Below are 144,179 nucleotides of genomic sequence, written 5' to 3'. Positions count from 1 at the left end.
TCCCTGAGAATCAACTTTCTCTTGAATCTAAACCGAAAAATTTTCCAGTCCGTCTCAGAACCAGAGATTTAACAATCAGGGTTTTCCTCGCCGATACCAGTTTCCAACCATCCTTGAGATCTTACCTCCCATTTCTGATTTTCAATAAATCCAACTCGTTTTTTTTAAGGACTGTAGCACAGGTTTATTTATAGAGTCCCCATATATGCATCAAAACCTAAGTCCGTAGCCTGTTTCTGATTTTCGCAAAACGCAAAAAGGGCCTCAAATGATAATGCATTTGTGATATAAAGTTATTTTTTGTGATTCGATTTAAAAACAGGAATACATAAGTAAAAAAAAAAATAAAATAGTATATCAACTGTTGAGAAACATTAGCCAATTTGGATCTTTGGTCGAATAATAGGTGCATCTGTAGTGCTTTCCTTAGAATCTAAACTATACTATCCTTCCTTCAAACTACATCAGCACCACAATCACCCTTCCATTTTCACAGCAATGCATCTGATTAGCTGATCATCTCAGTAAAAACATTGATTGAAGAAATAAAGCAACATTGAAGACAAAATAGTTGGCTCAATATTTCAGAGTTTTGTTGTTTTTTTTTTGTTGTTTTTTTTTTTGGTTGATCCATAACAGGAGGCTTTGGTCATTACCCGAAAGAGCGGGAACATAAAGTGTAGGCGTAGGAAAGAAAAACAAGATCTAAAAGCAAGGAAACCCCTTTTAAAATGGTGGGAAGATTCAGTCCAACCTAATTTGGCAGTTTCCTATTACAGCACACCACAAAGTAACAACCTCCCACAGAGGGCTTCATGTGAGAAGGTACCGAGCGCAGTCCTACAAGAAAGGAAATCCAGCTTATTAATGAGGGGGGACAGAAAATTCGCCCTGATCCCTTTTAACATGCATGTCCCACATTCCTCCTCTCATTTACAAGACAAAAACCTTTCCCAATAATAATAACAAAAAGATGATTTACTTCCACAAAGAGACGCGCAGAAGCATGGGAGAACCAACAACATTGAATCATATAGCGCCAACACCAGTGATCCATCACGCAGGAGTTCCCTATTGCTTTTAATTAATGGGGCCTCGGTTCAGCGCATCTATACACACACACCTGCACACCCGGCAACCAGGATCCATTCACCCGTGTACGCAGCGCGGCCTTATTATTCATCACTAATGAATTATCTGATCCTTGTGTCGTGTGATTAGAAGGAAAGGTGCAGCTTCCTTATGTGAGGAGGACAAGGGGTAAGATTCAAGCACGGGGCGAGCTCACGGATTGAAACTGTTTCTGTGAGCAGATATTTTTAGTCTTTGGTGGATCTGGATGACAGATGGGTTGGCTGATAGGCTAGTGGTGGCATGTCAGGATTCTCTCTCTGTTGCAAAACACACGCCATAAACCCATCTGATCAGAGCTACGCATCACTACTTTTATTAAGTTGACTACTTTGATTACTTTCAGTAAGTTGCATTACAACATCCCATTGTAATGCAGCTCAAAACCCATCAGCATCCTTCAAGACTTTCCTCCTCTGTCCTCTCACAGCATCACTCGCACTTGCATTATTTGCCTCCCGCCTTGCGTGACGCGTGTCTGCTCGCTCTCTCCAACGAGCGGCATGAATATAAAATAATTTCCAGCTTCAGATCAGCTACAAAACACGTGGAAGCTCAGTATTAAGAGGAGAAAAGTCAGCTAGCTGCCACAGCTGGTCACGTTTCAATGGCCTGCCCTGTCGGTGACACCATCATGGATGGACGCACGAATGCAACATAAACAAAAACAGCAAAAAAAAGACAAAAACAAAAAAAACTAATTAAATTAAAAAGCACAACCTAATCACTTGCAAAATATGCAACTGATAAATTGAGAGATATCGCTAATCAAGTTAACGGCCGTGTTATTGGATTACACTCGTACACATGTATACGGACGCTCACAGCGGTGGTTAATTGCCAGGTGGTGGAAGATAATGTGTGATTTAACGGACTGCTGGATTTGTATCTGTTTCCGTCACCCATCAGTGAGCAGAGACATCTGTAGCAGGGCAAACACTTACTTCCGCGTAGATTAAAAAAAAACACACACACATCTATAGACACTTTTACACCCTAATAGGGCTGTACACCGCAGAAACACATGTGCAAACATGCAGGAATTTGCTCCGCTTCATGCATCTGTATGCATGTGTAAGTGCATGCATGTGTAATCCTTGGTAGCCTGTTTCTTGTGGTTGATGAGTGGCCCGGGGTTAGGAGCTGCTAGAGAAGCTGAAGCGTCCTGAGGCTTAACAATATGTTTACCACTCAAACTGACTGCAGTAGTACAGCTTATTATTGGCCTTGCAAGCCTCCGCACTACACTGTGAGTTAGAGGAACTCCACGGAGGCTGGCTGCCAGTGGATAGAAGGCACGCCAGCCGAGTCTCCGACTGTTGGATGGTGGAAATCTAAATAAATGGTGGAAACATGACATGAGAAACAGAATATATATATATATATATATATATATATATATATATATATATATATATATATATATATATATATATATATATATATATATATATATATATATATATATATAGTGCATAAAAGGGGAAATTTTTATTTTTATCGTTTTTCTGCAGTTTCTCAGTCTTTTGGCCTGCCAGTATCCATGGCTCTTTGTTTGCTAATTAGGGAAGAATGATAATACTGCAAAAAATGTTAGAGATGCACTGACTGGGCCGATACAGATTTTTGGTTTTCTTTGTGCCTGCCCTGTGGATTCTGATCTTTTTTTCTTTTCTTTTTTTACTGTAGAGCAGAGTCTCAAAAGATGGGTGCGCCCCCTAGAGGGAACGCAATGTCACTTGGGGGCGGGGCGGGGGGGGGGGGGGTATTCATTTAAGTATTTGTTGTTGTTTTTTGAGTTTTTTTTCTTTTTTGCTTATTTGTTTGTTCTCCAGAGGAATCTAATGCATATACTAAATACTGAATATTTTTGCCAAGCAACAGCCTTGATCTGTGTGTTTGTTTTCTCTGTATACAAACTGTGAAATTTGCCTCTATGATATTCATATCACTGTAAAAAATGAAGTTTTCATAAAGTTATTTGTTCTCTTTGCACAATCAGACTTTATGGTGTATAAAAAAAATGTGTGTTGCTTTGAGTCTGTGTTTGAATAACAAGTAAAGGTTGACGGAGGAGTTTAATTTAATTTCAGTTTTGTTTAAATGTACTTCTATATTTGATTGTTTTTTTCATTTTGAACAAAATGTAGGAAAATGTGACACTTTTTTGCAAAGGCTCTGATTGCAGTCGGGCAACAAATCGTGGTCGGCCCTTGAACCAGGACCACAGAGGAAAGCATATTTCGATCTCCTAGAGGGGTGTGGGGGGAATACACAACACAATTGTAATAATTAAACAGAAGAAATAAAGTAAAATAATTTTGCTCATTTTGATTGTTTTTTTCTTCTTAAGGTCTCGTTTAGTCTTCCTAAGAAGGGCGGGCCAGCCTGAAAAGTTTGAGACTCACTGCTCTAAGGAGTATAAGGTTTAAAATAACTTCTTTGATACCAACAGCAATGTTGAATTCATGCCAAAACGAAGGCACTTCAAGATTAGCCTCATTTATGCATAAAAGCTATTTCTCCACAAGCATTTACAAGTCATACTTTTAAGTTTAAGACATGTTTTAAAATTCCTGCAATAAGATGGATTTATAGAAGAAAATCAGTGGGGACTGTTGGCTTTAATACTTTTAACCAATAGGATAAAAACAGATGGCTGTTTGTTTGTTTTTAAGTATTTGACCTTACAGAGAATTACAATCAGCTTTTTTTGAATAGAGAGGGACAGAATGACAGACAGCTCCAGATTTTCTTTTACACTCAACAGGACCATGGACCGTGGTAGATTTTCACTATCTAGCATTATACTGCTAATCTACTAAAATTATGGATTAATGACTTGAAAGAAATGCATATTGGTGTAAGCGATGGGGTAAAGCTAATGTGAACTGGGGAAAGGGTACATCATTGTAAATGATCATGTAAAATACATGTAGAAAATAAATAAAAAGTTCACAAAATAGTATTAATTATAAAACCTGTGCAAACAATTGCAGATACTGGGATATTATAAAATAACACCGGTTTAGCACTGAGTAATTTGCAGTCAGCCTTGTTTTTCAGTGTGCATGACACATTACACAACTCAACCCATGGAAGAGAAAATAATTACCCTTGAAGGGTGTAAATCCAACAGAAAAGTTGAGAAATGCAGGCATCTGTCCTAAACCTTTATCTCACTTTTACTAAATGGAAACAATAAAAAGAAAACTGCTGGTTGATGCAATTATAGACGAAAAAAATTCTAGTATTAAGTTTTAAACCATTTAATCAATCTGAAATGATGCCAATATGTGCATATATATATATATATATATATATATATATATATATATATATATATATATATAGAAGAGTTATAAGATTATCCCCATTTCTGCATCAAAGCATATGTACATAATCTGTGTTTCTGTCCTTACAAACAGAAAAAAAAAAACACAAATTGTAATTTTCCTTTGATCACTTATGATCAATAAGGTCAAATACTGAAAAGCAAACAGCTATCTTTTTTATCCTATTGGTTAAAAGTATCTGATTTTTATTAAACTCGAAAAAGGAGCTTTAAAGTGCACATTGTTTGTTGATGCATTTTAAGACCCAAATGACAAGACTTCTTAGTTTCAATGCAATTATATGAATAGTGGGGAGAAAATTCAGATTTTTCAGTATCTGATTTGCCAATCACCAATCACCACAGCTGATCAGGTATAAATTGGCAGATTCCAATTTTTGGTCGATTAGTTGTTGCATCTCTAAAAATAAATAAATAAAGAGTTATTGCTTCTTACTGTTCAGGCTGGCATCACTGTGTCTGAGCACAGTGAAGAACTGCAAATTGCTGGGATGTGAGGATCAGGGATGAGACAGGTCCACAGAGATCACGGTGTTCTTTAATTAACCACCGTCTCTGTTTTTTTTTTTTTTTCCTTATGAAAGACCCTCACACTGCACTGGCTAGAATATTCTGCCTCTGGGATGAAAACAGTAGCGTTAGGAAAGGAGGGGGAAGAAACTGCTGGGCTTTGCAGAACTCTGGTCCAAGAGCATCAGGTTAAAGGTTATGGCAGCTCCAGCCTCTTATTATTTCTCCTTAAGAAAAATAAAGAGTAAAACACATCTGCTGGCTGTGAATGTGCAGCAACAATCAGCAGACAAACAGCTGAATTATAAGAGCATGCTTTGTCAAGGTTAGCGCTGCTCAAGTTACGTCTTGCTGATTGTGTGGACGCCCACCTCATTTCTCCATTTCTCTCCTTTATCCCTTTAAGCATCCCCTACAAAAACCATCTTCTGTCTCTGATCTAAAAACTGAAGGTTGAATTTCATTTGCATTTATTACCAAAATTAAGGTACAGGGTGGGGGTGTGGGGAGTGGTGGTCTGGAAACAAAAATTATACGGAGAAAAACAAAAAAAAATTCAGTTTTCCCCGTTTTATTGCCATTTTGCTTCCAGTATCACATTGCAAACGAAGACCTTAGTGGGCTCCTCTTCTGTTACTATTTCCACTACTTACAGCAGTCATTTTAAGAGCTGTGAAATAAATCCCTCTTGCCTCTAATAGTTTTATTTCAAGCCGTAAGCTAGAAACCACTGGCCCACAGTTCGAGCTGGCACCGGCGCTTATAGGCATTTATCCCCCCCGTCTGTCCGAAAACAACAGCTTATTGTCTCAACCCTTGTATGATGTTTGTGCCCTTTATAGTACAAAATCTTTACTTTTCTTACTGCTCACCCACAGAAACAGTAGATGCTGCAGAATGACACGCAATATCTTCTGAGCGACTCATAGTACCAGAAACCATTCACAAAGACGGGACTCAGGGCATGGTGAGTCAAAGGAAAAGGATGCAGTACGGGAAGATACGACAATTTTTGCAATTGGATTATTTCGCAAACGCTATAAAACAATCTGCAAGCTAGATTTAAAGAAAATCTTTCAGTGGCTCAAGACAAACTGCATCCAAAACGTGTTCGTTTTCATATGAATGTACACATGCATGAAAGACTTTTACTATCCCGCTGCAGACTGGTGCTGCATTCCTTATAAAGCTCAGGGATAGAGCCAGGCATAAACTCAGGGGAAGGATGTTTATATATTTAAAAAAAAAAAATAGGAAAAAAAAAGATACAAGCAAAGAGCGAAGGATTAGGGGGATAACAGAAAGACTAAGGCTCTGTGTGTAAACAGGAAAAAAGGGGGTTAGGGACTGAAAGGACTAGAAGGAGAGAGCAACTTGGAGAGGGAGAGATTGAACAGTGACACCGCGGCAACACAATGGGGTCAGCATGAAGAAGTGCTCCTAATTGAATCACACAGAAGAGAAGACAGTAAGACAGAGGAGATGAGAGCTGGAGGAGTCACATTCGCTCCCTTTTCTCTATGCATGAATATAGGAAGGGGGGGAGAAAAAAAAAACTTTCGCAAGCAGGCTACAAGGAGAAGGAATATAAATATGAGTGAACAGCTGGGGAGCAGAAGGTGTTGAAAAGATGCTTGGGAGCCACCTTGACCACACAGTGGGGGTCTGGCAGAGCAGGATTCAAGAATAGCTCCGCCGAAATTCTCTCTTTACGCTTGGGCAACCTTTTCCATCAAGAGGGGGGAAATAGATGAGCATGCATATATATATATATATATATATATTATATATATATATATATATATATATATATATATATATATCACATGCAAAAGGAGCAGGTAATGCATACAAATATTAAAATGAGCCTTGTAGACTGTATGAAAAGGCGACAGAGAGAGGTAAAGAAGGGGGTCTTACTGTATGTTGGAGCTGTTCCAGTAAACGGAGTGCCTGTTGGCTGACACCTGGAGCACGCTGCCCCAGGTGAGACTCGTAAGCACCCAAAGAGACAGCGCTGCCAGAGCCATGCTCCCGGCTCCTCTCTCGGTCCCTGCGGCCACTCTCTCTCTCCCTCTCTCTCTCTCTCTCTTGCTCTCGGTCACCCCACCAAACAGCGCGGCTCAAACATCCCAGCAATGCCTAACAGGCGAGAAGGAGGCAATTAAAAATATATATATATATTAATAACAAAAATCATTTGAAAAGGCTTTGTGCGTGCATGCATACAAACGGGCTACTTTCAGAGATGCTGCTTGGTTAATAAGTGTTGGGAAAGTCTATTGTGAAGGCAGGCTGTGCGAACCTCCTCCTCCTCCTCTTCCTCTTCCTCTTCCACCAGCGGATCCCAGCTCTTCAAACAACGGGGTTTATGGTCCGGGTTTATAACCAAGGCGGCCCCCCCTTCCTCCTCCTCTCACCGGGGAGCTGCTGCTGCTCAGGCCGCCAGAGGAAGCGTCGCAGGGTCGGCGCTGGGTCCAAGCGGGAGGTCGGTGCTCCTCGGGGTCTTTAAAGCAGTCCGAGAAAGAGTTGCGTGCAGCTTGATTTAAATTAAATAAAAAAAAAAAAAATCAACATTAGAAGACCTCCTTCTTTTTAGTGTTTTTTTATGTATTTTGTCTGTTGCAGCTTGTTTCCTTTCCCCCCCAATAAATGCGCAGAAGATGTCAGATCTGCAGCAAAGCATGAAAAACAAACTCAAGCTTTTCTTCCTTTTTGTGCACGGCGAGCAGGCTGGCCGCGCGTCGCTCTCCTTCCCCTTCTCTCTCCTCCTTCTCCTCCTCCTCTTCTCCCACTATTTGGTAGGCAGCACTCGTTCACTTTTGTAACTCCACCCCCCCTGCTACCCTGCGAGCGAAAGGCAGAAAAAAAAAAAAAGAGCGGCGCGTTTCTCCCAAGATTTGTGGCACAGTTGCGGCACGTCTCCGGACACCAGCGCGACTTCAAGGTTTTTTCCGCTTCACACCGATGCTGCAAAAAGTGCGTCTCTGTCTTCATGCGAGCCGGCGATCATCTGCAGCCAGCTTCTGCTTCTTCTTTTTTTCGTTTTTTTTTTTTTTACCCCCCTTCACTACAGTAAATCACACACGCATGTCTTTTTAATGCAAAGACTGAAATAAACAAATAAATAAATAAAGACATCCTTGTATTGGGGGGGGGAGCAGATTCACCTCCAAACACTGTAGGTGAGTTGGATTCATCTTGAGTCCTCCTCTGGCAGGGAGAAAGCCCTCTGGGAAATGGTGACTCACCACAAAACTGAACCAAATTTACCGTCTTTTGTAAGTAATCCATGTTGAAAGCTGCTCTGCTTTCCAGAGAATCCAGAATCTATAACACAAAGGAGCACATGATTACGAAATGGAAGACCAAAATGAAACAAGGTTTATGGTGTCTTTTTTTTTGTTGTTGTTGTTTGTTGCTTTTTTTTTAACACATCTGTAAAATATTTGTATTCCATCCTCCCCAGTCAACACTTGTGCCTTTCGCTGCAGCTACATGTCTTTGCCAGCCTTGCACATCTGCATAAGGATGTTTCTCCCCTTTTTTTGTTACAAACTAGGTCTCTCGCTCAGGTAGATTGGATGTAGCGTGTCTGAGCAGCAGGTTTAAAGTCTTGCCACAGGTTCTTGATTTTGATTCGGGTCTGAACTTTGACTTGTCCATTCCAACACCTTAATATGTGTTGATCTAAACCATGGGTCACCAACAACTGGGCCCCAGGCCCCAAACAAAGGTTAAATATGTATTTTTTATAGTTGTGTTTTTTTTTTTAGGAATCCAAACCGTTAGAGTTGTTTCTTTAAAAACAAAGAACAGAACCATCTGTCTGTTTCTTCTGCAGCTCTTGGCACATTACTGCTGGCAGGGAGCGAGCGTTGGATCCAACCCCCCTACCTCACCCTGGTCCCCTGTGTGTGTGCAAAGTAGGAGAGTTTTCCCCTAGCAAACTAATCCCCCCCCCCCCCCTCCCCAGTGTTTCACATTTTTGTTTTGATGATGCAGCTACAGTTTGGGACAGAAAAAGGTTGGTTTCATTTAGTTTGATTGAAACCATTCATTGGTAGCTCTGACCAGTGTTGCCAGATCTTGCGAGAGAAACAAGCGACCGGCTCTATGAAAACAAGCCCAAAAGAAGTCAAACAAGCAACCGACCACGCTGTAATACAGCCGCCGTTTCTTCACCGTGTAAATTATGCACAGTCATCCGTCGTATTCCTACCCACCGCAACTTTTCCTGATCGTAAAATTGCTGGCCAGGGCCGAGGGTGGAGGGGTAGGCGGACAGACACATTCTGTAACGCATTGGGGCGAGCAGATCGCTTTAAAGCTCTTACTTATGGTCGCTTATTCTATGGCCCGCCCAAATGAGCAGCTTCATGGTCAAAAACAAGCCAAAGACACCCAACCCGCTACTCATGAGATTTAAAAGCAACTTCAGGCAAAAAAAAAAAAAAAAGCCCGAACTTACTTATAATCTGTTTGGGGTCCTGCGTGAGGGTGAACCTCTTTCCCCATCTCTAATTTTTTGGAGCCTCCAACATTTTTTTTAAATGTATTTAGTCTCATCTTAAAATCAGCTTCAACAAGTTTCCATTTTCATGTTGAAAAAAAAAACGCATCCTCACAGCATTGTGCTGCCGCCACCATGTTTCACTGGGGGGTGGGGGGGGGGGGGGGGGGATATTGTGATGGAGGGAATGTGCAACGTTAGCTTTTCAAGTAATTTTGTATGTCACAATGGACCAGAGCTCCTTCTTCCTGGTATTTGTTGTGTCCTCTGTTCGACTTTAAACGACCCTCTTCAGGCTTTCGTCATGGCTTTCTTCTTGCCGCTCATCCATAAACGCTGGCTTTGCTGGAAATTATGACTATTAGCTTTCCTATTGTCAGAATCTCCCACCTGAGCTGTGGCTCTCTACAGCTCCTCCACATTTGCCATTGACCTCTTTTGCTTCTCCACAACTTCCCCCCTGACCTGTCTGCTTTGTTCCTTGATCTCTGTGACATTGTCCAATGTTCTCTGAAGAACCTCTGAGGACAGACGAGCTGCATCTATGTGTTTCCAAATTGCGGCTGTAATGAGACAAAATGGGAAAAGGCTCTACAGATGTGCACGGTGTTGCAGGGAACTGTAAATCTCCACTATCTCTTATACTAATTTACATAAATTATTGATGTCTGATGAGTGGACGGAATATAAAAGGCCCCGCACCTCCCTCCCCTTTTAAAACGTGTCCGAGGGCTCGGTTGTTGTGAGAAAGGGCAGACTGGAAAGGGGAGAGAAAAAGAGAGGACTGGTATGTAGCAGTGAGATTGTTACAGTTTTCTTTTTGCCTGCTGGGAATGAGTTGGTTAAGGAGAAGTCAAAATGATTTATTGGGAGAAAAAAAGGAGGGAAATAGGAAGAAGAGGAGCAAGAAAGAAAGAGAGAGAGAGACGAGATGAGATGCCATCGGGGAATCCCTTTGTCTCCTCCAGTCCTTCCACTCCTCTCATGAGCTGTCCATTAAATCCCCCCCCCCCCCCCCCCCCGCCCTGATTCCTCCTCCTCTCACCTTATTTGGGGGAGGCTCGGTGAAAACTTTTCTTCTCCACCGTGTGATCCATCCCTGCTTTCTGCCTGTGCTAGTTTGGTTCTGTATTTGGGCCCCGGTGGTCCCTGTGTCTGTTCTGCTTCTGCCCCTTTCTCCATCTCTCAGTTGGACACGAGGAATGGAATATTTCTCTTATGAACACTGCTTATTTTCCTCTTTCCATTTCTGCTCCATCATTACTTCGCTCTTTGGCTGAATTGTGCATTCCAGACAACCAAAACCGTTTTTTTCCCCCCTTGGGATCAAATCTGACAGACCAGAGAAAATTATTTACCCAAGGTGCATATCTCCGGAGACCGCCAGGTGCCGGAGGGTGAAATAAAAATAAAATTCACTAACTCGATTTGGTAAATCCATGAACGGGATTTTTTATTTCTCTTTTTTTTTTTTTGGTTCAGTGAAGTTGGAGATGAACTAATTTGTTATGTTTTAGACTAAAAAACAATTAATCAACACGCCTTGTTTTAAAGCTTCGAGGCACTCGTGTATTTCTTTTCTCTAAAAGCTGAAAGGCACAATTGGGTAAGGAAGCAGATTGCCACTCCAGGATGTACAAAGTTTTTCAGAGACGTGTCAGGGGGAAACCACAGTCGAAATCTAATGGTTTCAATGCAGGCTGTAACATTTGGTCCAATTAACGGTATTAGTGACCTCTAAGGGAGATCAATGATTTAAGATTCTGACATCGAATCCAAGGCGCTTTCCTCTTGTCTGTCGGATTTTCGGCTGAGGAATACCTCTCAGATGAAGAAGATTTTGAAGATCAGACAGTTTCAGTGTTCCTGCTGTGAACGGTTCCGTTTTGACTCATTTAAGCCACAGCCTCAGCCTGGAGATAGTTTTATTCACAAGGACGGTTTGTTTGCATGCCTGGATTCTCTCTGAGTTTAAAGGCACGTGGTGAAAAAAAAAAACCAGAACAGGTTCCCTTGTTCTGATTTGCTACATAACAGAACCAGAACCTGGACCGACTCTGACGACGAAAGAGCAACAGAACACAGAACAAGGAGAACCTCAAATGAGTCGGAGGCAAAGCCTGATCAACTTGCTGGATTTGGTTTTGATAAATGTGTTTTTGTCTCCATGTGCATTTGTACTCAGGCTTTAACTTCCTGGTTGATGTCTTGATATATTACTTTAGCATTTCTTTTCCACTTGATGCTATTTTTCGCATGATGACATTTATTTTCGAGAAGTGCAAAAATCCTTCCTGCAATAAAACATCCACCCAACAGGATTTTCCAACCCTTCACAGTGAGGAAGATATTTCGACACTTCATCATTAGTTTCTTTAGACTACAGGATTGTTCCTCTAAAAAACAAATTCTTTATGGCTGTCTGCTTTGAAAACTGCAATTTGGCTTTTTATGCTGCTTTTGAAACACTTGCTTCTTCCTGATGGAGTGGCATTTCAGTCCATGGTTTTTTTACAAGACTTGTTTTCACTGAGGATTAATATAGAATATTAAACTTTCAGGCATCTTAAAACTGTATCCAACGATGAATCAAACTTTAGGAGGTTCACAATTCTCTTCCTGATATCTTGGCTGATTTCTTTACATTTATTTAATAATGTGGCACCAAGCAGCACTGCTCTGAGGCGCTGCCTTACAATACATGTACAGGTTTGCGTCCATTATACTGAGATGTTCAAAAATTAACCTGTCAGAAACTTGGAAAGCCAAACCAGGGCTTTCCTAAATTATTTACAATCGTACTAATGTCAGAGTATGTAAGCTTCGGACTTCAAAGAAATTAATTAAAAAATATGGGTCCTTTCAGCTGCTCCCTTATTCAGGGGTCACCATAGTAAGTCATTACAACTTATATACAGGAATGGCAGAGATAAATCTAACATTTTTAAATTCAAATTTCTCTCTCTCTCTCTCTCTTTATTCTCGCCTTTAACAAATAGAAATTATTCTCACCGACCTAAAACAGGACTAGTTCAAGCTGATAGAAGGGAGGAAAACGAGGTAATGTATTATTTCATGCAGTGTATGCAAACATCTGGCTTCCACTGTAAATAACGTATTGTAATTCACATCACCGGCATGGTTCCAGGATCACTCAGGTTGCTTCCTTGAGGCCCGTTGGATTACTTTTGTATTGGGGTCCTCATGAGAAGTGACCCCAGGGCCTGGCTGCATGCGACGTCGCTGGCGCTCTCATGACATTTGCAGTGCAGAGCTGGCACGCAACACATGTGTCCGGAGCCCCCCCGAGTGAAACCCTGGAATCTAATCAGAGCTCTCTCTTGGCACTAATGATTGGATTTGGGCTCATGCGTCTTTTCTTTGTGCACAGCGAGTAAACAATGCTCATGTGAGCTCAGCAGGACTCCTAAATATGGAACAGGACACTTTTTTTTCCACCCCTTCTGTTTCCGTCTCATTCCGATGGATTCCTTGATTCAGGAGTCTCTCTTTCACTCCGCCTAATGCTCGCTCTCTCTCCTGGCTTGCTTCACTGTTCACTGTTGTGTTAGTAAATTGTACTGACACTCCCCCCAGCCCCTCCAACCCTGCCTCCTTCGGCTCCCTCACCACCTCTCCCTCCCTCCCTCCCTGTCCTTCTTTCACCCCAGTGACTGACACGAATTTTCAATTTCTCTGTTTACCTTTCACTGCTGTGCCTAAAACAACACTGATATGGGCTAAGAGCAAGGGGGAGGCCGGGGCTTAGAGAGGAGGGGGTGGGTAGGTCGGTGGTGGAGGGAGTTGAGTATGGAAGAATGAGGGGGAAAGAGGGAAAGGAGAAGGAGAGGTGAGGGGAAAAAACTGTGGATGAGGGGGATGGAGGGGGGGGGCGATGCAAAAATGAGAGAAGTGCAAAAAGAGAGAGAACAGGGCTTCCTCTGTGTTTTTGCTTGGAGAGGAATCCAAGAGGGAAAAAGAAGGAGTTGGGTCTGGGTGGGTGGGGGGGTTACAGGAAGGAGAAGGGGAGCTAATACTTCTGACCAGTCACGCAAACTTACTCACCAGACTGGATGGAGAGAGAGGAAGGGACTGACAGGATGGAGGAGATTGTGAGTGGAGGGCTGGGAGAAAAACTTCGATGGGGGCACAGAACATTAGGAGCGCAACGAGATATTGAGAGGGGGGGGGGAGGAGATTTATGAAGGTGCAAAAAGAGAGGGAGGACAGCAAGAGTGATGGGTAGAAATACTTTCTTTTCTTCCTGAAGAGGAAAAGAGAGAGAATAAAGAAGGGGTTGGGGTGTGGGGGGGGGGGGGGGTGTTGAAGAAAGAAAAAGAGAGAGCTCAGAATAGATATGCTCTCAGCAGCATGAAATATTGAACGAAGGAGAGCGAACACAAGGAGGAGCGCAGAAAATGGAGGGACTGATAAAGACAAATACAATCGTTTTGTGTGTGTGTTGTTTTGGGGGGGAACAGAGGAAGAAGAAGGAGAGTGGGTGACAGAAATATGAAGAATAGCAGCTCGTGGCTGTAGAGCAATTCTCACACACACACGCACACACACACACACACACACACACACACACACACACACACACACACACACACACACACACACACACACACAAAAGCCCTGTGACGGGACTTTGAGTTTAGATTGCTCCCATGTGTGGCGGAGCCGTGCAGAATTCGTCAGAGTTGAAAATATCACACTGCAGAATGTGTTTCATCACTACTTGCACCAAGCCAGCACGCACAAACACTCACGTTTTTGCACATATGCGTGCCCCATCACCACCACCAGCCCCTCTTCCCTCCCCCACCGTCCTTTGATCTCCCCTCTCACTGATCTTCTCTCCTTCCATGTCAAATATTTAGGCTGTGTTTGGCAAGTTTGACGAAAATTACCATGGAGAAATGATTTTATTTATTTAACTTCCACATCATCAGAAGTCGGCGACTGTAGCCGGGAGCAGATAGGCGTCGATCCAGTGTTTCACATACCATAACAATGAAAGGGTTCCTCGTTGGAGCGATTCTCACAAGATGTTTCAGTGGAGCACGGAGAAACTTTGTTCTGAAGACACTTCCGACTGTCACTGATACACAAAACATTGAGTCAGCATTATTATGGGGGGAAAATTGTTATTTTAATGCTGACTTTGCATCAAATCAGGGAATTTTACTTGTCACTTCAGAAATAGATGTGCATCCTTTAAGCAGCACAAATCACACAGATGTATTCCATATAGAGTGGTGGAGCTCCAACACCTGCTGGGTCTTTAGGAACTCATAGATCTGTATTTGCTTATGCTGCATATTTTTTAATCAAATATCATGAATCAGATGGATGCCTGAGTGAAAAGAGGGAGGAATTATTAACAAATAATAATACAATAAATGAGCCAAATTGCCAAATTTATTTAAAAGCAGATTTCTTTTTATTAAACAGAGTTTGATCAAAGTGTTTTACAACAGATCATAACAGCTTGACAGCAAAATCTAAAATGTATTCACTAATGCTGTAAAGATATGTTAAGGATTTGATTTAGTATTTTTAATCTCACACAATGTAATGTATATAAATAATTTATATACATGACATTTGCCATTTATGTGACAAAGAACACCAATGAAGTGTGCTTACATTTATATTTAAAATGTATTCACAACTGAATATGTTTACCTCTGTCATAGACAAGTGTCAGATAAAAGAAAAAAATAGGTTAATTTGTTTTACACTATAGTTATAAGTAGATTCTGTCATAGAAACCTGGTTTGTCTGTTTCAGATGATTGTCAGATGTTATTAATTTATATTGGTTAAAAAAACTCACATTAAAATAAAGGATATTCCTTTTGTTTATTAATTTACCGTAAAACTGCAAATAATTTAGGTACATAAGAACACAACTTAACTGGTTACTTTCGTGACTGAATGTTTCTCTGAATGTATGTACCGTTATTATGATTTTTACGAGCTGCGTCTCGGTGTATAAATGTGTGTGCGTTAGTGAGAGCGACTGGGTGAATGTGGCTACAGTGTATAGCGCTTTGGGTGGTCAGCATGACTGGAAAAGCGCTATATAAGTTCAGTCCATTTACCATTTACATATAAGCTTTGCAAGTTGCAGGTTTACACCAATTTTATCCAGAATAAATAGTTTAGTGAGTAGGGATTGTTGAATATTAAACAATTCTTTATTTTATATTTTTTGAATTATTATTATTATTATTATTATTATTATTATTATTATTATTATTATTATTATTATCATTGTTATTATTATTTGAAATGTGCCATTTCAACTTTAAGTGATAAGAAGTTAAATTTAAACATGCTTCTTCATTGAAAAAACCTATAGATCGCCCATTTATTTGATCAAAAAACGAATAGAAATACAAAGAAATCTAAATATAATCAACTTGTCATAAAAGAAAAGAAAATCTGAGCTATGTCCAACTGTTATACATAATTATATAAATTTTAATGAGTAGAAATAATAATGAAAATCACTGTACTGCAGTCTAAACTGTTAAAGTAGTCCAGTTTGGTATTTTTGTTTTGTTGCATGAACAAAGCCCTGGTTGGACTTAACTCAACAGGAATAGATAATGGTTATCATGGCATTATTAACTTTGCCAAACAAGGGATTTAAAAAGTATTCCATATACTGAATAACTAAGAAAGGCGTTTTTGGATTAAGATTAATGATTTTATTTATAGTTTTATTTCAGCATTAAAACTATCAAATGATTAAATAAGAATGAAAAAACTCACAATGTTTAATAAGATATATTATGGCTGAAAAACTTTATACCAATTTCTTTTTTTTCAATACATCTGGTGATACCTCCAACATTACCTTATTTTTTAAATCAGCAATAATAAAATTAATAAAATGCAACTGCAAGAAAACTTAAAAAAGAATTACATATATTTTAAAAGCCTATGTTGAATTTATGACCACTGTGTGAACTAAATCTTAACGAAAACAGCCAAACGGTATAAGATCAGAGATAACCAAGTAATTTCTTTGTTGTACGTATTTAGTTGTAATATTATATAAAAGAATTGTAAAACTAGAAGAGTCATTTTGATCAAACTGAACCTAAAATAGGTGTAATTGTTTTTAAGTGTTCAAATTTAGGATGTCAGAAAATGCTGACAATGAAATGTTAAATACTAGTACTACATTGTTTAGAGTCCCTTTAAAACCTTTTTGTTTAATACTAAATGGACAACGAAGCCTGCCAATGGTGAGCAGACACCAAAACTGATGGACTGGGTGTCAAAAGGTGCATATTTGAACGGATTGACCAAGCTGATACGTTTATTTGACTGATAGCCTGAAAGATCGTTGTAAACCAGCAGAACCAATCCAGGTTTTGATGGATGGGCTTTACCTTGAGGAATGGATGTAAATCTCTGCAGTAAGAAATGTCTAACTTATTGACATCCCCCATGAGACATGCAGCTGCAGCCGCAACAAAAGAATACACTACTATTGACTTTGATTTGGCAAGTACAAATACACATTCAGGCTTTTTCTCTGTTTCTGTCTAGGTTGTTTCTATCTTGTACCTTGTTTGTTTCATAACTGAATATTTTGCACCTTCAACACAATTCATACTGCACTGATCAATGATATAACCTCCCCCCTCCAAAAAAAAAAAAAAAAAAAAATCAATTTTAATCCTTGACTGTAAGACAACACAATGGGGGTTAAAAAAAAACAAAGGCTGGCAGATTTTCATGCAGCACTTTGTGAAACAGTGAGAAATAAAACCAGGAAACAATCAAATCAGGCCCTATTATAACTACACCAGAAATGCATTGCATTATGTCATGTATAATTAATTGTTATTATTAAAAACAATGAAAAAGAGTAAATAACGATGTCGTTGTTCTGGATATAAATTATTACACTTTAGGGTATTTTATTTGGATTTTGTGTGATAGACCAACACAAGGTAGTGTATAACTGTGAAGTGGAAAGAAAATGCTGCATGATTTCAATAGTTTGCTATGCATTTATATTCAGCCCTCTTTCATATTGTTATGACAAATTAAAATCCAGGATAACCACTTGCCTATCAGAGGTCACCTATTAGTAGCTTAAATGCAGTCCACCTATGTGCGATAGATGCAGCTATTTGTTGAAGGTCTCATGTCACTTAATCACTCTGAATCACTTATCACAATGCAATTATAGGAAATTGTTTGCGCTGATGGAGAGTCAGTCACTTCAGGATGCCAAATGTATAAAACCAATAGTGATTGCTTGGCCTGTCTTTCTGAAAAATATAAATATAAAATAACCTGTAGGCCACACATAACAACCTAACCATTTGGCTAAACTCTCGGAGCGCTTAACTTTCATCCCCAGTTCATTCTTCGATATAAAAAAAAAAAACACAACAACAATAAAACAACCGCAATATCAAAACAAAACAAACATATCCCATCTTGACTCAGCAGAATTTTTTTTATTCCACAACACTGTTCCCAATCCACATGCTCTATTCAGAATCAAACACGACACAAACTTCCCATGCACAAAAGGACTTAAAGTAAAATCTGTTTCCATTCGGCACAAGATGCATTGGCGCCACAATGTTGGCACTTTTGCTTGCTGTTGTTCGCCTGACATTATCGGCGGCCATTCGCACAGCAGGTGACAAGCCAGAAATACAGCGCTTCTGTGTTGCGCCTGTGCATAGGGATATCATGTAAAAAACTATAATTTACATTATATTTATATCCTGCTTTGTAATCCAGGCGGAATCAGCAGCAGCTTTGCGTTATACAATTGCAATGTGAAAACGGAGAAGGTCTCCTCTCTTCTCTCTTTGTTCTGAATGCATGGAGGGCTTTAGTCAGCGAGACAGGCAGGGATCAGCGGTGTTGGTTTTTTGAAATAAAGAAAATTTTAACATTTAGAATTTTAATTTTTTTTATGTGTCCTGTCTGGCAGTGTAGCACTAAAAATATCTGTCTTAATACCAAATTCATTTTAAATTTTGATTATGATCAGAAAAATGCGCAAAGATACAGTATACCAAATCACATGCTTTACATTGTTTTAACTTATTTGTTTTATTCATTCTGAAAGTGTGGCGGCTTTTATTTTGGTGTGGCAGTGCGCTACGATCAATTACATGTAGCGGAAACCCTGTGGTGACATCGTAATGTGGGGTTGGGTTTCCTCAGAGTGAAAAGGGTTGACAGAAGGTAGATAGAGGTAAATAATGGGAAATCCTTGAAGAAATCTTATTTCATGTTGAAAAAGACTTGAGGCTGGTTTGGAGGTTCACCTACCTTAAGGACTACAACTCTAACCATACAGCCAGAGCCACAAAGGGATGGTTTAAATCGAAGAACAGTCGTGTTAGGATAGCCCAGTCTAAGTCAAGACATAAATATAATCCAGAATATGGGTCAAAACTTAAAATATACAGTCAACAAAAGCTCTCCATCCTATCTAAGTGAGCTTGGAGTATTACGAAAAGATAACTGGGTGGATAAGAATTTTAGTTTCTTGATATGCAAAGCTAGTAGAGACATATCCCAATAGATTTGCAGCTGTGATAGCAGTGAGCAAGTTTTTGGCCATAAAGGTGGTTCCTAAGAAGAATTGGCTTAATGGGGCTGAAAGTAAATGCATACAACACATTTCAGATTTTTATTTTTAAAGAAATACTTTGAAGTTTGTGGTTTAAAATTTAAAAAAAAATTGAAAATGTTTTAAGGGTCTAAATGGTGTAAATGGACAGTGTGCACTTGCATATCGTTTTCTTGAATATTCAAATCCACATTGGCAAACAGGCTTAAATCAGAGGCAACCGGACTTTCGTTCGTTTCAATGCCTATCCAAGGAGTCCTTGTGGCTTGAGCCACCAGAATTGACAAAGACTCCTGGACAGGTGTCGAAACGTTTTGAGAAAGAACTGAACGAAAGTCCGATTTAAGCCTGTTTGCTGTTGCGATGACCCGGATAACTGAGAATTTGCACAGGCATAAATCCACATTCTGTGTTAGAAACCATGAAACGTTCAGGCCAATTTAACAAATGATTAATGCCATGTGTACTTGTGTAGCCGTAGCTTATGAGCAACTTTCTGCAGCGTGGATGCTTGTGCACAGCTTATACAAATGCTTCTGATGGCTCATATATCACAAGTCTCCATGCTGTATCATCCCATGAGTGCACTTCTGCAGACAGTGCAGAAACAATGGAGACAGCCGGTTCACATGTGCACATGCGCGCAGATAGACAGCCGCATACAGAAGAAGAACACCCCCCCTCCCAAGGATAGACACGCATGCAAACACCGAGAAAGGAACAGGTGCGTGTTGAAAAAGCCAGCTGCCAGCCGCTCTTTGAAACATCTACATTTCATCAGCCTCGGTGGCAGCGGGGCTGGTGGCGGCGGGCAACCGGCAGCACAGGTGACACCGAGCCCAGTGGGCGCCGAGATTAAGAGACTGGGAGGAGGTTTAACATAGACTGTCATCTCGGGTCAGATTTGCATTTTCCTTTCATTGTTAAAGGTTAGGTATTCCAGAGGCTAAGCTGATCTGATAAATGCCAAAAGGCACCTTCCACCCTCAAGGACGGCTTATTCGAGCATTTGATGGCGACATCATGTGTGTGAAGTGAGTTGAAAGGACAGAGGGGAGATTTCAGCCCATTTGGATCAGTGTTATCGGTACCCAGTCGGTGTCCTCTGCTCCTGTATCGCTGTCTTTTCTTTTTTCCCCTCTATTTCTGCCTTTCTTTCTCGTTGCCTGTAGCTTCCTCATTGTCATTCCATCTCTGCTGCCTTTTCCCCCCCCCTTTATCCTGTGCTGCTGCTGTCTCTCTCACTTGGGCTATCTCTGTTTCCCTGATGCCGTCGTCCCCTTTCCTTTGGCCGGGCCGGTGTGACAGTCTTGATACATTAACCTCTGACCCTCAGCAGGAGGTGGCACCAATTGGCTTGTAATTGCTATCAATCCAGCATGTATGCGTGGTGAGCATCTTTTTTTCCCCCCCATTTGGGAAATATGATGAATATCGGGCCAAGTTTGGGCCGACAGAAAATTTAATCATTTCACCACATTTTGTGGTTGTGATGGTGGATTACATGTGTGCAGTCAGAACCACAGAAGATGAAAAAATATATTTCTGCTGCTGTAAGCAAAGTGGAGCTTAATAGTGTCTATATTCCCAAAATTCTTCAAAATGTTATCACACATACACACACACACACACACACACAGAGGGGGAGAGAAAGAGAGAGAGAGAGGGAGAGAGAGAGAGCATTGATCAGACATCACTTTGCCACGTATTCACTTTCCTTGAAGTTTTCTTAAATTTTTTCACCTTAGACCACAAACCTCAGTGTCATTTTTAGGATTTTATGTGTTAAATAAATGCAGTCTTACATAATTGCACAGTGGAACACAGGGCTTTAAGATGATGAGTTAAAATTAAAATTTGAAAATCATGGTGTAATATGTATTCACTATTCAGTCCCATTTCCTCTGATTACCCTAAATAAGACTCAGTCCAACCAACTCCCTTCAGAGGTCCCTGTAACAATATGCAGTTCACCTATGTGTAACTTAATTGCAATGTATGAAAGAAAGCAAAATATCTCCCTGTTTGTTGTTGCTACTAACCTCATTGGGAGCACTGCAAACATTTGAAGGAAGGCGCTCTGGTCAGATGAGACCAAAATGTAACTTTTTGGCCTTTATGCAAAGCATTGTGTGTGGCAGGAAACTAAGACAACATTCCTACACCGATGCATGGTGGTGGAGGTACAATGCTGTGGGATTACTTTTCTTCAACAAGAAGAGTAAAGCTGACCAGAGTTACTATGGGGGGCCGAACGGAGCTAAACACAGGAGCTAAATAAAGATTTGAAAGGTTCACCTCCCAGCAGGGCAACAACCCAAAATGCACTGGAGTGGTTTAAATCAAAGCATTTCTATGTGTTTTAGGGAACTAATTGAAATATATACTTAAATATAATTCAGGATCTGTGGCAAACCTGATGTTCACAGACATTCCTCAACCAAGATGACTTTTTTTAATGAAAATAAAATGTACTAAAATAGGAGATGGAAACACATTTTCCAAATAAGTTCCGACGTATAGCAAACATTTACCTCACTTGACTGATCAGCGGTTTCTGTTGTCGCCGTCTTCCCACATATTCCCATTACGCGCATAGAATTCATGGAAATACAGGGAAATTCTGGAAGAACTCTTACTTCAGATTTAAAAAGACCTGAAGCCGGTCTGGAGGTTCACCTACCTTAAGGACAGCGACCCTAACCATACAGCCAGAGCCACAAAGGGATGGTTTGAATCGAAGCATGTTCTTGTGTTAGGATAGCCAAGTCAAAGTCAAGACGTAAATCTAATCCATAATCCGGGTCAAGAATAGAAATATACAGTCAACAGAAGCTCTCCATCCAATCTAAGTGAGCTTGGAGTATTACGAAAAGATAACTGGTTAACAATTTTAGCTTCTAGATGTGCAAAGCTGGTAGAGACATATCCCAATAGTCATGCAGCTGTAATAGCAGTGAGCACATTTCTGGCCATAAAGGTGGTCTTAAGAAGAATTGGCTTAATTAAGCTGAATGAAAACCACATATTTCAGATTTTTATTTGCAACGAAAAAATAAAGGTGAACGCGCATAGAAATGCATTTCTTTTTTAAAATCTCCAGACAGCATGTAACATCGCCAGGACCAGATGACAGAACAATTAGGACTTGCCCAACAGCAACGTATTCCTGAAAATCTCTCCCTTTTTCTCACATGTGTGGTCCATACTAGTTTGCAAACCTCTACTTCCAGCTTATTAAAGCCATGCATAATGTCAGCATCCTACACTTTAGCCTGGTTATTTCGCTCACCGCTAGATGGGATCATCCCTAATTAGCATTTGTTTTGCAATAATTTAAAAGTTTGCTCAAAATAACCATGACAATCGGATGGAAACATAGCAAAAAACACTTGCAGCTGTAAGTCCAGCAAAAGCGGCTTCTACAAAGTGTTGACTCGGGTTGCCTGAAGACACATACCAAACTTTTTAGTTTTGTTTTGCTTTTTAGTAAAACCTTTCATCTTTCACTCCCTTTTACAACAATGCACTACTTTGTGTTGGTCCATCATATAAATTCCACGTAAGACACACTGAAATTTTGAGCTTGCAACGTAAATAAATCTGAAAAGGTTTAAGGTGGGCAAAAATCTGTGTAAGGCATTGTAAATGTCTCTAAAAGATTGCCTTGAACCGACTTTAAATGGCACCTGACTGGCGGTGTCTTTGTCCCGGTTCTGTAGCCTTCCTGATCGGGTTTTGAATTTGAAATATGTGCATGTCAGTGTGTGAGTCTGTTTTCCCGTGTGTGTACAGGGTCGTTTCTGTGAAGCAAAGGCTCTGACTCCCAGCAGTCCTTTGTCACACTGACTGACTGCTGAACGGCTGAAAGCAGGAAAGCCATTTCAGACTTCGGAACTAAATGATGGCAGCTACTCACCTGTCCGCCACTCGCTACAATAACACAATACAGACCAGTCATCAGCAGCCCTGTCATCTCCATCTGTAAATGCAGCTCACAGAGCCCCCTTCAGTCTCTCCTTCTCCTTTGGCTGCCAGTCAAATACGTATTACTGTCTTCTAAACCCAGTTGGTCTCCATATAGGCTTAGAGAGAGCCAGATCCAGAGACAAATCTGTTTTGAATTTCTGTTAAGTCTAGCCATAAGTGTTCAGGTAAAATGCAATCAAAGCAACCCTAGTGTGCAGAGTCATTTGTTATATGAGAGTCATGCGTTTAGTTCTTTGGATAACAGTTCAAACAAAAGTAAAAATGCCCAAATCATACATATGGGTAACAAAAGGCCCAAAGATCAGGTGCCAGGCTTGGTTCACTGTATTGTCTTTCATGTTCTCTGGATCAAAATAAATACATTAAAACTATTTAATAAAAATCCTTTTGTCAAATAGATACACTTAGTGTATAAGATACACTTATCTATCTATCTATCTATCTATCTATCTATCTATCTATCTATCTATCTATCTATCTATATATATATATATATATATATATATATATATATATATATATATATATATATATATATATGCACATACATACATACATACATACATACATATACATACAGTATATATATACATACATACATATTATATTATATAATATTTTATATATGTTACATATATATTAAACTACTTATTTATTTTTTGTGCTTTTCATTGAATAATTGTACTCAATATCCTTAACAGAATGACTCTAAAGGTGCTGGTCATATCATGTTTAGATTTATTATCCAATCTATGTACTTTTTTACGTAATTTTCCATAAATATAAACTTCTCATAGAAGGAAATTGAGTTTTATACCTGAAAAATAGAAATAAAACGATGGTTCTTGAAAAATGATGAGAAATTTCCCAATGTGGACATCTATTAACAAGTTGTCTTTGATAAAAAAAAAGGTCTTGTAACATTTGTGTCTCTTAACACATTTTGTTTAGCTAGACAGGGAAAATGTCTCTTAGGTTTTTAAAGGTAAACAGTAATAGTCATACGTGTCTCTGACTACAGACTGGGGATTCAAGATCAACATCTGGGCTTTGACTTGGCTCACTCTATATTTCCTAATTCTCAGCCAGCCTTTGGTGGACTCACTGGTATGTTCTGGACCACTGTCATGTTGCAGAGTACAGATTCTTTTTACAGATGGTCTTATTTTCCTCAGACTCTCTCTGCTACGCTGAAGACCTCATGGTTTACTCTATAACCGTGTTTCCATCAACAAGTTTTCTGTGCATTGCCAGTGATAGCTGATATGACAGAATAATTACAACTTCTCCCACAGCAACACATTCCTGAAAACCTTGCTCCCTTTCTTTTAGTTGTGTGGTTTATACTAGTTTGCAATCTCCTGTTTATTACAGCCATGTGTAACGTCAACTTCTGATGAAATTGCACTTTTCATAGCCTGGTTAGTTTGATCCCGACCAGTAGATGGAAATAAGCTTGATTTGCATGTTTTATTTATTTTTTTGGTGACATTTTGAAAGATCGCTTAAACCTTACATGGTTAATTGGATGGAAACATGGCTTATCATGATGGTGAGCAGCCCGGCTCCTGCATTCCCAAATGCATAAAACTGTTCAACACAACCTGATTGTTTTACAGTCACTACTGAGTTTGACTCGGCTTGCAGCTGGATTAAGGTGTCACTCGACTAAAACACACGACGCGGTTGGACCCCCCATATATTTCTTGTGCTGGTGTTTCTACTTCTTCAGCCTATTGATGAAATTAATGACCAGGGCGACCAAAATGAGCTGTCACAATGTATGGCTCTGGAGGCTCTCAGGGGTGGGCAGACGTTTACACCAACCGAGCAAAGCCAGCCGCAGGAGAGACTGGGAAAAGATGGAAGGAGCGGAGTTTTTTCAAGATGAGTTGGTGAGAAAATAAGACATCAGACAAAGCAAGAGGGGCGCAGTAAAATAAAAGGATGTAGAGGAGGGAGGATAGTAAAGGTGTGTGGAAAGAGAGAAAGAGTGAGGCGGTGGGTGGGGGGCTGGGAGGGGGGGGGGGTGGGTGCAGGTAAAAGCAGGTCTGGTCCAGGTGGGGTTCAGACAGTGAGTATGTTATTTTAGGAGGGCAGAGGGAGGGAGGATGAGAGAAAGGGATGGATGGAGGGAGGAGAAGATGAATGTAGTTAATTAAGATGAGCAGGCAGAGGAGACAGTGTGGAATTACACAAACACTAATTAGAGTCTTCGTTAGGGGGCACAGAACGAGAGCAGCACATCCATCATCTCAACTCTCTATCCCTTCCTCTTTTTTCTTTCCTTGTTTTCTGCTGCTTCTGCTTTTGCTTTGCTACCACATTTCCCTCCTCCATCCTCATCTTCCCTCCCCCCACCCTCTCAAATTGTTTTGTGCTGCTTTCCATCTCTTTGTTTACCTCCGTCTATCTTCTCAACTCCTTTGTTTTTTTTATCGATCCCATGAGTGGTTGACTAAATACGTGCAGTTTAACATCTGGAATCATAATTGAAGCAACCTGTGCTCCTTTTTTTTTATTTCTGTCTCCTAAATTCCTTTAATAAAATTTCCCTGGAAAATGCGTTCCTGTTGCATTTCATTGTCAGTGCTGTTTTTTATTGTCTCAGAAAGCAGTTCAATGCTTCATGCAGTCTGCTGCACTCCTCTGGTATAAATGATGCACACCAATGAAAAATATTTACCCCTTATAATTTCATATTCATGTCTTTTTTCCACTCTCTTTGATTCAATTTATTTACAGCGCCTCGCGAAAGTATTCATATTTTGTGAACTCTGTCACGTTTTGTCAACCCCAAACTTAATAATTTACTTTAATTTTTTGCAGTAAGAGGAAGGAAAATTATGTTTTTTTTCCCCCACCTTTTTTAGCAAATAAAAATCTGAAAAGTGTGGCATGCATTTGTATTCCATCCTCTTGAGTCAATACTTTGTAAAAAAAAACCACATTTACCCGCAACATAAAACAGCTGCAAGTCCTTTTAAGGTATGTCTCCAAGACCTTTGCACATCTAAAGGCTGACATTTCAACTCATTCTTCTTCTGAAAATAACTTGGGCTATTTAAGTAGCAACTTTGCTCAACAGTTTTCAGATTTTCACACAGGTTCTCAGTTAGATTTATGTCTACACTTTGACTTCTTAAAGATCAATATGCTTTGATCTAAACTCCACCGGTGAAGCTGCTGCTGAACCTTCACCCAAGCTTCAAGTCTTTTGTTTTCAAGGTTTTCTTTTAGGGTTGTCAAGTACTTCACTCCCACCATCTTCTCATAAACTTGTTGCTGGTGAAGAAGCATCCCCCCTGCATGATGCATGGTCGTGTTTCACTTGACAGATGGCCTGCTCAGGTTGATGTGCAGCGCTGCCTGTCTTCCACACAGTGTTTTACACGCAGGCCAAAAAGTTACATTATGGTCTTTTCTAACCTGGGCACCTTTTAAAACATGTTTGTTGTGTCTCCTATGTACCTGGTTTGGTATAAACTTTTTTCTTATTGTCTCTTTCAACAAGTAACTTCTTGTAACCAATCATCTATAAAGAGCCGTTATTTGAAGCACGTGTCTTATAGTTCAAGTACAATAAGATGAAAAAGTGCTGTTCCTTTAGGTTGCCGGCCATGTCTTGATAGGTTTACAGCTGTGCCATGCTCTTTTTCCATTTTCTGAAGATTAAGAGAGCTCTGTGAGATGTTCAAAGCTCAGGATGTTGTTCTGTAACCTAACCCTGCTCTAAATTCCTGCACAACTTTTAAGCGTGACATGTTTCCTTTTTCTTCCACTTCCCAGTTACGCGCTAGCCGGGATGACGGTGGCACAGCGGGGAAGCGTCGTTGCAATTCAGGAGTTGTGTGTTGATTACGCCTTTCTCCCGTCACATGTCAATGTGCCCCTGGGCAAGGTAGTTAACCCCAAGTTGCCTATCGATCTGCGTATCAGTGTATGAGTGTGACTGGTGAATGTGGCGCTAGTGTTAAAGCGCTTTGAGTCATTTCTATGTATAGAACGGCATTTTATAAATTCAGTCTGTTTGCCATGTAGTTTGTGTCGTTCCGTAACATAAAATGCCACTCAGCAGAGAGCAGGTTGTGGTTGACTGCATCGTTCTGCTCTCCTGAGATCAGGAAGATGGATGAAATGATATGGGATGAGAGCGCAGGGGTCCGAGCTAGTTTCTGCTTCTGGTGTCCGTGCTCATTACCAGTGAATGTGGCACACAATATGGTGGTGCCTATTTTGTTTTTGGAAAGTGGATGTTAGAAATGTCAGACATATTTTACTAATTGGTATCTGTAATATTCTGTCTTGGTTCTTGTTTATGATTTGGTTAAGTTAGCTTTTTCCTGTCTTTTGGTGTATTTGTGTTTTAGGTTCTGGAGTTCTGTTTAGCCTGTTGATTATTTTCGTTATCTGTTTTCTGTATTAGTTCTGATTTTTGTTCTGTGATTTGTTTTCATTATTATTCTTGGATTTTGGTTTATTCCCCCAGCTCCTGTTAGTTCCGTAATTGCTTCCACCTTTGGTTAAATACTTTTCACTCCGTTCACCTGTTTGTCCGTTTATTTAAGCCTCACCTCCTCCTCAGCTAGTTGTCGGTTCGTCTCCCATGCCTTGCTCGCACTCCATTCCTCCGCTTCCTTGTTTATATTCCGGTTCCTGGTAAGAGCTCCCAGCTCCTTGGTTCTGTTTAATTTACCCTGTTCTGTCTGTTTTGCCCAGTTCTGTCTGCCTGCCCCCTGTCAAGTGCTGCCTGGCTGTTTGCCTTACCTACCGTTTGGATTTTGTTCTGTTTGCCTGTCTGTTTTCTCACTCCTCATCATCCCATCAATAAATCAGTTAACAACATAGCAGTGTCTTGGCTGAACTCCGGATTCACCTCCAAGCCAGATCATTACAGTATCTTACTGTTATGGCTGAATGTTGAATCTGTAACTGGATTAAAATCACGTGAGACGGATTCAGGCATATAATCAGGATGCCTAGTGGTTGTCTGCCTTTGGAGGTTTTCCTGTCTCATCCCCAGACTGTCGGGTAGATCCAGAAGGGAAGGGTGGTATGTGATTTAAACACCCTAATATAACTGTTGTGTTAAGTCCAAAAGACGAGGAATAAAAATGAACACTTGGCTGCTGTCAGTCATCCTCCACATTGAGTAGGTTGTCAACAAATTTCTTTGGACCTGGTATAAAAACTTTTAATGTTGAACTTTAAGTGAACCAAATAAATCCTTAATATACCTTTTAATCAGGCAAAATTGCATTCTTTTTTTTATTATTCTAGACTGTATGGTTTAACTGGAGTTCAGTCAGTCTTTGTTTGCTTTATGGGTTTTGAAAATAAAAACAACTTTCCACAAAAAAACAAAAAACAAAAATCCTGTGTGCCCTAACTGCCCCAGACCTGCTGCTATGGTCATTCTAGCCTCTGAATGACCGGAGCAAGAGAGTGTTTAGCATCGCTGGTACACTCCCGTTGGGTGTTTAGTGTTCACCAAAGCTGCCCTTTATCACCTGTTCTGGTAACAGAAATTTGGGAGCATTTCTAAATACGGCTAAGTTGCAGAGTGTGTGCAGCTCAGAGGCCTCAGGGTCTCTCCTGCTCTTGCAGGCTGCTCTGGTTGGCTCCACCACCTGACCTTCTGCTTGGAGCAGGGCTGTTTTGAAGCCTGATAATGTTGTTTATCCAGAACTGGTTAGACTATTCAGTACTATTCCGACATGTGGTTTGATTTTGCATAAGAATACAACAGTCAAAAAAATTCAACACTGTCTGTTTATCTACGAAAAAAAGAGCTGAAATGCACTTGCTGTTTTGATGATTCAATAATCAAAAACGTATTGACGCAGTAAGTTTGACTTGCTTAGCTCTAATGTAGAAAACCCATTTTAAAGTTGAGGGGGTATGAGTCTGCTCTTAATGTGTGAAAAGTTGTGGGGTACAAACCTAATATTTGCCTTCTGAATAGATGGGATTGGGCTGTGGGTCTCTGCAGCTCCTCCAGAGTTACCATGGTCATCTTGGCTGTTTAATAAAGATTATTTAATGCTCTTCTTTAACAGCCTGTCCTGGCTGGACCACAACAAACTGCATGTCTGTGGATTATACTGGACAAACATCTTTCAAAATGGTGAGGAATGATGTAAACCTGATTTGATACATCTATGGAGACACGGCAAAAAAAATATATATATAGACATCTCAGGCAGATTTGGGTTTAAAGTAATTTTTTTATTTTACCAATGTTTTTCTTCTGAGCGGAAGTGATATTAGCTTGTTGGAGTGACCCAACCAGAGTGGAAGCTAAAATTAGGGTGATGACAAAAAGGCCTTACAACCTCATCATCAAGGAGAAATTGTCAAAAAGTCAGTGCAAAAAGTTTCTGAAAAGCTTCTAAAGGTCTTGATGCATCTCAACAATCCAGGTAGAAATTTTTTTTTTTGGATAGGTCGTCTGGACGGGTTCTTCTTTGTTGAACCGTTCCATTTCTTCTCCAAGAGACTTCTTCTGTCTGCAGAGTTGTAGGTAAACTCAGCCTTAGAAGCAGTACAGTTGTATAATGGATCAACGGTAAGTTTAATCAAAACTGGTCGCTCACATGCAACAGAAGACATTCAGGCTACCAGCCCATCGTTAGTGCTCTGATAACAGCATTGTATGAGGGGGCAACTGGACCCTGGAGGCCTCCACCTCTCTGTAAGGGTGAGCGGCTTCTCTTTACAAAAATGGCTCCCTTTGCTCCCCCTTTAAGCCAACGGTCCTCTCTGTCCTCCCTGTCCAGGACGATAACCACAAAAATAATAATGATTCATGCTCTAACAACCTGCAACTTGTTCTCTGATGTTGCTCCTCTGCTGGGCCAACCCTATTTGGCAAGCGGCTGCCAAAAATGCAAATTAATTAGTTTTCCATTGTTTATCATGGAAGGAACAAACCATTTTCAACATGCCATTTTTTTTTTAAATAAAATTCACACACAAAAAAGTGTTGTTTTTCCTTCATGTTTATTCCTTTTACAAAACGAGATGTCTGTCTCAATTCCTGTAAAAAACAAAGTTTTTGGTTCAGTTAAATTATTTGTTTTAAAGTTGGAATAAATGTGGAGGATTCATTCCTTACTGGAAATTATAATTACATTTTGCAAAAAGATTTAAAATGACTCTGTACTGCTATTATCCGTATGTCCAAATGGGCTGAGAAAACATGTTTCGCAGGTTGTATGTATGTCTGTATAAACATATAGTAAACACTATTTCTAAACATATATTGAACTACAAACATGAATAAATTAAATAAATAAAACAAAATGAAAATATGACATCATATGTAAATAAATGAATACTTAACATGTATAAAACATTTAATTTGAAATCGGATACAATTATATTACTTAAAAAAAACAGACAAAATAAAAGAAGTGTAAAGCTTGAAATAAAAATCTAACATATAAATCTAAATAGCTCACTAAGAAAAACACTTAAAATACTTTAAGTTCAGTTAGAAGCAATGTAAAAGGGTTAGTAAAAAGAAATCGATGAATGGAAATTGGATGAATACTAACATATGCTAACATATTATGAAGTATTTTTTTTTTTTTATCTCCAAACTCTTCAGTCGTTCTCGGATCTTTGGTGACCACAGTGGAGAAGGCATCGCCGTATGTTTTAGTTTGCACTGTGTAGGAAGACTTCCAAAGTTTGAGGTGTCAGACACTAAACACTGAGCCCTGAAACCCAACCAAGAAGCATGATCTTGTAAAATTACTGAAAACGATAAGATGTGTAAAATCATATCAATGTTCCTTAAAAATGCACCTTGAGTATTAAAAAGATGGAAACAGAGACATAGTGGATGACAAATTGAGAAGACGGTCATTATCATGTGCGTGACCAAAAGTCAATGTCTAATGACAGCCAGCACAGACAGCACAGCTACACATCAATATTGTAAAATGTTTTTTTCAGATTTTTCATTTGAGGGCTCCCTGTGAGAATATTTACTCACTTCTATCCCCCCGACCTGTGAACCCAACCTGAGTTTGCTGCTGCGGGGTCACAGGCAGAGCGACGGCCCCCCCGACCGTTTCAAGCTTCAAACTGCGGTCAGAGGTTACACCGAGCTCACAGCTGGAGGCCGCTAACAAGCTACTGTGCACCCGCCAGTCTAATCACGGTGACCCCAGAACAAATACAGCATAGAAATGTGCCGGCTGCACTTTTGTACACAAAAGAGAGGATTTTAAATGTGGACATTAAAGCAAGCTGGCCAGCCATCGCAGTCTTGCGGCGAGATGTAAATCGTAGGGCGAGAATCATGAGGGTCAACTTTTTCTCCGCATGAAAGCAGTCACATAAAGCGCGCTTCGGTTTACTGATTTCTGGTAGCATTTCGGGGATTTGGCATCTTTTAGTGTAAGGTCTGCCATTATCGCAAACGCCTGCAGGCCACCAGCTCTCAAATTGTTAGGCAAAACCAGGATGTCTCAATTAAAATGTGGTCAAAACACAAGTTTATTTTAGTTATTCAATTCAGAAACTCACTATACAGATTTATTCCACACAGAATGATAGATTTAAAATGCTTATCTCTGGTAATTTTGGTGATTATGGCTTCCTCATCAACCCCAATGTCAAGCCTATCAAGAAATTAGAATATTACATGAGACCAATGAAAATAGTTTAAATATAGAAATGTCAGCCTACTGAAAGTATGTCCGTGCCCTGAATACTTAGTTGGAGCGCTTCTTACATGAATTATTGCATCAATGCAACTTGGCACGGTGAGGGTCAGCACTGTTGAGTGGTTGAGGAATCCCAGGTCGCTTCAGTGGCAGAATTCAAGATGACTGCATTTTTGGTCTCAGGTCTTTTATACCTTTGCCTTGAAAATACCCCATAGATCTTCTGTTTGCTTTAGGTCAGGTCAGTCTTGTAGCCAATCAAACACAGTAACAGCATCGTCCTCAAAGCAGGTGGTGGTACTGTTGGCAGTATGGGCAGGTGTGAAGTCCTGCTGGAAGATTAAATCAGCATCTCTATTAGGTTTCAGCATGTAGAGCTCTTACAGGTCCTGGTAGACAGCTGCTCTGAATTTGGACTTGATACAAACCCAGTGGACCAAACACCAGCAGACAACATGACAGCCCAAATCATGATGGACTGTGGAAGCGTCACGACATAACCTGCAGAAACCTGGACTCTGTGTCTCTCCTCTTCTCCTCTAGACTCTGAGACCTTGATTTCTAAATGAAATATTAAATGTGCTTTCATCTAGAGAGAGGACTTTGAACCACGGAGAAACAGTTAAGTCTTTTTTCTGCTTAGCCTGGTAAGACGCTTTTGATGTTATCTCTGGTTTAGGGCTGACTTAACACAATGAATGCATCAATTGTAGAGCATATACTGGATACGAGATGGTTGTGTACCTTTTTTCCACTCAACTTGTCATTAATATGTTTGCATATTGCATTATGAACAGCCAGGTTCACTATTTTCCTGGTCATTTGTAACATGCGGATTTCATGAGAAGCTGAATTGTGTGTTTTCATGTAAAGTTAACCCGAAAAATAAACAGATGAGTTAGAGTGTGAAATATGCTAAAATGAAGAAGCATTCACTCTTGTTGAGTTCAAATCTACCAGCACTCATGTGGAATCTGAGTCAGTTGAATATCGGTCAGCTGCCCAATTAGGATTCTTCTGATCTTTTCTCGTTTGCCTCCTTTAGCTAAAAATTTCACTTCACATAGAGACTACAAAGAGTCAAAAGAGCTCACAAGCATCCATTTGGTGAAGAGTGCAAATGTCCCACAGCATTATTTCTTATTTCATGGCACAATGAAGACAGTTATGATTAATCTAAGAAACTGAGGGAAAACTGTGACAAAATAAAAACCGGAAATTCTTTCAAAACAATTGAAAATACGAGACAGAAACTGGCCAGGGCTCCCAAGAGGCTGAGAGCAACACTAAAGGAGTTTTGCATTTTATGCTTGGACAAAATAAACTTTATTCGCCACACATCTAGGATAAGGAATAAGGTTAAAAGACAAAATCTTTTCTTTCTTTCAAAGATAAATTTCATGTCTGGCTAAAATCTCCTTAACACAGGTGTGAGGAAATTAAGCAGAAAGTTTTGGGCAACAATCTTGGCGCAAAAACAACATTGACTATCACCAAATTAACAGCATGAGGGTTGCTTTTCTTTAAAGAGACCTAAAGTGGAGGAACTTTCGAGCAGGTCCATATATTAGCCAGTTTTGACCGAAACCTTCAGCCGTCTCCGAGAAATCTGAAGCTGAAAAGAGATTTTATTTTTCAGCATCGCAAACATGCTTCAAAATTCACATGAGAACGAGTGTTGTGGGAAAAAAATCTGATTATTCAAAACACTGTTTTGGTAAGAAATCATTCACTTGGTTTACATCATGTTATTTAAAATTATTATTAAACCTTTATTTAACCTGATAAAAGAACCACTGAGATCAAGATCTCTTTCACAGAAACAACCTGGCATTGAAAAAGTTTTTTTTACTGAATAATTTTTGAAATCATGCACTCTGGTCTCGTTTTTCCATCACAAACCCCTTCAAATGGACATTTTTCATGCGAATCTGGACGAATTTGGGTGAAACAGCAATGCACCGTCCCTTCAACCCTTTTCCACACATGGCCACATTCAGGAACCTTTTCTGAAACTACAACCTTGTCAAAGGTCCATCCTCCATCCTCGTGTTTCTTTCCTTTACAAAGCAAGTAATGAATAGAAGTCCTTCATACCCTAAGGGAGCCTGTTTTCGTAATTTCATGGCCCCTCCCACAGGAGCCTCTTCAAGGTTGAACCTCTCTCAGCTATCAGCTGGGCTTCGTTTACACTAGCGCACTAGTGTCCGGTAAGCTCGGTAATGTGGCTCTTCTTCCTCTCAGTAACCCACGTTGAGCTGGCCAACACAACTGCAGCATGCTAATTCACTGTGAAACCTGCAAAGTGTGTCCCATCACTGCTCCTCCTGTAATCCCTGCAGGTGAGAAAGACAGAGAGAGACGGATTCCTGAGTATCTGAGTGAGCGGCACTCGGGATGAATAATTGATACGCGGGTTCTCCATCCCAGTGAAGCATGCTGAAGCCCAAACACGCCACCGGTATTTCGGGTTAAACTAACCCACCAGAAAATGTAAAGCTTGATTCAATTAGCAGCAGCGCACAACGACAGCTATTGCCTTTGTTTATGAAACGGTGGTGTGTTTTTTGTGCATGTGTGTGGGCACTCTAAATACAGAGCTGAATTAACTCCATTTGTCAAAGTAAAACCTGTTATTAATGTTAGGTGCCATCCCAAATCTCCTTCGCACCCCGAGGCCCACAGACTCATACACTGGGAAGAAATAACAGACACACAGAATCAGTAAAAGTGCAAACCAACAGGCTGTTTAGTAAATTTAATTCTGGAGGAGGTTTTCTCATTTCGTTCTTATAACAAAGAGAATTCATCCTCGGAAGCTGCAGGAACAAAACAAAGGTGCCGCCATTACAGCAGGATAATGTTCTCTCCAAACAATCCCTCTTTTGCTATTCTATTATTAATCGTCTTGTTTTCATGCACTAACCGTTGCCGGCCACGAGCGATCCCAGCAACGGCATTATTTCAGCGTGATTCAGGGCTGTTTGCAAGGGTCAGCGCCTGACCCCCCGACCGGCAGTCTCGACAAGCAAACCTAAGGTGACTGCATCATCCCGATCTTGACCTTAAGATTTGAATTTCTCTGCTTGAAAAGCTTTGTTGACTGCAGGCAAAGCAAGTATCAACATTCCATCAACGCTGAACAGAAGCTATAACGCGAGCCCTAAAGCAGAAGCAGAAGCAGGTTAGAGTAAAATGGAGTTATGTTTTCCCCTAATAAACACGAACTTCCATGTATTTTATTGCCACCGTCATAGAACAACACAAAGTGGAGGATAAAGGAGGGAAAAGAAAAAACAGATGGGTTTAACACTATACACACACACACACACACATATATATATATATATATATATATATATATATATATATATATATATACAAAAGTATTCTCTCACCTGCCTTGACTCACATATGAGTTTAATTAACATCCCATTCCCAATCCATAGAGATTCAATATGGCGTTGGTCTGCCCTTTGCAGCTAGAACAGCTTAAATTCTTCTGTGAAGGCTGTCCACAAGGTTTAGGGTGTTTATGGGAATTTTTGTCCATTCTTCCAGGAGCGCATTTGTGAGGTAGCATATTGATGATGGACACTCTACTTCATCCTAAAGGTGTTCTGTCGGGTTGAGGTCAGGACTCTGTGACAGTCAAGTTCTACCACACCAGACTCTGTGGACCTTGTTTTGTGCTCTGGTGCAGTCATGTTGGAAGAGGAAGGAGCCAGCTCCAAACTGTTCCCACAAAGTTCGGAGCATGGAGTTGTCCAAAATGTCTTGGTATGCTGAAGCATTCAGAGTTCCTTTCACTGGAACCAAGAGGCCAAGTCCAGCTCCGGAAAAACAGCCCCATACCATAACCCCCCCTCCACCAAACTTTTCACTTGGCACAATGCAGTCAGACAAGGACCTTTTTCCTGGCAACCGACAAACTCAACCATCAGATTTTCAGATGGAGAAGCGTGATTTGTCACTCCGAGGAACGCCTCTGTAGTCCAGTGGTGGCGTGCTTCACACCACTGCATCTGACGCTTTGCATTGCACTGACATTTGGCTTAGATGCAGCTGCTCGGCCATGGAAATTCCTTCCATGAAGCTCTAAGCCAGAGGTACCCAACCAGTCAATCAGGATCAACAAGTCGATCTCGGGGCCTGTCTTTTGCTGATCGTGAGAATTACAGAACGGTTCATTTTTAATGCATTGTTCGATGCTGAGCATTAGTCCTATTACTGGACTCGCTTAACCTACAGTCCCAGGTGCACTCAAATGCATTGTTGATGAATAAAAAAACAACAACAAAGATGAAGGTTTCCTATTGGCCACAATCACACAGAGGGTGGAGCAGTATGACAAGCTTCAGTCCACGAGTTAAGCAGCCCGCTATATTATTAGCGCCACAAAATGGCAGAAGGGAAAAAACAACGAAGAACTATTATTTTCATCCAGAATGTGAGGAGGACTACTTTTTTGTATTTTCCAACTCAAAGACAATTTGTCTTATTTGTAGTGCAAGTGTGGCATTGCCTAAAAGGGGGAACTTGGAGACACATTTTAAGACGATCTACAAACATTATGAGACGATTTCCACGCTAAAAGTGCTCTACGAGCCCAGAAAGTCCTGGAGCTGAAAAAGCAGCTAGCTGCCAGCAGCAGTCATTTTCCACTCGACCCAACTCCAAGGGTAAGGCTGCAACTATTGCATCGTACCGGGTCAGCAATGTTCTTGCCAAGCATAAAAAGGCTTTCAAAGATGGTGAGGTTGTAAAAGAGGCGTTTATGGAGGCAGCAGATGCACTGTTCAGTGATTTTAAGAATAAAAGTGAGATTATGGCTGCTATAAAAGATGTGCAGTTATCCTGGAATACTGTTACACAACGATGCAAGGGGATGGCTGTGGGTGTTATGGGGCAACTAAAGGAAGAATGCAAGTGTTTCTCCCTCCAGTTGGATGAGTCGACCGATGTGATGGATGTAGCCCAGCAGTGTGTATATACATATATACATATATATATATATATATATATATATATATATATATATATATATATATATATATATATATATATATATACAAACACACTAAACTGAGATACTTTGTTAATAGCAGGATTTAACATGTTAAAAAGTTAATTCGTGGAGATCCTTGTCATTACAAAAGCCAATAATGTCTTCTATGAAAAACAAACTAGTAAAAGCATATTGATACATTGTATTTCCAATGTGGAGCAGCTGCCTCAGGTTCTTTGCTAAGAACTTTGCACAGGATAAAACTGGACCAGGATTCATTTTATGTCACTACCTGGCCCAGGTATTACACCTCCAGGGCCTTTCTATTTTGGGATGAGGAATAAACATGAATATTTCATTATGTTTCTTTTATTCAAAAAGAGAGTAATAAAGCTATTCTTAAAAACGAATCGCCTGATCTATAAAAAAAAAATGTATGTGGCATTTTTTATAAGAATATTTTTATGATAGATCCAATAGTAGATAGGTTGAAACAAAACACTTTTTACAGTGTAGAGGGGCATGGTATGAATATATACACTATTTGACACTTTGCAATGTAATACCCCTAAAAAGATTCAGCGTAACCAACTGAGTTTAAGTGAATTAATAACTAAGTGTAAATCCATCTGATCTGTGAAGGTCTCGAAGGTCTGTAAGAGATCATTAGAGAACAAACAGCAACACCAGGAACAAGGAACACAGCTGGCAGGTCAGAGAGAAAGTTGTGGAGAACTTTAAAGGGTTAGGTCATAAAACCAAGCATTAAATGTTGCACAGAACATTCAATGATTGAATGGAGGAAGACTAATATCCTGAACCCATCATCCCCACCATAATCCACTGTAAGGTTCACAGACATTCTCCATCTAAAAATACTGATCTATGAATACGTTGCAAAGAGGAATGTGTGAAATTGTGACTGTCTATGTTCCACACACACACACACACACACAACAAAAAAATCTTGCATTTGTAATCACAACAAAAGATAGTTCTACACAGTAGTGCCTCGGGTGGACTGCATACAAACTAATAGGAAAGAAGACATGAAGGTAGTTGGTGTGAGAGAAGATGCAGACGATAGGGTTAGATGGAGAAAGTTGAGTCGCTGTGGGGACCCCTGAAAGGGAAAAGTCAAAAGAAGAAGAAGAAGAAGAAAAAAGATGAAACCACAATGTTCAGATTTTTATTCTTCAGAAATATTGAAACCCAGGCATGAGTGTCCCACAACTTTCTTCAAAATACCCTACTTTGTGTTTGGCAGTGACATAAAATCCTAACATGCATTGATGCTTGTGGCTGTTGCATGACAAAATGTGGAGGAAAAAAAGAAATCAAGGGGTGTGAATACTTAAGCACCAGATTTTCAAGATGAAATTGTATGTTCTGGTTATCGAGGGAGACAACAAGATGTCACATGTGACTTTTGGCATTTCTCACTGAGCTTTCCTGGATGGTGTGATTCTGTTTGCGATTAGCTTGTTTTTCTTTTTTTTCTTCTGTTAGTTGACTCTTAAATTAGATCACAGTAGGGTGATTCCTGGATCCCATTTCAATTTGGAAGAAAGTCAGACGTTCGACAAATTAAAACGACCAGAATACAAACTAATACACATTGGACCTGGGAGGAAGCTTGTTGGAAATTGTAATGTTATTCTCATATCTGAAAAGTTTTATTTTCTACATCATGGGGAAAAAAAACATGTAGATGGGATATGAAGCATATGTTTTGGTCCAGTGAAGAGATGTAGGAGATCGAACAAGTGCGTTTTATTTATGGCCCTATTTCTCTCTTTGAGTATTATTACCATCCTGAACACAGTGTGCATCAATAAAAACTGGACAACAAACACAGGGATGAGAATAATTAGTAAAGGCCTGAGTGTGTTTTTGACAGAGCAATGACTGATGTGTCTCTTAGTGTATTAGACCTTTTAGGAAGGCAGCCTGAGAGGTTTATTGAAGAAAACGAAAACATCGAGGCACTTAAGAGGGCTTGAACCATTTAACCGTTTAACCTCCCAATGTTGCTGGGCTCCTAAAAATCTAATTCTACTTCACTTAATTGACATAGTCATTATGGAGCACTGTCAAAGCATGTTTTCAGTGATGGTTCAGTACATAAGAAAAAAAAAAGAAAAACAACATAAAATTAGACTTAGAATTAGGTTGAAGCTAATTCTGGTGAAATAAAAAAAAGCTTCAATGTCCTCACTTTTAAGAAACTAACTATTAAATAATGATAAATAAAGATGTTTATTGACAATGAACTTAATAGTTCAGTGTGTACAATTTCAGATAAATAAAGGAATAAAATATAAAAACATCGCCTTGTAAATTATAAAAAAAGGAAAAAAAAACTATTGTAACTGAGGGTTTAATTCTGAATTATTTTTATTGGCCTAAAACTATTGATATATATATATATATATGAACAGGATCTATGAGAAGAAAATAGAGGGAAGTAAATATAAGCCCCAGCTTCTCTTTAGCTGTTTTTCTTTCCGCAAAATTCAGAAAACATGTTTTAACAATTATTTTATGAATCAATCACAGTTGGTATCTATTACCTTTACTAATTATTTCATTTACTAGAATCCAACATGGTTGCCATGTGTGATTCCATGTTTTGTTGCAGTTTAACACTATTTATTTGACATTTTTATGGTTGGAATCTCATTAAATCTCTTTTATACATATAGTGCTGAAAAACATCCATTTGGCAACATAACTAGATGCATTAAATGAAGCAAAATGCATTACTGCAGCTTAGCAAATTGTATTGGCTGTCTGACGTGCAAGGAATGTAGTGAAATACGGTGTGACACCATCCCCAGATCTGCGTTGAGATGAGGCAAAAAGAAACCAGCATTGCATGGCACTGGCTAAATAAGTATGCCATTTCCTAGTAGGGTTTAGATCAGCGGCATCCAAAGTGTGGCCTAGGAGCCCAGGAGGTGGCTCGGCCACAATTGGTTGAAACACATTTTCTTTAAATATTTAGAGTGAGACTTTTCCTGATGCTTGGCCCCCCAAAAAAGATGCTAACATCTTAAAATCCTCCTTGGAATTGAAAAAAACAAAGTGTACTCCTCACAGATCCCCACTGCAGGCAGCTTTCAAGGAATAGAGGTGTAAGAAGACCCCTACCACCACCCACTTTAGGAGACCCACTAGAGACCCAGAGCAGCCTTGCTGGGCACCAGGGCCCGCACCAATCTACCCCCATGCTGACATGCCTGAGGCAGCTCAAACCTTGGTCTGCAGGCTCGGGGTGGGATGTTCTGTGCAAGTGAGTGAGTGAGTGAGTGAGTGAGTGAGTGAGTGAGTGAGTGAGTGAGTGAGTGAGTGAGTGAGTGAGTGAGTGAGTGAGTGAGTGAGTGAGTGAGTGAGTGAGCGAGTGAGTGAGTGAGTGCCAAGGTTGACTGGGGATGGGGGTGGTCCCCATTCAACCAAGCCTGGAGGGGTTGGTTCCTGGGGGCGTCTGCTTAATTACCGCAGCTCTGTCCTGGGCTCTCCTCTGCTGCCTTCTGGGTGGATGCGGCGTGTCCCTGTGGAGGGCTGCTGGTCTCTGTTGGGATGCTGGTTTACTTGGTCTTGGGGTCCTCTCTCCTCGCTCCTAATCCCTGGAGGTGGGATGGTGGTGGCCCTCTGCATTCATCACTGAGCTACACCACATATTTTGCATGTTCATACACACACTTATGCACTCATAATACAGTAGCTGTGTTGCCCTGTAGTTCTCTTTATAAATATTAACAGTTTTGCTGCATATTCGTCCTGCTAGTATTGTTGCTATCTGTGTACAGATGCTCCTGCTTATCCTTCCCTGGTTTCTTCATGGTGATCGTGGGAGTATGTTAGCGTAGCAGCTGTTTGTTGGGTTTGTCTCTGTTTTCTTTGTGTTGTTGTCCTTTCTCTTTTCCTCTTTATCCGTCCTTCTTATCCCTCTTCCCCTGTCCCCCCGTCATCTTTCGCATCAGCTTGTACATGATACCTTAAGAGCAATAAAATAAATCATGCAGGGGTTGGGTGTCAAGGGAGGATTTATAGGTCTCCCTTCGTAAAGCAAATATATGTAGCACAACTACGGTAGCCAGAGCACCATTCTGCATGCCATGACGATGAACATGACAAGAAAGTCAAACTACTTCCAATGCGGCCAAATTAAAACAATGCTGCACAGAAGAGTGGGCTAAAATTCATCCACAGTGATGGAAAAATACACATTGCCAGTATTGTAAGTGCAAGATAGCAGTTTTTGCACTCAAGGGCAGCAACAGCTCTTGGGTTAAGGGTACAATTACTTTTTTTCACATAAGGCTCTTCCCATGAATAAATGAAATATTTTTTTCTAAATATTTTTTGTTTTATTTCCTCCACTTATTTTTATCTACCATTTAAAAATGTAGAAATAATTCCAAAAATGTATTCCAAATACAAAATGCATATGTAAAAAAAAAAAATTAACACAGATCGTGAGTGTGCATGTGCAAGGTTGCGTGTCTCTGCGTTGCCCTTTGATGGACTGGCCCAAACTGTCTAGCGTGTGCTTTGCTTCTCCGTTGGCCCCTGGAGATAGGCACCAGTTCTGGCCTTTTAATACCTGTGTTGCATAATGTGTTAAAAATCTTCACTCCAGGCTCTCAGGTCTCACACACTGAGTGACACAGTTCACACTTTTTCCACACACTCGCACGCCACAAGTCAATTTCCCCATGAAGTGAAAAACAAATTCACAACTAATGACAGGGCAGAGAAGGACTGTGCAGTGAGAGTGCAGTGTTTTATAGCGCAATTAGGGTGAAAGGGAGAAATATCCACGGGAGGGAGGCTGCCACATGTACCGGAATAACCAGCCCTGCTAGGTAGAACAAAGACCAAATGCTGATTGCAAGTTCTGTCCCAAATTATGTCTGAATGCAAACTTAAAAGCAAAACAAAAACTTGCATGCTTCAATGAATTTGACCCCAAAAAGGTTTCAATCAGGAGATTGTGGGTCTCCGTGTTGCTCTCATAGTACAAATAAAAGTTAAACTTCAAGAATGTCCAAGTGGTATTGTGAGCAATTGAATGTGAAATGAATAGTATGTCAATCAATGAAATTTGAATGAAAAACATTTTTCTGACACGTGACAGTTTTTTTGACACATGGGCAGATGCCCAGGGTGGCATTAGAGAGGGGTGCCACACCAGCACCGCATTAAGAAAAATTTAACTTATTTGACGTGAATGTGCCATTCATACATGAACTACCACGCCTCCTTACTTAAAGCAAGAGGTTTTGGCTTTTAATCTCTACCCAAGCATCTAAGCCAGGCTTTCCAAACTTTTTGCATGGGCCAAAATCTTTGAGCTGAAAAAAAACCTCACCAGCCACAAAGTCAGATTCCTTTTTGGTAAAGACCGCCCAAAGATTTGTTTGGTAAATATTAGTTGCACCATCTGAACAGGTAACATTTTAACAAAATTAACTGATGGAAAAGGGGGTCCGTAAATCGTTGCGGATCCAAAATGTAAAAAGTATTTCACATGTTTTTCTAAATAAAAGAAACGTAAAATTTCTCACATTCATAGGGTAGATTTGTTTTCTATTTTCTTGCTCTTGATTTTTTTTAAATCTGTTCTCAGCAACAAGAACAGGTTGGGGGTTATTCTTTCTTTGAAACCCCTCTCTGCATTTGGCCAAGTTTAATAAAAGGGTTTGCACAGGTCAACTATTGAGTAAAAGGTGATGGATGTTAGTATAATTTGAATGAAAACATTATAATGCGCTTGATAAAAAAAACAAAAAAAAAAACAAGCACAGACGGACAGGTCACCCAGTCCATATAGTGTGGGGCGTGCTGGGATATTACACCTGAGCCATGCTGACAGAGCCTCATAAACCTCAAGCCCAAATTTCAGGACAGGTGCACAGAACCCCAAAGCATGTACATAATCATCAGGTGTGTTATCTGCAGAATGTGAGCAGATGCTAGTGAGTGTAGGATCCATTTTAAACATCCTTCGTCCTGTGTAATGTGCTCCATGAAGAACTTTGTTTAAAGTTGGGGTTTAGGCATTCTGAAGATGTTAAAACCACCAGAAGCTATGGGTTTGGAAACTGAGAGCTACTTCACGTCACTGTGTCACACAAAGGGCTGCCAGTACTTACCTTTGAACTAGAAGAGTTCCCCAATAAACATGTATCCTTTTTTTCTTTTTAGATATTGTCTTTTTAAAATCTATGTAAATGCAAGTGTGATAAAAAAAGCAGAACAATATGCTAAAATAACATTTTAGATGCAGCTCACTGGAGGGTTGTGCTAGTTTTAGAACGGGCTCGAGGGCACCACATGTGGTTCCTTTAGGGCTACATGGTGCCGCGCAGGCACCATGTTGGTATAAGATTAAAGATTGGTCTGTCTCCTGTCAGGATTTAGTTTTTTGTTTGTTTTTGTTTGGACATTCTGGACTGATTATGTTCCACTTCTCAACCATTATCCACCATCATCATCCTTTCAGCTCAGTCACCTTCTGGCCACCATTCACATTAATTGGTTCCACCTGCTGCCACCACCAATTAGTCAACTCTGCTCTCCTGTCACTCTGCCTACGTATACCTGCCTCTCTCAACCACTCCCTGCCAGAACGGCCCGTCTTGTTTCCCTCCCTGCATGTGTTGTTTGCTCCGGTGATTTCTTTTTTGGTTTTTCCTGTGCTTTTCCTGGAACCAGTCCTTACCCTGCCTTTGCTAGTCAGCTTGCTGGTGTTTGTGTGCACCTCCTGGAAGAAGGATTCCTGTTGGATTCTGTGTGTCGGTCTGCTCACGCCGGAAACACGTCAGCGGCTTCAAGTCAAATTCTGTCTGCACTTCTGGTCACGTCTGATTGTCACCCACAGCTCCTGTTCTAGTCTGGTTCTGCCAACAGCTTCAGTTCAAGTCTGAATACGCCGGCGTCTCCTGTTCGGTTCTGGATCTGCTTGTATTCAGCTATTAAAGTCATCCTCTGCCTGCTCACTTGTTCAAGTCAGCCTCAGCCTGCATCCACTGGTCATTCTTCTGCCACTTTCCACCTCATCAATAAACCTTTTAAAAGTAACTCTGTGTCAGGCTTGAAATCTGGTTCCCAGAGCACAACGCGTTAGTCTCCCATTTTTGGCAGGGATATTGAGTCATCTAGCTCGGATAATCTGTATATCTTTGAGAGAAATTTTGGGGAGCAGGTGTTTAAAAATTCTGCTACCCAGCTGGTTAAACCATAAATCTAGTTGATTTAAGATGTATTTTTTTTATTCATTATAGCCTTTAGTTGTTGATATTCTTAGAATGTATTTGTTGCCCATATTGTGTTACACGTATATCAAATGAAATAAGGTTGTCATGTTGGATTGTGTTTGAATTCTCCATTCCTTTGTTTTTCTGTCAATGTTCTCTGTTTTGTGGGATGTCTGGCTTATTCTTTGTTGAACTCAGCTGGGAGGCCATCTGGTCCTGGGCCTTTATCATGTTGAAGGATTTCATAGAGTTCAGCTATTGAAAGACGAGAATCCAACACTATGACCTGATCATTCTCTACTTTTGGGAGACATTATGAAACAAATCATAATTTTTTTATAGTTAGGAAAGTATGACTTTATAGAAATTCATTAAAAATGTTTAGCCTTCCATATTTTGTTTAGTGTGTTTGTCTCTTGGGAAGCGTTCTCTGACAACCTAATTATAATTTCTAATTCCAACACACTCAAATTCTCCTTTTTTATGTGAAGATAGAGATTAGAGGGGTTTTCGAACATGAATGTTTAAAGTCACGTCATCAAATCTTAATCAGATTTAGTTCAGACTTTGATTAGGCCGCTTGAGCTGTTTCACTGGACTGTAATTGCTACCCTGCATTTACTGTTTAGATAATTGACGTACTTCATACAACCACAGCTGCCAGGATTGGAATAATTATCACTCTGTGGCATCAAACTGGAATTTACGACACATCCCCTACAACATGGCTTGAAAAAAGTCGTTCACCAGCTGATGCTTTGTTAACCCTGGTTGGCCAAACCTGCCTGTCTGTAATCAAAGAGGATGAGGCAAGGCCAGCCGGGTGAAACTCTCTTTATTTCACCTTCTGCTTTCACTCATTGCTTCCCCGCTCCCTCTTTCCCCAAACCTTCTGCTCATCAAAATCCCTCCTGCTTGACTTGTACATTCCCAATTTTTTCATTTCCTTCACTTCTCCTCTCTGTCTCTCTCCTTTTCTCTCCCCCTCTTGGATATTTAGTTTGATTTATTGCCTCTTGTTGGAAAGGTTGGCGTTTTAATAACTCAGCTCCTCCTCGCCCCAACAAAGAGGGGGAAAACATGCAGGAAGAAGGACTTTAGTAGGCACAAAATAAACGTGGAGACAGAAATCAAAGCTTTTTTTATCATTTTTTTTGCATTTCCGTCTTATCTCCATGACTCTCGACCACTTTTTCCAGTCTTCCAGGTCCTCTCTCTGTTAGCTCCGCCTGAGGATATAAAAGCTAGACGTGCAGCTGGAATGGGCGCCAGTTTGAGCTCCTCTCTGATCTGAAGAGAGAAATAAGGAATACTATATGGAAAAACCTGACAAAAGCAAAAAGATAAGCCATGTGGCCTGAAAAATAGAAGAAAAAAAAAAAGATTAGCAGTGGAAAGAAGGCACTTTGACGAATGGAAACCAGTCCAAGAATTAAAGACAGCGTGAGACAAAGTCGAAGCTTTGGAGCAGCAAACAGGACCTTTATTTAGAGGGTAATTATTCACACTGGTCATTAGAGAACCGTATCACTTTCGCTCATTTACTGAAAGACAGCGAGGGACTGGAGGCGAGAGGAGAACGAGAGGCCAATCATTAGACGATATCACTTTCACCCTCGCGCTGATGAGGGGGGATAAGCAGCACAGCAGACCGCCACCGTCCCCAGAATCCACGTCTTAGAGCAATAAGACAATAACTAGCAATTAATAATTCAAATGACAAACCACCAGACAGTGTAACAGGAGTTAGAGACTTGAAAATCTGTTAACAGAGCATCTCTGTTCTGTTTTTTTTTTAAATTTGATTTAGTTCAGCAATGCTCAGATATATTCATTAAATATATTACCACAGAGAACAATACATTATATTGTGTAAGGTTAATTATAACAAGTAGAAAAACATCATTTCTAATCAAACATTTGGCCAGTTTTTCATGGGATAAACATTTCTTTTTTTTTTTTAAAGGTATTTCTGCATCCTAAAACCTTTACCTGATCTGCTCTCAGCAGTGCTCTGAATCCTTTTCAGAATCTGATGTTTCTTCTTCTCTCAAAATTTGACTTACACCAGGCTGTCCTGGACAGGTGGATGGATGGGTGTTCCCAGCCCAAGTGTGATCCTGATCATATGATAACTCACGAGAAAACAGAACTAAAACCATTAAGTCACTCATATAGCATTGAACATTTTTTTTTTATCTTTAGACACTCTAATTTCATGTGGTTCTCCTTGTTTTAAATGTTTCCCCTGGGAACAATTATCTTGCTTTTAGTTCCTACCACACAAGCATGTCTGCCAAATGCCCCATCAGAATACTTCTCACAAAAAAACACACACAGCAACACGCCGAGATAGCACAAATATACACACGCATACACACACACACACACACACACGTTCATTAGGAAAACACAGTATGACATGAGTGGGCATACTGGAGTTAAAGAAATGAAACCTATTCCCATCATTTTAGCTCGTCTTTTTAAACTTTATAAAGTTGTTTTTTGTTATTCAGAGAAGTTTTATACATCTTGAATGGTGTTTAAAGCTGGAATTTAAACAGCCAGTAGAACCTTTTCATTCAATTATACATAAATGATGTCTTTGGCAATAAGGGGGTATGTTTTTTTTTTTAGATTCTAGAGCAGAAACTGTGTGTTCTGGCAATAAACAGAACAACACATAACCTTCACAGTTTTTAATGTTTTTTTTTTGTTTGTTTGTTTGGCAGTGTCAAATCACCACGTCGTTCATCTCAAAGTGGATTTTTTTCGCCAAAGGGTGCAGAGTTTGGGACACAGAAGGATGCACCGTGGAGGTGTTGGGTGAAAACGACGAGAGCACGGAGCTGAAACGCGAAGCTGCCTTTAGTGGGCAGGCCGACAGCAGCGACAGAAGAAGAGATGAATGTGCAGAGTAGGCTTTGTGTCTTGCTTCCAGTTGACTCTATTAACAGATCACAAATCCAGGACAAAAAGGAGGGCAAGACATGGGAGTAAGAAGGCAGGTGACAGATACAAAATGAAGGCAGTGGGAATGAGAACAGCGTGAGAAAAGGTGAGGGTGGGGTTGTACAAATGATGCAAAGGTTTTGCAAGTGTAGCCTTTTGACAGAAGACATGTGACATTTTCATACATACAGAAATTCCTCACTAATTTCCGATTTGCAGCTACAGTTTTCAGTTTGGGTCCAGATGACCTCCAGAAGTACTGTCGGCCATGGAGACACACGTCAGCTGTTATCTGTGAGTAAACGCTGTTAAAGAAGGACATCGCACCTTCATGAAAACTGGTGGGGGAGAGGGGGGGAGGTAGACAAAACATGTAACAGTAAATGATACAAAACGTTTGTTCTATTGTTGTGTCTGATTATTGTCGTCTTTTTAAATGCCAGGTGCCCAAATCCCCTTTAGGCATGTCAAATGTCATGTCATGGCATTTTGTGATAACAACACACAACCTTAAACCACGCCGTCAAGGAGGTTTCCCAGATTATAAGGTGGCAGTGCATTGCTTCGTATCTAAGTTGGTTCTTTTCTTTGTTGCCTATGTTCCCACTCAGAATTATGGGAGTTTTTAAATTACCAGGGTTTGAAGTAAAAAAAAGAAAAACTTGGAAAGACAATCTCATGTAATTGTCAGATTGTAATCACAATTAATTTGATATATTCTACATTATCGTTAAACAAAATGTAAAAACTGTCTGTATACACTCCATGGCAGGCATGCAATTCACTGGTTGAGGAAGAACAATATTTAATTTAAAACAAGAAGCAAATAGTACACAGATAGTCTACAGAAGAGCAGAAAATGGACCAATACCAGTCTGGAGTATCACAGCATTACAAGGCCTCGTACTTCTTTAAAGCCTCAAAATAACCAGAGCAAAATGCAGGTTTACGAGTTGCTTAGTCATTAAATTCATGGTATGACCTTCAACAGGCCGCTCATGCTCAAAAACCCTCCAGTGCAGCTGAATCAAAGAAGACTGGGCAAAGATTCCTCAAAAAGTATTAAACATGCGAAAGGAACCTTGTGAACCGCATGCCTGTAGCGGACGATATTAGATTCAGATGGAGGAAAAAAGCCATCCCCATAACTGTCACTCTCTCGTTTGAACTCTGCTGGAAGATAACGCCATTTTCAATTGTTTTCCCTCTTTCTTTATTCTTTATTCCCTCAGCAAAATGTCAATAAAAGGACAAAAAAGACTAAATTGCCCTTTGTCCAATATGCATGAAAATTTGGTTGAAGAGTCAGAAGGGCGAGGTCGTGAAGAAAAATAAGAAAGTGCCTGGTGATGTCTGAATGTCGTCGTTAAAAGCCTAGTGGGATCCACCAACCATCTGTAAAAGATAAAGTTGGATGGGACGTAAAAAAGGCTAGAAAAATAGGGTTTCTACACATGTTGCAGGTCAAAAACCCATATGGTTCCTGATTTAAATTTACAAAGCCCTTAGTACTTTTTTTATCACAATTACATGTTCAGTTCAATTCAGTTCAAAAATACTTTGTTTATCCCAAAGGAAAATTCACAACTGCTTTAAGACAAAGGTACAAAGGTTTTATTAACCTTTGAAGGATGCTGAGTAAACGTGTGGATGGATGGATGGATGGATGGATGGATGGATGGATGGATGGATGGATGGATGGATGGATGGATGGATGGATGGATGGATGGATGGATGGATGGATGGATGGATGGATGGATGGATGGATGGATGGATGGATGGATGGATGGAAGGATTCCATACTCAGATGTCCATATAAATACGTCCATTTGGACATCTGACTCTCAGTTTAACTCTGGCATGTAGTTGTGAAATGCCTTTGCTGTCTATATGTGACACAGAAAAGAGCTTTATGTGCACAGTCAAAGTAAGAATAAATAGAAACGGAGAAAAACTGATTGGACAGTGCATCCGTGCTGATGAGAAGACAAAAGAGCAACAATTGCTCACATCTCTGAGTGCTGTATTCAGTGGGGGCCACTTATAAAGTCAATAGTAATGGATATCACATCCCAAATCAGTACAATCCCAGACCTTGACTCTCTATCTGCTTACATGTTGTACCGGCAGGAACAATGGCCACCGCCGCTGCATTGAAAATCTATCCAGCACACTCAGTTCTCATCTTTTCTTTACAAATAGCAACTATTAGTCACTGAAGAAGATGCTGTAGATGCTCTCCAGACAACAAAAGGAAGAAATGGCCATCAATAAAACGAGAGTGCAAGAAAAAAGTAAACACGGAGAAAAGCAGGTTGGGATGAGGACAAAGAAGAGAGGCTGCGAGGGATGATGATGGGGCCTTTAAGGGAACTAAGAAAGTGTGGTAAAAACCATTTAATAAACACGTCTCTATAGTAACCAAGATGTAATTTGCTTGGTGGGAAAAAGAGAACGACGGAGATTGAGAGTGAGTGATGGAGAGAGGGGAATAGAAAAGCATTTACCATCACGGCTTGAGTCCAGAGCTGTAATTATGGAACTGAGAAGCAGCGGCAGAAAGGGGAGGAAAAGAGCGGAGGTACACACCGCAAAAATATGAGAGCAGCTCACAATGTGCCATTAACAAAAGGGAAAAAAAAGGTGAGAAGGGGAAAAAACACACACAAGCAAAGTGGCGACCCCATAAAATTGGCCCCAGTGCAAATAAGTGGCGTGGGTGGGCAGAATAAAGGCTGGGAAGAAATACAGCTCAGGAGTGAGCAAAATGGCAACGATAAAGACAAAAAAAGAATTCTTTTGCAAGTGCATGTGAGACTGAATTTGTGTTCATTTGTTCAGCGAAATGAAGGTTAAAAGTATATCTTCAATCGCTAAAAAAAAGAAAAGAAAAACAAACGATAAAGTGCAGGCAAAAGTGCCTATGAATATATAAAAAACAGAAATCTAAAGGATTTAGGAGAAAGGTGTGGAGCGGAATGTAAACAAAGACAAACCCTAACTATCCTCGTCAACCTTTCTGAAGACTTGAGCACAGCAAAGACCAGCGGTTAGAGTTGAACCTGAGACCAGCAAATCTGAGAGTGAGACCAACCAGTGCATGCACATCTCAGGACCATTGCTCCAATAATTTAGCTATAGCTACAAATACTTTTTTTATAAATCAAAAGTTTCAAAGTAAAAAAAAAGTTGGTTGTTTTTAATGCAGCCAAGAGTTTAACAATTTGTTGCAGTTAGAAAAAAGGTTGTTGCTGCTGTCATTACTGACACAAGAACTTTGAATAGCTTTGTCTAAAGACCCACCCTGTCACAAATCTACCAATAATATTACTAAAAAAATTAACTCAAAACATGTATTTTTTGTTATGCTTTTTTAATAATAATAATAATAATAATAATAATAATAATAATAATAATAATAATAATAATAATAATAATAATAATAATAATAATAATAATAATAATAATAATGGTAATAATAAATATGCTTCTTTGAATTTTTATGTCTGCCTCCAAAGTCTTTTCATTGCCATCATTAAATTAAGATGCTTTTCCATGTTCAAGCCTTGTTTAGCTCATTATCCATCTTGTCCGGTTCTTTTATTGTTGTTTCCTGTCTTATATGCAGCGATTTCTAAATGAAAAGTGTTTTGTACAAATGGTTGATTGATAAATTCACCTTACTGGGGAGGAAGTTGAATTTTTAATGGTAACTCAATGCCCAAGATGTGGACAAAACATGCAGACCTGAATAGTTTTAAAAGGAAAGTTGCAGAGATGGAGAATGGGGCCGGCTCCTAGCAGGCAAATAAAGACTAATATGCTTACAACACATGTATTCTGTGAAATCCAGACAAAAAGTCAAAGTAATGCATTTCAGCTGGATCTTGGGTTTGTGTGTCCAGTACATGTTAATAAGTACTCCTTCAAATATGAAATGTTCCTTTGAAACATAATGGTTTAATGTTGATAAATTGTTTTCTTTGTATACAGCAATATAAATATAAGCCAATGGCAGATGTAGATAATTCAAAGCAGGACACAAAGCAGATCCCTGAAGGGGCAAAGCTTTAGAGAGGATTTCCAATAAAATAAAGAATAGCAGAGACCCAGGAGTGTTTCACAGTGCTGTCACGTTAGTTGTGCTGACGCCTAACCATGCGTTGCATCATGGGTTAAAAATAATGACAGCTGAACCGCTGAACATTTAACAGTTCACTTCTGACATTAGAAACAGTCTTGATATGCATCGCAAGTCGGCACTAGTGATGAAAAACATATTTTTCCGCTCTGAATGCAAATATGTGCATATTCTCTGCTGTGAACTGGTGGGGGGTAGCATGTGTTTATGCTCGATATTTATTGGAAATAGAAAGAGGGGAAACTCCAAAGACGATGTACTTGACTGGAGACAAATTCCTTTCCGGAAGTATCTTGGTGTGAGCCAAGTTAGGAGCTGCATCAAGGTAGCTGCAAGGCATCTAAAATCACAAATCTAATCTTTGTAGGTCACTGGAATGCTCTTGTCTGCGCTTTTTGTCCTGATCCAAACAGCCCATCATACCTGACCAGCTGGACAGACTTTAATTTGAATGTTTAAACATGTTAAAACAAATAAATCTTACCATTAGAGAACTGCAACTAAGCGTGACTTCTTTGGAATCTTCACAACTATTTATTTCTAAGGTGCTGTTCCTAATCTCCAGCACGTCTCCAGCAAGGACAAAAGGCTACAGAGAGCTCAAGAACAGAACTTCATAGAATGGGTGTCCATGGCCAAGCATTTATTTTTTCTGGACCGATGAATCAAACCTCTCTGTCCGTCAATCATGCGGACAAGTTTGGGTTGGGTTGTTGCCGAGGCAACAGCACTTTTCTTGATTGACTTGTGTCAAGTTTAAAGTTTGGTGCAGAGAGGATGCTGGTGCGGGTTCGTTTAGCAGAACAGGGACTCAGCTCCGTAGTTTCAGTGTACGGTCCTGTTAACGCAGCAGCATTAAAAGATATTTTGGACACTTACATGTTTCCAACTTTGACTGAACAGCCTGGGGTTGGCCCCTTCACTTACAACATGACCGAAACAAGGCCCAAAAAGATATGGGCGAGCAACTTTGGTGTGGGGTCTGCTCAGACCTCTGACCTCAACCACACAGAAGACCTTTGGGATTGACTTAAAGCAGAGACTGACAGCCAGGAATTCTTGTCCAACATCAGCGTTTGATCTCACAAAGGTGCCCAAACACAACGCTAGACAGTTCATGTTCCAAAACGCACTGCCGTTGGACCCTTCATAATAGATTCACTCTTGAAAATGGTTCATAGCATGCTGAAAAAAAATTAATAAGTCAATCATTTCTGTGATGGGTGTAACATTCTGACCAGAAACTGGAAAATTAGACGGTTTTGCTATAATAATCTCCTCCAAAGGACCGCAAGAGGCGGGGGCCCACATCTGACCAGCGGCGAGAAGATCAATGAGAGCGAAGACTGGGACGGATGATGGATGGAGACTGAGGGAAGATATTTTGGACAGACTGCTGATAATGATGAATAGACATACAAACGATGGAGCAAATATTAAAGAGAAAGGAGAGGCAACAAAGAGAGAAAAATGAACGATTTCGAACTGCAGCTGAGATATTCTTTCGCCGTTGAGCTACAGCAACATTTGAATGTGCAAAATTCATCAGCTCTCTCCAACTGTTGTGCATCATGACTCCATATCAATTGCCATTCCCCCGAGGTAAATGAGAGGCCCTTTTTTTTTCTCCAATTTAATCTGAGTCGAGAGGGAAATCGGGTCAATTTATAAGGAGTTAGCTGTGAGGTTACTGAATGCTTTAACTGCTATATTCTCCAGACGCTCCCAAATTGAGAATTAAAAAAGGTTTCACAGGGAGGGAGAACAAAAACGACTTTGTTTTTTTTTTTTCCTCTCACAAATCTGTAAGGAAGGAAGTGTCTATTCTCATAGATCTATCCAGATGATTGAAAAAGAGACCCATGCAGAGGGAGAGACTCCTTCACAGCTCGCTCCATGTTTGCAGAGGGAGCACCAACTCACCAGGGACGAATTAGCCACACAGGAGCACTGAGGCATCATGGGAAATTAATGATCGGGACCTCCAGGAAGTAAGCTAATGAGTCCTTGTCCCAGACGCACAAACACGGCGAGCCACACAGTCACGTAATGAAAGACGGAGAAAGCAAGATAAGGAGAAGGTCCTGTGGAGAGGCAGAAGCTTAATACGCAGCTGCTAATAACTCAAAGCCTTTAAGTGTAACTTCGTGGGGACGAGTGATAGCGGCAGAAGAAATAGCAGGGTTAGTGTTCTCGCAGATGCACATATGTTATAAAATCTGATAATTAGAGAAGACCACCAGTGGCTTTCACCCATGGAGGCACAGTGATTACAGTGGCTACACCTTTCCCTGGAGTGGCTGAGAATGATTACATAGGCGAGCACACACGAGCTAAGTCCTCCGGATGAAATGTCACTCTTGATACAAAATCAGCCCGGGAAGTGGCATGTGACTGCGTTGTGGGTCTAAAAGCCCAGGATGAAGAAGGTTTACACCATGTTTAACTTGGAAGAGCTGCTCGAAGACAGGCAGCAAGTTATGTGGAGTGCAAAATTGTGTTTTTTTGACAAGCCTCTCGGGAATGTTCCATTAGGTACATCTGGGATGGGGCAGTTCATGTAATCAGTTAGAGTGTACAGAATCACTTTGTACAGTAAAAAAAGGACATTCATACTGACAGCAAAAGATGACAAGTATCATTTCTTTTCATTGTCTGGCATTAAATCAGACTAAACGTTTTCTGGACCAACAGAGTAGGCTTTTATGCTGGGACTTAGGTTGACCGTTGTGGGTGTCCCTCTTCAAGCTTCTCATAATAGGTTGATAGAATTTTGGCAAATTCTGGTTTAACTGAGTCTTTTTGTAGGCCTCCATGTTTACACACACATTTTCAGCAATCTGGAACTTACATCAGGACTTTGTGATGGACTCTCCACAACATTTACTCTGTTGTCATCAAGAAATGTTCTACAGAAATCGGTAGTATGCTCAGGATCGTTGTCTGCCTGAATGACACATTGTTACCCAAGCCTTAACTTTCTTGAGATGTTCCTTCAAAATTTCCATATAATTTCCTTTCCTCATGATGCCATCTTCTGTATACCGTGCAGTTCCTCCTGCTGCAAAACACCCAAATAACACAATGCTTCCATCCCTGTTCATCAGAGTTGGGATGGTGTCTCAGGCGTGTAAGCTCCTCCCTTTTTCTCCAAATCAGACAATGACCATTATGATTTTATCAAACTACAGGACAAAAAAATAAAGGCCTTTATCAGTCAGCACATTTGCAAGCTATAACTGTTTTAACTTTGCTTTATGATTGATTTCATTTATGCCTTTAAGCTGTATTAGTAAAGCTCTATTAGTAAAGTAGTTGCATTGTAGATAACGACATTATTGCATTTTCAGCCTGCATGTTCACAAGCGATTTGCTTTTGTACTGGAATAGACGCACACGTTTTGCATCAAAAACACACCTTTCTCTTCTTCCTGAGTGATATGATGGCAGGGCATTCTCATGCTGTTTATACTTGTATGTAATTGTTTGCGCAGATGAACATGGCACTTTAAGGCATGTGGAACTTGTACCCAGTGACAAACCAGACGTTGGGATTTGTACAATTCTCATCCTGATATCTTTGCCAATTTCTTTAAACTTCACATCATGTCACACAAGTAATCAGAGTCCTCCAGTTAGCTTAATGTTGTGGCTTCACCCATCTGTTCAGAGTCCTAGCATCACCTGTGCTTTCTCAAATCGTTTGAAGGCATAGTAATCGTAATTTATGTAAACTTCTGACATTGAAGAAAGCAATGAAAGAACTCTAAATAATCACATCTCTCCTTATTCAGGTATTTAGCAATTAGAAATACTTATTGCAATATACTGGCCTTAAACAGGAAACCTTTGATCCAATTTCAATGTCAGTGAGTTACATAAAAAGATTGTTTATGTTTACTGGCTTAAATGGGAAGCAATCGGACCTTCGTTCAGTTCTTTCTAAAAATGTTTCGATACCTATCCAGAAGTCTCCGACAATTCTGGTGGCTCGTACTTGAGCTGCCAGTAGTAGAACTGAACGAAAGTCCGGTTGCCTCCGATTTAAGCCTGTTTGCTGTTGCGATGACCCGGATAACTGAGAATTGCACAGGCATATTGTTTGTTTATGTGTTGTCAGTAAACCTCTGGTTTGAAAATTGTACAGCCCTTCAACAGGAAAAATGCAGATTTCTGTACCAACCTGTTACTGTACACACCTACATAACATCAGAAAGGTGTAAAAATAGATGCCAAAAATAATCCTTAATCATAGCAGCAAAAAGCCCAAAATGGAACACAAAACCAATAACGGCATGAAATTTTTTTTGACACACAACAGCAAGACACTGAAACTGTGCATCAATAATAATAATAAACAGTAAGGTAAATGGCATGAAAATAACTTTATAGCATTTTACGTATAAACTGCCATTAAAGTAAGGGAACCTTTTTTAAACAGTGCCACACAAAAATCAAAAAAAAAAAAAAAGTAATTTAAAAGAAAAAAATAGAATATAAATACAGCATTAGGGAGAGAGTAAGGTATTTCAAACTCTTAAAATGTTGATGTATTCTTTCAAAAGAGTTACTGCAAAATGCAATAAAAACAAGTAAACAGTTCATTATGTCTTCTTGTGTCTCTGGGGACACTTTATGATGTGTCTGCCCGGGGACCCAGTTTCTCGCACTCCGCCTGTGGGCAGCACAGGTAAAAAAAAAAAAACTAAACCCACATGATCATTCAGGGTTTTCCTGCAATGGCCAAACTGTCGCAGGCGGTACCCCCACACCAGTGGGCGCACCTCTCAAGGATTTTAACTGTTGCACTCTGGTGTCACACATAACCACACCCTGATGAACCGATTGGCCAGAAGTTTCCCCGGCACCGCCCTCAGCTCGGTGCATCCGCCCTCTCCGCGTCTTGTTGCTGCCAAACCAGTTGGCAGGCTCAAGGTGTGATTGAATTGATTAGAAAACATTTTGAACTCAGGTGATGCCTTCGTTTTAAGAGATCCCTGCGTTAAACTGACGTGGATGTGACCAAATCTTCTGGAGTGTTTTTTTTTATTTATTTTTTTGACTGGCGCACCTTCTTCGACCTCAGACTTTGTGGTTTTTAGTTTTTCCTTCTTTCTTTTTTTTCCTGCGTAATTTCAGCTAGTTCTGTCTGGTGCATCATGCCAAACAGGAGCAGCAGCTGGTCTGGTAGACGCACGGCACCGTGCAGGAGTTTGTGAAACTTTAAAACGCAACTTAGACAGCTGATCGCCTTCGCCTCTGTGTCAGGTCTCCCAACCTGACTTCCTCCCTCTCCACCGGGCTGCAGAACAACCTCTCCAGGATGGTCCGCCTGCGCGCACCGGGACCTGCGGGCGCCTGGAAAGCAGCGCTTGTCCTGCTCAACATCATCTCCGCTGTTGTGGCGAAGAGACACGTGGTTTACTGGAACTCTACGAACACAAGGTGAGGAACCCGGACAGTCAGGGGATGCTTTCCCCCCCTCAGGACAGACACGGGCAGCAGCAGATCAGATCAGAGAGGAGGCTGGTCAGGCTGATTCAGTCCTGCGGCCTGTGTGTGTGTGTGTGTGTGTGTGTGTGTGTGTGTGTGTGTGTGTGTGTGTGTGTGTGTGTGTGTGTGTGTGTGTGTGTGTGTGTGTAAAACGAGCAGAGCCGGTCTGAACTTGCCCTGCCATACTGTTGCACAACAATCTGAGCTCCTGGAGCATGACTCAGAGCTTTGTTTGTTTAAAAGAATCTCAGCTATGCAGCAGATCATGTCCTTGTGGGCTTAATTAAAGAGGGGGGTGCAGAGCAGGTATGATTGCTTAAAGCCTAAAGGCTGTAAGGCTGTTGGAGTGAAAAAGGAAAAAAAAAAGTTGATACAGTGAGAAACTGGGTTCACTTAAGACCCAGTTACCTGCTCACACCTTCTCCACGCAGCCTCTTATCTGCCTCATAATAGCCCTGCTGCAGTTACTTATTATGCTGCTTAAAAACGGTCAGAAATATGGGGTTTCTCTTTAAATGTTTGTTGTCATTAATGACACAGATAACATTCCCATGGCACAGGTGTTCATTAAAGTCTTAACTGCTTTTGTGCATTGCTTAAATGATGGAAAGATGTGTGTGTGTAATGGGTTGATTGGGACCATTAGGCTGGCAGAGTGAGGCTCACCTGCTCATCCAGGTGTACCAGGGTGGTCCATTGAGGGTTTGAGGTGCGAAACCTGCAGTGCTACACTCCAAGACGAGTCAGCCAATGTCTTACAGGCTAGTTCAGAAACTCTCACTTCTCATACAAGTGCTTCCCAATAAAAGAGAAACTCATATCTTCCTGTAGATTCACTGCACACAGGGTGACATAATGCAAAGTATTATTACTGTTCATTTGGATGAATACAGCTTTTGCCCACCGGGCCCAATAACAAAAAAGAGGTTTTAAAACAGGAAGGATGGCTAGTTGCCTTGCATAAGGTCATCAAAACTTTCCACAAGTGAGAAAAGATCCAATTAAAGAGCTTGGCTCTTCAGAGTGCTTTGTGCCAGCATTTTATTGTAAAATTGACTGGAAGGAAAAAGTGTGGTAGGAAAAGGTGTATGAGCAATGCAAATTATCACAGTCTTGGCTTCTTATGTGTGTCTGGGATTTGGCCTTTAGGAAACATGTGGATTATGTTTGCCATTATAAAATAAATAATAAGCAATAAGTCAATAAACCTTTTATGGCTAAGCCAACTGTGAGAAACACTTGCTGATTTAATGGTTGTAAAGCACAGTTATTAATACTCTCCACAAGGAGGGTAAGCCAAATAAGGTCAAGACTAAACAGAAAAGGCTGGGTATTTAGAGAGATGTAGCATATTACTGGAAAGTTAAGGGAAATAACATGTGGGAAAAGCTGCACCTTGAGATGATTGTGAAGCAAAGCCCATTCAGGAGTTTGGGGTGAGATTCCCAAGGTGTGGGTTTGTGCTGTGCCAGCATTTTTCTGACCTCTGATTAAAAGGACTTTAGCATTTTGAAACCTTGGTATATCTTGATAGAGACGACTGAGCCATGCAAAGTTATTTTTGCAAATAACATCTGATCCAGAAAACTACCTGTGGTGAAGCATTCAGACTAATTTCCCTTAAGAAGAGTGCTAGTCAATTTCTGAACGTACTGCGTTTTATTTATTTATTCCGTTTTTGCTCTGTTTAAACTGTAAATGTAAAAAGAAAATAAAAAAAAGTTATCTAACAAAAAAAGTTAGCCATACAATTAAATACACATTGGAGCGTATTTTCTGTAGCTTTTAAACATAATAAGAATCTCTCTTCTGGTTGGCCAGATTGATAAATTACTAAGTAATCAGTTTAAGGGAATAAAGATTGGGCCAAAATTTACCCCTTTGACTCTAGAGGCTCTCGCAGAAAGTAGCTGAGTTATGTATGCAGATTCTTCTTCATCTTTGTGATCAAACGTTCTAAAAATGCAAAAAACTGTAATATAAATGCAAATCTGTTTTATGCCTGCAATATATCGTAATTTTTCAGGCGCTTTACAGTACAAGGTAGGGTTATAACACTATAAATGTTAGAGATGCACCAATCAGATTTTTTTCTGGCCAAAATTCCTAGTTTTCTTATATTTCTTTATTTTGAATTATTCTAAAAAAATAACTATATAAACTAGTCAAACCATATTTTCCAAAATTTTTATGGTTCTTGCAGTCCAGCAGGTTCTGTGAGTTGTTTATCGTAAAGTACTATATCAATAAATTTGACAGTTATTGAGGTAGTACTTTTTTAATCCAACGGAAAATTAAAGCTCATTCCCTTTTATGCAATAAATTATCTCTGCAACCTTTTTCTGATTTGTATTTAACAAAAAACAAACATCAATATACAGTCTATTGGCTGATGTGCTTTTTTGACCACAGAAAATGTGTTTGCAGTTCATATTTAAAGACGCTTGACCTGACGATCTCGATCCAAGGTGATAAAGGGAAGATTTGGTGATTTTTTTTCTTCTTTTTTTATCTTTTGTTTATTTATTTATTTGAATCTTTAATTGATTTCCATATATATAAAAAAAATCTGCTCACGCATTTATCAAGGATCTAAGCGTGACTCCTGAGGCCAATGATTTCCTCCCTGAGGCTTTTTGGTCGTGACTGCTGTTCTCGTCTTGTGTAATAGAACCAGCCATTGTTTCTATCTGGGCGAGTAAAACCCAGAACTGTAACTTGGGAATCCAAACAGAAATGTGGTTTTGGGAGGAACTCTGCGAGGATTAGGAAGCGCCTTCACGTCCCCCCAGAGATTTGGGGATGAATGGTCACAGCCGGCGGCGGCGCTGCGCACACTCTGCTGCGCGGCACACAATCACAATGCCATCAGGTGGAGGGTGACCCACTGTGGCAGAGAATCACTCTCATCAGCAACACCACCCAATCACAAAGCTATCAGTGGAGCAGTGATGTCCAGAATCCCCTGGACTCCCTCTCCTCTCCTCTCCTCCCCTCCTCTTCTTCTTCATTAGCTCCCTTGTTACATCCTGCTCTCCATTTCATTTTTTTTTGTCTGTGCTCACCCTCCTTTATATCTCACAGCTCCCTCCTGTCCTTTGATGGTTATTGGCAGTGTGATTAGTTGAGCTTCAGTCATTTTCCCATCCCATATTTTCTATTAGCTGCTTGCCAGCCAGGCAGGTTGTCTGGAGGCCTGTAAATGCAGTCAGGCAGAGGGAAGAGGAGCACAGGGACCGGGGTGCCATGCTTTTTGTTGGCTCTGTGCTGCACTACAGGACTCAAAGCTGCAAAAGATTCACTTTTTTCCCCCCTTTTAGTTAGAATAGTAGAATGCACTTGATGTTGTTTCATATTTTATATGATAATACAGCTAGTAATAATACAATACTTTTCTGTGTGCCATTCGTTGGACCACTGCCAGCTAAGATTTGTTTGAACAGCTTAGCCTCATACTGTTCATTTTAGTTAGCACATTATCTGGGCAGCACAATACTGTAGAGTGACTGTAGGGGAGCATGTAGGTGCCATACTGTCTTATTTTCCCCCAGCAGCTAGTGGAGGAAACGGCATGCCAAACTGATTGAGAAGAGGAGAGCGTAATTTAAGATTTATGTTCCTGATTTGACATTTGAAATATATGGCCAATTTCGGTCTTACCTGTTCGGTGCAGCCTTTATAAGTCGAATCCATCAACAAAAAACAGGAGCATTCGAGAACTATTTCCTTTTTTATTTCAAAACAAAAGTCTCTAACATACACAAAAGGGTTTTCAGCATAAAGCCCTCATGTTTAATGCCAGAGCATACAGAAGCTAGATGGACCCTTCATAATATTTTTGGTGAGAAATACGGTGGCATTTTAATATGTCGACATAATGTGCTGCAACATCTCTCTGCGCCCCTAGAAACAGACCCTTAGTTTATCTTCATTAAGAAGTTAACAGTAACTTCAGCAGCAGCAGCAGCTTTTTTTCCCATTTTATTTTGAACAAATGTGTATAAAAAAGAAAATGCACGCATGCATACAGACCTCCATACGCATATACACAGATAAGTATAGACAGTAAACTCAAAATGTGTCACTACAAGAGAATAATCAAATTATTTTAACCAGATGGTAAAAGGAGTGAGAAGCACGCTCACAGTGCTTACAAATTATTTTTATTTTATTGGCCCGTCAACATTATTTTTTTTTCTTCGTTTGAGTACCCATAATGGTGCCAGATTAACAATCTAGTAATGATGCGGGGGTGGTGGTGGACTTATTCATTGCTGATATAATTACTTGGCTATATTAGTTTACTTCTTAAAGCATACTTCCGGAGTTTCGAACACACACGAGGCGGGTTAAGCTTAAAGTTCATATCGTCATATATCTGTGGCTCGTTTATATCGGTATAGCTACTAGAGACCAATTTGCAACACAGACCTTAGTTTGATGAGAAATATGTCATTTTGATATGCACACCTTCTAATTAATAACTTGATTGTTTTTTTTTACTAGCACTGGCACAATAATAATAAAAAATTAATTAAAAAAACGGACTAAATTTACAGAGGTTACACAATAAGCTCATGTTATGTGACTGTAGCTTGCTGGAGGACAGGCTCTCTTTAGTATGGTTGACAGGGGACAGTCTCTGGCCGCCACGTTTCCTTCGACATCTAGATTTATGGTTTTAATGAAGCGGGGGCAGTGGAGTGGAGCCAGAAGAGCCTCGTCGCTCTGCCCTTTGCTTGCTAATACGCCTGTAACAAAGGCTCGGCGAAACACTTTTAACAGGCGCACATTTAGCACCCTCCTGATTGAAAAATGGAGCTCTGAAATGGAAGTGATGGGGGTCAGCAGCGAACACCGGGATCACATACCCTGGCCTCTGTCTTTGTGGTGCTCAAGTGGTCGCCCTCTTTTATGATTTTTTTTTTTTTTTTTTTTACGATCGCGCTCTGTTTTACAGCCGTGCCTCCTTTAGAGCAGTAGTCTCTTATTAGATGAGAAATTATTATATACTTCCTGGAGCAGTTAAAGGTCGGTAAAATTATATAACCGCACTCTTCAGAGTGTGTATTTGTGAGCGCTGGCAATATTTGTTACCTCTCTCCTGAGCAGGAAGCGCCAACTCTTTTATTGGTGTTTTCATACTTTTCTTGTTGCACCTCAGTGTCCTTTTAAAACCTGTTGAGTCAAACACTTTGACCAGCCTTTTTTGCTGACGCAGTTGTCTTTTTTTTTTTTTTTTTTACTTTTGCTGCTGCATTCATCCTCATAAAATCATCGCGGGGAATCTGTCAGGCAGTTTACTCAAAACACCCAAAGTTCACATATTGAATTACTCTGGCGAGATACGGTTGTAGAGGTGCTGTATATGAGCTGCTCATACATCTGTAACAAGAACAAATGTTACCCGTACCTGAACCTGAAACGAGCTACTTCATTTCCTCATCCTTCAGCTTATCCTTGTTCCTGTTTTTGTTTTTTTGTTGTTTTTTTTTCACCTGTGCTGTTCTTTCCATTCTTGGATTCTGCGAAAAAGAGGCAAACTGGTTGCAGCAGCTGCTTAAATTTAACCTTTGTTTTCAATTAAGTCTTTTTAGGTTCTATTATGTGCTTTGGCTCTTAGGGTGTTTGCTTCTTCTCTTGAAAGGGGACTTTATCCCTGTACTCCTCCTAACTGAAGTCACAAAGAGTTATGGTTTTAATATTCAATCATAAAAAATTTAACCGGCTAAAAAAACATTAATACGTATTCGGTTATCGTCCAATTCTTACGCTGACTGACTAAACATCAGTACGACCATCTATGTCATCTAAAAGCAGCCTGTGGCACGTTTTGAAGTACGGCTTTGTATCTTTTATGCTTGCTTTATAAGCTGACCTTGGTATTCAGTTGTAGGCGCAGTCCGTCCATCCGTTCTTCTATCTGCTGCTTTTCCAAGATGGATTCATGGAGGTTGCAGGTCCTAGAGGGAAACCAAGATATCCCTACCACCAGCGAGGCTGTGGAGCTCAATCTGTGGGGTTCCAAGATTTCCCAGGCCAGAAGAGAAATGCAGTCCCCCATTATTTAGCTTCAGTGTTTCTTTCCAGTGGGATGTACCAGGAAAATCCAAAGTGCCTCCTCTTGATGCGGAGGAGCAGCGGCTCTGCTGTAAGCTCTCTCCAATGCTAAGTCCATCCGGCCCAGATAGGAAAGCTCATTTCAGACGCTTACATCTGATATCATTTGAATACTTCGAATGAGACAGTATTTTTTTTAACAATGTGCTAAATAGAAACATAGCACATTTAGCTAATATCAAAAGCACTCCACTCCAAATCAATGCAGGCTGGTTGATATAATGTTAAATGCAGGAGGCTCAAGACCCATTTGTTTGTTTTGAACTAACGTTGTGCAGAGCTTTTGTTTCTGGTGATTTGGCAGTAGTGCAGTCTGTCAGTGGAGATGATTTATGCTCAGTGGCCATTAAATACCACAGTTACTGCAAGTCGTCAAAACTATATATATATTTACATATATATGAAGCAATGACCTTTGTGTAACCTTGCATCATTAGTGATGCCCAACATAATACAGCATCGTTAAAATTGTCAAGATTTCTACGGCAGTCAAAGTACTTTAAATTTAGAAAGTGCTTACATTTCAAAGGGTTAAGTATGCACCAGAAAAAAAACTCTGTTTGAAGAGTCTCAGCTCTCCCGTTATGCTACAAAAAGCATTGGGAAACCCGCATTCCCTGGCGTTAATCTGCGTAACATTGGATGAGGAAACAAGTAGTAGTGAAACGGGATGAAATGGATTATTTTGCCTTTTACAGGCACAGTGAGAATAACATAACATGATTTTCCCAGCAGTTTCCCCAACTTCAACCCACTTTTTATGTTTGGACAGAAAGACAACACCAAAAAAAAAAAGATAAATAAAAAAACAGCAGCAGCTCCCTCTGTGCCCCCCCCTTTTTCTTTCTGCTTCCATCCGTCATTCGTTAGGCAAACTCCAGGCTTGAGCTCCAAGCCCACGGAGCATGTTCAAACTGCGTGAGGAGGTGAATATTTAGATAGTTTTTTTTTCTGTATCTCTATTGAGAGCGGCCCTCGTAAGTCTCCCGTGTAATCTCTGCTCTGTTTATGCGTCATTTCTCTCCGTGTGCGCTCGTGAATGATCTGCTTTAAATACCCAAGTAAATCACGTTGTTCATGCCACACCTTCACGGCGTGCGCACGCACACACACACACACAAACAGATCTGACCTGTGTGGCATCACGAGCAGCGGACAAACACGCCATGCGCTGAAGCGAAAGCAGGCGGTGTTAGCGATCATGTCTTGGCAGGGAGGGGGTTTCTATTATTTTTATATTTTGGTTTTAATCATGTAGCAGTCATTGAGCATCCATCGCCTCTCTGTTGCATGTGTGGGCTCAAATGAAAGTATTTCTCACACTGTCTGCTATCTCCCCTCTCGGTGTCTGTCTCTACTAATCTTTGTCTTCCCCTGGTAAATGATTAACATGGAGAACCTGGCTGAACTATAATCAACAAACCCACAGTGAGGTAATTACACTTTATTCCCTGTCCTGCTAACAAAGCAATTTCTCCCTCCTCCTCCTGCTTCTCTCCCTCCTCTCCTCATCTGTCATGAAGCTGTATCAGTGTCTCTCTCTTCCTTTTTACCTCGTTTCTCTCCATTGTCTCAGTAACTGCTGCGCTGCAACCTGTGTAGATTCAGAGATGCATTTGTGTACCTTGTCTGTCTTCTGTAAGCGTGCCTTGTCTGTTTGTGCATTTGACTGTATTATCTCCCGAGTGGGTATGCTTTGTGTTCACCCTTGAGCTGCTTCGTCTCTCTCAGAAAACAATGAAGGGCAGTGAGTTTCACCGGTTTGTAAAAGCTGGAGAATTGACATTTGGTGCCATTGTTGTCGGCTGAAGTTCGTTTCAAGAGGAACAATAGCTCCGTCGGAGGTTTGAGCGCGCACGCGCGCGCGTGCACTCGATGCTGACTTGCTCGTTTTGGTAAAAGGGAAGTCTTTGTTTCCTTGATAAATAGACTGAGCTAAATTTCACAGCCTAAGAAACGTACCTGCCAAGCATTAAAAAAAAAAAACACGCTCAAAATACGAATTTTGCTGCAATTTTCTTTTCATCTTTCTTCCTTCTCAAGTTTTCCAACTTCTCTCCTTCTCAAAGCAAGCTGTGAAAGTGGCTTTTGCTGAGGAAAAAATCCTCTTTTCCGGCCAGCGGTGCGTGGCTGTGGGAACATTTACCGACCGCAGCGCCAACCTCTCATCTAAATGGGTTATTGTTTTGTTTCCACTTGCTAGTTGATTTGAGGTGTGACTAACGCGTTCAAAGAAAAGGTGGATTGTTGCTTTTGGGTGCCTTTTGTTTCTATTTGTTTCAAATGTTAGCCATACATATATATGGAAGGAACATGGTGCAACCAATGTTTTTCAAAAGTTTCAAAAGTTTCAATATTTGTTGGGATATTTTTACTGAAGGATATCCTACTGTGAGAATCTTTTCCTAGTTCAGTCTGTACCTAATCAGTAATAACTTTCAAAGTATCATATATGTTGATTTTAATACAATACATTTTGTAGCATGATGTATGATTTTATTTAGAGAAATGTTTTTGAATTGGATACATAAACAAGAACATGGGTATACCTGGCGCACAAAGTTTGAAAATATCTAAAACAATTTATTTCACTAAATAAATTTTAAATAAGCGATACATTAAACACAGAGCCATATATTTTAGGTAGTGTTTCAGCTGCAGCCCACTGCTTGTGAATTTCTCAAGGCTGTGGTTTTCTCTGTTGCTCTGCCATACTTCTTCCTTCCACTCAACTTTCCTGTTACGTTCCTTGGATACATCTCTCCGTGAACTGCCAGCATCTTTAGCAATGGCCTTGCCCCTCATCTTTCTTGGTGGGAAGCATCAGTGGCTTTTCTGCTGGACAACTGAAATATGGGCAATAGGTCATATTACTCAAAATGAGGATAAATCAAATACTTGAAATATCTAAATATGGTGAAATTAAAGTGATACAAGTTTGATTTGATTAAAAAAAAATAAAGTAGTCTAATTGAAAGAGATACACTTGCACAACTAGCACCCAGTAACACTTTCCACTAACATGCTTCTTGCACAGAGCAATAGATTATTTTGCCAATCTGCTCTTTTTAAGAATAACACAATATTTGTCAGCTGATGTTAGCTGGTAAATTAGTTGGACTGTCTGCTCAGGTAGCCGGTCTGCTGCTAAACTAGGATGCTGCTCTTAGCTTGCCAATTGGTTTAAAGCAGTCTTACATTTACAACGTTGCATTCCTTTTTCCTCCAGCCGGACAAAAAAAAAAGAAAAAACAACAAAAAATAAAAAAACTCTAGGCTCTACAGCACTTTTTTATGGCATCTCATTAAACTTTAAACTGTGGGAATGTTACGCTGGAAATGTTTAGGCCTTTTACTGTCTGATGACGTTGATTTCATATGTATTTCATATTTATGTTCTGCGGTGTGCCTAAACGTGTAATCCTCCATTCCGCTGTTGAGTGATATATTACACCCTAGAATGCATGCAACACGAATATAATGGTCGCACAACGAAAATAATCTTTCCGGCTGAAGGTAACGCTGAGATCCCCGTGCACAGAAAAGACTCGGGCATACTGTGTTGAAAATGAGGTTTGAGGCAGAGGCCTAGCAGCAGTGAGGACGTCTGTATTAAAATGGATCAGATAGTCACAGTGCAGCTCGGAGCTGTGCGAGCAGACATGGTGTACAGGCATGAAAGGATGGCCGCCTCTCACCCCCTGGTCAGGATATTTAGTCAATCGATACCAATTTACCAGCCAGATATTATCGTTGCCTTCTCGCATTATCGCCAGACTGCATATGGAACCCATCGCATTCCCAATTTCTCTCTCCATGTCCGCCCGTTTCTCTGTGTACACACATACATCAATATTAGGCCGCATTAAGGTGTAATAAGTCGCCTCGTGTGAATGTCTCCAAGTGAGCTGGAACAGCTGCGAAATGAAATGAGGTGCACCGTTGGCAAGGTGCAGCCCGTTTGGCACAAAATGGCCGCTGTGCCGCGTGCGCGTGAAGAGGGCGGTGAAAGGGCTGCTGGTGAACGGCGAGCGTGAGTGCATTCATTCATTCATTCATTCATTCATGGCTCACAATGAGCTGTCACTGTTACTGGTGTCAAACGAGCTGTGTACTCATTCGATGTACAAAACAGCAATTAAACCGGCTGGCGAGGTAAAGAACGTGTGGACACGAAATGTGGGAAACACCGTCAATCTAATCCGGGATAAAACAAAACAATGTGACGCTTGTTTAGCCAACACGAGGGTTGTAGAACTGCTCTCACTCGCGTGCGCGGAGAAACGCACACATGCGTTCAAGTACACGTAACCTCGCACAATGCTCTTCCACTCAGCTCAGAAATCCCACCAAAAAGGCAGCCTGGGAATTCCCAGAGAAATAAATTGAATCGGTATTGAGCCAGGCAGAGCAAAAGGCTGTAGCAGGAGCCTGGATTATTGTACAAGACAAGGTCCTGACTGCCGGAAGGACACAGAGACATCATGCCTCTGATGATAGGTGCTCAGGGGCAGCTACTTAAAATCGTGTGTGGATTGTTTTATATATATATATATATATATATATATATATATATATATATATATATATATATATATATATATATATATATATATATATATATATATATATATATATATATATATATATATATATATATATATATATATGAAACCGTTTCTGCAACAGATTTCTCAGAAACCAACCCACATTTGCTATAAATTTAAAACAATCATGGTGCAATAATTTACTCTTTGTGGCCTCTAACTAAACTAAGCTTTCAACACAGACCATAATCAGCCACATGTCTTAATTGATTTGGACACATTAGGCATTTTGTCTCTATTGTGAACATGAGATGAATTGTTTCTTCTTGCGTGAAAGAGCAGAAACAACACAAACGTGGAGCTAATTTAAAAATGGTGAAGACTACCTATAAGCATATCAGTCTTGACTACTCTTCTTTCAAGCCAAAAAGTGTCTTAAGATGACACAATGAAAATTTTCAAGTGTCCTTGATTAACTTAAAGATAAACTTCATAATAAAAGTGATTGATTTAGGCATATATATATATATATATATATATATATATATATATATATATATATATATATATATATATATATATATATATACCATGCAAACTAAAGTTTACAAACTGTGTTACTTTAGAGAGTTGGGTGATGCTTCTTTCATTTATTGTTGGGAAGGTTTCCAAACAGCCAAACTTGTCTTTCCTGTGACTGAGCAAAAAGTGAAGGAGCCATTTCCTTTGCAGCCCGCTGACCAGCAGTTGCAGGACAGGTAGTGAAGCACTCTTATAGTTGACATGATTACTCCATAGAGCCAGGAGAACTGCAGCCCTTTCTCTGGCATATCAGTTAAAGAAACTCTAAAATGTAAGAACACTATGATGGAAAATTAGCGCAGGTTTGAAAAAGCGTTTTTAAAACTGTGGTTATAGCTTGATGCTGGTAACCGGACAACGTCACATTGGACATTTATAAGCAAATATGATGATGCATTCTGCCCGGGGATGTTACAGTGAAAGATAAACATTGATGCTTTTTAAATATAGGTAACTTTATTTTGAGCCTACACTTCCTAAAAAAACAAAAAAACAAAAATTTGAAATAAAAGCAGATGTGCTTGAAGATTGTCTTCCTGTGACCTGGAGAGCTCATCACTTTTTATTTCATTTATTGATTTAGATCGAATTATGTTCTCTGCTGGCCATAAATCTGTTTTTCTCTGACTGCACGTCTTGTTTTGTACTCTTTGTGCAACAGTGTCTTTAATCTGTGTGAAGAAAAAACATTGGTGGCCGTAAACTTCACAGCAGAACAAACTTTGTAGACTACCAAACCTGCACTATAGCCTAACTTATTTAATATCAATCGTTAAAATCGATTAGCACAGAGACTAAAACTAATAAGAAAATCTTAGATTGGCAGGGTCTTTATGCATTCTGGAAAATGTATCTTTTAGTCCATCCATCCGTCTGTTTTCATTATCTCTCCATCCATTAGTCCCTTCCTCTCTCTATTCATCATCCATCCAGCCGTGTCCAGGCTCATAACCATACAGCCAGCTTTTTGTCCACGGTCCATCCCTCCATCTGTCTAACTAGTTGTCCATTTATCCATCTAGTCGTCCTTTTATTAATCCATCTATCTAGCATCCATACATGCATCCAAACTTTGTGGCATTTTTGCTGATTCTATGTTCAAAGTTTAAACCACTGAATAAATATCTCCCATAAATTCACTGAGGAAAATGTGCGGGAACTCTGGATACGGTCCTAACCATTGTATATGTATGTGTTGTGCGTTAGGTAGTAAAACTTTTAGAAGTAGTGGAAGAAAAACCCCATGGTAGAACAAAAACTAATATTATTTTGGCTCTACCTCCCAGAAGAATGGTGCAGCACAGCCTACTTTCAGCCCACAGTGATGCAAAGCACACTGATTTTTATTTAGTTTTTGCCTCATTTTGGTTTTGCACTGACACAGCCGTAGCGCACACACGCAACACAAATGTACATACATGCTGCCTCACTGTTTCACTTTTTTTTTAAGTCCCCAGAGAAGGTAGAAACATTAGACCACCGTGGAGGAGGTGAGAAATGAAGAATGTGCTAAGCAGAGGATGGTGGGGAAAGAGTCAACAGATTTCAACTCCCCAAACAGCTAAGGAAGGCCCCCAGGGATGAAGGGATGAGCAGGAAGGGAGAGGCTGAGTAGAGAGAAGAGGGGGTGTCTGAAACCATTACAGTAACCGTCAGAGTAAGGGAGTGAGGGGTGAACCTTTCCTCCACCCCCCCCCTACTTCATGACGCTGGCTTGCGTACAGGTGTCGGTGAGAGAGAGAGAGAGAGAGAGAGAGAGAGAGAGAGAGGTGCACGTGATGCCAGTAGTACCATGGGCCGGCCTGCCTGCCTGCAGACACACATGGCTGCTCTGACTCTGGGGAGAACCTCAGCAGGAATCACACTTCATTTAGAGCCTTTCGGCATTTTCTTGGTTTGCAAGGTGGAGGAGTCACCTGAATAAAAAAAGAACAACAGACTGTAGCAGACGCCAATTTAAGCTTGCAAGTCCTCCGGTTCAAGAGACTAAGGTGGTGCTTTCGTATTTCCAGATATATAAATGTTTTTTACTAAAAAGCAGTGCACAATCTCATCTGGATCTCATGATCATCTGTTTTTTTTTATTTTGTTGTTGTGGTTTTTTTGCATTCGTTTCTTTTTCTTTTTCCCAAACTCTCTAAAATGCAGCAGTTTGCCTTATTTTCCTCACAGTTTACTGTCTCTGGGTATTAAAGCCTTTCTGTGTGGAACGGGCCTGCCTGCTCTCACTGTGCCATTTTCATCCGCTGATTTCCCTGGTGTCATACTTGCAATTATAAAAAACTGTTTTACCAGGGACTAGATTTAACAACTTATTCATAATTTTAACTTTAATGCGATTGCTTTATTTTATCAGTTTTATATTTATATTATATTAAAAGTTTAACATGATCTTTTGACTAATGAACGCATAATATCTTAAACTTCTTGGATAAACACTTAAAATAGTCCATAGACATCTTGGGTTAAACTAGTGTAATATTTGGTCTGAAAGTGAGTTTTTTTTATTACTGTCTACATTTATTAGAGGTACTAAACTATTTTTTTAACTCAGTCTCACAAGCACACACAAACAAATCACAGGAACGTTAAAATCGAAGCATTTCATCCATTAACGGGTGTCAGATGAGGTCTTAACACACATTAGACTTGCCATGCTGAAGGGTGCTTAGACAGTACAGCTTGCTGGACTCAAGCCTTGGATTTTCCAATCAAAAACACTAACACTGGTGGGCGTGGCGCCACGGATCATTGACCTCTAAACACATGCTGTCGATGTGGGTTGTTTGGTTTAGAAAAACATTTGGGGCATATTCTGGCACATCTGATGCCATCAAAGTGCGTTAAACTTGCGGTTCAAACTCCTGACATCATTGTTACTGATTGAGCTACACAACAGATACATTTAATAATGCACAAATATATTTCAGTTTCAAGAACTATTTATCAGTACCATTCATGGATTTAGTGCCATTACTATAAAATTAATTGCATTTTTCCCCCCCCCCAAATTAAACTCTGGCAGCTTTCAGTTACCTCTTTGTTATGAGTGACTCGGCCAAAACTGGCTTACCGCTCGTAATTAATGTCAGACTAATGATATTTATGGTCTACAACAACAAACTGACTTCTTTGTCGCCAACTCTCTGGTGGTCTTGTTGCTTGTGTGTAGCCTGTAACAGCTCGAATGTTTAGAGACGCTTAAGATAAAAGGACATCTGCCAGTGAAATATTAACATGTAAATATTGAATCATATATACCACCATTTTGTAAATGTTTCAATATCGAACTCTCAAATCAACAAAAATACAAGCTTTTCCACATGTTGATATTGTTAGCATACTACAGAAGTACAACTAAATTACTTTAAATTTTGGCTTTGGCTTTCTGGTACTTTTCTTTCTGGGGCGGATTTACTGGTTTATTTGTGGTCCTTAGGAATCTTTATTGTTTTTTTTTTTTTAAATAACCCACAAATATTTAAGCTTGGACCCCTTTTAGAACAAGCTGTTTTGCGTCATATAAACTTACACTATATATATATATATATATATATATATATATATATATATATATATATATATATATATATATATATATATATATATATATAGTGTAACTCTTGGTTGAAACTTACAACACAGATCAAACTTACTGGATAACTCTACTTAACAGGGATTCTTTAACACTCTTGATAAACCTTTATTCTATCCATGAAAACACAAAAAGGGGAGCCTTTTTCAATGTTTGTTTTTTTTGGGAATACAGCCAACTTAGAGTCAAAGAAATGCAAAAACAGAAATTGATGTACTTGGTGAAGTGGAATATTATATATATTATAGATTCTTTAAAACATTTTGTGATTCATGAAACCTTTAAACCTGTTTTTGTGACTGATGCTGTTCCTCGTCTTGTGAGCTGGATATATTATTACACCCCAATACTAAGTTGATCTCAACTAATTGGATAACTTTGGGATGCAAAGCAGGGACAGATTTTTCTTTTCTTAATTCTATTTGTTCATTATTCGTGAAGTAGGGAAATGGAGAAATGGCCTTCTTGGCCATCTCCATAGCTGTGGCCTTGTAGCAGGAGAGCTCACTAATCTCATTGCTTCTGTATTCAGTTGCAAATGTCTTGTCATGAAATCCATCACTCAGCATTTATTTTTAGGTTTCCAGGTTGTTGTTGTTTTTGTTTTTTGTTTTTTAGAACAGAAAGTTATTAACCATGATAAAATAAAAATGGATATAGTCATTGCATATTTGTATCACCCTGCATTAGATTAACGACAGAGCTTTTGTCATTAATTGGGGAGAAAAACAGTCACACATACCTTACCTCCTGTGTGCTAATCTTGTAATTTTTTGGGTCATCGCGGTTCATTACCTAAAACGGCGAGCAGTCGTCTCTAATCCCAAATTAATCAGTTAATCCTGTCTGCACCTCTCCTCATGACCCTCACCACTTCCTTCCTTTCTACTCCTAAATCCATCCCGCAGCCCCCCTCCTCCTCCTCCTCCTCCTCCTCCTCCTCCTCCTCCGCGTCTTATTGTGTCTGAACCTTTCATCCGTGTTGTGGAACTTTGGCCTCGACTGGTCTTTCCAAGAAAGCCGGCGGCTGCACGGCCAACCCGAGGGGACAGAGACGCACTTTAATGCACAAAGTAAAACTAAAGTTGGTGTGCTGAACATTTGTATCTAAAGTGGGCAACTTTTCTGGAGGGGAAAAAGTAATAAAACATTATTAAGAGAACAATTTTAGGCTTATAGCTTTCCACTTTTGATTGCTATACTAGTTCACGAGGTATAGAGCGGTATGGGGAGGTGGGGAGGTGCGGGGTGGCTCTGCGTGACTAGAACAAGCCAAAGCTGGATGCCTTGAGGGGGAATAAAGTGGACCGTCCATACACCCGACACACAGAACGAAATGAATCTTAACTGATGTGACGGCGAAAGATGGAGAGCATGGATCGGCTGCGAGGAGGGCGGGAGAGGGGAAGCAGGCAGTTTAGACTCCTGGGATTCTAAAGCAGTGACCGTGAAAGTGCTTAGATAAACAGAGAGAGAGAGAGAGAGACTGAGGCGGGGGGGGCTCAAAGTGGGTAAAATACTGGTGTGGAAGGAGAGGGTGGTAAGGTTCAGGCACACAGACTGGAAGAAGGAAACGAGACCTGCGGTAGATGGGGGGCTGAAAGATGACAAAGGGGAGTGAAACCAAGAATAGACCGTCTTAAGTAAGTTGACCAAGACTCAGAGGCACAGAGAGTGGCAAGCTTACCCTATTTACTGCTTAACTCTTCTTTGCCACTGTCCTTCTCCTCTACTTTCCCCTGCTCTCCCACACTTTAAATTATTCAGTCCAGTTGGATGTATCTGAGCAAGTCTCCTAGACATGTTCTGTTCGTGTATGTTTGACTGACAAACGACAGGATAGGTGTAGCCCACCAACAACCAACCAATCGCCACAAACAACCGCTACAAAATCAGAGTCGGAGAAACGGTCACCTGAGATTAGAAAGAGAAGTATACACTGCTTATACAGCATCGACCTTAACATCACGGGTAACAAGACAAAAAAAAAAAAAAAACGGTGTACACAAATTGGATAGAGGCTTCACCGTCAGAAGGCTGACCTACTTTGAAAATGATGGATTTTCAAAGCCAGGTCTGATTTATTGGCTGAGTATATATGCTTTGCAAGTGCCCTTTTCAGTGTAGTGACTCTGAGTAAATGTGTGTACGTGTTTGAAGGGGTTATGTTTCCATGTCTTCCTTAACCTACTTAAACAGGTGGGCTGACAGGCTCGGGCCACTGATCAGCACAGGTTAATGCAGTTAAAATAAAAATAAAAAGTGTAGTATATATATATATATATATATATATATATATATATATATATATATATATATATATATATATATATATATATATATATATGTATGTATGTATGTATGTATGTATGTATGTATGTATGTATGTATATATATATATATATATATATATATATATATATATATATATATATATATATATATATATATATGCCTCAAAAATGAGCTCCAAAAGGAGGAAACAATGAATGGTATATATATATATATATATATATATATATATATATATATATATATATATATATATATATAAGAGACGTAAGAAAATATTTAAAAAGTAACTTCTCTTTCTATAACGCATCGACGCAATTAGGCTTCATTCAGGCTGTGAGAGAGCAAGACTTTCGGCAGATAATATGAAGGCCTAATGGGTGTACATCATGGCTGGTCTGTTTTTCCTTTTCAACTTTCAAGCTTTTGTGAAACATGCTAGTTTTGGTGTATTTGGCAGCTTTTGTAAATCTCAGATTTCAGTCAAACTTCTACGTTCTCTAGGAAATACACAGAGAGATTGTTGTTTTGTTAGCTGCAATTACTGATGAAGGGGAATAAAAGATGATAAAATAGAAATCTGGAGGAGAATATTATGAATGTTGTCTTTCATGTCTTCTTTCATTATAACTTTTTTATGAGGAAGCAGAATCATAAAAGAAAATTATGTTGGCACTATCAATTTGATAATTAACATTCTTACAAGCATGTAGTGCACTGACAACTGTGGTGTGGATTATGAAAAATGGGCATGAGGAGCACGTCCAAAACTCCACAACAGAACACGTTTAGATTCAAACTGGAGAACTTCAGGCAACAATGTGAACAACACCACAGTGTGAAACAGGCCTAAAGACCTATATTTCTAGAGCATCAATCACCTTCAACAAGGTGAGTTCTGCCATGCTGAGAAAACTTTGTAGGTCATAAGGGAAAACAGCTACCGAGGTAAATAAAGAAGACCAACGATCCTTAATTGAACTTAACCCATTTACTGAACAGTAAGACTAATTAATAAGGCCTAAAAATGACAGATTCTGAGATCAGAAGCTTAAATAATTAATTAGGATAGTAGGATAAATCATGACAAATCATAAAGCTGGAGAAATTAAGTATCAAGCTGAAAAGGCTATGGTTGAATGCTACTGCAAACTTTAAGCTGAATAGTGATTTATGAATGAACAACTCTCTCAATCTCAGATTGTCCAAGTTGCATTTCCTCAATAACTTTACAGCCTCAATCAAAAAAAAGATGTCGGTTCTCAAAAAAGACATTTCAGTACGCATTGGGTTAAACACATTTTACTACCCACAATTTATTTTATAGTTTATAGTTTTATATATTTGAGTTTATTTCTCTTTTTTATTTGTTATTTTTTTTATCCAGCCTTTCAGGTGTTGAAAATATATATTTTCAACACCTGAACCTGAAAAAATCCTATATGAAAAATGGATGATGAAGACTATATAGTTTACAAACTAAAGCATAAGTCATAAGTGTTGGATTTGTTTAAATAAAGTAAACACAAAGGACCATCTCACATCTGCTATAAAACATAATGATGATCTCTTTTTGGAGAGGGGACTGAGAAAACTTTTTAAAAGGTCTACTCTGTGTTTTATCTGGCATTAAACTAAAACGGCGGTTTAGGAAAAGAACATCACATTATCAGTCAAACACAGTGGTGGGGGTGTGATGGTCTGAGGTTGCTTTGCCGTATCTGATTGACTTGCTTTAATTAATGGGAAACATAAATTCTGCTCTCTCTCAAAAAATCCTGAAAGAGAATAGTAGATCATTTGACCCAAAGCAAACCAGAAAGCCCATCTCTGAATGGTTAAAAATGTTTTTGGTAATTGCACTATAAGCAGATTGTATGAAATCCCTTCAGTGTGGCCCAAATGCAACAATTCTACAAAGAACAGTGGGCCAAAGGACCTCCATCACGATGTTAAAACACTCGTTGCCAGTTATTAGAAACACTTGATGGCAGATATCAGATTTAGGAAGTAGTTACTTTTTCGTACGGGGCAAGATTAGTTTTCTTTTAATGAAATAAATCGTCTTCTGAAAACTGCATTGTACACTTTTTTTTAAGTTTTACAGAAACAATCCGAGGAGGGGTACTTCTCCTCCACACAGAACACCCAAACATGTCCAAAAAGTTAGACTGAGTAAACATATTGTTTACAGTTTTTTTTAATTAGGTTGTTCAAAATAACACCCTGATTCAAGTAGGCATGTGATGAAGTTATGTTTACAATAATAGCAGAAACTTTAATCATACATTTTACGTTCTTTACGTTTTTGCTCCACTGAAACAGTTTGAACATTTTCTGAAAACTCTTATGTGTTTTATCTTAAACAAAGCCACTGTTCTATAATCGACTATGTAAATTTCCTAAAGAAATTTCCCCCCCGAAACTGCTAAATCCAGTTAACATCTAAATGAGCGGCCTTTAGAAATCTGGCCCTCCTCTTCAAAGTTAACTTTAATTTGTCTGAACGCTCTGGGATCTGCATAAGTCTGTGGGGCCCTACAGCGCCATAAGACAAATGATGTTGACACAGTGGAACACTTCGGCCGTTACTTTGCAGCAATGCTGTTTGATGGATTTTATAAATAGTCTGAAGTCCTGCTTTGTTTAGCCGCCTATCATGGCCGTCGCCGTTGCCTCCCCTTCCCATCGTAAAGGTTGGCCCTATCAGGGTCTGGGCGGTGAGGTACCGCTGCTGTGTTCAAGTTGCTGTATACGAGCCTGGCACCTGCACAAATCGGCAGTGTATTTATACAGGCGCTCCATTTAGACCGCCGAAAACATGGAGAGCACTCATTACTCTGAGGTTTAGGCCGTCCAACCGACGTGATGCAGGGGGAAAAAGACGAAAGGAGCAAACGATGGATGGGTGGGGCATTGGCTTGGCACCAGTCCCAGCTCCGGATTGGTCGTTGTCCTGGTAACGGCACGTCTGACCTTATTTAGCCCCTTGTACGCTCCTTGCCGAACGAGGACTTTGCTTTTGCCCTTGTACAATTCTTGTGCCGCTCACGACTTCCCCCGTCACTCTCCTCTCCTTTTTTTTTTTAAAAGCATGGCCACCTCCAATGCGGATGTAAGCTCCACGCTGCCGCAGTGCTGATGGGCACGGTGAGGCAACATTTCGCCATGCACTGCTTCTCATCAGAGAAAATACAAAATCTTCCAGCACTCTGGTCCATTCACTGTATATTGTGGGCAGTAATTTCATACCTGCTTGAAAAGTTACAGGAAAGCCTTTTTTTTTTTTTTTTTTTTAGGATTAGGCTAGACCACACAGGAAGAGCGGCGCCTATGCATGAGGGAGCTCTGCCACAGGATGGGATGATGGCTTCTGCAAACCTAAAGCTGCATCAAAACGGTTCAGATGATTTGGTTTCCATACACATTGGTCCTCTGGGCCTAAATCGAGCAATTTTCCTCAGCTCTGTCGGCCGTAACTATCCGTCCTGTGGTGCTGCTGAGTCCCGCAGAATCTACACACATGCCCCCCAAAAAAGCGGACCTTCGCTGTAACAGGCAGAAAATAGGGTCTGTCTTTACCTGAGCCTGAGATTTCTGTGGACCTCGAGCAGTAGGTGCATCTATATATCCGCGTTCTTTTATCTCCATCTGTCACCGTAAATTGGTGGGGAATGTGTGTCGAGACAGCCTGCTGATCCACACAGTTTGAATAAGGAGCGGCGTAAATGGCTGGTGTCTTTTGGTCATTTAATTGAGTCCGCAGAGATGGGATATTGCAACCAGTCATTTCATTCGGTTGATATATGTGTACATCGTTCTTCACATTTACTGGCACAACTGGTGACTACAGTATCTCACAAAAGTGAGTACACCTCTCACATTTTTTATAAATATTTTATTGTATAATTTCATAAAAAAACAGTAATGGCATGCCACTTTAACACAAAGTAAAGTAGTCATTGTATATCTTGTATTACAGTGTGACTCCTCTCAAAATAACTTTATGCAAAGCCGTTAATGTCCGCTGGAGACAAAAGCGAGTGCAAATGGCCCAAAGTGCCTAAGTGAAAATGGCCCAATTAGCCCTTTACCTTCATATCATTTGACCCGTTAGTGTCAGGTGTGAATGGGGAGCAGGTGTGTTACATTTCACCCTAACTCGCTCTCGTACTGGAACTATAAGTTAAACACGGCCCCTCATGGCAAAGAACTCTCTTAGGATTTGACAAACAATTGTTGCTCCGCATAAAAATGGCCGAACAAGATTGCTAAAACCCTGTGAACAGCGCTGTGGCCAAGAACGTAGAGCGGTTTAAAAGGACAGGTCCCACTCGGCACAGGCCTCGCCAGAGTCCACCAAAGAAGTTGAGTTAATGTGCTCATCGTCAAATCCAGAGGTTTGTATATTGAAAATAGACGCATGGGTGCTGCCAAGCAATGCCACAGAGGTTGAAGGGCTGGAAGGTCAAAGGTCGTCTGTGCTCAGACCAGGCTGAAGCATTTGTGTTGGCAACCAGGTGAGGGGTCCAAAGACAAGTGTCTTGCCTACAGTTAAACACGGTAGTGAGAGTGTTATGGTTGTGCTTCAGGCTGTGGGAAGCCACAGTTTATTGAGGGAACCATGAACGGCAACATGTACTACGATATACTAAAGCAGATTGTGATCCCCTTCTTTAGGAAACTGGGCCGAAGGGCAGTTTCACAATATAACAACCACAAAAACACCTCCAAGATGACCGCTGCTTTGCTAAAGAATCTGGGGGTAAAGTTGATGGACCAACCAAGTAAACCCATATTTACCCTCTCTGGGGCATCCGGAAACTGAAGGTGGAGGAGCGCAAGGTCTCCAAACAAACTCCTTAAGCTCTTGTGCCACTGTCGCTCCCAACAGCATTTGTAGGATTTGTGTTTGATCCCATTAAAATACATCAAAGTAAGATTGTAACTCACTGATGATGAAGCCTTTTGCAAGGCATTGTAAACCCACGGCCATTTTCAGTCAACGTTTAAATATTGTTGATCTGTGCGAATTGCACCGATATCCTTTTTGAGGACAAGAGCATTTTCTTTGTGTGATGATAATAGAAGGTACACTTTGCACATGTGCATGCAAAAATAAAACGAGTGCTTAGGAGCAGAGAGGAAAATGAAATCGTACAGAGGGAGACTGGAGACAGTGGGCCGTGTTCCAAAGTTCACATACCATTCATTTAAAGAGTCAAGGAAATAAAAGCAAAAGGTCGGCTGTAATGCACAGATACACATCCTGCTGACCCTGGAGGAACCAAAAAAAGCACACACACACACACACACACACACACACACACACACACACACACACACTCACTCCTGCCGTCACATACAAAACAGGAAAGAGTAGATAAGCACTTTTCCTCATTCCTTTCTGTGATGAGGTGTTAATCATGTGTTTGTCTTCAGTTCGGGTCCAGAGGAGGTGGAGTCTGTACACTCTTGAGGGTGGTAGGTAGAAAGAGGGGCTTACAAAAGGATTCTTTTTGGAGCCAGCTGGAAAGGCGAGATAGTGGGGGGGCCACAGATGGTCGTGGATTGGGGGGCGACATCCTTGTTTGTGTTCGTTGAGGGGAGTAAGAATCACGGTAGACACAACACTTTGGTTCTGGGCTTTGGACACAGCACAGCTTTGTGCAGGAAGGGAGGGGGGGCACAGCTAGGTGATTTTGGGGGAGGGCTTGTCCTCATTTTGTTGTGTTTTTCATCCATGTGGAGAGAGTGTATGTGTGTGTATGAAGGAGGAAATGGTGAGGAAAAATGTTCCAGCCCTCTAATCTCCCGGAGTATGAAGCAAATGAAGCCTGTTTTCCACTTTTCTGACTTGTTCAGTTCCTCTTGTCTTTGTGGCTCTGAACTTAGGGTAGCCTGTGGAGTAAGAGGAAGTTTTGTAGACCCGAAGGAAGCACTGTTTTCTCTTTTAATGAACCGCCTGACTTTCTCCTTCTTCCTCTATCTTTAGGCGCCTTTCATCAGGCGTTCTCACACACCTCCCCTCAGTTATTTCTGATTGTAAAAATGCTGCTGTTTCCACAAAAGGCTTCCCAAGTCTGCCATCAACACCTGCTCAATGATGCAACGTCTGTTTTCCTTTTGAGTCTCAAAAAAAAAAAAGATGTTGAGGTGCGGCCATCTTAACTGGTCAAACCACTGAGATCTAAGTGCCTAGAAATCGCCAGAAAAAGATTGGAATTGGTGCATTTCGGTAAATTAGGCTAATTTATGTCAGTATTTGTTATGTTACATAGAATTCTTTGAGTAATTAATCTATTTTCCAAGCATTTACTTCTGTTAATGTTAATGATTATTGCTTACTGCTCATAAACACTCTTAATCTGGTTTAGAATATGAAAACAAACTAATTCACAAAAATTAATGGACATGTTGGCCTAATAAAATGGTGCCCATGCGCTTTACAGCAGATGAACTCTTTTAGAATTTACATCAGTGGTGCGCGGCATGAAGGAGATCATCCTGTGGCTCTACTGAGGTGTCGAGGAAACCCCACGTTCATTTAATAGCAGCCCTTACCTCATTTGCCATGTTGGGTCTGGTTTGGCTCATTTTATTCTTGAACATTACTCCCTAATCTCACTGTAAAGTTTTTTTTAGCTGTGAGAAATATAAACTGCTCTAAAATGACTGAAGAAGGGTCTTTAATTCTGTTGGTTGTACACTTTTTTCTTTTATCCCACGTAATTTCTTCCTTCCATTAAACCTTCCATTAACATGCGTGGATGAATTACCCCTTGAGCCGGCAGGTTCTTCTAAGACTTTTTTGTGGTTTATCCTCTTTGTGAAGGATGTCAGCGAGTGTCTGCTGGATAACTGTGAAGTCAGTAGTCATGATTGTGTAGGCCTGAACGAGACCATAACACATTCCCTTTAATTAAAAAAAAAAATTGTTTTCTGGCCTTTCATAGGCTTTGAGCCATAATCATAGAAATCGATGTAAATAAATACTTGGAATATGTAGATATTTGTATATTTTTAACCTGTATAATGAGTTTCCATTTTTGAATTGGATAACTGGTGGTGGTGGCCTCAAAAATCTGCTGCCACTTCTTTTAAAAAGATGTCTCTGTGAAATTCCAGTCGAATTACCACGCAGTGTTGCTGTGGCACGTTCAGTTCTCAAACTTTCTGAAATGTGAGCGTGTGCTGACTGCACACTGGAACTACCGCGACGATGGGGATAAAAAATAATGAGCAGCACTAATTGGAAAGTCATGAGTCACGGGAGAATGTTGATAGTTCAGACTGGTTTTAAAAAAAAAAATCCTCCCTCCCACCCAAATGAGTTGCTAACAACAAAGTGAAACAGTTAATTCAGATGGCTGCTTTTGCCATTGGCTCATCACTACACTTGACTCCTAACAACTTGGCTAAAAGGATTGCTTATGATCGGTAATACTTTTCAAACTTTTCCATATTCAACCAATAAAATGACAGCTGCAAAAACCCGGGACCCCGACTAAACTCTGTAATTAAAGTACAGAACACAAACACTGCTAATAGGGCAATTAAACAGGTTCACATCAAGGCACTTCTTCACCAATTTAAACCCTCATTTTATGCCCATGCATTGCTATTTTTATCTCAACTTGCATTTCACACCCATGTTCTAAATTATATAACTTATTTTCTATATGTAGTTAGGGATTTAGATAGATTGTGAGGATAAATAATTGTAAAAATTCTAAAATCTGTTGATATAAAATGTAATTGTGTAGTTTTGTGTAGTTTTTTTATATATATGGAGACCTAACCCTATGTTGCAATTTTTCTATTGATCTCTGTTTTAAATAAGAAATATCTAAATCATGCACTACATTTTTGTTTAAAAAAAACTTGAGCAATTATACAGGTGACATGTTTTGTTTTTCACTGAAGCTAAATCCTATCGTGAGAATCTAATACACACAGCAGAAAGCTGCCACTGGTTCTACTGGTTTTCACAAAGTAGCTGGCCGAAAGCTCACCAGACAAACTATTTGATTGAGGTGAGGTGTTATTGTTAATGCAGGTTTGACGCGTTTCTCATGATGACACGTTTGATTAATCAGCGTCTCGCCAAAGAGGCTGATACTGTTGACAATAGTCCTGTTTTGTTCCTTGGGATTAATGCCTCACCTTTTTGGTAATTCATCTTTGAGCTGACAAACCCCACTTGGTAATAGTCAAGGAGTGCAGAAATAAAACTCAATTCTTGACGTGAGAGAGAGAGAGAGAGCACAAAGATCCACCCATGTGACGAGAAGTGTTGCTTTAGGGACCCACCACAGAGTCGGTCGTTCATCCGGCCAAAGCAGCACAGCCACAGAGTGCTGTGCCCAGTCAGCGTAGTAGCCAGAGTTAGCTGTCGCCCCGCTGTGACTGACCGCGGAGGAACTGAGGCTCAACCAAGCATTTTGGCCTCCCACCCTCGTTCAAAGGAACCAGAAACCATTACCATATCTAACAGGAAGTGTGTTAATACCATTGCATGCTTTCATTGGTAGCGCCAGGAAGTCTTTTTTTGTGTTTTTTAGCATTTTTATTGTATTGTGATATTTTTTCTCCCAGATATTGACGTGCGGTACATTTGTCAGGTGTCCCAGTGTACTGGGGCATGTGCAGCTGCTGTACGCGGTTAAGAATCTGTTCTGTATTCCTGAGGCTCTGTTGCAAGATTGTTGCTCCTTTAATTATTCTCTCATATTAAAGGATCAAAGGTCTCTGCCACAGTCATCCTCCTGCATTTCATTAAAAACTGCACACACACACACACACACGTGCATGCATGTGTGTGTGTGTGTGCTACACAGTAACATGGACACATCTGCAGGATATCGGCTATGCTGAGTTCCTGGATTTGTACTGCAGTGTTCACTGATTATTAGGGGATAAATGTTGGCATTTCTACAGAAGAGCCACGCTTGTTATCTTGGACTCAGCTCCTTATCAACAACGAGCTTGCAACAGTCTTCAGAATGGTGTCACAGATCACGCCACCGCATATGGAATGCTACGTGCCCTGAGGTGTATGTGTGGGTTCCCCCCCTCTGCCTTTGCTCCGGCAAAACCAGACCCAACCAGTCCTCTTTGCCACATCCAGAGGATTCTCCCTCTGCCAGGCTGCACCGGCATGCTCCTCCCCGACACCCACAGCCTCTCAAAAGCTTCTCCCACTATGCCCGCTCTGCTGTCACTGCTATACTGCTTGGTGTCTGCCAGGAGGAGGAGGATGCTGAGTGCAATTAGGGCAAACCCAGGCCTACCGGGTCCAGAGAGGGGGGAAAAAAAAAGGGGATGGAAGGAAGGAAGGAAGGAAAGAGAAGAGAGAGGAAAGAGAGATGACAGTTTGACATGAGTACAGCACACACCGACTCTGTAATTGCTGGCGTGCATATGGCGCAGGCTGAGGGTGGAGGCTTGTGGGAGGTAGGGGGTCAGGTACTATAAGGATGTGCCATCTCTGAAAGCAACAGATGGAGAACTAGTGCATGTCACCCAAAGTGTGTGTTTGGGGGGGGGGGGTGCTAGGGAGGAAGAAGTGAGTGAGGGGGAAGGTAGAGAGGGGTTTTTAGGTGAGGGGTGGGGAAGAGGAGAACCTGAAGAGGAAATCTTGAGGTGAGTGACATGTATAGCAGGGAGTGCAGCATATTGACACAGCACGAGTCTATTATTGAATGCACACACGCACACACACACATATGCACACACACACATATGTGCGCGCGCACACACACTCTTTAACAGGAAACCTTTCTCTGCCTGAGGTGTCTTAAAATGCACCACAGGTGGTAAAAAGAGAAAACGAAAAGCACTGTTGTGTGTTTCTGTATTCTTAGTGTGTGCAGATAAGCTTTTGGCTTATCTGCTTTACTGTTTGTCTAACAACAAAAATCAGCCACCTTTACTGCTGTAATCAGTGCACACAGGTAATAGAGCTCGGACATACATATAATGACAGGTTATATATCCGGCGACATTGCTCGTGTGAGTCTTGAGCGAAAAATCCTGATCGATTTTCATCCTGTCGTTGATAGTTCGTCTCCAGGATCTCAGGCATCCTCAAAGCACACTTGAACACAAACCCGAGCTGAGCGGCGATCCTTTTATCTTAAGGGTGTTCAAAATTGCGAAAGGTATTATTTTGATTGCCGTGAAGACCATGGGAGGGCTGAAAGTTATCTAACTGCAAACAATTATCCTGTAGAAAAGAAAACACTTTTGTCATAACTGTAAGGCAAGACGAGTTTATTTATAAAGCCATTATCAGTAACAAGACAATTTGAAGTGCTGGTATAAATGTTCGTGTTCAGTTAAGAGAAAAACTTTATTTTTATTTATTCATCAGACACTCCGTTGCATCAGCAGCTTGGAAAGTGGCAACAGTCCTGCCTTTTTTTCAAATCTGGAAATAAAACTGAGCTCAACCACTGAAGGTCAATCAGTATTGTACCTGTCATCTCTAATGGATAGTTACAAATAACTAAAGGATCAGCTGAAAAACTTAATTTAGATCTTCATCCTATGCCATTTAGGTTCCACCTTAATCATTTAACCAAGCTATCACAGTTTTGACAGTATAGGAGCTCTAATGATGCATGCTCAGTATGAGGGATTGCTGCAAAGCCATGGACAATGCAGACGACTCTCCCTGTAGCTCTACGCTACTTCAGGAGGAGTGAATGCTGCTTGTCAAGACTTGATGCAATCAACTAGGTTCCCTTAGATAGGAGAATTTTTGGACCAGTTTGTATAATCTGATTGAATTTGACTTTGGAAAGTGCTTTGAGATGACGTGTTTCATGAATTGGCGCTATATAAATACAATTGAATTGAATTGAAATTGAATTGAATTATTTCTTGAATTAAGAAAGGGGTTTGATACTCTTACCCACAATATTTTACTAACCACGTTAAGTCATTGTTGGCTTCTCTGTGCAAGCAACAAAGAGAATGGATTTGTACCAGGCGAACAGCAAGCGATGTGTAACTAAATCGCCATATTTGGAGAAAACAGTCGAGCTCCTTCAAGGAGCCATACTTGGACCCGTACAGATTTCCCTATATATCAGTGATCTGCCTAACACGTGAGTCTAGTTGGTAATATTTTGAGTTGATGCAGCTCTTTACAGATGATGCTGTGGCATTTATACCAGCCATAACCTAGCCAGAGACGGGTTCTCATAACTCTGACTTAGAGTAAGTATGTAGTAACATTTAAATATAAACCTTTCCATCTCGAGCTCTAGGATGCAAGAGTTGACTTGGGCTCCAAAGCGTGGAACTCTAATCCATAGAGTATGTTTTTTTTTCCTTTATATAACTACAGTTGACAGTGAGTCTTTAAGGGTGTATAATAATTTGAACGATCTATATAAAGTTTCTTGGAAGTATATATCAGTAAATTAATTAATTGCAGCTTCTCGGTTTGTTTTCTGTTTTCATTTAATGCTACAATCATGCAAGGATTTACAGCAAGGAATCTAAAGCAGTGACAGAGAACCTCATATTAATGTATGAATGGGTGCATTTAACTTTTTAGATTTGGACTTTGTGAAACTTCAAAGGAACTATAAGTATTAATGACACCTAGTGGTTAAAATCGGATCAATACATACACAATGCCTTTTACAGAGACCCGCCATTTACCCAGTGTTCCTGCAGCTGTAAGACTGCACTGAATTTTTACTTTAACAGAACTGGTATATGATGTGTTTTGTTCTGTTTCTGGTCCGCTTCTCTTACTTGCTTCCATGTTAACAGGCAGCTGCTCTTTTGCCAAGATAAAATACCAAATGCTGCACTCTGTTTTGGGAACCCTGGGTACTCTCATACAATTGGCTCAGGAACCAGGAAGTAAACACGGGCTACACTCTGAACCAAAGTAGTTCCGGACCGTACCTCTACGTTTGAAACGTTTGAAACTTGACTAACATCATAGATGGAGAGGACCGATTGTTTATAGGGAATGTTACTTCCATCCTCGGTGACAAATGAGAATGATTTAGATTGATTTTACAGTAAATATTTGACTAATAGCTCCTTTAACATTACACAAACTATGGGATATTAAGTATTTCATACTATCAGCCTGTTTGTCTTTGTTTTAGTGTTATAATAATGACCAAAATTATTTTTGTAAAACAGAACTTTTCATTAAATGAGTTTTAATAGTGTCAGAACTAAATAATAATAACTTGCCTCCGATATCTTATCCACATTCTGGAAAGCTAGTGTAAATAGACTTAGATGCTTCTGATTTATCAAAATGAAAGCACATGCTTTTATATTTTATTGAATTTAAAACAGTTAAAAAAACGGGAGGATTTTTCCAAATTAAATGCAAAAAAGATCACAGCACAATTATTTGTTTTCGTAACCTGCGATAAAGCAGTGTTAAAGGAAGTAATAGATGGAATGCCTATAATGCGAGAATGGCCATTTCATTTTGGGAAGTCAGTCTTTCGAATTGACTCGAGAGAAATGACTTGTGAACATCTCTGACTCTAAAGCACGCTTACATTATAAGCATTCTGCTCCACGATCCCACTGAGATATTCACACAGGTTTCAGTAGCAGTCCCATTGTCTCAGAGAATCTCACGTCATTTCTTCTCTCATTGCTCCTCATCTTTGATACACTCTGTAAAAATTTGCTGGACCATCTCAGTATCCTGCTTCCTTTCAAGTCTGTCTGCTCCCTTTCTGCTTTTATCGGTTTTGCCGAGTACCACCTCCTCCTGCTGCTGCTGCTTTGCACTCATTTTTCCTTGCTATTTATTCTTTTTGCTCACTTCTTTGTTCGCCTACTTAACTTGAGAGCGATCCACTGTGCACCACAACCTCCACCTCTCTTTCCCCTAACTCTACGCTCCTCTTCCCTCCCATGTTCCTCTTCAGTAAGCCCCAGCACTCCTCTTCCTCTCTCCTCCGGTCTGTCACCCCTCTATAAAGACTCCCACTGACGGACCTGAACCTTCTGCTCGAGCCACATTCTGCCCCTCATTCTCCTCTGTTGCTGCTCCATGAGAAGAGGAGGCCAATTAAAGTCTGTCTCCTCTCCTCCTCCATGCCGTTGTTCTGTGCTCCGAGTGTCTGCACTCAGACTCTCTGGGGTCACTAATTAAAACACTTTCTTTTCTCTTTACCCCACTTTATTCACCTATTCATCCAACTTTTTTTTCTTTTGCCATAGTTTTTTTTTTTTTTTTACTCTTTACAACTCTTTATCTGCTTCCTGTCACATCTCACAGATTTCTTTTTTTCCAAGCTTCCTATGCATTCTGGAAATGTCTGGAATTTTAATCAGAAACTTTCTAAATCTGGATATTTATGGAGGAAGAAAAAGTCTGGGAAATGTTTGTTCTTTTTCTCAGACTTCATCCCCTATCCCAGTGAAGTAAGGAAACTTGTGTTTCCTTACTTCCTTCTATCCTTCCTTACCTGTGTCCTTCCACTTTTCTTTACCTCTAGTCTGTCTTCATTGTGTTCTCTAACCCTTCCATCTCTGTGTCCTTTAACTATTGCACCCCTGTGTTCTTCCTTCTATCCTTTATCGTTTTAACTTTATTTCTTGTCCTTCTTCCTGTCCTTCCTTCTTTACTTACTTTCCCATGTAGTTTCACCCTTCTGTCCCTGTGTCGGTCTCTTTTCACTGTATTTCCTGTTTCTTTTTGCCCCCTTCTGTTCTCTCTTGTGAATATCCTTGACTAATTGTTCCTAGTGTTCTTACCTCCTTCCTTACATACTTCCTAGTATCCTTCCTACCGGCCACCTTTGATTCCAATGCCATTGTCCTTTTTTTTGCATCCTTCCTCAGTTTTGCTTGTTGTTTTCACCACTCATTCCTTGTATCCATTCTTTATTTCCTTCTGTCGTTTTTCTACTCGTCCTCATCCTCTTCATGTGTCTTTCCTTCTTTCATTTATTGCATTGACTTATGTCCTTTTATGCTTCCTATTGTTGATGTCTTCCTTTGTTTCCTTTCTCATTTTTGTCTTAAGACCTTTCTTCTGTCCTACTTTAAGCTCTTTTTCCCCTTTTACCCTCTTTCCTTCCTTGTGTCCTTGCACCCATCCTCTCCTATGGTCTTCCTTACATGTGACCTTTCACTGTATTCCTTGTCTTTCCTTTTCTTCATTCCTGTTTCCTTCCTTTTACTCTCATTTGCCTTTTCTTCTTTATTTCCAGCCTTTACTACTATGTTTCTTCTTCCCTCATCCACTTCCCTTTCTCTTTGTATTCTTTCTGGCTTGATTTTTCTGTCCTTCTTGTTATCCTTTCTTTCTTCTATCCTTCCATTCCTCCTTTGATGTTTCCTTCCTTCCTGGTGTCTTTCTTATCTGTGTTTTTTTGCATTTCTGTTTCTCCTGTCTTGTGTTGCTATTCATGGGAAATTGTGACGTTACGGTTCGATTCATTAGGCAACTACGGTGGAGCAAGCAATCATCAGTATGGAACCAAAAGCCCACCAGAGCAAGGCAACTGCGTGCCCACTTGTCGCCATCATCATCGTGTTGACACAACGACACAATGGTTTTAAAGGGAGCTAAATGGACGGACAACTCTGGAACTTAGATTCTGGAAAAGTCTTGGCTTTTTACACGGAACAGCATGTAGGATCCCCGTTCTTCTCCCCAGCTGTTTACAGTATTTGATGACATATTTACATGTCTTTTCCCGCCTTCTTCCCGTTTCTTACATTACTTTGTACATGGATAGCTCTCTATACTCGCACTGACAGGAAGTCAGAACCCTCAGTCTGTAGAAGCATACATTATGCAGCTCCTCTGTTCTAATGATGCTGTCTTGTCCAAAGTTGTTGTTATTGTGCCAAAAAGCCAGTCAGCCTTGACTGACTCTGCTGTGTATGCACGCGCACGCTTCTCTAGGCCTGTGCGCGGCAGTGTGTGCCTGCGCTGCATTGTAGGAGGCGAAAAGCGTAGGGAGTGGAGTTTATTTCACACTCGTCTCCCCTCAGTGGTGCTAATTAGCATACGAAGAATTGTTTTTTCCTCCTATCTCAAGCAGAGCAGCACTCCCTCGCTAGTTTGGGAATAAAAATTGAGCTGTGGATATATAAAATCCCAAAATGTGCTTGAACACTTGTCCAACTTTTGCTTTATCACCCGCAGTAATTACGTTATTGATGAACCATCAGTCTTCTGGAAGTGTCCACATTCCTCTAGGCACCGCTCGTGTATAATCACCACGTCTGTGTCCAATCGCGCTGTAATTGTTCTGTGAAATATTAATGTCCCTGTCGCTCTTTCTTCCAGGTTAACAGCAGGAGATCTGACCGTCCAGTTGAATCTCAATGATTACCTGGACATCTACTGCCCCCACTATCCCGACTCCAGGACTCCGGTTCCAGAGCAGCCAGAGACCCTGGTCCTCTACCTGGTGGAGAAGGAGGCTTTCAAAGGCTGCGTCGAGACCAAAAAGGCGGTCAAGAGGTGGGAGTGCAACACCCCGTTTGCTCCGTTTGGACCCGTCCGCTTCTCTGAAAAGATCCAAAGGTTCACCCCGTTCTCGCTGGGCTTTGAGTTTCTGCCAGGGAGACACTACTACTACAGCTGTAAGTAAAGGGGAGGGTAAAGTAATGTATGGTTGAAAGAGAAGGCAAATGATTCATGATTTTTAATGGTTTTAGAAATAAATATCCTAAAAAGTGTGGCGTGCATTTGTATGTGAACCATCTTTCACTGCATTTACAACTAGCAGGTTTAGGTCTGGACTTTTATTAGCCCAGTCTGACAAAGCAATAGGCTTTCATCTAAACCCCATTTGTATTGAGCTCCATCCAACTCTGATCAGCTTCCCTGTTGAAAAGCTTCCCCACAGCATGATGCTGCTGCCACTATGCATTAATGTAGCACTGTCAGTTCTTGTTTTATAGCCCTGCTTTCCACCTTTCCACAACTTTCTTCCTGAGGTTTCTGCTGTATTCTTTGATTTTCATGATGTTGTTTGTCCGCAAACGTTCTCGAACAAACCTCTGAGGACTACGCAGAAAAGCTGCAGTTTTACTGTGATTAAATTACACACAGGATGAATTTTTCAATTATTGTCAGACTCCTAAAGGCAAAATTTTATTTAATACAAATGCACAGTTTGTTTTTTGTTTTTTTTTTTGTAAAAAGCCTTGTATCCTTTTCCTTCCTCTTCAAAAGTATGTGCCAACTTGTTTTGGTTTATTCGATAAAATTGATAATGTAAGAAAAACAAAAACGGTCAAAAAATTGAAAGGCTGTTGTAAGGCATTTCACAAACTGTGTTTGCTGTACGAAGATGATCTAGAAACGTATTTACTATCCTTTTTTTTCTAGCTAAGATCAGTGATGTTTAGCAATAATTTTGCTTGATCGCTATAAATGTTTGTTTTCTCCTGCTTTTATTATGTTTGTCGATCATAAACTAGCAGGAATAGATTATTCTGCATAGCTTCCAATGGTGCGCAGCAGGCTGCTAAAGCTCTGCTGATGCCAGTTTGGAGGTTTAATGCCCGAAAGTAAAAAAAAACAACAAAAAAAGGTGATGCCTAAAATTGTGGATTAATTTCTATGCAGATAGCTTAATGTTGTCAATCAGTACATAATACAGACTCTATATTCTGGCTTCAGCCCAGCGTGTTGTGATTGGGCTTTTTTATGAAGTCTGGCAGTGGTGAACTGCAGCTTATGTCATTTATGTTTTCTATAAATTCCAACTGAGTGGCATGAATATGTTGTTTTCCTAACCCAGCAGGGTGTCATAGAAGATTGTTTCCTACACGACACCCTCCTTTACTCATCTCCCCTCACTTATTTAAATCTCCTGAAGTGAGGGAGAGACGCACAAGTTGGCCTAGCGGCTGTAGGTTTTGTAAGTTTTGGTGTCAGTCCAAGGCAGTGAAAAAGTCAAGCAAACGCATGACATAGATGGGTAACAGCAAAAAGGCCGAGGGATGGGAGAGTGAAGGAGAAAGATTGGGGATCAATATGATACGATGCCAGTGGAGGAAAAAAAACATAGGTAGAGAAAAGTGAGTGACAAGTAGAGAGCAAAAGACGGACGGAGTTGGGGAGGGGTGGAAAAGGGATGAGAGGAATCTACCTTGGAGAGAAAGAAACACAAGTACAACAAAAGCGTTGGACAAGAGGGACGGATGAGGCAAAGGAAGAGAGAGAATCTTTACATAAATTACTGTTGAAGTTCGGGGGACAATGGCGTATTGTGAAGGCATGAGAGAGTGGTTCCCCACACACACATGCAGACATGCACATTGGGCCATTGTCAGTGTTCATGCCAGTTCATAGAAAAGCAACAATAGCCCCCACCCACCCCTGGTCAGGCCACAGCAGGCTCAGGGCGATTGTGTGTGTTTTGTCCACATCAAAGATAAGGCGTAAAGTTGGTCCAAATGTCTGGCTCTGGGGTTTTTGCTTATAATGGCTCTGCGGCCCTGGAAGCTGCATAATGGGGTTAGCCTGGGAGGACAGTACAATGGTATTAGAGACACTAATGGTATTAGTTTGTTCAGTCTGAGCTGAGCTCAGTCCTTCTCTACTATACACTATGACACGTTTACAGCCCAATGTCACAGTGCCCAATGAGCGGACAGAAAGCCACAGGTTCTCAGTGTCTGGGTCACCAAGAACAGGAGACTGCTTGAGACCCTCTGGTGGCAGCTGCTCCTTACATAGATCCACCTTAGAGAACAGTAAATAGAGCACAGTCCATTGAATGATCAGTTCAGTGTGTTCATTTGGCACAATTCTCAAGAAATGTCATCTTAAGGTACTTTTTTTATTTGGTTGGGGCTCCTTTTGCATGATTTACTGCATCAATGCAGCAGGGAATGGCAACAATCAACCTGTGGCTGAGCAGGTATGGAAGCAGAGGTTGGTTTAATAGTGACATTTATTGTCGGTGATGGAGTCTCTCATCTTACACTTGACGGCACCTCTTAGATCCTCTGTAAGGTTTGGGCCAGGTCAGTCTGCCGGACAGTCAGGCACAGTGGTGCCATGGTCAGGCGTTGTTGGTACTTTTTAGAAGTGTGGGCAGATGCAAAGTCCTGCTGATGAAATGAGCACCTCCATAAAGATTATCAGCAGAGGGAAGCATAAAGTGCTGATTTTAGACTAGATAAACCCAGTGGTTCAACAGCAGTAAATGGCAATGGCTCCGCAAATTACCAAGGACTGTGGAAACTTCCCACTGGGCTTCACCTCTACACACTTCCTCCAAACACTTGCACCTTGATTTCCAAATGAGCGTTTAATTTAATCTAAAAACCACACATTGAACCAATAGTTCTGTCATTTTTCTCCTTAGCTCAGGTACAACGCTTCTGTTTCTGATTCCATAGTAGCTTAACGCCCTTTACGTAGCGGCTCTCGAAGTTCTGATTCCAGCCTCAGTGAATCCCCGCCAAACCCGTGAATGGGCCTTGCTTTGCAGTCTTCTTGAGAATGTGGTATTAGCTGTTGCTTTTGCACCCTTTTCTACCACACTTTTTCCTTCCACTCAACTATCCGTTATTATGCCTCCATACAGCATTAAATGAACATCCAGCTTCTTTGAGAATGGTCTTTTGTGGCTTGCTTTTCTTAGGGAGGGTCAAGACTGTCTACTGGTCAATTGTCAAGTCAGCAGTCTGACCCATGAACATAGATTCTGGTCTTTCATCAGCTGTAAGCTGTAATCAAAGGATTTACAGAAGTAAATGCTTGAAATATATGACTGTCTGTAAAAATAACTTATAAAAAGTCCCACTTTTGGGTTAGGTTTCGGAAATAAATGTACTTATAATAATATATTTTATATTCATTTCTTCAGGTGTACCTGCATGTTCAAAACATTTCAATAATTATACAATCCAGTTCACGATGCAATATTGTCAGATATAGCTCACTACACACATAATCACAAGCCACTTCACAAACAAATCATCCAGACAGGTTGGTTGAAAAGTTTTCCATCTAAGGAAACCCAGCAGGTTGCGTCAAGTCATTTCACTCCTCCTGGATCATCATGTAGCAACATTTGACAGCTGCCTGCATTGTTGTTGACTTTGATCATAAAATGCAAATAGCGTTTAATTTTTTATTAATTTTATTAGTAAAATGTAATGTAAAGAAGCTCAGACAGTTTACTCCCAGCCTTTAACATTTAATATTTTATATAGATTCATATTCAATAAATTAGAATGTCATTGAAGTTTTTATTTGTTTCAGTAACGCAATTCAGTTCCGTATCGACAAAATAGAAGCCATATTGATCGATATTGATTATTATCGAAAAATTCAAAACATATATTTTAAGTGCAGCCCTGACCATTTAATGCTGTTGAAAGAACACACAAATACTGAATTCAAACTCAACCCTTTGTTCAACCAACTTGTTACCAAAACTGCAAGTAAAAAAAAAAAAAAAAAAAAAAAAAAAAACAACGTGTGCTCTCTGAACTCTGAAGGGTGCAGAGCTTGGTGAAGCAGCATTCCTGGGTCTGATTGTGATTGGTTAGGAGGATTTAACGACTGTAGTATTAACCTACATGATAGGCTAGAATGCAAAAGGAAGGAAAATTGTTCTTCTATTGACCTTTTTATTTACCTTTTTTTTTCTATCACACCGTATGTCTATTGACCAACATATATTGTTATTGAATATCATCCAGCCCTAGTCTAAAGTGTCTTTTTCAATATAAAAACTTTACTAACAACATGTGGGTAGTTGTATTTAACCTCATAGTGTTGTTCACACTCCAAAATGTAAATAAAAGACATTTGAACCCTAATGCTTACAGTTGATTACTGGGGGCATAAACTCCAAAATTTCTTCCTTAACACTTATGAAGCTCTGAAAAGTGTTAAGCTTTTTAGCTCCCCAACCCCCCCCCCCCCCCCCCCCCCCCCCCTTCTGAAGCAACTGCTTCCAAGGTTTGATCGGGTAGGTATTTGGTTCTGACACAAAATTAAACAGTCTGGTGTCTATATTCAGGAAAAATAAACACATTTATATAATTAGTTTTTGTGTTGTTTTCTGTAAGGGCTCAGTTTCAGTGTAGTAGTGTTGTTTAAGCTGAAGTGGTTATAAGTGGCGCAGAGGTTCTCAATTAACACTCTTAGATTTCAACATTCAATATCATGCATGTTCTAACATGATATAGAAAAGATAGATGGATACAGACTAAAGGACTGCCACAGGCCCTGTTTTAACGCATAAATCATCCGGGTGGGTCTGTAAATAAGATGGAGAATTGTCAAATATTTACAGCCGTGCATAAAAGTGATTCCCAATGTGCTGTCAAAAGGGTCTATGGCTTTCAGTGCTTCACTCCTGGTGATTGATGTAACTGAGGAGGAGCCAGGTTTTGAAGCGGTTTCTCAGGGTAGATCCTTCAGGTCACAGCAGGTATGGCTGCTGTTTTACTTCAGGCTGAAGTTGAATTTCAAAATGTGAAATTCATCAGATCTTCACCCTTTTAATAAAATCAAATTGACTGTCTTTTGTCTCAGAGATAAGGGCCTATCTTATGAATTATCTTTGTGTACGTTCATTAACTATAAGTATGTATTGCCACCTATAGGTCTTATTGATGGCAAGTATTTCCTCTCACTATTTGAAATATAATAACTCCAGCTTTCTCTTAATTATCTATGAGGCTTAATAAAAATGTCAGCATGTTTCATGTGGATACCCAGAGGCTAATAATCATATTATTTGTGTAACATTAGTGGTAAAGATGAGCCATAAAACCAGTTTTCCAAACTGATTTAAATTATTCGTATGAACTTGTTGCAGAGTTGCACAATGCAATGAATCACATCTACAGAAAATGTATTGCCTCACCCACAATGGACTGCTTAGGTGTAATATTTGGTTGGTTTTATATATTTCAACAAGTAATCCATCACCCTTTTTGATCCAGCTATGTTATCTGGGGCTTTGGCCTCTGGAAGTGTCTCTAATGGCAAATTGGTCTCAGGAAAGCGGTCAGCTTTAGAGTGACTCAAAGCAAGACCACAGTTGTTGTTGTACCTCGCCCCGAACAGAGAGATGGGAAGGATGCCCGGGGAGCTCACCAGCAAGCCTGGTTAAGCCTTGGCTCCTGGGGGGGTGGGTGAAGGTGGGAAGAAGCAGGAAAAGGATAAATGGTTTACAGTAATTGGGGGGTATAACCCCGGCCTATCGTGGTGAAGATAAACCCTGAGCCAAAAGCAAAGCTCACTATTTACCTATCTGTCACTGTTCTGACCATCGCCTATAGTTATAAGGTATGGATCATAACCAAAAGAATGAGACCCTGGAAACTAGAGGCTAAGGTCAGCTTCCTCTGTAGATTAGCCGTGCTTTGACTTGAAGATGGGGGTGAGGAGATCCATCATCCTGGGGAGTTCAGAGTAGTTGTTGTTCATCAAAAGAATCCAGTGAGGTGGTTCAGGCATTTGATGAGGATGCCTCCCAGTACCCCCCCCCCCCACACACACACACACACATACATATTTGAGGTTTTGCAGGCACATCCCACAGGGAGCACACCCCGGGGCAGACCCGGAACATCCCATCTGGATATAGCAGGAATTACTGGAATAATGTACCGCTCCTAAAACTTAATCACCAAATTAAGTATTGTGTGGCATTTTCTCATTTAAAAAGAGCACTCTACTTGTGTTTTTTAATATTTTGAGCCACTTTATATATTGCCTTACTCTGCAGTTAGTAGTTGGAATCATGGAAGCAAGGGGGAGACAAATTTGCCAGAGTTGTACAGTTGCTTGTTATGTGTCCCTGTTGAGTTAATAGGTGTTTGAGAATAATTTTAATTTAAAGCACATTAACGGCTGGTTCCGTACAAATTTGTTTAGCAAAAGCAGCAACGAAGTGACAGGTAATACAGCTGGCGCGAGCCGTTTTATTCCCAAGTGAGCCATGATCGGTATCGATATGGGAGCAGTTCCTCTCTCTAATGGTGGCGCATCTCTGTAGTGCATTTTGTTGTTTTTACTTAGCTGTGAGGATGAGTGCTATACAGGGTCTGCAACAGGGAGATGATGTAAATCCTTACACCGATAATGGGAAATGGAAGGAGTACTCCTGTGCTCTTAAGCTTTTCAGCAAGCAATTTACTGTAGCGAGAAATCCTTTAAACGGACTTTATGGAAAGCTCAGTGTAAGAGTTTTTAATTTATATATATATTTCACATCTTTAGCTACTGAATTCAAACTGTTTGTTGGGTTTGATAAGTAAGTAGCTTATTTACATCTTTTTTCATTCTTGTTCTCTGCAGCTCTGCCGACAGATGAAGGCCCTCCTCTGCCATGTATGAAGATGCGTGTCACAGTGTGCTGCGAGCACAGTGAGTACACTCGTTCTTTCATCTGTTCTTCCTTTCATGCTCTCCTCTTTGTGCACCCAGCAGACTTTTCTTTTCTGTCTCTCACATCTTTACTATCAAGGCTGGGAGTATAGAATGACGTTCAGACTGCCACTCACTGCTATGCTTTTTGTTACGTTCTATCTTTAACTTCGTAGTATTTTTTTTTTCTATAAAAAAAAAAAAAAACACGAAGTTAACTCTGCTTGGCATGGGCAGGTTTCCTGTATCAAGTTGTAAAAAGTTACAGTTTTGTAAAAAAAAGAAAATAGCAATCATAAAACTTCTAAACTTTTCTGTCATCTATGGTTTAAAGTCCTGTTTACAGGATGCTAGAAAATGGCTGAAGTAACTGGAGATTCTGTTGCTGTTTAAAGCTCCTAGCCAGCTGTGCACAGCCAGTCAGCTGACTGAACATAGGCTTCTACCGTTTTCCCTTGCTTACAAAAAATTTTTTTTAAGATAGCTCAGTTTTGAATGATCATTTGGTGCACTATGAGCGCCTGCAGGCTGGCTACTGCAGCAGATTGCCTGACTAATTAACCAGCTAATATCAGCTTGTTGTTCTTGCACCCTATGAATAGCAGAAAGAGACAAAACTCTGTGATAGAAACAGGTTTACTTAAGTAACACTTCTAATGTAACAAGTCTATGTATCAAAATGAATATTCCAATAAATAAACGCCCTGGATATTATTATAACTTAATATGATGGTTATTCTTACAACAGCTGGAATATCTATTTTTCTTTTTGTTAGTTAAAAGCAAATATATTTGCTCAAAATGTTGTAAATAACATGAGACTGGCATTCCAGCTTATGCCTAGTTTATTACAACAAAACTTTTTTCTTTAAGCATCACTTTCTTCTATAGAACATTTTACCCCACCAGTCCTTTTTTTTTCTACCTACTTGTCATCCTCATTCACCCACTCCCCATCTCTCATCTCGCTCAGTGTGAAATTCCCAGAGTTGATCTAATCCAGAGCCCGCCTGGAGTAATGTTAGTCTTCCAGTCCAGTGAGCTGCCCATTCCGGTTGGGAATGTTGCCCAGTCACTGTGGGAATCCCTGTACTGTGCTCGGTGTGTGTGTGTGTGTGCGTCGACCATTTTTCTTTCTGTTGCTGTTGTTGCACTTTATGTGTGTGTGAGTCTATGCGCCTTTGCGTGCGATCTTTGGCGGTTGGACATGTATTCGAGTGTGTATGTAGCATCGCATGCGGGTCTGAGACGTCTGTCCCAGTTCCCATCCCAGCGCTATCTGCAGGGGGGCTTGTTGTGCTGTCCCAGACTGAACTAACACACTTTTTTTTTTCTTTCTCCTCAGTGAAACTGGCAGGAGAGTTGTGTAACAAATACTGATCCAGTTTAAGTAAACAGAAAAGTCTAGTCCAAACTGTGAAAAAAATAAATAAATAAAGCTCGCTCCACTTTCGTGTAATGATATTTCTGTCTATGACATTTTAACAATATTTTCCAGAAAACCAAAATAATACCTTTTTGGGGGGGGGGGGTTTCTTCACATTTAATAAAATATAAGGGTTATCTTTGTTATAAAGAATCTAAATTAGTGTAAAACAGAGGAACTAGATATTATAGCATTATTTCTTGTCTTATTCTAAGTTGCCTTATTTCCAAAAATGTGCTAAAATGCAATCTTTTAGATTCTGAATACAAAATAAAGGTTTAACAGGGCTTGAACAAAATTTTATTTCAGAAATGGTCGGATCCAAACAGGAAAAAATTTCAGACTGGGTGTGAAATTACATCCAGCTCATGACAGCCAGACACGATTTTAGGAAAATTGTTTTTTATAGTTATAGTTCAGTTAATTTTCAGAGATATAGTTTCACAAATTGTGAACTGTTTTAAAGAGTGTAATCATTATATAACATTCTCACCCAGATTTGACTAGTCCATGTTGTTGTATTTATGCTTGTCTAATTCTAATGTGGTCCTAACGCCAAAAAAAAAAAAAAAAAAAAAAAAACTAAAATGTTTTTGTTTCACAAATCTCCTAAAATCTCTAGTCAGCATAGAATTATCGAGCACAGGTTTTATCGGCCAAATTCAGCTTTACTGTAATTCATTGGTATCCAGTCATCGGACTCTTACTCCCTGTATCTTTATCTAACACTCTGGCAGTTTCTTCTATTGACTAGCCAAAATTCTGCCAAGTTAATTACTGAAGTTTTGGAGGCTTCTTCATCGCTATTATAACCAAGTGATGTCAGGCAGCCTGACGCAAACTTTAGAGTCATTAATGGCTAATTGTTAGCAAGACAAGGCAAATTTATTTATATAGCACATTTTAGTACAAGGACAACGCAAAGTGCTTTACATGATTAAAACATGGGGAAAGAAAACAGAATAAAAGCAAGTTGGAATAAAATGTAGAAAATTAATACAAAATAAAACATGGGAAAATGGAAACTAAAAGCAAATATTAAAAACAGTTGGACTACAAAGTTGAACTAATGATGTTTCAGTAAAACAGATTAACTAGGACAGTCAAAGGCAATCCTAAACAAATGTGTTTTTAATCTTGATTTAAAAGAACTCAGGCTTTCAGCACTTTTACAGTTTTCTGGAAGTTTGTTCCAGATAAGCGGAGCATAGGAACTAAATGCTGCTTCTCCGTGTTTGGTTCTGGTTCTGGGTATGCAGAGTAGGCTGGAGCCAGAAGACCTTAGTGGTCTGGAGGGTTTATACGCTGATAACAAGTCTGTGATGTATTTAGGTGCTAAGCCATTCAGGGATTTATAGACTAACAGAAGGATTTTAAAGTCTATTCTCTGAGATACAGGGAGCCAGTGTAAGGACTTTAGAACTGGGGTTATGTGCTCTACTTTCTTAGTCTTAGTGAGGACGCGGGCAGCAGCGTTCTGGATCAGCTGCAGCTGTCTGATCCACTTTTTAGGCAGACCTGTGAAAACACCGTTGCAGTAATCTATTCTACTAAAAATTAACGCATGGATTAGTTTTCCCAGATCCTGCTGAGACATCAGTCCTTTAATCCTAGAAATGTTCCTCAGGTGATAGAAAGCCGACCTTGTAATTGTCTTTAGATGCTTTTGGAGGTTCAGGTCTGAGTCCATCACTACTCCCAGATTTCGTGCCTGATCAGTGGTTTCTAGCTGAAGCGACTGAAGCTGTGTGCTAACTTTTGATCTCTCCTCTATTGGTCCAAAAATGATTAATTCAGTTTTGTTGCTATTCAATCGAAGAAAATGTTGGCACATCCATGCAGTGATTTCTTCTAAGCATTTAATCAGCGCTTGAATGGGTTCATAGTCGCCTGGTGACATGGTGATGTAGAGCTGTGTGTCATCTGCATAGTTTATAACTTATGTTGTTGTTTATTATAATTAAGGAACTATGAAACAGCCTTTTAGTTCAGCAAGGATTTAAAGCTCTGGAGTAGATTGCCACTTTAGCATCAAGCTAGCTAATGGTTAGCCTGTTGCAGTATTTTTATAATATTAATATGGGATTAGCATTTTGTCTGTCACTGTCACGAATTCTTCCTTTACCAAGTATAAGGTTCCCAATTGTCCTATATTAGCTGGGACGTCCCGTATTTTGAGCCATATTGATGTCCCATATAGGTGCCGAGTTGGCAACGCTAACCAAAATGTCATGCATTGTGTAGCGGCGTATATTTGCTATGAAATATGGTCCTCGACACAGCTGTCCCAGGTTTAGTTCTCGACCTTCGGGGCCTTTGCTGCATATCTTCGCAAATTCCATTTATGCTCAGTTCTTGCCTGGATACTGTGAATAAAGCCATCTAGTGGCACAGAATCTTGACAAAAAACAAAAATGTGGTGAACACTTGGTCAGTGCCGTCAAGGAGCCGGACTGCAACTTTTGCGTGGTTGGCCGCTAGTCAGTGTTATTGAGCTTACTTTGTCATATCTTTTCGTTCATGTTGTCACCAGCTTTTTTTCTACCGAGGACCCAGAACACCGCCAAATAATTTAAAAGTGCTGGAAGAATCTTCCGCTTTCATAACTAGTGTTATCAGGTAGTCTGACAACTTCTGTCCTAGCTGACTTCATCAACACAGCAGGGCAGCAACTCAAGAACTACTTCCTTTTAATTCTTCAAAATATAAGTCTTGGCATAAACTTACTTCACCAGTCACAAGCTGACAGCAGCTGGATGACGGTTTGCGAGACAGACTTTGACGAGAAACATCTCATGCCACGAGATCTTGTTACGCCCTTAATCTCGAATGAATTCCTAAATGTCATCACAGCCCCGATCTCAGATGGGAGGTAATTTGCTGTGTTATTACCAGAGTGAGAGCTGATGGCTTTTTTATGTTTGTTAATTATCTGGCTGTCATTAATTAGAACTACATCAGATAGCTCACTTCAGTGAGGAAATGCTAATGTATTCCTGACCTTCTGACTGTATTTTCCCAATCGGCTCATCTGTGCCAAAAATACTAAAAACATTGAAGAAAATCACTCAGATTCTGCATTCTTGGCACGGCATGCACACATGCGTTTCATTTTCACTCATAAAATCACTTTGACTTCGGAGCAGAAAAGAGTTCTACCTACAAAGACATGCACACATCTGTGTTCTGTTTCCTTGCCTCATTTTTTTTCTCTTCAATCTGCCTCTCATCCTATTCCTTAACCAAAACTAATCCTGACTAAATTTCAGGATCCGCGACTCCTTGTCTTTTAACTCCCCACCTCCCTTCCACCCACCTCCTCCTCATCTCCAACCTCCTCGCTTTCTTTCTTTCTTCACTCTTCTGTCATTCTTGAAGTGGCACTAATCCCCCCCTTCTCTCTGTCTCTTCAACTCTCTTCTCCCTTCCTCGTTTTTTTATGATCTTTCGCTACTGGAGCAAAACTAATCTAGGCCCCATCCACGGCAGTCTCTCAGACGTCCTCCTCCCTGCCCTCAGACTCCGCCTCGCCACTTTCCCCGTTACACCTTCCCTTTGTCGAACCGCTGTATGTATCCGCCATACAGCTTTTCACCAACTCCCTTTTCCCCACTCCGCTCCATCTCTGTCGCGCGCCGGCTGTGCGGCGAACCGCGTTGGGATGAGCACGCACGAGGCCAGAGAGAGGAAAGTGAAATAGATGGATGAGAGAAGGGATGAAGGAGAGTCGGAGGCAGCGTATTGCAGGCTGTCCACTTGCTGTTGTTGTGTTGTTCCCCTGTGGTAAAGACCCTCGCTTACTCCCTGCTTCCTTCCTGATCTGGCTCCCTTTTATCTGACAGGTAGCATGGCAGCGGGGCATACCATTAGTTGCCTGTGTGGCCGTCGGTGATGGCAGCTCCTGTCCTTCAGCTACGTCTCTTATCTAAACTTCAAACTGTGCTCCTCCCTCCCTTCACTACTTTTTTTTTTTTTCTCCACCTTCTTCAAAAACCAGTTTGTATGCATTTGCACATGGGGATAACCCTGTCGTGAGGGGTTTAAATTAATTAGCCGTTAGCGTGGAGGACAGAGGTGGCGATGAGCGAGTCCATCAGGTATGTTGACATTGCTCCAAGGTCAGCGAGCTCTAAACGGTCCCTCGATTTCCTCTCGGGTGTTTAAATTAATTTACTCGGTGAGACGAATGTCGGACCGGTTTCTTTGTCTTTTTTTTTTCCTGAAATGTCGTAAAGCGTGACTTTTTGACGGTATATGATGAGAGAATTGGTTTTTTGGTAGCAAAGTTCTGTCACAAATCAAACTTGAGGCACAAAACAATGGTGTCTGATAGGTGCTTAAGCCCGGGTTGCATCATAAAAATGAATCCCTGAATCACTGTCGTGAAATTTCGGATACCCCGCAGCCTTCTATTGCATCTTCCTCAAGCTCGCTTCACCTCCTACTCCATACTTACCTTTTTATAGTACATCTTCTCCTTAAAAACCCCTCCCGGTGTGTTTATTTCTTTCGCTCGTCGAGTTGCTCTGCCTCTCTCCGGCTTCCTCTTTCCACGCCGTCCCACTGTGAGAAACCATTACAGACCAACTTCCATCTTTCCCTAATTGATTCCCCTTCCCACTCCGTCTCACTTCCCCTTTTTTTTCCTCAGTCATTGTCCCGCTGTGAGCAGTCCATTACATTTATTTCAGTTTGCAGAGCGTTACCATTTTTTTCCTCGCTTTCTTTCTCGTTCCTTTATTCTTTTTTTTTTCTTTTTTTTTTTGGTTCCCTTTAATTTGTTGAATCCTTGCCCTCCTTCTTAACGCCCTGTTTTTATCCGAATCATTCCCTCTACGCCTGGAAAAACCAACGGACGAAACTCAAGTCGATCCTCAAAACCCAAATACGAAGTTTTTACCGTTTTTTGTTTTTTTTTAGCGATTTGCGGCCAAAGTTAGCGGCGTTATTTTTGTTTAACGATTTTTGTAAAAGGAAATAATTTGCGTTACTTAGCATTAGTGCCTTTGTGTTTAAAATGGCGGCACAAGAAGAGAGGTGGAATGGTGGAACATTGCCTGTCTCTGCAGTGGTGCATTCTGCATACACCCACATATAACGCCACCATGCACACACACACACACACACAGAGGCACATGCGCACTTGCTAGTGCATGTGCAGTTACACTTGCAGCGTGCCTCAGACTGCACTGCGGAGAGGGTACTTTTTCTCTGCAGTCACGCCCCCGCGGACTCCATTTTGTGAGAGAGTTCGCCATGGCTAGGATGATGATGTTAACACAGAACCGAGTGCCGTCGCTGTTCGGCTTTTTGCGTAAATGATGTAATTAAAGCTGGATCAAAACACGCATATCAACCCACAGCCGAGTAAACGCGAGGCATCTAAAACCCGCAAATTTAACTTTCCACCCGGCGGCGAATTAAGCGCTCGTTAATTTTGTGGCCGTTTATTAAAAAGCTAAAAGTTGATCAGAAATTAAAATTTATTTTTGCTTGATTTTTTTATTTATTTTTTTTAAAGCAAAACTGATTTTGAAAATTTATTTATTTAAAAAAAAAAACAAATATCTTTTTGATGTTAAATTAGGACATTGTTTTACATTATGTGTCTTCTTTAAAAAAACAACAAAAAAATGGAATCAAAAAACATGTTTTTATTAAATTACAAATTGAATTTGTTTTATAAATATGCCATGAATTGTGTTGATAAAATGGACACTTCTAAATCTGTTTTGGGTATAAAAATTGACAGTTAAATATTTCCAACATATTTTTTTTCCTTTCGTAATTTTAGGAACTGGTTAGCTGTTTGACCCGTATATTTGCTTACTTTGTCTTTCCTAAAATATTGTATTAAGAAAGATGCATTTTCTGGACATTTTATGAAATTACCCGCTTTTTTAAATATTTATTTATTTATTTATTTTGCTTTTATAATTGGGTGGGCTAAACGGTATATAATATTTTTAGTAGAATTTTTTTTTGCAGGATACAGTAAATAAGGTTGTTCAGTTTTGTTTTAATGTAGGAATTGTTTTACTATTTTTCTTGCGGGTTTTTTTGTTTGTTTTGTCTTCATTTTATGAATAAGTTGCTCTAATAAATTGGCGACTTTAAACACACTTATAAAATTAGCATTTATTCCTTAATTCCAAGTGGAACACAGAGTATGTGTTGGTTTCAGTGTGCTTGGTTAAAATCTTTCACATTCCATTTATAAATTATTCTTTGATGCATCATCAGTTAAAACAAAATAAAAAAATCTATATTTTCCCAAGATTTCTCGTAGGATTTGGTGAATACAATTAATATGCAAACACGCATTTTTATTAATGTAAATATTTTTTCTATTTTGTCAATTGCAATGATAATTTGTGAATTGCCGATTAACTTTGCGACAACAAAATTGTAAAAAAATTTCGGCATTTAGCTTTTTTTTATTATTATTCATTGCGTATAGATGGGTATAGTTTGATTTTTGTTATTTTCGGCTGCTTTTCTGGCAGAATTTGCTTCACTTTTTCACGCATGGAGGCACACACGCAGAAACTGAGAACTAAGCCGTGACATAGCATCCTATTTAATGCTTCGTTAACCCCTTGATGGCCGTTAGTTGTGCTCAACCTGAGAGTAATTTGGTTTCATGTCGGGCGAAACCACGTGTTGTTCAGCCGTGCAGTGGAAGGCTTATCGGGTTGTGGATCAGTGGTTGGTTCACCAGGGTCGTTGATACACACCTTATTTTCCGGGCTATGGTTTGTTTGTGTGTTCGTGTGTGCATGCTCGTGTGTTTGGCTTTGACTTATGGCTTGTCAGAGGCGGGTTCAAGGTCACAGATTGATTTAATAGCCAGTTGTGCCGTCTTATCCTAGTCTTCTGACCCTTTTGTCATTGCTCTTTGGAATATTAGGCAGGTTTCTGCTTCAGAGATTTTACAGGTTTTTTTTTTTCCCCCGGCTACCTGTATTTTTTGGTGCTTCTTTTCTGTTTTTATTCTTAACAGCTCCCTGTTCCTCTATTATAGCAGTCCTCCACTTCTCCCTCCATTATTTCCTTTCAGTTCCCCTACCCACCCGCTGGGAAAGTGACGCCCAGACACAAATGCCCCCTTATCCCGTCTTATTCTTTCCCTCCCTTTTTTTCCTGTCTGACCTTGTTTCAGTCTTTCCAATCTTCTTTTTTTTCTTTCCCCTTACTTTCTCACTCCAGTCTTCACCGCTCAGCCTTTCATCTTCTGTCCACTTCTTGGTTTTGCCTGTCATTTTGAATTTTCTTGCATTTTTCCATCCTTTTCTATTTCCTGTATCCCTCTCTGTATAATCTCCATCAGTCTTACTCATTCTGATTTACATAATACTATCTTTTTCCTGTTGCCAAGCTTTCAAATCTCTTTTTTTTTTTTCTGTACGACCTTTAAGAAAATTTGCATAGGGGACATATTTAGGGTTGCACAGCCAGTCAGTACCCATTTTTCATGGCACTGGTCTTTGAGTAATGGTAAATACCTTCCCCTGATCATTTGTCTGTTTCTTGTTCTTTTTGTTTCACAGTGCAGCACTTTTATTGAGAAGGTTGCACATGCAAAAAAATGACTAATCAGCATCTTGTTTCCATGCTCCAACTTTATCTAAATGCTATCTATCTTCTTTTCTTGCTTATTACAGCATCAGAGGGTTCAAAACAAATACAAGGTGAGGCGCACGTTTTTGTAATAAATTTTTCTTAAAGATTAGGGATCAGTCTAACACACTGCAAAAAGGGAACTGAAAGTAAGTAAAAATTTCTAGAAATTAGTATATTTTTCCTTGATTTGAGGAGCAAAATAAGACTATTTGCCAATGGAATAAGATCTTTGCACGTAAAATACGAACAATTCATCTAAAAAATAAGATAATTAGATATCCTGCACTTGAAATAAGACTATGGAGATGAATTGTTCCTATTTTAAATGCAAAAAATCTTATTCCATTGGCAAATAGTCTTTTTTACCTTCTCTAATCAAGGAAAAATACAATGATTTCAAGAAAATTTCACTTTCTTTTAGTTCCCTTTTTGCAGTGCATATCTGAATGTCTTCTTTTTTTTCTTCTTCTTCCAGCTGAAGTTCCACCATTGTTTTAGCAGCAAAACTGCATGTCAATTTTGTGCATGATTTTGTAATTCCTGCATGTTGTAAACTTTCCTCTCCTGCTTAGTAGCCCCCATTAGCTGAATTTAACTGTTTCTTTAAAAAGTCGTCTATTTTGGCTTTAAAAAGATTGAATCAAAAACTTCAATCAATTCTGGGGGGATGTGTGGCACGACGCAATACAAAGTAGTGCATGACTGTGAATTCGATTGTGAATGATTTATGCCCTAAATAAGTTCAACCAAGCACTTTTTAGAAGTTAAAAAAATAGTAAAGAAAGTCCACCTGTGTGTAGCTTAATCAAATTTGAAATAAAGCTGTTCTGGGAAGTTACCAAAGGTTTAGTTAGAGAAATTTGAGGAACAAACACCATCATGAAGACCAAGAAAACACAGGAGACAGGTCAAGGATAAAGTTAAGGAGAAGTTTAAAGCAGAGTTAGACTATCAAACAATACTACTTAACCAGCTCTAGGAGCGTTGTTTAATCCACCCTTTAAAAGCAGAGTATGACCCTCCCTCCCAAGACAAGGTTGTCCACAAGGTAACTCTGGAGGAGCTGCAGAGAGCTTTTCATTTTGCACTTTTCAAACTCGGCAAAAATAAAGCCATCATTGAAAGAAATCTATTCAGAGTTTGCTGTTTGCCCACAAGCCATGCAGGGGTCAATGCAAACATTTATCAAAAGATGCTGTAATCAGATGAGACCAAAACTGAAATTTTTGTACACCCCTATAGTGCTATGATGGGGGCATCATCTGCCAGTGGGGCTGCTTTTCTTCACCAGGGACAGTGAAGGTGCACAGTGTTGGTGGGGAAAATGATGGAGCTAAAACAGGGAAATTCCGGGATAAGATCTGTTAGAGGTTGCAGAAGATTTGAGACGGGCCAGAGGTTCTCCTTCCAGCAGGACAACAGCTCTAAACCAGAGCTACAGTTTGATCAAACCATATCCATGTGTTAGACTGGCCTAGTCAAAGTCCAGACCTAAATCCAACTGGGGATCTAGGCAGAAGTGATGTTCACAGATGCTCTCCATCCTGTCTGACTAAGCCTGAGCTCAGAATACAAATGCATGCCACACTTCCCAGATGTCTATTGGTAAAAATCTGAAAACCGTGCATCACTTTTCTTCCAATTTACAATTATGCACGACTTTGTGTTGGTAAGTTCCAATAAAACACGGTGAAGTTTTTGGTTGTAACACGTATAAATACTTTGCACTGCACTGTTGGCTTTCTTCCTGCTAAGTCCTGAATCGGCGCCGCCACACTGGAGCTCCAGTGTGAGACATTTTACTGGCGGTGTTTTAAATCAGTCGAGTTATCTGGCCAAGACACAAAACGCCAACTTTGTGCTTTGAATTGTTGTTAAGTTCAGACTTATGAAGAAGAATAACATTGTGTCCTGTGGCGCAAGGAGTTATCCTTCAATTATTCAAAATGCCCAGACTGATTGAGAAGAAGGAAACTCATATCCAGGTATTTTTGTTTGTATTAGTTATAGACAAACCTGTTCATGCAAAATGTTTTCCTTGTGTTCCAGAAACGAAAGCTCGCAGCAGCGTTGTCCCACTCAGGACCGCTTCCCTTCCACTCCTCATCTCCATCCTCCTCCCGCTGGTCACCTGACTCGTCCGTCCTCACGTTGGGCCTGCACTGCAAGAGGGAGCCGTCTCCCATCTCTCAGACATTTAAAGAAAGAGCGAAAAATGTGCCAACGGACAACAAATCGCAAAAATGCAATCTCTGCCAGCGTAAGCTAATGACATTAATCACTGTGTGGTTGAAAATGACTCAGGGAAAGGATGTGGAAACGCAGCGCAGCATTTCTTGCTGTTTTCATTCCCTACCTGTTGCCTGTTGGGACACATAACGTTTCCCAGTTGGGACTCGTCATGAAGCTCCATCTCAGTTTGACGACAGAAAAACAATGAGAGAATCAGGACCTTCATTGAAGTTAGTTTTTTTAATATGTTTTAGGTCTATTTTTTTCTACTATCTTGTGTTTACTTCCTTTTGAGTAGCAGCCCCTAGTTTAAAAAGTGGCCAAAATAAACGTACTACTGTAAGCAGTGGCTCAGGTTGGAAGTTTTCCGTTTCTTCTCTGATCTTCTCGTCATGGACACCGACTCTAATGCTCATTTATATTCACTGCAGCAGAAATCTGTTCTACTTTAATCTCCAACAAGAGTCATTTTGAAAGGGGAAAGGGCAACTCATGTGGAAGAGTGAGACTGGGCTCCTGCGCCCCCTGCTGGGATCAATCTGGGTTTTACTGGTTGAACTGGGTTGGACACAGAGGAAGAAACGAGATGCCAGACTGAGGTTCTGTTTGGTACTAACAGGACCCGGGAGTTGGTTCCCTGAGACCGACCAGCCCAGCGTCTTCCTCTAATGTGTTTTCACCCTCCTTCCTGCTTCGGAAACCAAGTGAAAAACGTGGATTTCTGCGTGAACGGACTGACGTCGGAAACACGAACGGTGTGCACATCTGAGCTTTTTTTCATTTTATCCTCGTCGTCATGTTATTTTTGACTTGATGTGTGGGTAGATGACAGAATAACATACCAGGCATATTTATAAATATGTTGGGCCTATATAAATCAATTGTTTACTACAGTAACAATCAGTTTGTATTACTTAATTGCAAAAATAACACAACAATGGCTTCTGTGTGAGCAGACTACTTATTTTCACAGATTACTGGTACATTGTTTTATGTGCTTTGTTAAATTAGAGTCTGTCAAGTTAAGCAATTTGAATTTGTATTCACCGTTGAACAATTTGGCAGGAACACTCAATGAATAGCTAAACTTAGGGTCCCTATATTTTTACACTGAAATTAGTGAAAACAAAGTTTATTACTGTTCCTTAGTAGCTAACTATATATTTATAAAGTTACATAATCACCTCCCTTCATTGTTGGATTGGCTTATTGTCAGAAAATGTAAACATTACTTGTGAATTTTATTCTTGCTTTAAAAACAATTGTTAGCACTTACTGTTTTCCTTTCTTTTTTAAGGTGAAATTCACTGATTTCTAATTAAGTATTTTATACTTTAAACATATTGGGTGTCAAAATACTATTCCTTTTTTGTCTGACTTATATTTCCAAAAAAAAATTGTTTCTAAAGATTGGTTTCTCTTTTCTACAGTTTGTGTTTTACAGTCATGTTAATGGTAGGATTTATGGATTTTTTTTTATTTTTTTTAAATTGAGTTTCTTCTTTCACATTTTAGTGAAAGATGTAGCTTCTTCTGTGAAGAGCCAACTGCAATCTGAGCCATTTTCTGTGGCAGGACAACAAATAAATACGGTTGCATTCAAAAAGCTCCGTCGGTTATTTTATTTTTATTTATTTATTTATTTTTAGGTCTAAGAATGAATCGATTTTATTGCACGCGGCTGCAGGTGTCTGTGACAGTTTGCACTCAAGCACATGCGAGTTTATTTGTGCAACGCGCACATTAAATGTTATACAGAGCGGCATGGAGATAAGGGGACTACCGGGACTTGAAATGACCTTGTGGTGTGGGAGGCCATTGTAATGTGAGTAACCCAGTGGAATATTGAACTGCGTTTTTTTATCTGTGGGCGGCTAAAGACTGATAAGTCCCGGATACCCACTGGACTCCTGCTTTTAATAGACTCTCCAACATCATTCCCAATAAGTCGACCTTATAGTTATTTTTCTGTCAGCACTGGACCGAAGTTTAATAATAACTCTACAAGAGAAGATCTTTGTCTTTTAGATATAGAAGCGTACATCCAAATAAGCTGTAAATGTATTTTCATTTATATAGGCTGTAATGTAGAACGTCTTGTGAAGCCATGGAGGCAATTTCCTGGATAATGGGGCTAATGCTCCTATTTCATGGTTTATGATCTCTTCTGATGACATGTTTGTCACTGCTGATGCGTGCCGTCACAGAGCTGCTTTGGTTCTGATCTTCGCATATAAATTTCTAAAGCCCGTGTTTCCATTCTTCTTCTATTGTAAACACGCAGGAATAGATGGGCGCTTTAAAACCTGCTGAATAAAGAGAGGGACTTTAAACGCTACACCAGTCCACCTTCCTTTTATGTTCCTGTTCAACTTTGAGGCTGATTGTGGGGGTTTTTTCTTCAAGCTGAAGCATGGCTAACTTTTTTTTTTTTTTTGGTCGGTTGTTTGATGCATAGTTTTTTTTATTTATTTTTTATCCTTCGTTGCAGACAGGAAACGCCAGATCAGTAGCATCACAAGTTGTGTATTTGTAATATTTCTCTGTGTATTTAAAGTTTGTTGTGTGTTAATGTACCAGAGCTGGAACTCAAGTCCAACCCTCAGCATAAACTTGCCGATTACACACCCATGCTGCCGTATTAGATAAACTTAGAAAATCATAAAAATATCTCAATAGTTTAAGTTTCCCCAAACAACTTTGTAATCACTCTGCCTGGAGCCAAACCAGCAGATTATGCTTTGATACTTGGACATTGGTTTTTCTTTTGGGTGTCAACAGCTATCAATAGAAAATGGTTTCTTTGCAAATGAATTCAAGTATTTCCCAACAATATATAACACTTCTTAGTTAAAACAAATGCTTTCTGTACTTAGAATTTTAAATGTAGAAACAAGACTAAATAAACCTAAGTAGCATGATCAGCTTTATTTTGTATAAAGGAGCCGTCTTTTCTCTGGAGGCTTAAGCAAACAGGTTCATTTGAATTTTTGCTTGTTTCTACCATCTTGGGATAACTCCAATTTTAGTCGTGGTGGTTCTTGTGGCCAGTATTTTATAAGCCTTGAAACTGCATTTGATCATTTAGAGAGATTTATTGTTATTTATGGCCCACCATTGCGCTGCTTCAGTTTTTTTTTTTCTTTTTTGTTTGTTTGTTTTTTGTTCAGCGTACAGCAAAAGGGAACATGTTAAGCCTATTAAGACAGAGTAACCCTCTGATGGAAATATAAGGTTCTGTATGACGTTTTGCATTGTTGCACTTTGCAGAAGACAGCTCGTCTGGCAGCTTTTGCCTAAAGCATCCTCTGTTTTGCAAAATATGTTTCACAAAATCTCAAATAGATCAACCAAAGAAGCATAAACCAGTGCACAGATAACAGTCTACTGCAAACATGAGAGCTGTGGCAAAGGTTTATTGTATCAAGGCCAGTTTGGAAGTCTTGCTATAAAATCGTTTTGAGGTTAGTTTGACTCTCCACTATTGTTTGTGGTGGAGGATGTTAAGAAACTTACCTGTACTTCAGGTAATACTGCATGTTCTCACAAAAAAAAACTGGGGAGGAGGGTTCATCCTAAATCCAGTTTGAACTAATATTTTTCAAGTAAATCAATTATTATTTCAGAATTACGGAGGTGTAAGATGTAGGAACTTATTCTGATTTCTGTTGATTAACCATTTGTGACAAATGTCTGTCGGAACGATGTTCTGTTTGTAGGGAACTTATTTTTCACAACCACAGTAGTCATTTCAAGAGGTTTCAGCATGATGTGGTCAGAAAAATTACTTATGGGTGGAACCAGTTAGAGAGGATGTTAAAACTTAAGCTCCACCAGTCTCTCCAGTTCACCAGTCCATGAGCGTCGTCGGTCGTCATCCCCGCTTTCATCTGCAGGTTTCCAAACGAAATCGCATTTTGCATCAGGAAGTGGAGATGAATCACGGTCTGAAACACCGTGTTCTCTTAGTCTCCCTGCTCTGGACATCTTTCAGTGTGTGGAGCTTATCTTTTTGAGTTATAAAAGTAGAAACACTGTGTGAGGAATTTTACTTTTGGGTGCAATATCTGCATACTGATCTATAGACTCGGGTGTGAGTTCTTTATTTCATTCTGCAAAGTTTTAACGCCAGGTTCAGAGATCAAGTACAAATCTCCAAAATCACAACATTGTCACAGCTCAAGCATTTTCTGAGTCTACTATCTCAGTACTTAGTAATATGATGCAGGATGCAGCTTCCAGAGTGGCCCTTCACCTAGAAGGGAATAAATGCCCGAATATACAAATTCTGTGAGATGGAATAAATATTCTGCTTTGATTTCTTCAGATATTTGACTTGCATTTTCCCTTTATATTATAACAAGCAAAAAAAAAACTTTTGAAAGAGACTCATTCTGACCATTATAACTGACCAATAATTACACTGTGCTTCTTATATATAATTACATATGGCTAGGCAAGTCGGTCTGCTGCAGTTGCGTTTTTCCTGCACTTGTTCATTTTCAGGTTTTTTTTTTGTCACTGTGGAAAAACTCTGTTCAAAGATTGTTGCAAACCTGAAAATAAATTAGTCAGTCACTGTAGTTTACTGAAACAGCCTAAAACTAAAATAATTGTGGGGGAAAAAGTTGTTTTTCTTTCAAATTATATTGTGGGTTCAATAATAATCCGTGGCCAAATGAGAAGTTGAAATTTATTGACTGGGTTTTCTGCAGGATTTTAAACTTCTGTTGCTCAAAATATTATTCTGAGCAGGAAAGTTGCTGCAGTAAAAAATGATAAATCTGCAGATTTGTTCAATACTTTGAGATTCAATCTGTGTTTTGTGAACTTGTTTTCTGATAGAAAAAGCCATTTTGCCAAGGTTTCGCATTGCACCTACTGCATAAGATGCTAGTCGAAATGCTGGTGACATCACGCAGGAAACTGTCCCTATGACAGAGATGTTTATCCCTGTTCTCATATTGATAAGTCCTTTATTATATAATGCACTAAATAGGAGGGGTTTTCTTTTCCTCACGCTGAGCTGGACATGTTTTAATAATAATAGAAGCCATTCTCTAAATCCACGTTTAAATCTTTTGTTCTCAATTCTAAATAGTAAAGACGTTCAAATTGAAGGTATAAATTACATCATGTTGAACAAGGCACAGTGTAGTAAGTAACTAAAAATGTTGAACAATGGCATGAACAAAATTGGAAGTGTTTTTATTTTAATATTTCCAGCCGGACATTCAAGTACACCTCAAAAAATCTGAATATCGCAAGGAGTTTAATATTTTTTCTTACTTATTCCAGAAACTAAAACATATATATAGACGTCCTTGGCTGGAGGGTGAGAAGACCTTCTGGGATCTTGCGAGAGCTGTGCGTAAGTAACAAATGGCGGTGTACTGGTAATAACAATCCAATCTGCTCAGGTAAAAGCAAGCCAATAAATTAAAATAAAACACTGTGACATTTATATATTAACAATTGTGTCATATTTCCCAATAAAACACATTGGACACGGAGACCTTAACCAACCTGGAGAGCTTCCCGTTTTGTGTCCATTAAACATTAAATAGTCCCAGAATAAATTCTAATAGAGCTATTTGCATATATAAATCAAGCGAAGCACTATGGCAAAAGCAGTAATGCTCCACTTGTGAAAGTGAATCTGTTGGCATTAAGACAGCAATTCTTAATGCTACACTCCAGAAAAGTTTAATATTGTGAAAGAGTTTGTTATTGGAAACTCGTGGTGTCACAGCCTAATTAGCTAATTTCCTCAAAACACCTGCAAAGGTTTTCCAAGCCTCTTGTCTAAATAGTTGCTCACTCTGGGTCAGTAGGTGACACAATCGTAGGGAAAAACCGCTGACTTGACAAATGTCCAGATGAGAGTCATTGTCACCATCTGCAAGGAGGATAAGCCACAAAACGTCATTACTAAAGAAGCTGGTTGTTCAGAGTGTTGTATCCAAGGATATGTATAGGAAGTTGGGTGGAAGGAAAAAATGTGGTAGGAAACGGTGCACCAGCAACAGGGAGAAGAGCAGCCTTGAGAAGAGTCATTTAGGAGCTTCACAGGCAGTAAACTGGGGCTGGAGTCAGCACATCAAGAGCCAGCATCCTACACATGGGCTACAAATATTGAGCCGTGTAAGAGATTAAACTACATTTGAACCAGAGATGATGTAAATGAGTGATGGAGGAGCTACATACCCAAACATAGCTGAAAAAGAGGGGAATAGGACAGTGTTGGTGCTGATGAGCATTAAAGTTTTAAAGTTGCAGAGCTAGATATTAAGATACTATATAAAAAATAAACTATGAGAGCTATCCAATAAACATGGTAATTTTTGGCCTTTTTTGCTGACAAAAGCTTATCTTAGAAAAGCAGTTCAATCCAGTTTATTTATATATCATCAATTCGCAACACGTCGCCTCAAGGCAAATTAAAAAACGTAAATTCAATCAAACCATATAGATTCTAAGTCAATTATTTATAGACTAATTGATCCAAGTTATCAAACAATGCAGTTGAGTCCAGTTTATAATACAAATTGATTCAAAGATTTTCTATCCGAGGAAACCAAGCAGGTTGCATGGTGTCCCTGACCGCCTTCACTCCTCCAGGATTAGCATGTAGCGACCGTGGACAGTGGCTTGACTTTAGCCTCTGACTTTGCAGCAAACCCTCAAACTGAGCATGCGTGTAATGACAGCAGAACCAGAACCAGGTTCAGTCTGAGAGACCATTTGCCATGAAGACAGAGCAGACACACAAAAAGAACGCAGAAGCACTGATCCAGGAGTACTTTCTATGTGAGAGAAAAGCAAAAAGGGCAACTCAGACACATGAGTTTATTTCAACATTTGCTTTTTGTCAATACAGGGTCTACTACACACCATATATACCACGATCCTTCTTTTTTGGATGTTTCGTCATTATGATTATCTTTTTTATGTAAAAGCTGAATTTTTATTCTAGCAAAGTCGGACTTGGCACGTTATTCTGTTCTTCAATGAGCCTGCTCATGTTAAAAGCTTTTAGCATCTTCAAACTAGCCAGACTTCAAACTCTCCCGCAACCGATAGGTATTCCTAAGTAACTCATTAAAGCTTGTGAGGCAGGTTTGGAAAAGATGGTTGAGGGAATGACAGAGCATGTGAAAATTAAACTAATTTGTGTCTATAAAGTGAAGGAACGCTTCTATAAATAGATATCACGGTGCTGCAGACTAATGGTTCCCACTGTCTGAGACATCTTCATGAGAAAAGTATAACGGAGGTCTGTGGAGGTTAGGAAGAAATCTTAAAACTCAGCACACCTTTTGGTAAAATCTGTATGAAAGAAATCATGAAAATATTTAAAAGCTCAAGAAACTTGCAAGGATGTTTAGTGGAAAAGACTATATTGTTGCATGCAGGAAAGCATCCTGGAAATCCTATGATAAAGATAACAACAGCTGAGGGATGACTGATGTCCCTTGCGGTGATAATGTTTTGGTTTTGTTCTTCAGAAATGTACAAACTGGGGATCAGTTCTTATACAAAAACTGCAAACCTGAAGTGAAATGCATAGATTAGCGTGTTAAAACCCATTGATGAAGAACAGAAAGATGGGTTTATTATTTGTTTTTTTGTTTCTTTATTGCCAAACAGGGCAATTGGCATACAAACATTTTCATCCTGAGGCTGGGCCTTCACATCAGTATAGAAACACATCAAGAGTTGCAAAATTTGAAAATTTGCCATCACACAGTTCTAAGATATACAAACAGGCAACAAAAATAAGCGAGATATTTGTTATTAATTTAGAAAAGTTTCAAATGGTTACTATAGTCTTTTAAAACTCTGGGCTTTAGTTGAATTTAACGCCATGGACTGGCACTGCCTATTGGAGTTGACGGTTCAGCTTTGCCGCCATCTTGAATGGGTCTCTCACACGACCCATGTGCATTTATTTGTATTGTATTGCCCAACTAAAATAAATCATAATTCCCTGAATTTTTACCCGATTTTCACATGATTTGGTTTGTTACAAACGGCAGAGATTTGGTTATGATACAGGACGCTGTCACACATAAAAAAAAAAAAGTTTAATGCTGAAATTTGTTATTTAAACAATGTGATTTCATACTGGAATAATTAGTTTTATACTATTTAACAAATGGTATTGCATATTATTAAATATTAATAATATTAATACATGCTTTCATGCTGAAATGCTTTGTTTTAAGCTCTTAAATAAAGAGAAATGTTTCATTACATATTAAGAAGAGTATAAATCAATACATTTTATATTTTGATAAAGGAACAAATTGTTCATTTAAATTTATTTCACTCTCACTGATGTACAATCCTGAGCCTTCTTTACACACCAACAATCATTTCTTCATATTTTTCCATGTTGTGCATGCTCACAGTAAAAAGTGTTATTTAAAACTTCCAGGTCATTCCAGTGTCTTACACTGTCCTGTTTGCAAATAGTTTAAGACCCCTAAAAAATAGTTTTGGACAGTTTCTTATGTGCTGGCACTCTGTAACTCTAGGGTTCTTCATTTGGCAATGTGATTCAGTTTTAGTTTGTGAAATACAGAGATAAATGAATGAGTATGAAATTATGGTCCATGGGTTGGGTTTCTGCATTGTTCTCACAGAGTAAAAACCCGTCTTCAGAACCAAACTCAGCCCATAATGGTGATGTGCAGTTCATGATCTACTTTCAGTGGTTATCACCAGTTGTTGCAACCGTAAGTTGCAGAAAATATGTGTAAAGTTGTTCCTTTTACATTCCCGTCGGCTCCTATGCCAGCATAGAATAGGAGAGACCCATCCAAGATAGTAGCGACGCAGGATGCGCTCCAGCACGTAATAATGCGTCTTTGTATACAATGTCTATGCCGGTCAGAGTGAACGATAAGATGGATGATGTTAAATGCAGGGCAATCCTGGAAGAAAACCTGTCAGGGGCTACAAAAGACCCAAGGCAGGAGCAGAGGTCCAGTAGGACAAGGCTCTAAAGAAATCGCCAGAGCGGCAATGAAATGTTTTATATCAAAGCATATCCAAGTGCTAGAATGGCCTAGTCAAAGTCCAGGCCTAAATCCAATCTGTAAAAAAGAAAAAAAAAATAGTACAGACATTCCCAGAAGACTTGTGCATGTAACTGCAGTGGAAAAATAGCTCTATAAAGAACATTTTCCCACTTTTATTGGCAAAAACCTCAACAAAAACACACATTACTTTCCTTCAACTTCCTAGTAATTGACTACTTTGTGTTGGTCTGTCACATCAAATCCCAAAAAGAAAAGAAAAAACTTTTGTTTGTGGTAGCAGGGACAAAATGTGGAAAAATTGTGGAAAAACTTTTACAACTACAGCTTGAATGTCACTAATAAATCATTACACCGAAGGCAACAGTAAGGTTCTTTTTTATTTCGTTTTATAGTTAAAGGTTCAAATGTTACGAAGAAATAAATTGTGATTTCTTATGCAGTCTATTTACACAGCAAACTTGTGTTTATATCCATTAGATAGATCACATCATGTCCAGTGAGACAGAAAATACTTGTTGAAGTATAATAAAGGCACCCTGACCTGAGCCCCACTGTGTTTGACCCCTGTCCTCATTTGTAAGACCAGACTCACCCTCATGGTCTGTGATATTTTGTCCAGGGAGCTCTGATTGTTATTGTAGCCATCATCTCACATTTCTCTTTGTGTTTAGGCTTTTTTTGAGCTCGCCTAAAAGCTGTGGCGGGTTTTGCTTTGGGTCATACAGTCTGCTAAGCTCCCCAGGGCGGCATAGGGAGACAAGGTTGCATGATGTTCACAGAACTGCTCTGCATAGTATCCCGCCCCAGAACATTATTTTACTTCCTGCTTGGTGATTTGTCTGGGGGCAGCAGAATGATGGGGCCCCTTCTACGGTGCCACTAATGCACAAACTGTCTGTAAGACTTTGCAGACTGTTGTTTGGTAATATATTTAATATTTCACTTCTGGTATTTAGAGAAATGTACAGATGTGTTTAATAATCCAGTTTTTGTTTAAAAATACGATTTCAAAAACTTCCAATTTTAATAAAATCATAGGTAGCGGCACTTTTTTTGTAATATGTGTTTCTCATTTTAATCATGAAATTTCTTGAAAAAAAATTATCATGAAAATTATAAAACAGAATTGGACATTTGTACTGGACAAAAGTTTGAAACCACTGCTAATTTCTTTACTCAGTATCGCAGGTCGTCTTTTAACTGATGTAATGCAGCAGCGTTTTGTTTTAAAAATCAGGACAACAAAACAAGTGAAGGACAAAGCATGTCATGGCACACACAAAAAAAAGACAGAAAAATGCCATCGACAGTACATGGACAGTGTCTGAAAGTTATGTCTTTGAAAAATTGGACAAAATCAACCGAAGCACCGAACCGGATCCAGAGTGTTTTGGCCCTGAGGCTTTTGGACACCAGCTGACAGCGAGAGCCATTATCAACAAAGAGAAAAAACACGCAACAGTGGTGAGGTTTCCCAGGAGTGGTCAGCCTGTCAGAATTAACCCAAGAGCGCCTCCACGACTCATACCAGCAGTCAAACGTGGCAGTGGGATGGTCAGAGGCTGCTTCAAGACCTGGAAGACTTATTAATTAATAATTATTAAGTAATTAATGGAACGATTAATTCTTCTCTCTTGTAGAAAATCAGATTGTGACCTTAAGCTCCAGCGAACTTGGGGTATGCAGCAGGACAATGATCCAAAGCACACCAGTAAGTCCACGTCTGAAGGGTTGGAAAAACAAAAACAAGGTTTTGGAGTAGCCCGATCAAAGTTTGATCCGACTGAGATACTGTTGCATGACTTTAAATTATAAGGATCTGTAATGTAACCTAACTAAATCAATCCTGCAAAGAAGAGTGGGCCAAAACCCGTCCACAGCAAAAATTCCCTCCATGCAAAAAACTAATTCCCAGTTGATTGCCATTGCTGGGCACATGGGTGACACAAGCAGTTACAAGGTGTAGAGGACACTTTCTTTTTCACATACGGCCAGGTTGGTTTGGATTGCTGTTTTTCACCATCCATCCATCCATCCATCCATCCATCCATCCATCCATCCATCCCTTTTCTAACACATCTATCCCTTTAGGTGTCGCGAGGGGTGCTGGTGCCTATCTCCAGCTGTCAATGGGCGAGAGGCGGGGTACACCTGGACAGGTCGTCAGTCCATCGCAGTGTTTTTCACTAAAAAAGTGAAAATTAAGTCCCTCTTAAAAACTCGGATACCAAATTTATTTAGATACCTATCTTATCAGGCCCGAAAGATTGTTTGCATGCTTCAAGCTTCTCGGGAAGCATGTGGGTCAGTGGAATCAACTGATTTCACTTATTTACTGTAAAAAAAAAATCATAATTGCAAAAAAAAAAAAAAGTAAAAATATTACGTCTTGTGTCTGCGTGTTATATGTAATCTGTGTGCATCCTGAGCTGATCTCTGTCTCAAAAAATGTCCCTATGGTAACACATGGTGACAATGAAGATTCTTGTATTTACTGAAGTTATATTTGACTGATTTTCAGAGTGTGTTTAAATCTGTGTGACAAAAAAACAGAAGAAATTTGCAAGGGGCAAATACTTCTTCATAGCACTGGGTAACAGGTCCTGGAGGCCGATCCATTTTAAATAATAAGGTGTACATTAGATAGATGCTTTACCTACGTTGATTTTAAAGTCATTTTTAAAAACAATTGGGTTTTTTTAATGTGGGTTTTTGCACACTACATAAATGTACTCAAATTATAAGTTGTACAATTGTTTTTCTTTGGGTTTTCCACACTCATATTTTGACACTGTTTCAAAGATAATCAAGTAATTTCTTGTTCACGTTCATTATTTTTCCAATATGTGCAGCGAGCTCCATTGTCACAGTCATTTCTCTACTAATAGAAGAACAAGATAGGCCTATCAGCTCCAGGTAAACAGATAGAAGTATTATTTTCTTTCCAGACATGGAGTGATTTTAATGGTGTCCTAAATTGGGTGTAAAAATGAATGGAAGGTTTTCCCCGAGTGTTAAAAATCCAGTTTTAATCTAAGAGAACAGGATCCAGCCGACAGTAGTAAGACTTTTTTTTTGGTGTTGGACATCTTTCATCCTTCTGACACTCCACTCCATGTTTAAGTTATGCTTGTTGAGTGCAAATGTGCTCCAGCTGACTTGAGCGGAGCAGAAATTTTTCTCATCAGGTTTTCAGCACGCCGGATGAAGCTTCACAGACCCTGACCCTTTGCACCGAAGCCCGTCTGCAGAATGAAAGACCTTTCTGGATGCATCCAGCGTGTGTGTGTGTGTGTGTATGTGTGTAAATATGAGCAGGGGGTCCTACATTTGTGTACTGGCCCGAGAGCTGTGACAAACTCAGGATTATGAGCCAGGGCTTTTATTTGAACGCACCAAAACCTGGCACAAATGAGCCAAGTCAGTCACACTTCACATTGCGGAAAGCAAAGCCACCTCTGTTCCTTACATCCCCTCCTCCCAGTCCATTCCCGCTTCTTTCTTTCGCACTTTTATCCACTTTTAATGTGCAAAACTTTGATAGCGAACATCCCATTTCCCCTGTTCTGGTCTGTTGGCTTTACATGCAGATGGGCTGCTAATTTGCATAGACTCAAAGGTCTCCCTTTTCTCCTGATGCCTTCTGACAACGCGGCGTCTATTCATCCTCGGTGTTAAGCATCACTCCTGGGACATCGTCTGAATTGCTGTCGCATGGTGCTTCAAGTCTCGTTTTACACCGCAGAAGCTCCCGAGGAATTGGATTAAGGACACATTCCTTCAGAGAAAAGCTTCACAGTCAGCGGCATCTGATGGATGGTTCGCTCTGATATCAAAGCTCGTCGCATGTTTTTTTTGGCACAAAGTCACGCCAAGTGCAATTTTAAGTCACGCTGAGGCCATATCACAGGAGCTGTTAGCTCTGTGGAGTCTCTTATAAAAGTCGGTCCCACCTGGGAGGAATATAGAGAGAAAGTCTGGGGTTTAGAGAGAGTGCAGCAAGATTAGCTCCTTGTTCTCGCAGCACCTTAAGTGGGTGCTTTTACCGCACTTCCACCCGCCGACCTAAAGCCTGTCTTTGGAGAACCAATTAGATCACCAAACGTTTTTTTTTTTCACTCCAACTTCTTTCAGGTTTTCTTCGGTAATGACCAGAATTTTAGGATTTATTTATGTATTCCTTATTTTTTTGTATTAAAAGAAATTATATTGTAATCTGACTGTTTTGAGTCATTTGAAGTATAAAAACAAAGAATCATGTCCTTTGTCCTGTTTTTGTTGTTGTTACTCTTTACTGTGAATTGAGGTACAGGTCCTTCCAAAGGTATTTAGGTCTATTTTGTAATGATCTGGCTTGGAGGTGAATCCGGAGTTCAGCCAAGACACTGCTATGTTGTTAACTGATTTATTGATGGGAGGATGAGGAGTGGTAAAACAAACAGGCAAACAGAACAAAATCCAAACGGTAGGTAAGGCAAACATCCAGGCAGAACTTGACAGGGGGCAGGCAGACAGAACTTGGCAAACCAAGGTGCTGGGAGCTCTTACCAGGAACCGGAATATAAACAAGGAAGCGGAGGAATGGAGTGCGAGCAAGGCATGAGAGACGAACCGACAAGTAGCTGAGGAGAGGGTGAGGCTTAAATAAACGGACAAACAGGTGAACGGAGTGAAAAGTAATTAACCAAAGGTGGAAGCAATCACGGAACTAACAGGAGCTGGGGGAATAAACCAAAATCCAAGAATAATAAAAACAAATCACAGAACAAAAATCAGAACTAATACAGAAAACGGATAACGAAAATAATCAACAGGCTAAACAGAACTCCAGAACCTAAAACACAAATAAACCAATAGACAGGAAAAAGCTAACTTAACCAAATCATAAACAGGAACCAAGACAGAATATTACATATAGGTCAGAAGAGCTCTTTTAGCAGAAGGCTCCTCTTACCCAGATGCACCACTGAGTGCCACAGAAAATCATTCCTACCTGTGGCCATCGATCTTTACAACGCCTCCCTCAGTAATTCTAACACCCCTCCTCTGTGACTGACATTTATGCATTCTCTGCACTGTTCTTGCACAAGTCACTATCACTTCCCAAGGTGAAGTGATATGACTATTGTGATATGGCAATACCTTGTGTTGAATGTTGTAAATAAATATATAACAATGTGTGTATTCTGGAGTATGTAACAAAAGTAATTTCCCCCTGGGATCATTAAAGTATGGCCGAGTCTGATTCTGATTCTATACCCACTGAGTTTGTTTTTTTTCCGGGACCTCCATGGAGGTCCTTTGAAGGGGCTGCAGAGATCCAGAGCGCCGGTGACACACGGAGCACATGTCTGTCCTTTAGGAGAGGCTAAAAGAATATTATACTACTTTTAAATCACTGCTGCACCTTACTGCATATTTGTTTACATTTGTTTTACATTGTTTACATTTTCATCTGCCTACTGTTCACTGCTGCACTTTATCCGGAAGTCAATTGAAACTTATCCTGTAAGTGACTGCGATTTATCACTGCACTTTATCCTGTACTGTAATTCACTGTCAGGTATCCTGTAGAGTTACTGCAATCTTTCTGAGCTGTGTGAAAACGAAATTTCGTTCTGTATGCACTCTGTGTATACAAAATGACAATAAAGAAAGTCTAAGTCTAAGTCTAAGTCTAAGAAGTCACAAGTCAAGCGGGGTTTATCAGCGCTGGTCCTCAGGGTCCACCCATTGGATGCTGTGGGTGTTTCCCTTCTGCTACACACCTGACTTAAATGAACGGGTGACCATCAGGCTTCTGCTGGGGAGATCATCCACCAGGATAAGTTGTGCTGAAGCAGAGACACCTCTAAGCACGAACGACACTGACGTAGAGGTATGGCAAACATTTTGACCAAATTGCTTTGGTCAAGCGAGATCAAATTTGAACGTTTTGGCCTCTCTGCAAAATCCTGTGTGTGGCAGAAAACCGACACCGTGCCTCACCCTGAACACACCGTCGCCACCATGACGCATGGTGGAGGCAGCATCATGCTGTGGGGATGCTTTTCTGCTGTGGGAGCTTAAACGGCATAACGTACGGACCTCCGGGGGTTTCAACGCATAGCACAGCTAAACGTCATCAGCAAGTAGAGGAGGCGAAACATGACGGAACTACCGATTTATCTGAACCCGGTGAATACCTCACCTAAACACAACATGTAATCTCCAGTTTATTGACGCACAAAAAATATCTTTTTGCAATGACTTTAAACTAAAGGTAACATCTCATGTACCCATCAATATATGTTTTGTATCTCATGACTTTTTAACTAAGCATAAAAAGGAGATGCTGCATTAATCCTTATACGTTAATAGACCTGTAGAATGAAGCTGTTCCTTTCGAATATCATGAGTTTAATGAGAAATCTCGCTTGATAATGCCAATTCTTCCATCACTACTTTGCTTTACTTTCTGTGTGACGCCTATATTGTCCAATCTTGTCTTCTGCACATCGTGAAACCATCTGATTTTTCTTTTGAATAAATTCCGAATTATTCAGAACATTTTTGCACATGATTACATACAAATTTATGCAGTTTTTGCCTGACTTTTTCAATTTTACAGCATAGCTCCAGCTAATACACCAGTTACCCTTCAAAACATCTCCGCATTAGTCTGCTGCACAATGTCGTCACATGCAAATTGGTTGGACCAGTTGTCATTATCATTTAAGCACATTCCCTGTGCAGTTGTTTATGTCCCACTTCAGTGATTTGCTCTCAGGTGGATTTTGATTTTGTCTAATGAAGGAGGATGTTTGATGACAAACTGGTGATGGATGGGAAATGACCGGGGTCGACAGCTGGGAGGAAGAGGAGGAGTGAGACTGCACAGTGGAAGGTCATGCAAGCAAAACAGAGGAAGAGCATCGTTCTGATTAAACAAATCTGACAAGAACCTTCCAAACCTCTTAAGCGTTTAGTTTTCTTTTTAGGTTATTCTGGTACTCGCTCGTGCAAACTGCACATGATTTTTGCACAATCTCTTTCAGGAAAAAAAGAATAAACACGTTTTTTTTTCAAAAAAGCAAGGACCGGACAAATTTTCTGTTTCCACATTTTTTTCAAACCTCCTCTCATTGTGAGAACCTACACATGCAAAACGATCCATTCAGGTATCAAACCCCGCCAGGCAAAGCTCTCGTATTCCAGAAATGTCTTTCTGTAGAAATTTTATGCCATCTGCTAAATCAGCCAATTACATGCCAGGTGGCGGTAATGAAGCAGAAATCACTTCTTCATTTATGTGGAGCTCGGCCACAGCACAGACTCCACGGTTTTAAAGCCCTGTACATCAGCAACAAGCTCTCCAAAAGGAGGGCAGGGAGGTGTAATAACGCCTGATGACATGGGGAGGCGAGGGTCGAAGAGGAAGAGGGGAGCAGCCCCTGATGGAAACATGGTCCCAAAACAGGAGAGGCTGATTAAAGGATACAGGCTAGTGGAAATACGGTCAAAGTCCTCAATTCATAGAAGGAAACATTAGATATGTTTTCATGGCAGATTTGGATTCACTGTGAAGTAGCTGACATCTCCTAGAAATAAGGATTTAAAGCTTCATAAATGCATAATTGTAGATTGAAAGGAGTTACCCAACTAGTCCACCCATGTTCACTGCAAAAAAGAGAACTAAAAATAAGTAAAACATTCTTGAAATTGGTGTATTTGTCCTTGATTTGAGAAGGTAATTAAGATTATCTGCCAATGGAATGAGTATTTTTACCCCTAAAATAAGATAGTTAGATATACTGCACTTGAAATAAGATGATGGAGATGAGTTGTTCCTATTTTAAGTGCAAAAATCTTATTCCATTGGCAAATAATCTTATCTACCAGGTCAAATCAAGGAAAAATACTCTCATTTCAAGAAAATTTTACTTATTTTTAGTTCTATTTTTGCAGTGTTGAATTTAATCTTGGTTATGTGTAGGTCTCAGAGGTTTTTTAGAGAACATCAGTGAGCATGAAGACAAAGGAACACAGCAGACAGATCAGGGAAAAGGCTAAGGAGATGTTTAAATCAAGGTAGGCTAAATAGCAAAATAAAGCTTTGAACGTCTCACAGAAAACTATTCAGTCCATCAATTTAAAGTGGATGGGGTGTGAAGAACCCATGTTGAATGACCAGCCATAAGACATCATCACTCCAATCAAGAGGCTTTGAAAACTAATGCAAACATTCTCCGTCCAACCAGACTGAGCCTGAGCTGTTTTGGAAAGATGACTGGACAAAACCAGACATATATTGTGAATCGTCTCGTTACTGATAGGTGCTTTATAAACAAACTTGCCTTGACTATAAAAACAGGAGACTTGCAAATATAATTTAAAAAAAAATTGATAAATTTCAAAGAGTCTGAGCGCTGTAACAGGGCATGACCTATTTAATTCGCACATTATTAATTTCTTTGCTGTAACCAAGTTTGGGTTGCAGAAGACAAACTGGAAGTCTATTTCATCTTCTTTCATGTGTTTTTTTTTTTTTTTTTCCTTTTCTTTTTTGCCACACATATCATTCCAGGCAATGTCCCGGTGTGTTCGTCGCAGCGCCACCGGCCGCCCCATGACATCTGCGCTGTGATTACGAAGCTCCTGTTTATTGCCTCTTACATTACTGTCATTATTAATAAATCAAGCAGGCCCGTGAAAGCCAGGACAGAAAAGTCAGGAGGGTTAGGGGAAGAAGGGGGCCGACCTAAAAGTGGTAATTGCCGGTGTAACAGTGTGTGCAGCCCCGCGGTGGCCTCGTAAACGACCCGCTTTATTAGATCGGCCGGTATCGATCGCCGCTGCGCCGCGTTGACTAATCTCCAGGCGGGAGAGAGAGAGAGAGAGAGAGAGAGGGAGGGAGCGCGGATCGATGCGCCTGGATTCAATCATGTCTGGAAACAGAGAAGGTAATTTATTGTAATCACGGCTGGCTAAATTGGAAAACGTGAGAACAACGCGCCCGTGAGGTTCGCACGGAGAACTACAACCTGTGAAGGGAGGAGGAGGGTGGGTGGAGGTGGGGGGGATCCCGGAGGGACGCTCAGCTGGCCCCTCTCTGGATATAAAACACAGATTATTATGAGCCTGCTGGGTGACCTTCAGCTCTGCGTCCACGCCGCGGCGCACAGACTGCCTTAAAAAAAAACCCGATTCTCCTCACCTTTTTCACATTATTCACAAATGCACACCGATAACAGCTGTCTGTCTGGGCAGATTATTCGATTTAGAAACAAGACAAATGGATCAATGAATGAAGCAACCTGCCAGGGGTGTGTGTGTATCCTGCAGATCTGTGTGTGAAATATGACATGGGGGCCAAAAGAGACACACATGAACTGATGTTTTATTCAGCAGCAGCATTGCAAACACTTTATAACACGCGGTCCTTCCATTCAGTCACATTTAGACATAGTGTGGGGGGTTTTCTAACGCTCTGAAAATCAGTAATGTGGTTATCAGATAGGAGATTTTGAAGACTATTCAGACATCTAAATAATAATAATAATAAAACGAACAACTGAGGACAGGGACGGCATCAGGCACGGGAGTTTCGCTCCTCTGCTTCGTTCTCCAGGAGGTAGGCTGGCTTGTATCGCGTCACTCCCCTTTCATCCACTACCTGCAGGGACTTGTTTCTGTAGGTGTTGTCCATGCTGCCCAGCGACGTATACCTGCAGGTGGACAATAATGGCATTGGTGGGGGAGAAGGGGAAAGGTTGTAAAACATTGCTCTGACCTGAATGAGCAGGGAGAGCCAAAGACGGGTATATAGGAGGCATCCCTACCCTTTATCGTAGAGGATGCAGTAAGGAACGTGTAGCGTCCTCAAGAACGACCAGATGTCGTGGTACGTCCAGTCCTGCAGAGTGAAGGAGAATGTCTGATTTTTAGCACCATCAGAACTGAATAAATTCTACATGTAGTTTACGCTATGGGAAACCATCTTCTGTTAATCAGTTTAGTTCTTTCAGTGATGCGCATTAATGACACAGCAGGATGGACGGTTTTACACACATTTTTGTTTGACACATTAGAACCAAAATGATCCTGAATGCAGGCAACTTTTACCCACAAGACCCACCTGGCAATGGAAAGGAACCAAGTAATGTCAGCAAGCATTAGAAAGACTATATATAGCATTTGTCGTCACTTTTGCAGCCTGAAATTACATTTCTTAAAGTAGAATAACAAACATTCAAAGATGATGTTTCCAGAGGTCAAGATTTACATATTCAAACTAAAGAGAAAAAAAAAAAAAAGCTAGATGGATGAAAACAACTTGTAGATGCTGGGATGGAGAACAAAGTCTGGAAATACTTCAATCAAATTCCAAATTTTGTCTGAATGTAATTTTATTCTCAATGCATTTGTTCATGTAATAAGTTCTTTCTACACTATCAGCATGCCAAAAACCGCAGATGAAAAGCATTCGTTAGAATGAAGGCATTCGCCTTCATGTTTATTATAGAGAATTGTCCCTTTAAATACACACAGAAAAGAAATGCACCACCTTTTACGCCTTAATTTTCCCCGTTGTGGGGCAATAAAGGAATTTCTTATCTTGTTCTGTGGAGCATTCTATTAAATCATTGAGATATTATTTTGTTCTGTGTAGGCGCTACATTCCAACTTATCGTCCATTTGTAGATTTTGTTGTTCATTTTTATGACATTCTGCATGGTTTTAACACTAAACTTTTCCCCGGTTGCACTTAACCTGTACATCTCAGAATCCATGCAATAACTGTGTTTCAGCTACCTTCTATTTCAGTAGTTATTGTAAAAAAATAAATAAAAATAAATCAACACTTAAAGGCATCCGGACTATCATAGACTAGCTTTTTATTAAAAATCTATTACATTTATTCTTAAATCTAGGCTGGATTACCATAAATGAAAACATTCCTTAAGCAAAGCTTAAGATCTCTGGGATTTTTAATTTGTATATAAAAAAAATCCCTCCAATAACAGTTAATGATTTGTTTGGCATCAAAACAGGATTCAGTTTAAGAAATCCAGTTTAAAACTGGTCCATAAGGTTCAAGAGGCCAAAAGAGACGTGAGCCTTAACCTTTGTCACGGCTCAATTACCACTAATTGGTTTTTGGTATTCTGACTTAATACAAATTTAAAAAAAGAAACTAAAATCAAAGATGAAGGGCATCATTTAAAGAAAATCCTTGCAAAAAAAATCTTTATTTTTCAGAAATATTGCCTTTTCAAAATAAGGGGATATGACATCAGATTTTTAGTGTTGATTCTGGATGAATTTTGCTCCCCCATTTTATTCTGACATAGAAAGTAAAAAAAAAAAAAAAAAAAAAAAAAAACTCTGCTGGTTTCAGAGGCACTGAATGCATCAGGAAGAGCAAACCCTAACAAGACAAATTTCTGCAGTAATGTTGTCGTAGTTTACATTATAGTAGTATTGTGCGGATGAGAAGGAACATATTTGTCTGCAGAAGCACAAACGTTTCCATTAAACAGCTAAACTGGTGCGATTTGCCTTAAAATGTTAAACTTCTATAAACACAGGGGGGGGGGGGGCAACCTACAACCACTCTGCATCAGCTGGAACAAAAATTGGAAACTTAAAGAAGCGTCTAGTTGGACGCTGAATCATTATTCACCGCAAAAATGCCACTTCTAACGGCTTCTAATGGGAAAATACATTTATATTTGCTCATGGAAGAAAACTGTGCTTTTACAAACACAGAGAAATTTAGTGTTTCAGTCACCCCACTGGGACTCCTTGCAACCGGAGCATGTCAGAGGGAACTGGCAGAGAGGTCGGGCATGTCGCGGTCATCCCTGTGCCGTACCATCCCTGCAGGATGGGGCAGCATAATCCGTGTGTTGCCCAGATATATAAAGTTCCCCTACATGGTGGCTGAACAGACAGGAATTCATTTAGCATTTTGCAGCAAAGGCACTGCTTTCCAAATGTGATTGGAGCTATAGGCTGCACTCATGTCGCTATAAGGACACAGTCTGTAAATTAATTAGCTTTTGTGAATAAAACAGCACTTCCATTCAATTAATTTGCAACTCATATGTGATGTGCTGCCTTTGCCATGGTTATTTGGACACGCGGTGGGAACTTTCTGTGTAATTATAGTACTTTGATTCTTTATTTGTAGGCAGGGACGGGGCAGTCCAGGCTGAACGTGCAGCTCCGGTGAATTCCACACAAATTAGGAGAAATTTGTGTGGCAACATGTGGACCAATGGATTCAAGATTTCTCCCAACAGTCAACTTTTAGTATGAAAGCTGACACACTCTTCTGTGCATAAGGCCCCAGTTCTTTTTCTTCTTAGCCTAGGTAAGGCGCTTATAGCCCATGGGTAGGGTTTGTGTGTTTAGGGGTTCTTGATGACTCCATCCTCAGTCCACTCCTTGTGAAGCTCCCCCTAATTCTAGAACGGCTGCGATTATCCCAAGGCCTGATGCACCTTTTCCAACCACATTTTTTCCTTCCACTCAACTTTCTAAGAATATCTTTGGATACAGCTCCTCTGTGAGCAACCAGCTTCTCTAGCAATGACGTTTTGGGGCTTAAGCCCTTAGTGGAGGGTGTCAATGTCTGTTTTCTGGACATCTGTCAAGTCAGCATTCTTCTCAATGTCTCACCTACTGTCCCAGACTGAGGGACACGATTGGAGGCTCGAGAAACTATTGCAGGTGTTTTTAGGTGACTGGCTGATCAGAGCGTGGCAACACATGTTTCCAATATTGAACCTTTTCAGAATATTCAAATCTTCTGAGAGACTGAAAGTTGGGTTTGTATTATTTATAAGCCACAATCATCCAAATTACAAGAAAGAAAGGCCCCATGTGAAAATGTATCGGTAACACTTTATTTGAAAGGGTGTACATAAGACTGACATTACACTGTCATAAACATGACATAACACCTGTTATGAACATAAATGACTCATTATGAATGTTTAGGACTGTTGTCATTAATTGTCATTCGGTAAATTATGACACTATTAAAGCAAAGTTGACATTGTTTAACATGTCTTTGTATGACAAGCCCTTAATTTAACAAAACCCCAAATCAAGCCCTTAATTTAACCTAATCCCAAACCAAGCCCTTAATTTAACCAAATCCCAAATCAAGACCTTAATTTAACCTAATCCCAAATCAAGACCTTAATTTAACCTAATCCCAAACCAAGCCCTTAATTTAACCAAATCCCAAGACAAACCCTTAATTTAACCTAATCCCAAATCAAGCCCTTAATTTAACCTAATCCCAAATCAAGACCTTAATTTAACCTAATCCCAAATCAAGACCTTAATTTAACCTAATCCCAAACCAAGCCCTTAATTTAACCAAATCCCAAGCCAAACCCTTAATTTAACCTAATCCCAAATCAAGACCTTAATTTAACCTAATCCCAAACCAAACCCTTAATTTAACCTAATCCCAAACCAAGCCCTTAATTTAACCTAATCCCAAATCAAGCCCTAAACTTAACCTTGTCTCTGTTAATGTCAAGTTGTCATAACAAAGACATTTTAAACAATGTCAACTTTGCTTTAATAGTGTCATAATTTACTGAATAACAATTACTGACAACAGTCCTAAACATTCATAATGAGTCATTTATGTTCATAACAGGTGTTATGTCATGTTTATGACAGTGTAATATCAGTCTTATGTACACCCCTTCAAATAAAGTGTAACCAATGTATCTATGTAAGAGTTTCACTTTATGAAGTTAGTGATAACAAAATATTACATTTTTTGCAATATTCTAATTTTTGAGATGTACCTGTACTTCTGGCTGGAAATCTAAAAAATAAAAGCACTTCTTGTTTCATTCATTCAGAGGTTCAACATTTTTAAACCAATTAATTTAAAAGGTTTTAAATGTGGAATGCTAGAAAAATGGTTTCAAACACTATTACAAATTCTCCAGCTTCAAATGAAGAAAAGCAAAACCTCCAAACACCATTTAGAGAAATGTATAAGGAAGGCGTAAACAGTATGAATACAGGAATGAAGGAGGTGTTAATTTAGTTATTATTAAGACTAAAATCCCTTTGTTTGATTAAACATTAACAGGTTTTGTTCTTCATTACTTTAATCAATGTCTGTCTTGCAGACATCTATTATGGCAGCAGTCTTTCCCATGATTGTGTCACCTTCTGAAACAGATAATTTACAAGAAACCGTTTTGAGTTAATTAGCTGATAAGGCTGTGACACCATGACTTTCAAATATTTTACTTTTTCCACAATATATTCAAGTTTGCTGAGACACTGAATGGTAGGTTATCATCATCTGTCATCAGATTTCCCTGTGTGTGAATTGAATCTATATAATAAATGAGTTTCCCTTTCTGAAATCACTAAAATGATTGTTAAATGTTTTTTTATGATATTAACTTTTTTGCAATGTACCTGTAAACAAAAAGTCAAACACGCGGTGAACAGAAATGAAACGTCTGGAGCTGCAGACGGCATGACATGAACCTGTGAGCCCGTCATACCAGCAGTGGGTTGACTCTCATGTATTGCGGCCAGCCAGGATCCGTGGGGCACATCGGCGTGAGGGTGTTGGAATAGGGGTCCGTTCTCCTGGTTCCCATCAGGACGGCCTTCAGCTCCGGCCTCTTGTCATGCAGCTCGTTGAGAGCCTGCCGGATACTTCCCTCCACGGAGATCAACTCCAAGTCATATCTGTAAGAAACTGATGTGACTATACGGACTGGGTAAACTAAACGGTGCTCTGCTAAAGTCAGGACATTTTTTTTTTACATTTTGCCATAATACAACCACAAAATTTAATGTACTTTATTAGGTTTTTATGTGATAGAACAACACAAAAAAAGAGCATGATCATGAAGTGGAAGGAAAATGATACATGGTTATAAAGTTAGGTATGGTTCTGGCCGTATGTCTTTAGTCTTTTGCAGCAGCTAACAGGTTTTTTTTCCAGTATTGCCCTGTATTTAGCTCCATTCATCTTCCCATAACTCGGACCTGCTAATTAATAGTGTGTTCAGGGTGATGTGCTGTATTAGTCCTCCACAAAACATGAAGTTCTGCATGTGAGCCCAGCAGTTCAGTTGTGGTCTCATCCTACCAGAGCTCCTTCTTCCACACTTCCACAGCGCTTTGGGTGATCAGCATGACTGGAAAAGCCCTATATAAGTTCAGTCCATTTACCATTTACGTTTGCAGAGTCGCCTACATGGTCTCCAGAAAACCGCAAACAACACTTGACTTTCTTTCAACAATTCAGCAGTGTTGCCACGCCTTGTCCCACCTGAGCTGCGGATCTCTGCAGCTCCTGCAAAGTTAGCATGGCTGCTGCTCTGAGTGACGTTCCCCTGGGTGGTTAGGTGTATCGGCCATGTTGTTTTGTGCCGCCGCCTTTTTGTTTTCACGTGATGAATTCGGAGGTGCTCTGTGAGATGTTCAAACCCTGGGACGACGTTTCACGCAGCAGCTATAGTTCTACTGAGTTAAACGTGCACACACATCTGATAATTATTTAACTTAATGTAATTTCCCTTTGGGATTAATAAAGTATCTTTAGTAGACTTCTAAAGGCAACTGCATGAGATCGAAGGGAACGAATACAAAAGCATGGAACTGTTTTTATCTGTACAAATCATGGAAACCACTTCATGATTTGTGCTACTTTGCATTGCACTATCACTTAGTAAACCAAACTAGATAAAATTTATTCCGTCTCAAAATGTGGAAACCTTCAGCGGATGTGAACTCTTTTGCAGGGCACTGCAAATCTCCAAAAAGGGGCAAAAAAACTGCATCCGCCCAGGAGAGAACAGACTCAACTGACGACTCACTTTTTTGTTGTGTCTTGGAGGAATCTCTCCATTTCTGGGAACGGTGAGACATTCCGGATGTACAGAGCTTTAACCTTGTCTTTCCCATCTGGATACCGCCTGAGAGTGGAAGGGAGACAGAAGTCGGACATTAAAGATAAACATCGGGAGGACGGCGAAAGATTAGATAAGACAACCTGTCAAACACAGTCAGGAATGTCCAAGAAAGAAAAAATAACCCCGTAAAAAGATTTATTGTCTCAAACCTTATCTGATTCCTTTCATTTCCCCCCCCACTTAGATCTGAGCGAGGAACGCTGAACCCCGCCGTGGTGTCATCGTTATGTTGTTGATTTTAATTCCCCACTCTGTCTCTCCTCTCTCAGGCGATCTGTCTTTTAAACAACCCCCCCGCCCCCCCCTGCAGTTACCGTTTCAGGGTAGAGTAGTAGAGATGGAGCAGAGCGGTGCAGTCTTTGCCTCCATTGAAGCCAACGCAGACTTGCTCGGTTGAATACTGATCCAGCGCCGTCTCTATCGTTTGCAGCGCACACTTGACTTTCTCACCCAAGGTTGTGCCTGTAGGGAAAACCCCAGTAGAGATTATGACTGTAGTTGAACATAAATAAAATGCTAATTTTATGAGTCAGGACTTCACTATTTATGCACTGTATTTCTAATTCTGCATGTTGGTTTTTTTATGTTAGTTTCTCTATGCACCTTAAATGAGTCAGTTGACCTAATGTTTGTACTATTACACATTGTGGGCTGGCTAGTAACATTTATCTGATCAATTAAGTCATGTCACGTTCCTAACTTCTAGACTAACTGCTGATAGTTTAGCCTATTTCATCATTTGGTCTCGTAACAACATACTTTTTGTAATAACTATAGTTTTTCGCTTAATTTACTGGTCCAAAAACTTCTTGCATTAAGGCCTTTTTGATAGGGATGTGAAAAAAAAATCTGTTGTCGCCCCCCCCCCCCCCCTTCCATTTAAATGTGTAAAGTGTTTTATTGCAGCATCATAATCTTAAATCGAGTCCCAAAATTCAACCCTCAACTTCAGATACACTGCTTACACCTTGTGGGGAGACCTAATTTGGTCCTTCTGACACCTAAATAAGTAATTTTGGCTGCTCTAATGCAAAACGCCACTCAAAGAATATAATGACTGTATTTCAAAGCTTTTTTCACTTCTCTACCAAGCGTGTCTACCACTAAATGTGTCCGCATGTAGGTGTTTCACAGAGAAAAAAAAACAGGAAAAGTTGAAATAACACATCTATTAAATAAAAAAAGTCAAAAGGATTTTGAACATAATAATCAAAGCAAAAAAATGCAAAAAGGTAAAATGCTTATAAATGTGTTAAAACCTTTTTCAAGTAAGTGTATTTATCCGTTAGGAACTTCAAGTGTAAAGCAGCGTCGACTTATAGTGCAGAGATGAAAGACACAATGACAAACATCAGTCACACAAACATTAGACACCACTGCTCATGCGTCATAAGACTATGAATATACAATAAATATAATATTATCTAAAAGAATCAGTGACTGTTTGTGAGTCTAACTGAGGTAGGGACAACGCTGGACATTGCTCTCTTTCTCCTGAGTGACGGTGACCTGTACCTGCGACCTGAGGAGGAGGGGGGGGGGGGCGTATTTAGTGTCAACAGAAATATGTTTCACAGATCTGTGCTTCTGCAGGCCTCACCGTTGCTGGCCAGCTTGTACACCTCTGCTGGAGCAATAGACACCGGGTCTTTGACTAAGGACACCACACTCCCTTTGGGCAGCTGATCAACCAGCTGCGCCCGGGCTTTGTCCACCTCCTCCTGGCTGTCCGAGTCCAGGACGAGTCGGACTTTGCTGTAATTGCTCAACCAGTCGGGGTAGGAACCGAGAGCCACCCGTCGGCCCCAACTGGCCTGCAGCTTGGTGAGCACGGGAGCGATCTCTGTTTCTTCCGCGTCTACAAACACCTGAGAGGGGCACGTTTAGTCAGTTCAGCCGCAGCGGAAACACAGAAACGAGGTTTCTTGTCGGCACTGAGCACCTCTGGGGGCGACGTTACCTCGCGAGAGTGAAATTTGGTTCCTGAACTGGCAAAGAGGTGCTCCAGCCCAGTGAAGGCCATCTCCATGAAGGACGGGGTCCCAGGAAACACGTACACATTACGCACGCTGACCTGCAGGAAGGTGGGCAAAATGTGAAGAAGAGAAACAAGCAAGGACATCGTCAAAATGTACATTTAATATAAAGTATAGGCTTCTGTATTATTATGATTATCCAGCTGTTTATAAAGCATATAAACGTGTAATTCTTTAATGTGTACAATCATTTAGTCCAACTTTCTAAGCAATTTGCTGGGCTAAAGAAAAACTAAATGATTGGCTGGCCTTAAATGGACCCAAAACAGATATGCTTTGATGTCACCTGTGTATAATGCAGGCTAGCAGCAGTTTTTCCTGTTGAAACTGAATGGAAAAAAAAAATCACTCATGCAACGCATCAGACGAAAAAAATAAATAAATACAACTTTTACACATTGATTCCATTTAGTTTTTTGTTTTAAAACAAAAGACGGCTTGAATAGGAAGTACTGTGAGGCAGAAAACCTTAAACAGTTGTCGGTGATGCTAAATTTAACCAAAACAGTGGACGGATTAAGGTCACAACTCCCAAAATATTTCAGAGCATGAGGGAAAATATACATTTTTTTACAGCCCTGAGACTTCTTATTGTAAAAGTATACCCTTATCACAAAACAATACAAATACTTTAGCAGTGTAAATAAAATGAAAATGTAAAATTCTTATTGATTCAAAATTATTCATCCCTCAATGCGTTTATCATTTAATTTATAGTTTTCAGGCCATTGTCTCGGGGCTGTGGCTTCCCTCAACATAGCTGCTGGCTGTGTTAGGACTGAACAGACCAGTTTGGAAACATAAAATACCGAAGAACTCCTGCCTCTCATTAAAACGATCTGTTGTCTTCTTTCTCTCCGTAGAGACTTTCCATCAAAAGATATTTTAGTTTTGACAGAGATTGCTGGCTGCTTACTCTGTACTCCACAGGCTGTCTCTCCTTCTCTCTGGAAGCAGAGATCATATAAAAAGCTCTGCCTGTATGCAGGATCGTTCCACAGTTTTCTGTATAAGAACCCTGTGTAGGTCCCAACATTATATCTAGCAATCAACCTCATGGTTTTATTAGTGTTAGTACTAGATAATAATCACCTATAAATCCAGCAGTCTATAGGCCCCTACATGCTGGATCAATCAGCAACATGTTTATATAGTTTAAGTCTTGTGTCTATCTTAGTGGTGTTTTTAATGACAGTAGAAAGAGTAACTTTGGCGGAGCATTGTGTTTGACGGCACAGATCTCTTCACTAACACACTCCTGGTGCGTTTGGTGTAAAACAAGGGGAGGAGGGGTATGCAGAAAAGTACCCTAATGCCCAGCGTAAAGCACTGCAGAGGGTGCGTCATGCTTGGTACTCTTAAAGGGCCGAGGAAACTATGTAGAGTGAGTCTAACCTTTTAATAAAAAGGGTAGACTTACTGTGTCTTTCAGCAAGATATTGATTTAAAACCTACGACCAAATCAATGAGATGGTTCACAAGACACAGAAATCATCTTTCTCCCATGGGCCATCCCAACCCCAGATCTACAAGACCTAAAATCTGAGGGGACTTGCAGAAAGGAGAGCATGAAAGAGGACTCTGCATGGCCTAGAGCACTGGTTTTCAACCCTGGTCCTCGGAACCCACTGTCCTGCATCTTTTAGGTGTTTCCCTGTCTCCTTACACCTGCTTTAAATAAATGGGCAATCAACAGCCCTCTTTAGCACTTGATGGCAAGCTGAGGAGGTACTGCTGACATTTGATTCAGGTGTCCTGGAAAACAGACATCAAGGACAGGTTTGAAAACCACTGCTCTAGAGAGACTGCAAAGAGAGAAAGTCAAAGATACCCCTCTTTGTGTGCTCCATTCTTGTAAAATGTCACAAGAAGACGAAGTGATTTCCTATTGAAGAAACGAGGAGCGACAGTCTAGGGGGCATATGCTTATGTTTGATAGTAAAGTCCTCTTTATTCCATTACCATGACACCATCCTTCTAAACCTTGAGCTCACTTACTATTGGGTAGCGCAGCTGTTTCCCAGTCTGAGGATCAGTCCCATAGTTAAGCTTGGCTGAACGAGGCACCATGGCCAACTTCATGGCCGGGCTGTCGTTGTCCGTCACCCCGAAGAACTCTTCCACCAGCTGGGCGAGCTCGGGATGGCGATACACCTCCTCCTGAAACGCTGCGGCGATGCTCTCCAAGGTTATGTCATCGTGAGTGGGGCCCACGCCCCCCGACGTGATCAGGTGCGTGTACTGGGAGGAGAGGACGACCACCTCTTTGGCGATCACCTCGTGGACATCCGGTATGACCGTTATACGCTGCACGGACACGCCCAGCCTTCTGAGGGCTTGCGTTAGGAAGGTGCTGTTGGTGTCTACTGTGTGGCCCTGGAAGAGATGCAAAAGTCGACTTCCAGTCCAACTCAGACAACAAATTCAAAGACTTTAAAAAAAAATAAACTATCTAAAACGTGGAAAAAATGCAAGTCCTGTCTGACGAAATTCAAGGACCCGCAGTAGGTCTGTCTGGAGGGTCAGCCCTGACACTGACTGAATCAAAGACTTCATGTTTAAATCATGATTGCGGGCTTGTCACTTTAAGACAAAGCATCACTGGCTCATCAAAACAAGTTTCACAAGGTTTTCTTGGAGTTGCGACAAGCCAACAGTGTGGAGGCTTGACTCGAGTACGTTTAGAATACCAAGTACATCAAAGCCTATAGAGTTATTCGGGGGAAAACATCCCGGAACATTTCAAAGGAGCGTCGCCGTCAGTCGCGTAAACCCAACAAGAAATTACCTTGAGTATCTCGTCGCCTATGATGAGGATGGCGGCGGTGGGAGCGTCCCCGCTGACTGCAGGGGGCGAGCTGGAGCCCTGGCTGTTAGTAGACATGGCTGCTTTGCTGAGCTGTGCTGCCAGTCTCCTCACACGCACCGCTGCTCTGTTCAGACCGGGTAGTGAAAAGCTGAGAGGAACAGAAAAAAAAAAAAAAAACACACACACACACAAGACCATGTCTGGGAATATCAGCATGAAATTAAGTCAAAAGGCTTGTCAGCTCAACTAAAACTAATCATCGTACAGTGCCGTCCAAAGGTGTTCGTGCCTGTTAAACGTTTACATATGTTGGTGACATTACAACCACAAACTTTCATTTATTTTACTGCAATATTATCTGATAGACCACTACAAAGAAATGGAGAGAAAAACTATCCAGGAATTTAGCTTTTTTTTTTATTAACATAGTAAAATTCAGTGCATTAAACTAGTTGCTTTTAGCAGTCAGCTTCTCAGTAAACATTATCCACATGTGGACCAAGCTGTTCTGTGAAGGCCTCAGACATTTGGTGCAGTAATTGAACATACAGCGTCATAAAGACCAAGGAGCAACATAGAACGCTTTGAACATCTGACAGAGCACTCGTCAAGCTCTGGAGGAGCTGCAGCGAACCACAGCTCGGGTGGAGGGAAAAATGTGGAAAAAGGCTCAAGGGGCTACGAATACTTTTGCAAGGCACTGTATATGTATCATTAATGTTCACTTTACAGATTATCTTCCCATAAATATCAACATTCGTTGTTGTTTTTCTCATAATCACAAGATGACCCCATGTGGACGGAAAAATGATGCTTACATTAACATGGATCCACATGGAGCATCTGAAATTATCCCAAAGAAGCTCAGGCCCTCCTGTTCTTCATAATTTGTCGCCTAGCGTCGAGCCCCTCGAACAAAAGACATGAAAGGAGCGCAGCAAAGAGAGAAAGCTAGAGAGAAAAGGCAAGGGAGGAAAGAGGAAGGAATACTGTGATTAAAAGGAGGCATTTCTACGGCATAGCATCACTGACTTACAGCCAGAGCTGGGAGCTCGCTTAGATAATCAAAAATGTATCTTCTTCAGTCTTTGTCCAACGAGAATTTCCTGAATCTTTCAGTAAATCATGATGAGGTCAACGGGTAAGGCAGGATACCAGCCAAGCTGTTGCCTCCGTTTGTACTTAGTGGTCATTTTTGATTCCGACCTAGACCTGGACTCACCTGGACTAAAACATTGCGAAACTGAAAACTGTTGTGCCGCCTACTGAACTTGAAACAAATGTTTAGAATTTCTCTTTTACCGAGTGCTGTTGATTAGGCGAGGCAAGGTTTCTATCAAGTCATACAAAATGCTATAGTCAGGTTATTCATGCATTCTAATAGAACTCCTATTTAATATGCATAATACTGCCATTTGAATTCATTTTAAAATTCATATCCTCAGTCTTGAATCAAGGAATGATCATCAGGCACCAGTAAGACCTTCTCATTTTCCACCTAAACATTGTGTTTCTCGTTCTCTCCTTTTACAAAATCAGAATTTGTTAGTCCCCCCCCCCCCCCTCCCCTCCCCTCCCCTCCCCCAGTACTGATAACATATGATAAAGTGTTGCAGGTTGTGGATAACAACCTTCCTCCACGGCTGTGTTTGGTTGATGCGCAGAAAGCTTTTATCAATATTTTATCTTACCTCTTTCTATTATTTTATGCTTGTTGTTGTGTTTCCCATTTCATGGTTGTACTATGATTATTATATTATTCTAAGTGTATTTATTAAGCGCCTTTCACAGACAGGACCATCACAAAGCACTGGATAGAAAACCAATAAAACAATTAACACCAAATACTAATAAAAAAAATCAGGTAAAGTGGCAAAAAAATAACACTATAATAATAAACATTCAATAAAAAGCCTGTTTAAACAAGAACTTTTTAACTGCTTCTTAAAAGAGGCCACAGAGCCGACTAAACGTAGCTGTAGAGGTAGACTGTTCCACAGGCTTGGTGCCGTAGACTGAAAGGCTCGATCCCCCTTTGTGTTTAACCTGGTGTGTGGAACAACTACTAGAATCTGAGCCTCTGAAAGAAGGGACTCTAGTGCAGCAAGTTTTGGCAAGATTTGTGAAAAGCGCTTTACACACAAACTTTTTTGTGTTTTGACCAAACAACAACACTGAGACAAGTCAGATCTTAAGACATACTGAATAGCGATTGCTGGACTGGCTGCAAGTTAAACAGTTTTGATATAATTATAGCTCATAATTCAAGCTTTTAAAAGGTTTTTGAGGTTAGGTTTCTTCTGCCACTAGTACTGTTTGGAATTTAGTGATTTAGTTTGGTTGCAAGGGGGAAAAACATTTGAAAAATACATTAAAAAAATTCAAAAACAAACCCGGACAAGTCTAAAGAAAAACTCATAAAGCAGTAATTAGTTAAAGACAGTTTTTTTATTATTAAATAAACTAAAAATCAGTTGTCAGATGTCAGAGCATGCTATCATTATTTCAGGAATATAATTTTACTTACTAATTTAAACTTCCTTTACTTTTTTTTTTTATGCAAAACTGCTGTAAAGAAAACTGTATTTAAGCAACTTAAGGATATTGCAGGAATGTGTCACTGGATACCATCCTACTGCGATCTGTATATAGGATAAGTGGCAACACGTTTATCTCATATCCTTCAGTTATGATGCAATAACTGGAACCAACAACTATTTAATTTAAATATACAATTGGATAACCTGTTATTTTAGTCTAGTTTCACTGTATACTGTAATGCAAACATAACATTAAGGTAGAGCACATTGTTTCACCACAAACTACCAAGTGGTCCGAAAATCAGCCCTTTCGTGATATAATAACAGATTTGAGCTATCTTAGATAAGACTCGCTGTTGGATCACCTTCTGTGGGCACCGCAAACAGTAAGCAGAAGGCTCCCACGCTGATTAAACATTCAACTTCCGTTCATCAGTTTACGTTTCTCTGTACATCTATTAATTCATTCTGGAGGCACGTTTGCTGCGGTCTAGTGATGATTTAATGGCGAAGCTCTCTAATTGACATTAAAACCAAGAGAACTTACTCTGGAACAGCATACGTCTTCCTTTACGTGCGTATCCTTATGGAGTGACGATGGGTCTCATAAGAGAACGCGACCAATCACAATGAAGAAAGCGTCACTCAACAACCTATCATATTTACGCAGGTGGGTTTTAGCAGTTAGCAATTTCATGTACGCGGAAATAGTTGTTTTTGCCAGAGTTAGAACAACCTCGCTATTTAGGCTGTTATAAAACGCTGTAAATAATATAAATTAATTAAATAAAACCTTGTCGAGTGCGTCTGCTTTGTCCGTAAAACACCGGCGAATGAATGCTATAAATGCTAGCGATGCTATATGCTACGTAGCCGCTTCTTCTCCTTACGTTCTAACGGAGTTCTGTACCGTGTGCGCCCCCAGTGGCGAGAGTAGTCCTCACTACACCATGTAATCATAACTCTTTTCTCGCCCTTCTGTTGAACTATTTGGACCTGGTCGTATACGGCATTATTAGACTCTTTACGTTTGTCATGAATTTAATATATCTCATATTGAATTCAAGAGAACGAGGACACAATTGTTTTTTAACTATATAATAAATAATGTATGCCTTCAAAGGAGGCACTTGAAATTTAAGTTTATAAAAAAAAAATTAATCACCCAAAATGCACACACCCTCCATTAAACTAATTGGTTAACACAATAAAACAAGGCAAAAACAGATAAAAACCATACCAGTACAAATTAAGTAAAATCAAATCTCAGCTGGGTGGAAGGCCAGTGAGTGGAAGTACTCCCTGGCTGCTTATAAGATGCAACGTAATATGTTGCATCATATAAGATGCTTACATTAAAAGAAAATAATTTTGTGGTATTTACTCGAAAAATGTTTGATGAAGAAATATTTGGAGTGTTTTAAACTAGATGCAAATTGTTACATGCCAATAGTTATTCAAACGTTAAGTAGTTATGCACGTAACTACAAAAATCATACCAAAACACTATGCAAAGTAACAGCCCTCTTAAGTTTAATGCATTTATTTTGTCCTATAACCTTTATCTAATATAATGACTTTTTGATAAAGAACTTAAGTTTGTGTGTTTTCCAACATTTAACTTATGGTTGTAAATTGTCCTGACTTTTCCTAAGTTGGGAATCTGAAAGTTGACTTTCCTTGCAGTTTTAAGGCAGCTTCTGAACTTTCGTTTCTACGTTGAAGAGACTTAAAATGTGTTACAGTGAAGTAAGAAGATAATAGATAAGGTGGAGAAATTAATCAGTTGTATTAGCTCTTGTAAAATAGTTAAGAAGTATAGAAAAAATGAAGAAAGGAGCAGAGATAAGATAAAACAAATCAACAAACAAAAACAAATTAATATGTATATGCAGACATACAGTACATACATGTATACACATTGCTTTACATGTCTGTATATACATACACGAGGTGCTCATGCTAAAATGGCAACCATTGTAAAACATTTTTTCCAAGTGAAGACTATTTAGAAAATCATATTTGCAATTTCCAAGTGCCAGAATGCTGTATCATTTATAATCAGTACTAAATCATGCCTGCTGATATTTTCACCAGTTTTATCTGTAATGCTGCTAAGGAGACCAGTTTTTGCTTCATCTTTTTGTGGTAATGCTCAATAGTTGACACAATGTCCTACAATTTTTGGGACTCTATAGTCTTATTTTAATTTCTTGCTGGAGTTGAGCATCCGTCCCACCGAAAAAATTAGCAGTTACATATAATGGGTGGATGGGTGTTTAGATCTTTGTTTACCTTTCATTTCCTGATTTGGGCTGACGGCAGTTCAGTTAGGACCAGTCACAGCTTGCAGAAAGACAACTCCAAAAGGAATGATTCTTGTACATTCATCACATGCACAGAGCAACAGACAGGACAAACACACATGGAAGCACGCACAGTCATACTTCAGGGAAGTTTAGGGAGTGGACAGTTAATCTTACACTCATACTTTTGGATTGTGTAATGAAGCTGAATTAACTGGGAATACCCCACAAATGTGCAGCCGGAACATACAAACTCCACACAGAAAGAACTCAAACCCAGGACTTTTTTGCTATGAATCAAAACTGCTAAGGACTGCAGTCATCTCTATTTCTTATTTAGTTTTTTATGCTTTTGCTTTGGGTTTTTTGTTTTCAGTTTTTAGAACGCACCCACGATGTACCAATAATGAATTTTAATAAATGTAATGAAGTAATCACATTAGGCCAGATACATTTTTTTTATTACGTGGGTTATTAGATTTTGCGTTCACAAAGGATAATTTAAAAAATGAACAAAAATGTAGGTTACTCCAAAAATATGTATTGATATTTGTGAATATGATTAAGCAGGGGCTGAAATAAGACGTTTATTACCATAGACAACTTATAAAAGTGACTTTTTACTCTTAAAGGTTGATTTAGAATGTGTTATGGTTTTAATAAAACGACTTGCATGAGCTGGATACAACAAATTGCATTTATGTTCTTTTCACATAAAATTTTTCCACAAACATTGGAGAGTATCAGATTGTTCCACACATAAATTTACATATCAATAGATTAGAGTGCCATCAAAAGAAATTTCTTAAAATAATTACATCTAAAATGGGAAATTATATATAATATAGATTTATTGCACTCAGAGGTAATATTATAGCTAAAAGCTGATGAAAACCCAAATTCCAATTTCAGTTCACAGTTGTTTTTGGTCTTGTTTTTAACCATGATTACGAACGTGGTGATGGCTAGATGGACAGACGGATGAATGGATGGATGAAATTTGATTTGCCATCACACTTTTAACACTATTAGCGAGCCATTTTAACATTTTCCCTATCAGTATTTTCATTTTTGACTTACTGTGTGAGTGCCCACTGAAACATTTTCTGCAGCTGAATTTTTATTTTTTTTTCAGGAAAATTTATGCAGGCAAATGTTTGCAGGTAAAACTTTTGCTGCCGAATTTAAAGTAACAAAAATCACAAACATTATTGTGCAGGATAAAAAAAATCAGTGTTACTAATTCAAAAGGCCTTGATTGTAATGAAACTATATTTTTTTCCATAATTCCTCCACTTGTTTGGTTTCTGAACAACTTTAAATTTAGTTTAAGTGGACTTGTGATTGAAATTATGGGTACCAAAGTTCACAAACTAAGTACTAAATAATCTGCATTCACTCTCTTATGCTACATTCCATCCATCCATATGGGCGCTTGTCCTTGCAGCATCGCTGTAGGCCGCAGCTGCCTGTCTCAGCAGTCATTAGATGAGAGGTGGGGTACACCCTGGACAAGTTGCTTGCCAGTCCATCACAGGGCAACACAGACACACAGCATAAACATCCGTGTTGTGCATGCACATATTCATTTCTAAGGGCAATTAAAAACTAATATTTATGGAGTGTGAGAGGAAGCTGGAGTAGGTTACCCGGATATACTCCATTTTCCATCTAGTGTGAATGCCACATTGTGTTGTTTCGATATTTGTGGAACCTGAGGATAATAATAGCTAACCACTTACAAGCAAATTCTAGGTCAATATTTAGTTTTTAAATGTCCAGAATACTATTTCTTCACTAGAAGGAAATTCTAGACATTTGACCCTAAAAAGTATTAAATGAAAACTCATGAAAACTGGGTGGGAACCCGGTCATTCTTGCGAAAGCAAAGGAGGGACTTGCCCAGGGCAACATTTATGCTCGAAAAGCTGCGGCTGTATTGCAACGCTTCCTGTACAGACGAATTGGTGATGTCATGTGTTAAACCTGTAACTAGTTTTGTGGAATTCCATTTAAAGAGAACTAAA

General features: G+C 40.0%; 3 protein-coding genes across 11 annotated transcripts in view; 1 reads left to right on the top strand and 2 right to left on the bottom strand.

Moving 5' to 3' along the window:
* The window catches only part of efna3b (ephrin-A3b), a 118,476-nt gene extending 110,649 nt beyond the window's left edge, over positions 1-7,827 (bottom strand). Inside the window, exons 1-2 of one of the 3 annotated variants that reach the window (XM_021318158.2) lie at positions 7,226-7,827; positions 6,917-7,138 (exon numbers count right to left, since the gene is read on the bottom strand). In XM_021318158.2, coding sequence (XP_021173833.2) covers positions 6,917-7,026 — 110 coding nt within the window. In that variant the 5' untranslated portion in view covers positions 7,027-7,138; positions 7,226-7,827. The remainder of the gene's footprint in view (positions 1-6,916; positions 7,139-7,225) is intronic. The other 2 variants (XM_012865835.3, XM_012865834.3) reach the window with 2 other exon arrangements.
* Positions 7,828-56,067: 48,240 nt separating this feature from the next.
* On the top strand, positions 56,068-109,065 carry si:dkey-246i14.3 (ephrin-A4). Of its 2 annotated transcripts, XM_012865827.3 has the most exons (5): positions 56,068-56,618; positions 89,107-89,405; positions 96,106-96,174; positions 105,265-105,291; positions 107,273-109,065. In XM_012865827.3, the coding sequence occupies exons 1-5, from the start codon at positions 56,497-56,499 to the stop codon at positions 107,356-107,358; spliced, it is 603 nt and encodes a 200-aa protein (XP_012721281.2). In that variant the 5' UTR covers positions 56,068-56,496; the 3' UTR covers positions 107,359-109,065. The 2 variants fall into 2 exon arrangements, with proteins under 2 accessions (XP_012721281.2, XP_012721282.2); XM_012865828.3 differs by lacking the exon at positions 105,265-105,291.
* Positions 109,066-125,863: 16,798 nt separating this feature from the next.
* Positions 125,864-140,699, bottom strand: flad1 (flavin adenine dinucleotide synthetase 1). Of its 6 annotated transcripts, none has more exons than XM_021318147.2 (11): positions 140,394-140,698; positions 138,125-138,257; positions 137,286-137,430; positions 136,496-136,873; positions 134,422-134,535; positions 134,062-134,329; positions 132,776-132,923; positions 132,366-132,464; positions 131,040-131,229; positions 126,324-126,397; positions 125,864-126,209 (listed from the first exon to the last, which is right to left on the bottom strand). In XM_021318147.2, the coding sequence occupies exons 2-11, from the start codon at positions 138,130-138,132 to the stop codon at positions 126,074-126,076; spliced, it is 1,560 nt and encodes a 519-aa protein (XP_021173822.2). In that variant the 5' UTR covers positions 138,133-138,257; positions 140,394-140,698; the 3' UTR covers positions 125,864-126,073. The 6 variants fall into 6 exon arrangements, with proteins under 6 accessions (XP_021173822.2, XP_012721272.2, XP_021173823.2 ...); XM_012865818.3 differs by having other exon boundaries at positions 125,866-126,209; positions 137,286-137,454; positions 140,394-140,697; XM_021318148.2 differs by having other exon boundaries at positions 125,866-126,209; positions 137,286-137,425; positions 140,394-140,697.
* Between the last annotated feature and the right edge of the window lie 3,480 nt (positions 140,700-144,179).

Source organism: Fundulus heteroclitus, chromosome 3 (assembly GCF_011125445.2).
Source record: "Fundulus heteroclitus isolate FHET01 chromosome 3, MU-UCD_Fhet_4.1, whole genome shotgun sequence".
Classification (NCBI taxonomy): domain Eukaryota; kingdom Metazoa; phylum Chordata; class Actinopteri; order Cyprinodontiformes; family Fundulidae; genus Fundulus; species Fundulus heteroclitus.
The sequence above is the reverse complement of the archived record's forward strand: the minus strand, read 5'-3'. Positions and strand labels throughout refer to the sequence as shown.

Bases quoted from the DNA above. Each gene is read 5' to 3' on its own strand.
- flad1 (XM_012865818.3), bottom strand. The intron at 136,874-137,285 runs GTAATTTCTTGT...CATCTCTTCCAG, and splicing joins TAGGCGACGAGATACTCAAG to GGCCACACAGTAGACACCAA. The intron at 126,210-126,323 runs GTAGGGATGCCT...GTCCACCTGCAG, and splicing joins TGCATCCTCTACGATAAAGG to GTATACGTCGCTGGGCAGCA.
- si:dkey-246i14.3 (XM_012865827.3), top strand. From the start codon at position 56,497: ATGGTCCGCCTGCGCGCACCGGGACCTGCGGGCGCCTGGAAAGCAGCG. The intron at 89,406-96,105 runs GTAAGTAAAGGG...TGTTCTCTGCAG, and splicing joins GAGACACTACTACTACAGCT to CTCTGCCGACAGATGAAGGC. The intron at 96,175-105,264 runs GTGAGTACACTC...TGCTTATTACAG, and splicing joins CACAGTGTGCTGCGAGCACA to CATCAGAGGGTTCAAAACAA.